At 59.2% G+C, this 129,772-nt stretch overlaps 15 protein-coding genes and 1 long non-coding RNA gene across 36 annotated transcripts in view; 9 read left to right on the top strand and 7 right to left on the bottom strand.

The window, feature by feature from the left end:
• Positions 1-648, top strand: part of CDK2AP2 (cyclin dependent kinase 2 associated protein 2) — a 2,142-nt gene extending 1,494 nt beyond the window's left edge. For both annotated transcript variants that reach the window (XM_037053394.1, XM_037053393.1), the window contains exon 4: positions 158-648. In XM_037053394.1, coding sequence (XP_036909289.1) covers positions 158-225 — 68 coding nt within the window. In that variant the 3' untranslated portion in view covers positions 226-648. The remainder of the gene's footprint in view (positions 1-157) is intronic.
• A 1,074-nt stretch (positions 649-1,722) lies between these two features.
• On the top strand, positions 1,723-15,296 carry PITPNM1 (phosphatidylinositol transfer protein membrane associated 1). 2 transcript variants are annotated; one of them, XM_037053386.1, is made up of 25 exons: positions 1,723-1,928; positions 2,858-2,974; positions 4,359-4,517; positions 4,577-4,632; positions 4,715-4,836; positions 5,036-5,260; positions 6,880-7,206; positions 7,287-7,382; positions 7,464-7,571; positions 8,233-8,294; positions 8,388-8,638; positions 8,970-9,159; positions 9,246-9,353; positions 9,598-9,755; positions 9,839-10,047; positions 10,483-10,653; positions 11,600-11,761; positions 11,995-12,143; positions 12,265-12,375; positions 12,583-12,699; positions 12,934-13,082; positions 13,171-13,320; positions 13,404-13,587; positions 13,898-14,026; positions 14,767-15,296. In XM_037053386.1, the coding sequence occupies exons 2-25, from the start codon at positions 2,897-2,899 to the stop codon at positions 15,028-15,030; spliced, it is 3,735 nt and encodes a 1,244-aa protein (XP_036909281.1). In that variant the 5' UTR covers positions 1,723-1,928; positions 2,858-2,896; the 3' UTR covers positions 15,031-15,296. The 2 variants fall into 2 exon arrangements, with proteins under 2 accessions (XP_036909281.1, XP_036909280.1); XM_037053385.1 differs by having other exon boundaries at positions 4,359-4,529; positions 4,589-4,632.
• Positions 15,297-15,820: 524 nt separating this feature from the next.
• Positions 15,821-21,020, bottom strand: AIP (AHR interacting HSP90 co-chaperone). 2 transcript variants are annotated; one of them, XM_037053389.1, is made up of 6 exons: positions 20,795-21,017; positions 18,495-18,674; positions 17,207-17,395; positions 16,633-16,809; positions 16,391-16,532; positions 15,821-16,122 (listed from the first exon to the last, which is right to left on the bottom strand). In XM_037053389.1, the coding sequence occupies exons 1-6, from the start codon at positions 20,891-20,893 to the stop codon at positions 15,917-15,919; spliced, it is 993 nt and encodes a 330-aa protein (XP_036909284.1). In that variant the 5' UTR covers positions 20,894-21,017; the 3' UTR covers positions 15,821-15,916. The 2 variants fall into 2 exon arrangements, with proteins under 2 accessions (XP_036909284.1, XP_036909286.1); XM_037053391.1 differs by having other exon boundaries at positions 16,050-16,122; positions 16,399-16,532; positions 20,795-21,020.
• Positions 21,021-28,662: 7,642 nt separating this feature from the next.
• Positions 28,663-33,391, top strand: TMEM134 (transmembrane protein 134). Its single transcript, XM_037053395.1, has 7 exons — positions 28,663-28,919; positions 29,825-29,889; positions 30,349-30,438; positions 30,587-30,663; positions 32,649-32,693; positions 32,866-32,919; positions 32,999-33,391. The coding sequence occupies exons 1-7, from the start codon at positions 28,746-28,748 to the stop codon at positions 33,079-33,081; spliced, it is 588 nt and encodes a 195-aa protein (XP_036909290.1). The 5' UTR covers positions 28,663-28,745; the 3' UTR covers positions 33,082-33,391.
• Positions 33,392-39,028: 5,637 nt separating this feature from the next.
• CABP4 (calcium binding protein 4) lies at positions 39,029-42,309 on the bottom strand. The gene is made up of 6 exons (XM_037053392.1): positions 41,743-42,309; positions 41,325-41,355; positions 41,102-41,245; positions 39,992-40,101; positions 39,551-39,698; positions 39,029-39,435 (listed from the first exon to the last, which is right to left on the bottom strand). The coding sequence occupies exons 1-6, from the start codon at positions 42,115-42,117 to the stop codon at positions 39,407-39,409; spliced, it is 837 nt and encodes a 278-aa protein (XP_036909287.1). The 5' UTR covers positions 42,118-42,309; the 3' UTR covers positions 39,029-39,406.
• A 501-nt stretch (positions 42,310-42,810) lies between these two features.
• GPR152 (G protein-coupled receptor 152) lies at positions 42,811-47,055 on the top strand. 2 transcript variants are annotated; one of them, XM_037053387.1, is made up of 2 exons: positions 42,811-42,944; positions 44,187-45,804. In XM_037053387.1, the coding sequence occupies exon 2, from the start codon at positions 44,226-44,228 to the stop codon at positions 45,801-45,803; it is 1,578 nt and encodes a 525-aa protein (XP_036909282.1). In that variant the 5' UTR covers positions 42,811-42,944; positions 44,187-44,225; the 3' UTR covers position 45,804. The 2 variants fall into 2 exon arrangements, with proteins under 2 accessions (XP_036909282.1, XP_036909283.1); XM_037053388.1 differs by lacking the exon at positions 42,811-42,944 and adding an exon at positions 46,159-47,055 and having other exon boundaries at positions 43,862-45,503.
• Positions 47,056-51,193: 4,138 nt separating this feature from the next.
• CORO1B (coronin 1B) lies at positions 51,194-56,507 on the top strand. 2 transcript variants are annotated; one of them, XM_037053380.1, is made up of 11 exons: positions 51,198-51,306; positions 52,086-52,288; positions 52,679-52,801; positions 52,910-53,039; positions 53,218-53,399; positions 53,485-53,604; positions 54,266-54,370; positions 54,446-54,591; positions 54,802-54,859; positions 55,656-55,934; positions 56,091-56,501. In XM_037053380.1, the coding sequence occupies exons 2-11, from the start codon at positions 52,088-52,090 to the stop codon at positions 56,214-56,216; spliced, it is 1,470 nt and encodes a 489-aa protein (XP_036909275.1). In that variant the 5' UTR covers positions 51,198-51,306; positions 52,086-52,087; the 3' UTR covers positions 56,217-56,501. The 2 variants fall into 2 exon arrangements, with proteins under 2 accessions (XP_036909276.1, XP_036909275.1); XM_037053381.1 differs by lacking the exon at positions 52,086-52,288 and having other exon boundaries at positions 51,194-51,306; positions 56,091-56,507.
• Positions 56,508-56,916: 409 nt separating this feature from the next.
• On the top strand, positions 56,917-58,995 carry PTPRCAP (protein tyrosine phosphatase receptor type C associated protein). 2 transcript variants are annotated; one of them, XM_037053384.1, is made up of 2 exons: positions 56,917-57,014; positions 58,168-58,994. In XM_037053384.1, the coding sequence occupies exons 1-2, from the start codon at positions 57,012-57,014 to the stop codon at positions 58,777-58,779; spliced, it is 615 nt and encodes a 204-aa protein (XP_036909279.1). In that variant the 5' UTR covers positions 56,917-57,011; the 3' UTR covers positions 58,780-58,994. The 2 variants fall into 2 exon arrangements, with proteins under 2 accessions (XP_036909279.1, XP_036909278.1); XM_037053383.1 differs by lacking the exon at positions 56,917-57,014 and adding an exon at positions 57,580-57,750 and having other exon boundaries at positions 58,168-58,995.
• Positions 58,996-59,088: 93 nt separating this feature from the next.
• RPS6KB2 (ribosomal protein S6 kinase B2) lies at positions 59,089-69,736 on the bottom strand. The gene is made up of 15 exons (XM_037053382.1): positions 68,981-69,736; positions 68,589-68,629; positions 68,374-68,494; positions 68,047-68,115; positions 62,695-62,842; positions 61,676-61,733; positions 61,495-61,595; positions 61,286-61,376; positions 61,111-61,201; positions 60,886-60,993; positions 60,303-60,365; positions 60,115-60,192; positions 59,918-60,025; positions 59,714-59,826; positions 59,089-59,485 (listed from the first exon to the last, which is right to left on the bottom strand). The coding sequence occupies exons 1-15, from the start codon at positions 69,053-69,055 to the stop codon at positions 59,302-59,304; spliced, it is 1,449 nt and encodes a 482-aa protein (XP_036909277.1). The 5' UTR covers positions 69,056-69,736; the 3' UTR covers positions 59,089-59,301.
• Positions 69,737-70,256: 520 nt separating this feature from the next.
• Positions 70,257-79,129, bottom strand: CARNS1 (carnosine synthase 1). 4 transcript variants are annotated; one of them, XM_037053375.1, is made up of 10 exons: positions 79,025-79,129; positions 78,540-78,560; positions 77,015-77,288; positions 76,244-76,333; positions 75,508-75,995; positions 75,149-75,323; positions 74,972-75,057; positions 74,108-74,339; positions 73,712-73,995; positions 70,257-72,487 (listed from the first exon to the last, which is right to left on the bottom strand). In XM_037053375.1, the coding sequence occupies exons 2-10, from the start codon at positions 78,540-78,542 to the stop codon at positions 71,252-71,254; spliced, it is 2,868 nt and encodes a 955-aa protein (XP_036909270.1). In that variant the 5' UTR covers positions 78,543-78,560; positions 79,025-79,129; the 3' UTR covers positions 70,257-71,251. The 4 variants fall into 4 exon arrangements, with proteins under 4 accessions (XP_036909270.1, XP_036909271.1, XP_036909274.1 ...); XM_037053376.1 differs by lacking the exons at positions 78,540-78,560; positions 79,025-79,129 and adding an exon at positions 77,393-77,510 and having other exon boundaries at positions 77,015-77,293; XM_037053379.1 differs by lacking the exons at positions 78,540-78,560; positions 79,025-79,129 and adding an exon at positions 76,638-76,708 and having other exon boundaries at positions 77,015-77,095.
• Positions 79,130-84,240: 5,111 nt separating this feature from the next.
• Positions 84,241-90,620, bottom strand: TBC1D10C (TBC1 domain family member 10C). Of its 6 annotated transcripts, XM_037053372.1 has the most exons (11): positions 90,553-90,604; positions 90,394-90,474; positions 90,126-90,304; positions 89,324-89,423; positions 88,993-89,100; positions 88,791-88,897; positions 88,472-88,586; positions 87,721-87,786; positions 87,400-87,589; positions 85,639-85,793; positions 84,241-85,356 (listed from the first exon to the last, which is right to left on the bottom strand). In XM_037053372.1, exons 3-11 carry the CDS (start codon positions 90,275-90,277, stop codon positions 85,009-85,011), a joined length of 1,341 nt encoding a protein of 446 aa, XP_036909267.1. In that variant the 5' UTR covers positions 90,278-90,304; positions 90,394-90,474; positions 90,553-90,604; the 3' UTR covers positions 84,241-85,008. The 6 variants fall into 6 exon arrangements, with proteins under 6 accessions (XP_036909267.1, XP_036909265.1, XP_036909264.1 ...); XM_037053370.1 differs by lacking the exon at positions 90,394-90,474 and having other exon boundaries at positions 90,126-90,393; positions 90,553-90,620; XM_037053369.1 differs by having other exon boundaries at positions 90,126-90,474; positions 90,553-90,603.
• A 1,288-nt stretch (positions 90,621-91,908) lies between these two features.
• On the top strand, positions 91,909-94,903 carry PPP1CA (protein phosphatase 1 catalytic subunit alpha). Its single transcript, XM_037053368.1, has 7 exons — positions 91,909-92,049; positions 92,569-92,700; positions 92,845-93,075; positions 93,604-93,708; positions 94,147-94,370; positions 94,452-94,586; positions 94,659-94,903. Exons 1-7 carry the CDS (start codon positions 91,995-91,997, stop codon positions 94,767-94,769), a joined length of 993 nt encoding a protein of 330 aa, XP_036909263.1. The 5' UTR covers positions 91,909-91,994; the 3' UTR covers positions 94,770-94,903.
• RAD9A (RAD9 checkpoint clamp component A) lies at positions 94,830-100,726 on the bottom strand. 3 transcript variants are annotated; one of them, XM_037053365.1, is made up of 11 exons: positions 100,534-100,725; positions 100,378-100,448; positions 99,777-99,905; positions 99,246-99,360; positions 99,058-99,157; positions 97,444-97,553; positions 97,237-97,346; positions 97,087-97,151; positions 96,857-96,994; positions 95,886-96,081; positions 94,830-95,805 (listed from the first exon to the last, which is right to left on the bottom strand). In XM_037053365.1, the coding sequence occupies exons 1-11, from the start codon at positions 100,565-100,567 to the stop codon at positions 95,710-95,712; spliced, it is 1,164 nt and encodes a 387-aa protein (XP_036909260.1). In that variant the 5' UTR covers positions 100,568-100,725; the 3' UTR covers positions 94,830-95,709. The 3 variants fall into 3 exon arrangements, with proteins under 3 accessions (XP_036909260.1, XP_036909262.1, XP_036909261.1); XM_037053367.1 differs by lacking the exon at positions 96,857-96,994 and having other exon boundaries at positions 100,534-100,726; XM_037053366.1 differs by lacking the exon at positions 99,777-99,905.
• A 9,992-nt stretch (positions 100,727-110,718) lies between these two features.
• On the bottom strand, positions 110,719-111,996 carry LOC118991811 (uncharacterized). The gene is made up of 2 exons (XR_005067477.1): positions 111,908-111,996; positions 110,719-111,160 (listed from the first exon to the last, which is right to left on the bottom strand). It is a non-coding gene; the product is annotated as an uncharacterized LOC118991811 (long non-coding RNA).
• Positions 111,929-121,419, top strand: CLCF1 (cardiotrophin like cytokine factor 1). Of its 2 annotated transcripts, none has more exons than XM_037053362.1 (3): positions 111,929-112,039; positions 118,009-118,175; positions 120,019-121,419. In XM_037053362.1, exons 1-3 carry the CDS (start codon positions 112,024-112,026, stop codon positions 120,511-120,513), a joined length of 678 nt encoding a protein of 225 aa, XP_036909257.1. In that variant the 5' UTR covers positions 111,929-112,023; the 3' UTR covers positions 120,514-121,419. The 2 variants fall into 2 exon arrangements, with proteins under 2 accessions (XP_036909257.1, XP_036909258.1); XM_037053363.1 differs by lacking the exon at positions 111,929-112,039 and adding an exon at positions 116,121-116,400.
• A 7,586-nt stretch (positions 121,420-129,005) lies between these two features.
• Positions 129,006-129,772, top strand: part of POLD4 (DNA polymerase delta 4, accessory subunit) — a 1,883-nt gene continuing 1,116 nt past the window's right edge. Inside the window, exons 1-2 of one of the 4 annotated variants that reach the window (XM_037053360.1) lie at positions 129,006-129,401; positions 129,648-129,737. In XM_037053360.1, the coding sequence (XP_036909255.1) occupies positions 129,305-129,401; positions 129,648-129,737 (187 nt within the window). In that variant the 5' untranslated portion in view covers positions 129,006-129,304. Of the gene's footprint in view, positions 129,402-129,512; positions 129,738-129,772 lie in introns of all 4 variants that reach the window. The other 3 variants (XM_037053357.1, XM_037053361.1, XM_037053358.1) reach the window with 3 other exon arrangements.

The following is a 129,772-nucleotide window of genomic DNA, read 5'->3' as shown; positions in this document are numbered from 1 at the left end:
TAATCTCATCTAGCCCTTCATTAGAGTATGGTCCCTTGTACTGAAAGGAAAGGGAGAGGGGAGGCCAGGGGTCTTTTCTGGAGGGTGAGGGTGAGGGTGGGACTGGAGGGTCGCTGAGACCCTGTATGTTACTTCCCCATCCTCACCCCCACCCCAGGCATCATCCATGCCCGGGCCCTAGTCAGAGAGTGCCTGGCAGAGACAGAGCGGAACGCCCGCACGTAACAGGAAGCACCTCCACCTCCGACTCTGGACCTTTCCCGGCCACTGCAGGGCATCTGCTTCTCCCTGGCCTTCACCCCGAGTTGCGCTTCCTGTCCTGTGTCCCTTGGTGGGTGCCCTCCAGGAACCAGGGGGTGGATCTCACTCCAGTCGGCGACACTAACTTGGGACCCCTGGAATAGTTAGCAGCGAGGTCCCTGTGCGTTCCACCCGTGACCTGCCATCAGTGTTGATCCAGCTGGAGCTGTCTTCTTCCTGTGCCCCCACCGCTCAGCACTTACCCAGGACTTCTCCCCACTCTGTCCCAGACCCCTTCTCCCCGCAGGGCCTCTGAAGGCCTGCCACCTCCCTGCCTTGTCTTCTGGGCAATAGCCTCTCTTTTCTCAGTGTGTCTTTTGCTAAACGTGCCCTTTTTGTATAAATAAAGGATAATTTGGAGTTGTTCTCGCAGCTTTTAGCCTTTCTGAGTCCGGTGCTTCTGCTAAGCCTGGGTGGGCTGGGAAGAGAGAGGGAAAGAAGACTCCAGAGTAGCGCAGTGGGTGGCAGAGAGGCCACTGAGTCTGACGCCCTCCTGTCTCCGCCCAGTCCATTGACCTTGGGAGGGACCCTGCCCCTGTCTGCCCTCAGCTTTCCCTGCTCCAGTAGCTGACAGCTCCGCCCTCATTCACGTGGGGCCACCAGGGGGCAGTGCAGGGCCTTGGCCTCCTCCACAGCTGGAGGGCAATGTCACCAGCCTGGGCCTAGATGCCTGGCAAGGTGGAAATGCCAGTTCACTTAAGCCACGCCCTCGTGTCTTAATGCCCTAACAGCCTGAATGAATCAGCCCTCAGAGGCTCTGAATATACCCCATCTCTGACTCGGGAGAAGAGGAGGCACTGCTGCTTCCCTCCTCCAGCGCCTTTGAAGCAGAGCTGAGGAGAAAGGACTGAACTTCATGGGTGCTGCCATCCTTGGCCCCAGCGCCTTTAATGGACTGGGTGTGGTCCCAAGGGCTCAGCCCGCCAGCGTCTCAGCCTTTGCCCAGGGTCTAGTGGCTGGCTGGCTAGACCTGTGGACCCGGAAGGTGGAGGTGGGGCCACACTGAGGGGCTAGTCTTAGGAGTGAATGCAGGCCTCGGCTTGGGTGTGGGGTCTTGGGGTGCTGGGACCCCACCTCCTAGGCAGAGGCAAGTCAGAGACCGGCTTCTGGCCAGACTTTGGTGGGAGATGCATTTCCTCTACCCTAGGTGTCAGGTTGGAAGGGCTGGGGAGAGTGGGGAGGGGTCCCTGCCATACTGCCCCAGTACCTGGGAGGACTGGGCGAGGGTAGAAATAGAAACCAAGAGTGCTGTGGGGATTCCAAAGAGCACAGAGGGAGTAAGAAGCACCAGCATTTAGAGAACTACCTCTTCTTCCCCCGCCGCCCCCCCCCCCCCTCCACAGCCTAGAGAAGGGAAGGCAGGGGCGGGCTGCCAGGACCCCGCAGGGGTGGGGAGGGCCCGCCAGGCCCAGGAAGGGGGCGGGGCGGCCGCAGTGACGCGGCGGGCGGCGAGGAGGAACGGCTGGGGCGCCAGGCAGAAAGGTCGGGGCCATGGTCTGGCGCTACAACTCCCGAGGGTCCGGCCACTGCTGGAACCCGGGACCGGGGCTGGGGGCACTCGGGGCTCAGACCCATAGCCCGTACGCCGCCGCCTGTGCCCGGTGAGGGGCGCCCGCCCTCAACTAGCGGTGAGCTGGGACGGGCCAAGAGCACGGCGGGGGACGGGGACGCTGGGGAGCAGGGGGAAGTGGGGACAATGGGGCCCCTCGCCTTCTCGCTGGGTGCGAGGTGGTGGGGTAGGATAGGTGCCTGCAACGGAACCGCGGCGCAGTTTGGCGGGGCGGGTCTCTCAGGACTGGACCCGTGGGATACGAAGTGGAGCCACTCTGGCCTCAGCCCAAAGAGGAATCAACCCCTGGGAAGGAAGATGGGGTCCAGGAAGGGTGCTGGGGAGGGGAAAGTCGAGGATTGGGCTGCCGGCCAGGGTGGGGAAGGCAGGTCTGGGGGCCCACGGGGTTAACTGTCTGGTCCTGGAAGGCAGGTTCGGCTGTGGGGAACACTAACAGATGGTAAGAGGGGAACCGCACGGGGCTGCTCTGTGGAGAGACACCCCGAGGGACAGGGTTTTAAATGGACAAAGGAAGTGAGGGACACGGGACCCCACTGACTCCAGAAAAGGGATGCAGGACAGACAACCCAGAGGAGCCAGCTTTGGGAGACAGGCCCACAAGGAGGGCATGGGGGCTCCAGGGGGCGGGTCTCTCAGGGATGCTGTTTCAAGGGGGGCTTAGGAGGCAGCAGGGGAGGCAAGCTGGCTAGCCCCAAGCCGCCGCTCTGGGGGGCCCGCGTCAGCGCACGGTTGTCACGGCGACGGGCGGGCGGGTGGGGGGCGGGGGCTGCGCCGAAAAGAGGTCACTGATCAGCCTCGCTGCGGCTCCCGGCCCCTGGCAGCACTGGCTGCAGTGCTCGGCTCGCCTCTGCCTCCCCCGGGGCGTGCGGAAGCATGGGGTCCTGCGGAAGCTTGGGGTCCTGCGGCCCGAGCCTCTCGGCCTGCGCGCAGGGCTCGGGACTGCGCGCCGCCACCCCGCACTGACTGCTGCGCCGTGCCCTGCGCCAGGCGGAGCGGAGGCCGCGCAGCCGGCAGAGCGCTTTCAGGATGCTCATCAAGGAGTACCACATTCTGCTGCCCATGAGCTTGGACGAGTACCAGGTGGCCCAGCTCTACATGATCCAGGTGAGGGCGATGGGAAGCGGGAGACCAAGGGGGCCATACTTCTGATACTTCATCATACTGCATGCAGGAGCACGCAGGCCGCACCCAGGACAAGGGGCTGGGGCTCAGCCCCAACCAGCCCTGCTCAGGTACTTGAAAGGGCTTGGAGGCCAGAGGAGGAAAGAGGGGTGTCTCCCCCACGAACCCCCATTCAGATGCTGGGGGTAATGTAAGGGCCGTAGGGAATAAAGGCAGAAGGGCCTGGTGGTGCCTCCTCCCCCCTCCCCAAGTGCCCAGCCCACGTGTGATCTCCTGTAATCCTCCTTCGAATCTGTAATCTGGTCAGGAGGGAAGGGAGCACCTGAGGAGGCCAGAGTGAGAGAGGGAGTAAGGAGGGGTCCCAGGTGGTAAAGAAGGTTGGGAGGGGGACCCCAGAGAGCCCAGGTCAGGGAGATGGGGTGAGGATGGGGCACCAAGACTGAAATAGAGAGGTACCAGAGACCCCGGAGGATAAAGGGAGGGGGTCTGGGCGTGGGCTGTCAGAAGAGTGGGCCAGGGCGGCTCTCAGGGAGGCCTACTCCAAATGTGTTCCCCAGAGTTTTAGGGTTGGCATCTTCGGGGGCAAGAGGTCCAGGATCGGCCTGGGGGCCGAGTGGGCCAAGTCTGGGCTCCGGAGCTATAAGAGGGTGGGATCTGGGTGTTCCAAACTTTGACGGGTGTGGCAGGAGCTGGCTGTGGGGTCCCATGGAGTAAGGGGACCAGGGTCAGGTCCTCAGAGAAGTGGGGGCCTTTTTCACGACCTCGGTTCTTCCAGCCCACCCACCCCAGCCCCCTTGCCATCCCTGGATCCTGTGCAGCAGCTCCCCCCGGCCTTGAATACTTCCCCCAGCCCCACACTCACTCGGCACCCTCCCTTCCCTCCTGGAAGCCAGGTTCATGGTATCTCCTTGAGGCCTTCTCTGACCGTCTGTGGAAACTGCAAACCCCAGCCCACTCCCCTAACCCTATGCTATGCTTTTTCCTGAGCACTTACCCTTCTAACATACCACATAATTGACTTGTTTCTTTGTCCGTCTTCCTCCATTAGAACGTAAGTTCCACAAGGGCAGGGGTCTTTGTTCTGCTTATCAGCATATTCTAATTACTATACTCCTAAACAAGGCCAGGGCTAAAGTGCTCCATAGATGTTTGAGTGACTGAATTAGAGCTGGGGATTGCAGTGGGAGACTGGACAGCGGCCGTGACCCTGATCCTAGGAGCATCTGGGGGTGGGGGTAGCCAGGGCAGGGTTTCACGGGGTTGGAAAGGCTAGACGGGGGCCCAGACCTGTGCCGGTGGCCAGGCAAGGCTGGGGATTCCGGGAGCTGGGGCTGAGCTCCGCGTTCTACTCTGCCCTGGACTACAGAAAAAGAGCCGGGAGGAGTCGAGTGGTGAGGGCAGTGGCGTGGAGATCCTGGCCAACCGGCCTTACGCGGACGGGCCCGGTGGCAGTGGGCAGTACACACACAAGGTGTACCACGTGGGCTCCCACATCCCAGGCTGGTTCCGGGCACTGCTGCCCAAGGCTGCCCTGCAGGTGGAGGAGGAGTCCTGGAATGCTTACCCCTACACCCGAAGCCCAAGGCTGCCCTGCAGGTGGAGGAGGAGTCCTGGAATGCTTACCCCTACACCCGAACCCGGTGAGTGGGTAGGCTGGGCTCGGGACCACGAGAACAGCCCGGGTGAGCACAGTCGTCACCCTCGCCCCTGCCCTCTGACCAGGTACACCTGCCCCTTTGTGGAGAAATTCTCCATTGAAATAGAGACCTATTACCTGCCCGATGGGGGAGAGCAGCCAAACGTCTTTAACCTGAGTGGGGCCGAGAGGAGACAGCGCATCCTGGGTGAGGCCCGGAGCCAGTGGGGGGGCCCTGAAGACCCTCTCTGGCCACCTGACTCCCTTGACAGGCAGGCTCTGACAAGCCCCAGGCTCTCTCTGGGCCCAGGCTTCCAGTCCTCAGACAGCTTCCCAATCCTGAGGAAGGGGAGGGGTGGCAGGGGCTGGGGGGGCTGGCAGTGTTCAGTGCCCCTGGAACCCACCAGATACCATCGACATCGTGCGGGATGCAGTGGCCCCAGGCGAGTACAAAGCAGAAGAGGACCCCCGGCTGTACCGGTCGGTTAAGACTGGCCGAGGACCGCTGGCTGATGACTGGGCGCGCAAGGCGGCTCAGACGGGGCCCCTCATGTGCGCCTACAAGCTGTGCAAGGTCGAGTTTCGATACTGGGGAATGCAGGCCAAGATCGAGCAGTTCATCCACGATGTCGGTGAGCGCCCAGTTGCATCCCGATTACCGGGCATGCGCCCGCCCCCGTGTTTGAGCCAGGATGCTCTCAGGCTGCAGGGCACGTGGAAGCGTAAAAGCACCATTTCCATTTGATGTGCTGAGCACTAAGGTCGGGGGCAGAGCACAGCCCGGCAGTGGGGGGTCAGGGGAGACCAGCCTTGAGGTGCAGGTGAGAGTCAGGAGGGTAAAAAGCTGGGGGCATGATCTTGAGGTCTAAATTCTGTTCTGTGCATCCAGCTAGACATAGTGACCTTCGGGGGGCCACCAGCCCTAACTGGCAGCGTGCTCAGAAGTGCAGGCAAGGCTGTGACTGGTGTCATGCTCTCAGGGCCCCTCCAGACCCCAGCTCCGAGACCCATCCTCTGGCCGTGGTATCCAGGAGCCTGGGTCAGGTCACCCTAAACCCAGCCCACAGCTGCTGGGGTGCAGCCCTGCCCCACCTCCCAGGCCCGAGGGTGGGCCGGCTGCGGCGAGAAGAACCCCCAGGTGCAGGCCTCCAGGGCCTGGGTTCCACTTCCATGCACTCCCACGGAGCCCCAGCGAGCCGCTTCCCACCGCTGCACCTTAGATTGTCCTCCTGTAACCGAGGGGAGTTCGGGCCAGATGTTAAAAGCTAATGTGGGCCACAACATGCAGACTGTTTTTTTTATTGAATTTATTGGGGTGACACTGGTTAATAAAACGATACAGGTTTCAGGCGTACAGTTCTATAACACATCATGTGTACGGTGTATTGTGTGTTCACCACCCCAGTCAAGCCTCCACCCATCACCATTTATCCCCCAACCCCGTGCCCTCTTTACCTCCCCCCACCCCTCCCGCCTCCCCTCCCCCAGACCCTTTGCTAACTAACCACTTTTCATGCAAGATCTCCTTTAACACACAAACACCCCTCAAGGTAAGGACTGTTATTATTCCCATTTTACAGATGAGCAAATTTAGCTTAGACAAGGGCAAATTCAGCTCCTTGTCTTAACATTTGGAAAAATACCAAAGGCAAAAATAAGAAAATAAAAATTACCCATGTAATAACTATAAGATTCTGATATATTTCCTTCCAGAAGTTTATCATTACAATTCAACTGTTATCACTGTATTTCCTAGAGACTGAGATTCAGAACTTTCTTCCTCCCTTAGGATAAAAATATCCCAGAATGGGTATCATCTTTCGCTGCACCCTTCATTGTGTGCCAACACTTCCATTAACTATTAACACCTTCATTAACCACCAACAATTTCATTAACTGTTAACGCCTTAATTGTTAACTCCTCTGGAGACATCAGTGGGAAGCCAGATGGAAGAGCCAGAGCGAGCAGTGGCCCGCGCTTCCTGCGGGGTGGGGTGGGGTGGGGTGCCTGCGGCTGAGCTGGGGGGTCCCGAGGGCTAGAAGAGGCAGTGGGGAGGGAGGGTGGTGCAGCAGGAAGACAGATGCCCCAGGTTCCACTCCCAGACCCTGGACGGCACTTGCCCTGCTCTATGTTGTGAGTGGGGTGTGCCCAGGGGGCCACTGCCCAACTTGGAGGGCTGGGCACGTGGACCTTGTGGCAGGGACGTTTGGGGTGGGGAAGGCGTTGTCCTTGATGCCTGGGCACCTGCAGGCCTTCGCCGGGTGATGCTGCGAGCCCACCGCCAGGCCTGGTGCTGGCAGGACGAGTGGACGGATCTGAGCATGGCTGACATCCGGGCACTGGAGGAAGAGACCGCCCGTATGCTGGCCCAGCGCATGGCCAAGTGCAGCACAGACAGTGAGGGGCCCGAGGCCCAGCCCCCCGGAAAGCCGTGCGCTGAGGCCCGGGCTGGGGCCAGCCATGCTGGCACCCCCGACGGGCCCGAGGCCCCCCTGGGCCCTGATGCCTCGCCTGATGCCAGCTTCGGCAAACAATGGTCCTCATCCTCCCGCTCCTCCTACTCCTCCCAGCACGGAGGTGAGGTGGAGGCTTGGGGACGGGTGGGAGTGACCCGCCATCTGTCTGGGTTCCCAGGCTGACCCCATGGGGCCCTGCAGGGGGCGTGTCTCCTCAGAGCTTGTCCGAGTGGCGCATGCAGAACATTGCCCGAGACTCCGAGAACAGCTCTGAAGAGGAGTTCTTTGACGCCCACGGTCAGCCCTTCGGCTGGGCGGAAGTGGGTGTGTCCTTGAGCGACTTCTCCCGCCTCCTGACACAGCCCCTTGTCCCTTCAGAAGGCTTCTGGGACAGTGAGGAGGTCTTCCCCAAGGAGATGACCAAGTGGAACTCCAATGACTTTATCGATGCCTTCGCTTCCCCCGTGGAGGCTGAGGGGGCACCAGGTAAAGATCTAGAATCAGGGCTCCAGCACCCGGGGGCGGCGGGGACTCGGAGAGCAAGTCAGCCCTGAGTGAAAAGGGGACTGTCAGTCCAGAGATGCTCATTCAGTACACAAGTGAAGAGTGAGTGGAGAATGGGCAGGTGGGGGCACAGCTGGAGTGTATTCAAGGCGCAGACGTGCCGCAGAGAATAGAGGAACTCACTGGGAGTCCAGGCAGGCTTCCCGTGGGAGCTGATGTCGAAGCTGGACGCCGAAGGATGGACCAGCTCGGTCCAACAGGACTTTCTGCAGTGGCAGAAATGTTCAAGCCACCGGGCAGGCGCATGTGGCTGTTAAGCACTCGAAATGTGGTTACTGTGACTGGGGTGCTGAAGCTTGGATGGTATTAGACTTTCATTCATTTCCCTCTAAATGGGCACACATGGACAGTGGCCACCATTACCGGCAGGGCAGAATCAGAAAGGACTTTCCAGGCAAACAGGCATCGTGGGGAGGGGCTGCCCTGGCAGCAAAGGACCGGCCCAGAGGTGCGAGCTGACCTGGGAGAGGGGAGCAGGGAGAGGTTAGAGGCAGGTGGGGCTTGGGGGTGCCACCCAGGCAGAGTATCTGGAGTGTCAGATGAAGGGACCCCCCCATAGTCCCCTTCACTCTCTGCCCTACAGACCCTGGAGCTGAGGCCTCCAAAGATATGAGGGATGGGGCCCCAGCACCCAGGGACTCAGAGGTAAGTATGACCCGCCACCCTATGTCACAGTCCCGCCCACCCACCTGCCAGACCACTGCTCTGACTCCCCCGGTACTCCACTGTGCCCCATAGGGCCCAGAAGGAGCTGGGGAGCTGGGGGCCGAGGCGTGCGCAGTCCACGCCCTCTTCCTCATCCTGCATAGTGGCAACATCCTGGACTCCGGCCCCGGAGATGCCAACTCCAAGCAGGCAGATGTGCAGACGCTGAGCCTGGCCTTTGAAGCCGTCACCCGCATCCACTTCCCTGAGGCCCTGGGCCACGTGGCACTGCGCCTGGTGCCCTGCCCGCCCGTCTGTGCAGCTGCCTATGCCCTTGTCTCCAAGTACTAGTCTGGGGTAGAAGGGGTGGGGGTATACAGGCCCCCCAAGGTGCAGACACCCACCTGGGGGCTCCAGGGACCGGGAAGACCCCATGGGGGAAGAGGGAGGAGTCTGGGAAGCCAGGCAGACACCTCGGCCGGCCAGCCACACAGCTAGACCTCAGTTTCCAGTCAGTGGCTTTATCACAAAGGCCTCCAGGGTGCGGGCGCTGCCCACAAAGGCCCCGTGGTACTAGGACTTGCCAGCAAGCCAAGGGGACTTGGAGGGGCCGTGATGGGGCTGCAGGCCCCCACCCTCCCACCCACCCACCCACCACGCCTCCTCTTCCTCCAGCCTGAGCCCCTACAGCCACGACGGCGACAGCCTGTCCCGCTCCCAGGACCACGTCCCCCTGGCTGCCCTGCCGCTGTTGGCCACCTCGTCCTCCCGATACCAGAACGCTGTGGCCACGGTCATCGCCCGAACCAACCAGGCCTATGCCGCCTTCCTGCGCTCGTCTGAGGGTGCTGGCTTCTGCGGGCAGGTCAGGAGCTGGGGCGCTCCTGGGAGCTTGCTGTAGGGCCCTCCATCCACATGCCAGTCCCCCTGAGGCACTGCCCTGTCCCCAAGGTGGTGCTGATTGGAGACGGTGTCGGTGGGATCCTGGGCTTTGACGCTCTCTGTCACAGTGCCAGCGCAGGCGCGGGGAGCCGGGGCAGCAGCCGCCGAGGGAGCATGGTGAGTGGGGTTGGACGCTGCCTCCTGGCGGATGGGGGGGTGTCTCTCCTCCAGGGCTCTTCCCCTGGAACGGGACGCTCTGCAGACAGGTCCCCTGCTGCCCCATTCTGTCCCCTCTGGGGCTCTGCCCCAGTCACTTTCTTTGACTCTCTGCCCGACATCCAAGCCTCACTCCTCACTTCCAAATAAGTAGAAATTACATTGTCTTCAGTCCTAAGGGTTTTCTGTCCTATCTTCCTTCTAGAACAATGAGCTGCTCTCCCCAGAGATCGGCCCAGCGAGGGACCCCCTGGCAGATGGGGTGGAAGGGCTGGGCCGGGCCAGCCCAGAACCCTCAGCCCTGCCCACCCAGCGGACCCCCGGTGATGTGGCCAATCCTGAACCTGAGGGTGCACAGAACAGGTAATATTCCTGCCCCATCATCCCCACTCTGGGCTTGTGCTGGGCTGTTGAAGCAGCAGCAGTGAGCCCCCCCCACCCCACAGCCTGCAGGTGGCCGCCACAACTGCCCCCTCTTCCGGGGAGCCCAGGCGGGCAAGCACAGCCTCCTGCCCACCCACTGCCACCTCGGAGGCTCCTGATGGCCCCGTTAGCGCCGCCCGCCTGGACTTCAAGGTCTCCGGCTTCTTTCTCTTCGGCTCCCCGCTGGGCCTGGTGCTGGCTCTGCGCAAAACCGTGATGCCTGCCTTGGAGGGTGAGCCCTCGGGATGGGGTGGGAGCCATGCCCCTAAGTCAGCTCCTCCAGATTCATCTCACCTGAGATGCCAGCATTATTGCGATACCCATCCTCCATACCAATTAAATGGCCTGGCTAGAGACGGGGAACCCGTGGTCCAGAACGAAGGGACGGGCCAATGCCAGGTTTCCCGAGGTGCACCAGGAGGAACTGGTGCCCACAGATGCTCTGTGTGGGAAGGGGTCCGACGAGCGTGGAAAGCATTCATCCTGAACCACCTCAGCAGATCGCAGACTCTGCTCTCTTTGTAGCTAAGAGACCTGTATCACTCAGTAGGACCCTGGTGACCTCCCAGGGAGTGAAGTTTGGGAAGTGCTGGCTCGGGGTCACACAGCATGCCTGGGTGCTGCTTCCCACACCCTGTGTCTCCCCACTTTATCTTCTGGGTACCAGTAGCCCAAATGCGCCCAGCCTGCGAGCAGATCTACAACCTCTTCCACGCGGCCGACCCCTGTGCCTGCCGCCTCGAGCCCCTGCTGGCCCCCAGGTTTCAGGCCATTGCCCCACTGGCTGTACCCCGCTACCAGAAGTTCCCCCTGGGAGATGGCTCATCCCTGCTGCTGGGTATGCTCACCAAACAAGATAAATGGGGGAGGGAGGAGGGCCTAACAGGGGGCATGGGGAAGGGCCCCCTCATCCAGGGAGACATAGGTAGTTCCCACACCACTGGTAGCTGCTCATGTCACCATTGCCAGGACCAGGGAGCCCCACCCCAGCCCCCTGGGAGGTCTGAGTTCCCAATACCCTCTGGCATTTTCTGCCCAGGGTCAGTGGTGAGGACTAGGGGAGACAGTGACACTGGTATGGCTGTATGAGAGCAGCCACCAGTGGGGAGGCGGGCTGCGGAGTCTGTGCGGTGGTGCCCGGTGACCCATACCCACATGCTCCTGTGCTCCAGTGTGGCCTGTGCACGTATACGGGACACATGGGCCTGGGGTGGGGTGGTGGTGACAGGCACCCCAGCAAGGATGCAGCTGTCTGTTGGGTGAGTTAAGAGGAGAGAATGCCCTGACTCGTCACTTCCACCAGATGTGGAGCGGTTTTGCCTCGGCTACGGACTGATCAGGGAGGGCCGGCGGGGAAGATGGTGGAGGTGTGGGGGCTGAGCTGTCTTGGAACCCCAGAGCCAGAGCTGGAAGACTGGNGGGGAGGCGGGCTGCGGAGTCTGTGCGGTGGTGCCCAGTGACCCATACCCACATGCTCCTGTGCTCCAGTGTGGCCTGTGCACGTATACGGGACACATGGGCCTGGGGTGGGGTGGTGGTGACAGGCACCCCAGCAAGGATGCAGCTGTCTGTTGGGTGAGTTAAGAGGAGAGAATGCCCCGACTCGTCACTTCCACCAGATGTGGAGCGGTTTTGCCTCGGCTACGGACTGATCAGGGAGGGCCGGCGGGGAAGATGGTGGAGGTGTGGGGGCTGAGCTGTGTTGGAACCCCAGAGCCAGAGCTGGAAGACTGGCAGGAGGGCAGCCAGCCCAGCCTGCAGCTGAGGGTGCCCCTCCTCTCCAGCTGACACCCTGCAGACACACTCGGGCCTCTTCCTGGAGGAGCTGGAGATGGTGCCCTCAACACCCACCTCCACCAGCGGTGCCTTCTGGAAGGGCAGTGAGTTAGGCACGGAGCCACAGGCCCAGCCAGCTGCCCCCAGCAGCACCAGTGAGGTGGTTAAGAGTAAGTCAGCCCGACACCCAGCCAGGGGAGGGCACCCTTGTGCCATTTCGCGAGCCCAGCGGATACACCACTACTCCCAGCATCTGGTCTGGAAACACCCTCCTCCAGCACCCAGCCCAGACTCAGAAAAGCAGGCTTGGGGGGAAAGGAGGGAGGGAAAAGCACCCAGGGGCCAGCTCGGTGGGCCTGGGGTGGGAGGCCACCCTGACTCACTGCCCACCATGGTTGTGCAGTCCTGGAGAGATGGTGGGGGACGAAGCGGATAGACTACTCGCTCTACTGCCCCGAGGCGCTCACCGCCTTCCCCACTGTCACGCTGCCTCACCTCTTCCACGCCAGCTACTGGGAGTCGGCGGACGTGGTAGCCTTCATCCTGCGCCAGGTGGGCCGGGATACAGGATAGGGCATGGGAACCATGGGAACTGGACAAGGACAGGGAGCTGTGGGCTGGGGGAGGGGCGGCCCTAGGACCCTGCTCACGTGACCTAGCCCCTTCCTGCTAGGTGATCGAGAAAGAGCAGCCACAGCTGGCCGAGTGCGAGGAGCCGTCCATCTACAGCCCGGCCTTCCCCAGGGAGAAGTGGCAGCGCAAACGCACGCAAGTCAAGATCCGAGTAGGTGCACTGCCCCTTGGAGCCCCGCCCCTCTCCCCAGATCCCCGCCTCCAGGGTCTTCCCAAGTCCTGCCCCCTACCTCCCTCGTTGGTCTGGGCCCCACCTAATCATACCTCGGCCCCGCCCCTGGGAACAACGGGTCGCCTTTCCGCTTCCCCAAAACTTCCTGTTATCTGGCTGTGCGCTCTTGCCATCTCTTCCTGCCAGAATGTCACTTCCAACCACCGGGCGAACGACACTGTGGTGTGCGAGGGCCGCCCCCAGGTGCTGAATGGGCGCTTCATGTATGGGCCCTTGGACGTGGTCACGCTCACTGGAGAGAAGGTTAGGACCCAGTGGAACTTAGCCCCGGGTAAACCCGCCCCCGTTGGTCAATTGCACCCCCAAGCGGGAGTTCCTGGTCCTGCTTCCTGTCCCCTGGGCAACTCCGGGACCTGCCAGGTTGAGCGCTCAGCCCCATCCACCCCAGATGACAGGCCCGCCTCTGCCCCCCATTCAAAGTCAGGGGGTGGCAGGGGTCTCCACTCCTCGGACACTCTCGCCCCCTCTGCTTACCAGGTGGACATCTACATCATGACACAGCCACTGTCCGGCAAGTGGATCCACTTTGGCACCGAGGTCACCAACAGCTCTGGCCGCCTCACCTTTCCGCTGCCTACTGAGCGTGTGCTGGGCATCGGCGTCTACCCAGTGCGCATGATGGTTCGGTGAGCACGGGGTGGGCCGGTTCTCTGGGGAGCAGCTGGGCTTCACCACTGCCCGCCCCCAAGCCACTCACACCACTGTGGGCTGCAGGGGCGACCACACCTATGCTGAGTGCTGCCTGACGGTGGTAGCCCGCGGCACCGAGGCCGTGGTCTTCAGCATAGATGGCTCCTTCACTGCCAGCGTCTCCATCATGGGCAGCGACCCCAAGGTGCGCGCCGGCGCTGTGGATGTGGTCAGGTAGGAGCGGCCACTGCCAGGCTCACCCTGGAGACCAGCCCCCACCCCTGGCACCTGGAGCTGACTGCTGCCCCATCCCACAGGCACTGGCAGGATGCAGGCTATCTGATTGTGTACGTGACTGGCCGGCCTGACATGCAGAAGCACCGTGTAGTGGCCTGGCTGTCACAGCACAACTTCCCCCACGGGGTCGTCTCCTTCTGCGATGGTCTTACCCATGACCCGCTGCGCCAGAAAGCAATGTTTCTGCAGAGCCTGGTGCAGGAGGTATGTCGACTGGGAAGGGTCCCACCTCTGTCCTTGGCCCACCTCTGTCCTTGGCCCATCTCTAGGAGCTTAACTGATAGGGGAGGTCCCTATGCTCCTGTCCTATCGTGCTCCAAGGGGCCCCTCCTCCTTAGGGCCAACTAGGGAGATCCAGTCGGTCCTGCCTCCCATCTGTGCCTGGTGTTGTGCGACACTCTGCCCCTCCTCTGCCCAACTAGCTTGGCTCCCTATCTGACCTGGGAAGCCCACCAGACGCCACCCCCAGCCTCATGCCGTACCAAGGGTGGCTCACTGGCCTCTCCCACCATAGGTGGAACTGAACATTGTGGCTGGCTATGGGTCCCCCAAAGACGTGGCCGTATATGCAGCAGTGGGCCTGCCCCCCAGCCAGACCTACATCGTGGGCCGCGCCGTACGGAAGCTGCAAGCGCAGTGCCAGGTGAGGGCCAAGCTGGGGTGAGGACTGGGAGCCTGGGTCTGAGGTCACAAGTTCCACCTGTGTTAAGAAGAGCCGGCCCTGGCTGGTGCGGCTCAGTGGACTGAGCACTGGCCTGAGAACCAAAGGGTCGCCAGCTCAATTCCCAGTCGGGGCACATGCCTGGGTTGCGGGCCAGGTCCCAGTAGGGGACACATGAGAGGCAACTACATGTTGATGTTTCTCTCCCTTTCTCCTCTCTAAAAATAAAATCAAAAAACAAGAAGAAAGGGGGCTGGCTGTGAGATGGCTGGCCTGCCCAGGGGACCCGGGCTCCTCCTCCTAGGACAGGGGTCACAAGCAGCTTGGGGCTGCGGAACAGACCAGCACTGGTCACTCAGGCTGGTTGTGGCACAGCCCTGGGCATGGGCCTGGACCCTTTTAAGCTCCAGCTGACTGTCTATTAAATGGAAATAATAAAATGGCATTGACCTTGACAGCTATTGTGAAGGTCATGTGATCATGTGATTACTGCACAGGAACATGCACAGGCACAGAAAGTGCTTGTGAGCTGCTATTATTAACGCCCCCACCCTGAGGCCATGTCGTAGGTGAGGAGACAGGCCCAGAGAGGTGCAGGGCCGGGAGTAAAGCCAAGGCAGCCCCACCCGGGAGCCTGGGGAGGACGGGGCAGGGCGGGGGGTGGGGGCAGTGAGGGAACCTCAGACCACCATCCCCTCATCCCTGTCCACCTCTGTCCACAGTTCCTGTCAGATGGCTACGTGGCCCATCTGGGCCAGCTGGAAGCTGGCTCCCACCCTCATGCCCCCACGGGACCCTCAAGAGCCACCCTGGCCAAGAGCAGCTATGGTGGGGCCGCCCCTGTGGACTTCCTCCGCAAACAGAGCCAGCTGCTTCGTTCTAGGGGACCCAGCCAGGCAGATCGGGAGGGCCCAGGGACACCGCCCACCATGCTGGCCCGGGGCAAGGCCCGAAGCATCAGCCTCAAGTTGGACTGTGGAGAATGAGGCCCACACTGTGGCTGGACTTGGGTTATTTATTCACATGTTCAGGGGCCTGAGTGGCCACGTGTGGGAGGCTGGGGGCCCAGACCCCTGGCCCTGGCACCCCAGCTCCACACCCTGCATCTTTGCCCCTCAGCGTTACTTCCCTTTCAGTGGGGGGGGGGGGGCCCAGCCCGGGGCGGGGGGCAGTGAGGAGGGGGCAGGGATCGACAAGGACCCAGAGGCGTTTCCAGTGTATAAACCATGGAAATAAACACCATGGCCTCCCACCCAACTGCCCACTAGCCTGATCTCGTGGGGCAGCCAAGTCCACAGTTTCTAGTTCCATGGGGACATTGATGGGCAGAAGGGGGCCAGGATGAGCCCAGGACCATACACACATCGGGAGCAGGGCCAGGAGGGGCGCCTGGGTCTCGTGGAGGGTTCTGTCCTCCCTGCTCCCCAAGCAAGGCTTTTTTCTGGAGTCAGCCCAGACTTGGCTTGTGCTGGAAACCTCTGCCTCCAGGAGCTGAGACCAGGGGACTGCTGGGTCAGAGGGTGGAGGGAGAGCATGTCACTGAAGCACAAACTTTGCTGCTCCCTTAAGACTGAAGGCCCCTGGCACTGCAGCCCTGGCCAGCCAGAAGTGTTTTGTGGCAGAGGTCATCCTCATTTCTGTGCCGGGGACACTGAGGCCCAGAGAGGCCTCAGAGCAGGTGAATGGGGTGCTGGGGCTGGGACCATCCAAGTACCAGGAAATGCAAGGTGATGGCGCTGGCTCCCCCAGTAGATTAACTCCACAGGCCCACAGAGAGATAAATAAGGCCTTTATGTACAGAGAAGCACGATGCAGTGGGAGCAGGTGGGCTGGCGGCAGCAGCAGTGAGCTGGGCAGGGTGGGCTGGGCCTGTCAGTGGGAGAAGATGCCCCGGAAGCGGGCCTTGTCCTCCTCGTCCTTCTGCCGGATCCGTGTCTCCAGGGCCCGAAGCTCCCGGCTCACGGTGTGCGCCAGGCTGGGGTCCAGCTCCAGCACCTTGGCAAAGTCAGCCTGGGCCTCCTGGGCATTCCACACAGCTGCATGCGCCTTGCCCCGCTTGAAGTAGGCCTTGACGTTGTCTGCAGTGGGTGGCAGCGGGCATATAAGGGCCTGAGGGGGCACCCACTGGCTGCCTGGGCCCGTCCTGGGGCAGAGCCCTCTCAATCTCACGACGCCAGTCATACCTCCGGCACCACGAGGCCCACAGCCCTGCCTGGTGGGGAATGTTTGGCCAAGCTGTGGGAGCTCGGAATAGGGGTGATGTCCAAGGCTGAGTCCTGCACCCCAGTGCCCCGCAGGCCACTCACCGGACCCCGCCCGCCCTCCCAGCCTGGTGCCCGAGCTCACCATCATACTTGTTGAGGATGGAGGAGCAGTGGTCCAGGACCTCGTAATACTCTCGGGCCACCAGCTTGCACTGACAGTAGTTGAGCAGCAGTGGTGTGATCTGCTGGTCCAGCTGGATCCAGTCTGGGGACCCAGGCTGTTCCTGGGGATGAGGGGGCAGGAAGAGGAGAGCTGATGCTGAGGCCCAGGCCCCAGGCTTCCCCGAAGGCCCTTACCCACTGGCCAAGGCCTGGGGGCGGCACCTTCATCTGCAGGTTCTTCAGGCAGGCGATGGCATCGTAGTACTTGGCGGCAGCCTCCTTCACGTGGCCTTCTCGGTACAGCCGGTTGCCCTCCTGGTGGATGACGGGCACTGCCTTTGCCTTCTCCTCATCTGTCATTGCCCACGGGTCCTGCTGGTAAGTGCCAGGGTTCTCCACCTGCCAGGGCACAGGCCAAGTTGCTGGAACCCCAGGGCCCAGACAGTGGACGCCGAAACTACAACCGCCTGTTCCTTCACTGACCAGTCACCAAACATTTGTGTAGCCCCTTCTATGTGCCTGGCACTGCGCCAGGTTCTGGAAACAGAACAGTGAACAAGACAGTGAAGACCCCCGCCCTCACAGAGACCTGAAGGAACAGGAGGGGCCCCAGGAGGGAGCCCCATGGGGACAGCCAGGGGTCCCGCACCGGTGTTCTTGTGCCTGCCCTGCCCTAACCCCCCAACAGTCTATCCATGGAGCCCACGAGCCCTGGGCAGGTGGGCAGGGCTGGTTCCCGCTCTGAGGCTGGGCTGTGGCGGTTTGTCTGGGCGCCTGAGCCTTGGCGGTCCCTCACCTTGAGCATCTCAATGTCAAAGATGAGAGGCTGGGGGTTCTGCTGCAGGGCGTCCAGGTCGGCGTGGCCCAGGGAAGTGTGCTCATGCATCTGGGCGATGCCGCAGCAGTGCCGCTGGCCCTCCAGGGGGTCCTTGCCGGCTGCGATGTTGCGTAAACTCTTGGCCACGAGTGGATACAGGACCACGTGCTGCAGGACAGTGAGTGGGCACCAGGGGCTCTGTCACTGTGGTCCAAGAGGCCCAGCTCCTGCCCAATCACCACCTGAGAAAGAACGCTGAGGCCCAGAGAGGGACCACAGTTGGTCCAGTCTCGCTCTGCTGAAACTCAGGAGGGCTTTCCCCTCGGGACTCTGGCCACCAAACCAAGCCAAGTTCGTGTCCCCACAGCACCCCCCCACAACCATACTCTCCCACTGTCAACCCACCTCCTCTGTCCTTACAGGCACGCAGCTACAGGCAGGACTCACCACACTCTGTTCCCAAAGCCTTTGCCAGCTCTCCTGCCCTGGCCCTGCCCACTCAGGGCCTGTCTCATTGCTGAGCTCAGCAGCTTCACAACCCACAGCAGGGGAGACCCTCAGGCCTGGGGGACCCAGCCTTTCGCCTTTCACTTTTCACTAGAAACAGCTGCTGGGGTGGGGGAACGAGACTACCACACCTCGGTCTAACCAGCTCATCTCACCGACCCTGCTGTCTGCATCCAGCCAGCAGACACTCTCGAGTCTGGGCTCTGGGCTGGCCCACTCTGGGCATTTTGAAGCTGGAGGTCAACAAACCCAACCCCTGCCCTTAAGTAGCTGAGACTCAGGCAGAGGACCAGATCCTTCAGGCCATGCCAGAAAAGATGGGTTGGAGGACCCAGAGGAGGGGTTCAACCCAACCACTCAGTAGTAGTCAGGGAGGGCTTCCTGGGGGTGCTGACCCAGGAATTCACTGTGAGGTATGAGGGAGGATCTCAGCCAAAAAGAGGATGGAGAGGAAAGGCAGGGAGGTGAGTGGGAAGGTCCAGACCCTACAAGGCCATGTGAGCAGCTATAGCTCAGGCTCTAGCCTGGTGCTGACCAGGAGCTACACAGTACTGAAGCAAGGAGTTGAGTGGGTCACTTGCATTTGAGAACCAGGCTATAGTCTGGCTAACGGAGAAGAGAAGGCAGAAAAGAGGCCGGGATGCCCTGTTGAGAGTCGGTGGTGACCTAGCCAGGGTGAAGGCCCTGACGGGGACTAGGAATGGCTGGATAGACAGCACAGACGCCACGGCCCTGCAGGCAGGTGCGGGACACCAGGTACCTTGACGTCGCAGTGGAACTGGGCAATCTCCCCCTCACGCATGGTGCTCACGATAGCCTCCCACACAGGCAGCTTGAACTTCTTGCCGATGATGAGCTCCATGGGTTTGCCATGCGCACGGCTGTCATCCAGCACGACGCCCTCCTCGTCACTGCGCAGAGTCCGGTAGTGGAATGTGGCCTGCAGGCCACATGTGGGATCAGGCAAGGACACAAACCCTCACCCGGCCCCTGAGCACAAGGCCAGCTCCAGCCTGCAGACAGCAGAAGGGACAGAGCTTGCCCAGGGGTTACCACCTGACCCTGACCCCACCATCCAAGTGAGGAAACTAAGTCAAGGAGAGGGAAGCAGTAAGAGGCCCAAGTCACATGGCTAGTGGGCAGATGGCCTAGGAGGGGAGCCCAGCAGCCGGCTGCAATCATTCTTCCAACAAATATTCACTGGGCCCCTACTATGCACCCGAGCTCTGTGCTAGCCATGGCAGTGAACGAAACAAAGTCCCTGCCCCCCTGGAGCTCATGTGGGCCATCTAGAAGAAAGAGATGGGCCTCCTGGCTGGTGAGGCTCAGTGGATTGAGCACCAGCCTGTGAACGGAAAGGTTACTGGCTCGATTCCCAGTCAGGGCACGTGCCTGGGTTGCAGATCCTGTCCCCAGTGGGGGGTGCTCGAGGGGCAACTGATTGATGTTTCTCTCCCTCTCACTTCCTCCCTTCCCCTCTCTCTAAAAATAAATAAGTAAAGTCTTTAAGAGAGAGAGAGAGATGGGCCTCAAACAACAATGTGCTCTGTAAGGTGGAGACAAGCGCTCTGCGTCAGAAAACACACAGCAGCAGGTGGGGCAGAGGAGTTCACGTGAGGTGGGGAATACGCCCTTAAGCAGAGATCTAAAGGGAGGAGGGCAAAAAGCAAGCCAGGCAGATGCAAGGCGGTGTGACCTTTCTAAGCCAGAAGAACGGCAGCACAAAAGCCTCACAGAGGGACAGTGTGTGGTGAGTTCAGGAAGCCGTGGGGCCCCTGTGACAGAAGGTGAGTGACTGCAGGGAAGGGGGTCACAGGGTCAGCAGGGTGGACCCCTGCCCCCGGGCCAGTAGGCTGTGCAGGTGAGGGCCTTGTTTTTTCCTCTGAGATGGAAGCAACTCAGTGGATCCAAGCCGAGGAGGAAGGGTGGCAGGTTGTAGAAGGGTGAGGGCAGAAGTAGGAAGGCAAGCTAGGAAGTTACTGCAATAACCCAGCGGAAACCATGGCAGCCTGGACCAGAGTGGTAATGGGAGAAGTGGTAGGAAGCAGTCAGACCCTGGGTGTATTTCGAGGATTCGCTGTGGGGCGCAAGAGAACAGGAGGAACCATGGAGGCTGTGTGGGTTTTGGCCTGAGCAGCAAGGAAGCTGGAGGTGCTCTTAACCGAAATGGGGAAGGTATGGGCAGAGCAGGTTAGGTCTGAGCCGCCCACCAGACATCCAGGTGGAGATGGTGAGTAGGGAGTTAGATATCAGGTTTAAGGGACAGGTAAAGGCAGAGATGTACACGTGGGCTAGTCCAGGCACAGCGCATGCTACGGGATGAGACTGGGTGAGGTCCTCTGGGGGTGTGAGTGCAGACGGAAGGGGTCTGAAGACCCAACCCTCGACTGGCCATGGGTAGAGGAGCCCACACCCTTCACCGGCTGCCCGGGTGCTTCTTTGGATTCAGTTCCCACATCAGTGAAACAGCGTCAACAATCCTATTCACTTCACATTGTGGAAATGAAAGGGAATAAACTTGGAAACCATTTAGCACGATGCTCCTATAGTGAGCACTCAATCAGTGCTGGTTACTGACTGGTCATTTAACATCACCTGCCCCTGTTCTTTCTGTGCCATTGTTCAAAGAACTTCACTCTCTTTTCAGCGTTCTCTCCTGGTGTCTGTTCCATCCAGAATCTCCCTTGCCAGGACCTCCGTCAAGGCCACCAACCCCCAGGCCATGGGGGCCCTTCCCAGATCCCAAGTTTCCAGTTCAGGGTCTTCTCCAGCGATGGCTCTATGCAAGCACGGAGGGCAAACACCCCCCAACCTATGTATGCCTCATGATGACCTCCTGGGCCAATACAGTCACAGGGCCAAGCCCGGGGGCGGGGCAGACGCATCCAAATTCATCCCCCTACTTAAATCCAGACCAATCAGCGTCGAGCTCCGCATGTGAGCGGTAGGGTCACGGGCCGCTGCTCTCTAGGCATGCGCAACCTCTCGCCTAAGGCCTCCTCCCGCCTCGCCAGCGCCTAGAGCCGCAGAGGGGTTAAGGGGCCGGGCTAAGACACTCACCTTGGTTCCATCCTTAAAGTCAGGGGGCTCTCCTCGACCCTCCTGTATCACACGCTTTTGGATCCCGTCCTCCCGGAGGCTTGCGATGACATCCGCCATCCTCCTTACCCGCTGCTCTGTTTCGGCAACTTCCGGACTCGCTCGGTAGCTTCCGGACCTGCTTCGGCAACTTCTGGCGCTTCGGTAACTTCCGAGGTGGCGCCATTTAGGCTGATGGCAGACGCCAAAAAGGGAGTGATTGTGGAAACGGACGGTGATTGGTTCTCTGCGTTTCGGCTGAGCGTGCGGGATGGGTCAGGGGCGGGGCCGGCCAGGGAGGTGGGGCCAGGGTTTGCGGGCCCGGCGGCTTAGGGGCGTCCCTAGGAATGTCCTCCTTGAATTGATTAGGACTGCGGCCCTCCCACGTGGCCTGGTGCCCCTCCATTTAAAGCTGTAGAAATAGTTTAGCAGCATTTCAGACCTGCGGGAAGAGAATGGGGACTAGGCCGGGGCATGAGGCTCATTGTAACGCCCTCCCCCCAAAGCTATTTTTGTGTGTTCCCTCTGGCTTTTTTTTTTACATATCTAAAGCACGGTAGTCGTGAATTTTAAATACTGAATTTGTTTTTTTCTTTCAAAAATTAAAAAAAAAAAAAACAACCGAGCGTAAGAGGGAAAGGAGGGTTTCCATATCCCTGTGGGGACCCTAAACTCCCCAAGATACTGAGAGAGCGGCATGTGCGGTTGGTGGTGGGCGTGTCGTCACCGTTGACTCCCCAGTGTCTGGCACAAAGTGGGCGCCCATTAAATATAAGGGAATACGTGAATGATAGAAGCGAGGTACTTTGGGGCTGAAACAGCGTTTGTCTCAGCCCCAGGAAGCTAGCTGTGGACAATAGCTATCAGAGGTTTAGGTCACCCCGTAAGAGGGTGTCCTGGGGCCTGTGCATTGACTACATCTCATCATCGTAACTGGGAAGGGTTATGGGGGGGGGGTCTCCTGTGACCCAGGTGCTGAGTGCTTCAGATATTTACACTGGTTCATTTCCCACAAGAAGTCCCCTGAGACGGGCAGGACCTCAGAGATGAAAGGGAAACATGCTTTGTTTATTGTTATTGTTTTTAACCAACACAGGAAGTTTTACAGCCAGTACTGTATTTTGAAGCAACAAGTAGTCTGTATCTTGTACAGATTGTTCCAGAAAATAGGAAAAGAGGTAAGCCAGCCAATATATTTTAGAAGCCTTCTTTAATCTTGATTCCTGAACCAGATAAATATACCATAAGGCACCAAAAGTAGGCCATGGCCAGGTAGCTCAGTTGGTTAGAGCATCCTCCTGATATGCGGAGGTTGCTGGTTTGATCCCTTGTCAGGGCACATACAAGATTCAGCCAATGAATGCATAGATAAGTGGAACAGCAAATTGATGTTTCTTTTTCTCTCACTCTCCCTTCCGCCACCCCGCTCTCTTCCTCTTCCTCTTCCTCTTCCTCTCCAGTGTTTCCCCTTCGTTGCAGTTCTATGTGTGTGCATTTGAAATACCCAGACAGAGACATATCTGTCTTCCCTGCTTTAAATATATATATATGCAATATTTTACTAGTAAATATAGATACGAAAATTCTAAGGAAATATCAGGCCAATTGAATCCACTAGTGCATATAAAAAATGCATCAATATCTAAGTGAATGACTCTCACAGAGAGAGACATACTACATGATTCCGTTTATATGCAGTGCCTGGAGTGGTCAAATTCCGAGAGATAAAGCTGAATGGCGGTTCGCTGGGGATGGGGGGAAATGAAAAGTTGTTGTTTAAGGAGCAGGGTATAGAGTTTTGGTTTTCCAAGATGAAAAGTCCGGCTGTGCAACAATGCGAGTGTAGTTAACAGTGCTGAATAGTGTTAAAATGTTAAAGATGGTAAATGTTCTGTTACATGTGTCTTACCACAGTTAAAAACTTAAAAAAAAATCAAGATCAAGTAGGGCCCATTCCCAGAATGTAAGAACAGCTTAATATTAGAAGCATCTATTTGTGTAATTCATTACATCAGTGAACAAAAGGAGAAAATTCACATAGCTACCTCAAAATATGCAGAAAAAGCATGTGATGGAGTTCTATGACTATTTATAATAAAAACTCACAGGAAAAAAGAGGAACTTTCTCAGTTGATGAAAGCCATATGCGATTAAGAATGATGAAACAAGTATTCATATTCTGTTCAAGATCAGGAACAAGACAAGGAATGCTCTCTGTCCGGGATGCTGCTTAGCAAGTCTTGGCTAAAGCAAAAAACAAAAAAAAGAAAGGAGAGTGATTATATCTACATGGAAAACACCCCTGGCTGGTGTGGCTCAGTGGATTGAGTGCCTGCCAGCTTGTGAACTACAGGGTCACCAGTTCCATACCCAGTCAGGGCACATGCCCGGGTTGCAGCCAGGTCCCCAGTGGGGGGTGCGTGAGAGGCAACCACACATTGATGTTTCTCTCCCTCTCACTCCCTCCCCCTCTCTCTCAAAATAAGTAAAAGCCCTGGCTGGCGTAGGTCAGTGGATTGAGCAGGGGCCTGCGAACCACACAATCGCGGTTCAATTCCCAGTCAGGGCACATGCCTGGGTTGCAGGCCAGTTCCCAGCATGGGATTCACGAGAGGCAACCATACATTGATATTTCTCTCCTTCCCTTCCTCTCTAAAGATAAATAAATAAAATCTGTTAAAAAAAGAAATAATAAATACATAAATAAGTAAAATAAAAATCCTTGTATATTTATTTTTTAAAAAGTAAATAAAATCTTAAAAAAAGAATCAACCAATGAATGCATAAATAAGTGGAACAATAAATTGATATTTCTCTTTCCCCTTTCTCTCTAAAATCAATAAATAAAAATAAGTAAATAAAATAAAATATTTTGTCTGTACATCAGCAATTTTCAACCAGTGTACCTCAGGAATTTTTAAAGCGTGCAACCCCCGACTACTTAGTCAGGGGCACTGACCTCTTTTCCCTTTCAGGAGTGTCCACCCTCCGACCCATGGGCTACATGCAGCCCAAGAATGAGTGCACCCCAACACAAAATTGTAATTTTACTTAAAACATTATGAGAGTTTCTTGTGATTATGTCACAATGTATGTAGTAAGAACAGCTTAATATTACAACTGCTTCCATGACAACTGCTTCCAGTGTGGTACAGAGACACCAAAAGTTTGGACGCCCCTGCTTAGATTATCAAATAAAAAAACAGCCAGCACAATGATAGCCATCCAGTATTTGTTTTTGGTGTGCCACAGAATTTTAGTAATTAGTTTATGTGTGCCATGAGATAAAAAAGGTTGAAAATCATCACTATACATCATTGGATTTTTTTTTTGTTTTAGATTTTTTTTTAAGTTTTTAGATTTTTTTTAGATTTTTTTTATTTAAGATTTTATTTATTTATTTATTTTTAGAGGGGAAGGAGAGAGGGAGAGAAACATCAATGTATGGTTGCCTTTTATGCGTCCCCTGCTGGTAGTTAGCCTGCAAGGAACTGGCCTGCAACCCAGGCATGTGCCCTGACTGGGAATCGAACCGCGATCATCTGGTTCGCAGGCCCGCGCTCAATCCACTGAGCTACGCCAGCCAGGGCTTGTTTTAGATTTTGTTTATTTTTAGAGAGAAGGTAAGCGAGCTAGAAAGAGAGGGAGAGGAATATCAATGTGTGGGCTGGTGTAGCTCAGTGGGTTGAGCATGGGATGCAAACCAAAGGGTTGCTGGTTCAATTCCCAGTCAGGGCACATGCCTGGGTTGTGCGCCAGGTCTCCGGTAGGGGTTCACTAGAGGCAACCACACGTTGATGTTTCTCTTTCTCCCTTTCTCCTTCCCTTCCACTCTCTCTAAAAATAAATAAAATCTTAAAAAATAATAAAATAGTATTGCTATTTCTTACTGAGTTTTGGGTGTTCCCTTAAATTTTTCACCCAAGGGGAATGCCTCACTCCCCTTGCCCCAGTCCTGGCCCGTCAAGATCCCGAAGCTTCTAAGGAGCGGGCAGAATTCCAGAGCAGGCAGTTTGGCTCCAGAGCCAGTGAACGTCTGGTCGCCACTCTTCCAGAGAGTAAGTAAAACTAACAGCCAGGTCTCGGAGGGTATCTTTGTCGCTTCGGGGTGAGGAAACACTTCAAACAAGCCTCAAAATGCACAACCCTGACGGTTTGACTGTGAAAAGGAGGGTTCTTAAAGATAGAGCACCTCGGGCAAAGGAAGGCTGTGAAGACAGACAGGAGACATGTGCAACGTCGGAACCCAGCAGGGGATTAAATCAGAAAGATACAGACATTCAAATCAGCAGAAAAAAAGACTCAAAACCCAAGAGGAACAAAACAAAACAAAACAGGACAAAAGCTGTGACTGGACTACCCACAGAAGAGGAAACACCACGACTGCGGGGAGAGCTGCGCAAACCCCAGGTGAAACCGGGCACCACTTACACTCCTCAGACTGGCAAGCCACGAGCAAGCTGCAGCACCAGGTGCGAAGAGAACACCAGAGCCCTGGGGGGCAGGGGCAGGGAGGGGAGGGGATGTGTGAACTCCCAGGACCACTCAGGAGGGCATTTGTGGTACTTTGAGAAGTCAAGGGTGCACGGACCCTATGGCCTGGAAGCCCTGCTTGAAGAAGGGTTCTCCCCAGTCCATCAGGGGACAGTGTGAAGACGTCCATAGCAGTGATGTATGTGACGTGATGGGGGCAGCAGGCCCAGCTGAGTGTGCGTCTCCCGGGGAGGAGCTGGTGGATAATAAAAGTGCTCAATGTGATATGCCACATGCAGGCAGCAGAAGCAACAAATGAGATGCATGTGGAGAACATTAGCATTGAGTGTCAAAAGGTGCGAATGAGTTTTATACTACACGTTTATACATTGCGAACATACCCACATAGGAGCCAATGCCATGTGTAGAGAGCCAGGCAGGACTCAAGGAAGCTGGCTGAGCTCACGGATGTGGGGCTGATGGGAGGGAGGGGGAGGAGGGAAGATGGGGAGAGAAGGAGGGAAGTTGCTCATAGCGTTGACCTGTCGCAAACTGAGAGGGATGATTGCCACAACTCGGTACCTGGGGTCATAAAATGAAGCTCGGGGCTCGGGTGGAGGAGAGTGGGCATTCCTGGAGCAGGCAGGCCCGCGTTCACCTCCCAGTTCTTCCACTTGCAAGCATTCGGGTGTTTTTTTAAGATTTTGTTTTTATTTACTTTTTATTTTTAAGTATATTTTATTGATTATGCTATTACAGTTTTCCCAAATTTCCCCCTTTACCCTCCTCTGCCCTGCACTCCCCAACCCTCCAGCTCCCCCCCCCCGCCTTAGTTTGTGTCCATGGGTCGTACATAACAGTTCTTTGACTTCTGTTTCCCATACCATTCTTAACCTCTCCCCGTCTATTTTATGCCTGCCAATTATGCTTCTTATTCCCTGAACCTCCTCCCCCTTTCTTCCCCTCCCCCCTGAAAACCCTCCACATGATATTCATTTCTCTGATTCTGTTCCTGTTCTAGTTGTTTGCTTAGTTTTTGTTTTCGTTTTTGCTTTATTTTTTTTTATGTTCAGTTGTTGATAGTTGTTAGTTTGTTGTCAACAATTTGGGATTTTAACAAAGCACACGTTCATTTCTTCTACAAATATACTTTGAGCATCTACTTAATGCCAAACACTGTTCTGGGCACTGTAGACACAGTGGTGAATAAAACTGAAGAAAGGGGACGGAACACTGTACTTGAACGAGAATTAAATTTTAAAAAAAACTGAAGGTAACTTGAGGTGCTATGTGATTCGAAACTGACTTTAGATTGCACAGTCAGGGACAGCTTCCCTGAGAGGTGGTACGGGCTTTCCAGGTATAGGTGAAAGCTGAGCACAGACCCTGAGGGGAAGTCAAGCTCGGCCCCAATGGCTGAGGGGGTGGGGAGGGGAGGAGGGGCACTTGTTGAGACCGGGCAAGGCAGGCAGAGACCAGAGTATTCAGTTTTGTGGGCCTTAGTCAGGAGTTTGGATATTACTCCAAGCACAATGGGAAACCAAGGGACAGTTTATATGGAAGTGACAGCAATACATATATCTGTGTATAGAAATATACATATATATATATAAACTTTTATTTAAGAATAACACAGAGAAAGGGATCAGATATGTTTTTACTTTATTTTTTAAAGATTTTATTTCCTTTTTATTTTTAGACAGGTGGGAAGGGAGGGTGAAAGAGAGGGAGAGAAACATCAATGTATGGTTGCTTCTTAGGCGCACCCCTCACTGGGGACCTGGCCAGCAACCCAGTCATGAGCCCTAAACTGGGAATCAAACCGGTTACCCTTTGGTTCACAGGTCAGTGCTCCATCCACTGAGCCACACCAGCCAGGGCAGGATCAGATATGTTTTTAAAGAACACTTTGGCTACTGAGTGGAGGGTGGATTGGAGGAGAGTGGAAGCCACATAAACTCTGAGCCTATTTGCACAGCTGCAGGGCAATGAGAGAGAATACTCTTCCCATGCAAGGTCCTGGTGAATAAGGGTAGGGAAACAGTTCCCTGGAGTCTCCTTGGCACTGCATGTGGAGAGTAGGACCAATAAAATGGCTTTGATCTGGTCCAGATACCATAAAGTATATAAAACAAAATGGAGTCACTTATGTCAACCAAGATGGCTGTCAGTCAGCCGTGACAATTTGGTTCAAGAGGGAAACTACCTAAATCATGCCAGTCACATCTGGCAAAGAGACACACCTAAGATATCTGCACATGTGATCAGAACAGCATGTCTGCAGGCTGGGACCCCCCACAGACAAGCTCCTAGGGAAACTCCCCACTTGCCATCAGGGTGCCAGGACACTTATCAAAAGGCCCAGAAGGGCGGAGTCCACCACTCTCAAAGATATAACTGAGGCAGGCTCCAGACCACCACTGAGATCGCAGAGCCCCACACACCAGAGTGCTGCTCCACTCTCCCTTGGCACCATGCTGTCTCCCTGACCCACAGAATGAGACTCAGGGACTCAGGTTCTTTTTTTAAAAAAAATATATTTATTTATTTGTCTTTAGAGGGGAGAGGGGAAGGGAAGGAGATAGGGAGAGAAATATCAATGTATGGTTGCCTCTCTTGTGTCCCCTGCTGGGAACCGGCCTGCAACCCAGGCATGTGCTCCCACTGGGAATCAAACCTGGTTGTTTGGTTCCCAGGCCCGCGCTCAATCCACTGAGCTACACCAGCCAGGGCGGGACTCAAGTTCTTTATCTCCCTATTCTCTCATGTGATTTTATTACTGATTGCTTCTGAGTGATTGGTACTAGTTATTGTTATTAGTTTAGTATGGGTTTGGATTAAATCTGCACTAATAAAAACTGAGTGAACCTGCATTAATAAAATCCGAGTGAACCGCACAGTCACCTGTGTTGGCTCCGTTATTTCTCAGTGCCAGTGTCACCTGTAGGTATGGTGGTGGTACAGGCGGGTCTGCGCTTTCGATTCTTAAGGCTTGAATCAGACAATCGGAGCAGAACAAAGGCTGATGTATAGGAAAGACTATATCGCGAATATACGCTCACGGCACTGGGGGAGCAGGATGGGATGCAGAAGGCCCTACCTCAGCCGGTAGGACAAAGCGTGGCAGGCTTCCCCTCCAAGTCGGTACACACCTGGGGACTGCATCGGATCGCGGCACGGATGGTGACTCACGCAGGCAGCCGCGGGATGGCGCAGGAGGGGGACCAGGGTGGTCAGAACCAGAGGATGCCCCGCCCACTAGTCAGCTCGGCACTCCGCAGCTCTGGCCTGCTGGGGGCGGGGCGATTACGTGAGGGCGGGGCCTCGGGCGGGACGCCGGACAGTGAGCTCCCCAGACTACGGCACCAGGCGGGGCCTGCGTGCGGGGGCGGGGTCGCAGCCCAGCGGGACGGGCTGGCGCGGATGGCGGCGGCGCGGGGCGTCTGACCAAGCGGGGGCGATGAGCGCCACCCGGCCCCAGTTCAGCATCGATGACGCCTTCGAGCTGTCCCTGGAGGACGCGGGCCCTGGGCCCGAGTCCAGCGGGGTCGCCCGCTTTGGGCCGCTGCACTTCGAACGCCGGGCGCGGTTCGAGGTGGCTGACGAGGACAAGCAGTCCCGACTGCGTTACCAGGTGACCGGCCCGGCCCTCCTCAAGAGCTGGGCGGGACCCCAGGCCGGACCCTGAAGAACCCCACCTCAAGGGGGAATCTGTCTAGAGGCCCTAGCCGGAGTGGGAGCCCGCCCCACAACGTGGCCACTGATGCAGAGCTCTCTGCCGAGACCCTTCGCTCTGATTTTGGTCCCCAGCCACCACTTGAGAGCCCAGAAACTGGACCCGGGAGCTCGTCTCCCACCCCAGCTGGAGTCCTCACCCGTCTTGGGCACTGATACCCCTCCTTCCTCAGATGCTAGGAGGGGGAGCTGGGGACCTCTTCTGTACCTGAACCAGACCTTGTCCATGCTCAGGAGCAGCCAGCCGCCCTGAGCCCCAGGCCAGATGATGTAACAGGAACCTGCACCCCCTCTTCTGTTCTAGAAGTCCCCTCTTCCCCAGACCTGGGGGCTCCCACTCACACGATGAATCCTCGCCCACACCTTAGCTCCCACTAAACTGGAAATCCCCGTTTTCCCAGATGACCTCCACCAACTCTATCCTTTTCTTGAAGACCTGGGCCAGATTTCTATGCCCCAGACTTGGAAACCATGGGCCTTCCCTTCCCTCCCCAAATCCAGAGCCTCCAAATGGGACTCCTGAAATACCATACTGACCTCTCCACCCTGACTCCCAAACCTGGGCTATCTCCTGGCCCCAGGACCCGAGCTGAGAGCCCTCAGCCCCTGCAGCTCCTGCCTGCTACCCGGTTTCGGTTTGTGAATCATCAAACCCGTTCTGCTCCGCAGCGAGGGGGGAGGGGCCAGGTGAGAGCTGTCAAGCAGCCGGGCGAACAGCTGTGGGCTTGCTTTCCTCCTCTCCCTGAAAGGGGAGTGAGGGGGGACCTGAGCTCAGTAATTCCTGAGCCCCGTGTTCTGGAATAGAACCTGGAGAACGATGAGGATGGAACCCAGGCGTCTCCGGAGCCAGATGGGGGAATCGGCATCAGGTCAGGGCCAGGTGGGGACCCAGCCTGTACCCCTTTTGCTGTGCCTCTGGCTCCCATTCAGTTTCCACCTCACCTAACTCGGCTCTTTCACGTTCTGTCCGTAATCTGATCCCCATTCCTCTCCTGGCTTTTCCTGTCCTGCAGGGTCACCTTATCCTAGCGAAAGCCTCACCCACCCACCCACTCCTACCAGGCTCTCTATCCCGAAGAAATCCCAGCCTGGTCTGACCCCTACCTTCTCACGTCACTTGTCCTGCAGGAATCCCTAGCTCGAATCACCAGCCTTCCACCCCAGTCCTGCAAAAAAACCCAGCCCTTGAATTCCTCTTCATCCTGCCCCTGCTCAGTGCCCCCTGTTCTATGGGAACACCTGGCCCTGGTCCCACATCATGACTCCTGTCCCAAAGGGACCCCTGCCTTGCCTCCCCTTTGCCCCTCACTGGACCACCTTTCCTGCAGGGATTCTGGCCGAACATCCGTCCGCAGCTCCCAGTGGTCCTTTAGCACCATCAGCAACAGCACCCAGCGTTCCTACAATGCCTGCTGCAGGTGAGACCCCGTCTTCCTTGAGCTGCCTGGGGCAGAGCCCCAGTACAGACCGCCCTGGCTATTCCCCTCAGCCCCCTGGGTGGGGAGGGTAACAGGAGAGGGTGGGCCTCCTGTTGCCTCTTTCACACCCTGCTCTTCTGCTACCCAGCTGGACTCAACACCCTTTGATCCAGAAGAACCGTAGGGTAGTGCTGGCCTCCTTCCTGCTGCTGCTGCTAGGGCTGGGTGAGTGTCCCCGAGAGCCCCTGGGAGGTCTCCCCCTCCTTTGCAGGCTCTGCATCCGCCTTGGCCCACTGGGCCCCCCAGCATCCTGGGGAGGTGGCTGGCTGCCATCAACCCCACCCCAGTTTTACAGGTGAGGAAACTGAGGTCTCTGAGAAGAGCAGGCCCAGCCTCCTGGCCGCTCAGCCAGGAAATCAGACAGCATTGAAAGTGCAAACTGGTGCAGTGCTCCAAACCTTTGTTGTTTTTAAACTTGGCCTGTTTAATCCATTATTTTGTGTCAAATCAGGTGCAGAGCAGGCTTATCTGCCCCACCCAACAGAGGTCGCACAGCGAGAAAGAGACAGGGCTGTGACCCAGAACCCGTGTGTGGGGCAGGTGCTCGGGTAGCTGCCTGGAGCCATGGCCAGGGCTGCTAGCCCGAACCACAGGGCACCTGTCACTTCCCCTTCTCTGGAGCCTGAGGGCTGGTGAGGACCTCTGACCCGCCCCCAGTGCTCAGTTGGGAAGCCTGAGGCCCAGAGCAGGCAGAGCTCGTAGTCAGATGGTTTCTGGCTGCCACGCTTTTTCATTCTATGGGGCTGAGGAGTCAGGGTCCCCAGGAAGAGTCTAGGGTTGTGTGATCAAGAGGGGCCCATAGGAGGCACCCGCTGTGGCAGCCGCCCTCCCTCCTCCAGGAAGGTCCAGTCCCCTGGCCTCCTGGGCCGAGCAGAGTCCTTGCTTCAGCTCTTGGAGTCTCTTGCGGGGGAGGGGGGAGCTACTGCTTCCCCAGCACCTGCACTGGTCACACTGGCCACCTGTCTCATCTCATGTTATCCCCTCCCAGCCCCCAGGAGGGCAAGCACAGGCACCGTCCCAGTCCAGAAATAAGGACACACACTCAGGCCGAGGAAGGGACTTCCTCAGGTCACAGCTAAGTAGATGAGCTGGGATTTAAACCCACATCAGTGACATTGCAAGGCCTAGGGGTCACCCTATGCCCATAAAGGGCCTTTGTAGGAATTAGAAAAAAGATGCCTGTTCCGAGTGGGCAGAGCCCACAGTCCTGAGCCAGGGTGCAGGGAGAGTCCAGCCCCCACTATACCCCTTTTGAGGTGCATGAACCATGTTACAGTTCACTGTGGCCCCTCAAGCCTCCGTGTTATAGCCCTCTTGGCTGCAGAGCCCACCGCTCCCCTCCACCTCCTGTCCTCTTCCTGGGGGCCCAGGACTCTGAGTCTGGACGTCCATTCAGCCGTGACCTCCCCAGCTCCCCCATCACCCCCTTGTCCTCAGCCAAAGTCTACCTTCAACCCCCTCCCGGGCCTAGAGGCCCGGCCAAACTCCTCAAGCCTGGGCTCTTGTCTCTCCAGTCTCACCAAAAGCTGGAAGCTTCTAGAAAGCCCCTCATTCTTTCCAGACTCTTCTGTCTAGAATACTCTCCCTCTCTGTGCCTCACTTTCATCTTCTGTGAAATGGGGATCATACAGGTCTCATTCTGTCAAGGTGACAAATAAGGCATGCATGTCATGTGCTTAGCCCAGTGTCTGGCAGCACCTGTTGTTGCTACTGCTCCCTGCTCCGCTGAGATGCCCCTGCCCCAGGCTCCGCGATGCCCGCTTACCCTGCAGATCACAGGGCAATAGCTTGCAGGGTTTTGTTGGTTCCGCTAGGGAAGGGCCATGAGGGCAGGGGCTTCATCTGCCCCTCCCATTTCCAGTACCAGGTGCTCCATAAATGTTTATTCATTGGAGGACAGGTGCCACCAAGGAGCAGGTAAAAACATCTCTCTGCAGACATTTCCCAGGGCCTGCCAGGTGCCTTGCTCTGAAAACACAGAGCTTGGCGAGCTTACCTGGGTCTCTGCCCAGGGAACCTTCAGCACAGGCGGGGCAAGGCCATTCCTCAAGCCTAAGCCATGTGCGGGGGTGGGGGTGGGGGGGCGGCTGAGGGTCCACGCTCCTGTCCCCTGCTCCCGCCCTCACCCTCGCGGCTCCGTTTGTGTGCAGTGCTGATTCTGATCGGCGTGGGACTGGAGGTGGCCCCCTCACCAGGTGAGCGCCCCCTCCCACCTCCGCAGGCAGCGCTCATTCCCCTCTTGTGCCCAGGGCCTCTCTGCAAGCCCTCTGCCTGCCATTACTGACCACCCTCCCAGCCAGAAAGAAACCCATTGTACTGCGGAAGGTGCCTCCCTGCCCTGACCTGGCTCCTCCTCTCCTCCCGAAGGTGTCTCCAGTGCCATCTTCTTCGTGCCCGGCTTCCTGTTGTTGGTCCCAGGAGGTGCGAGGGGTGCGGGTGGGTTGGGGGGAGGGGGACTGGGAGGGGCGGGGCTTCGGTGCTGACTGGCCCCGCCCCACAGTCTACCACGTGATCTTCATCTACTGTGCGGTCAAGGGCCACCGGGGTTTCCAGTTCTTCTACCTGCCCTACTTCGAGAAGTGAGCCTTCTGCAGACGCTGAGGGACCACAGACGGCAGGGACCCACGTCGGCCCCTGGTGGCCTCCTCTCGTCCCTAGGGGATGCTCCTCTGCGGCCCGCGGTACTCCAGTTCCCTCGTCGCGATGGAAAAGTACCCCCTCCAGGACCCTCAGGGCCCCGGCCCCATCCAGAGTCTCCTCAGGAAGTTTGGGTCGCTCCCTGTCCCTGGGCAAGTTGCCCCTCGCCTGCTCTGTGCCTTAACTTATTCTCGGGCTCTGAGGCTCCTGGGTTGGTGGGGCCTTGTACTAATAAAAGGGGTAGTTATATCCAGCAGAGAATTGCTCTTTCCTTCCAACCCCGCTCATCAGCCTGGCCGTAGCCCCCTCCCGAAAAGGTTGAGAAAAGGGCTGACCTAGGACCCAAGGGCACCCTGACCACCCATCTCCCCATGTACACAGGACAACCCTGAAGCTCCAGACTTGCCTGGGGCTCCGAGTTAGGGGCGGAGCTTATCCTGGGAGTCTTCGGCCCTGAAATCTACAGGGGCGTCTTCCAGCCTTTCGCTGCCCATGTTTTCAACTGTAAGGGCAGCTTTAGTACCTGCCTTGGCCAAGAGCTCTCAAGAGGACGCAGGCCCTGGTCCTGGAGGCTGCTATCCTGGTTCCAGACTGTTTCCGGAGCCCTGGGCTGCCTCAGCCAGTTCGGAATGTGGGCCATGACGAGGCGCAGCTCAGCCCTTCCACCCACTGCCCTACTTCCTAGGCTCGGGGGTTGGGAGAAATAGGAGATAGGAAAGGACGTGGGAAGTAGCACACTGTCATGTATGACCGTGCACCTCTGTGGTCAAAGACTCAGAGCACAGAACGTTAGGAACAGACCATCTCAGAATTTTGAAAAATCCGAGCATCTCAGAATCCTAAGAACCAGGAAACAAAACCTCTGCAAACCCTGAAATTGGAGATCATAATAGCTACCATTTATCATACTCTTAGAAGGCCCCAGGGCCTGTGCTGAGCACTTAACATCAGTTATTTCTGTCCTCACCACCTCAGCCCCATTTCACAGATGAGGAGATTGAGAGAGACCCAGAGAGACTGACTCACCAGCGGACCAGGTTAGGAACAAACCCAGGGCTTCCATGGTTCCAGCGGGGAGGAGAAGGTCACTAAGCTGGTGGTCACAACCTGGCAACTGAGGGTCTGGGTGGACAGGAGTGGGCTGATGAGACCCTGTTCGTGTAATTACATGTTTACAGCCTGTCTCCCCCAGTAAAAACGTGAGTGTCATTAAGAAGGAACTTGGGCCCTGGCTGGTGTGGCTCAGTGGACTGAGCGCTGGCCTGCAAACAGAAAGGTCGCCAGTTCAATCCCCAGTCCTGGATTGCAGACCAGGTGCCTAGTTGGGGATGTGTGAGGGGCGACTGATCCATGTATGTCTCACACACTGATGTTTCTCTCCCTCTCTTCCTCTCTTCACCTCTCACTAAAAGTAAATAAAATCTTTTTTAAAAGAATTTAATTGAAGGAAAAGGAAGGACTTGACTTGGCCTGACCTCCACTGTGTATGCAGCGAGCAGGACAGTGCCTTTTGATTTCCGTGACTTTGTTGAAAAAAATGGACACGCAGGCCCCTGCTCTTGCTCCTGCTCTCCTGGACCCCCCGCCTTCCCACCTTCAGCCCCCTGTCAAGGCACTTTGGGGGGCACCGCTTAGATGCAGGAACTCCAAAATCGGTGGTTCTCCGAGTAGCTGAAATGAAAACCAATTTTCATTTCTAGCTTCATCATAGGCCAATACATTAAGATAAAACAAAAACTAGAAAAGTGAAATAAAAAAAAAAGACATACAGAGCCCTGGCTGGTGTAGCTCAGTGGATTGAGCGTGGGCCTGCAAACCACACAATCGCGGTTCGATTCCCAGTCACGGCACATGCCTGGGTTGCAGGCCAGTTCCCAGCGGGGGATGCACGAGAGGCAACCATACATTGATATTTCTCTCCCTCTCTCCTTCCCTTCTCCTCGAAAGATAAATAAATAAAATCTTTTAAAAAAATACAGAATCAAACCCACAGTTTGTTACCAGATTTATCAGACATAAAATTACATTTCAATAAATCAGAACAAATATAGGAAAAAAGAAAAATCACAGAAAACATTCATTGAAAGTCTGAAAATCAGCAAATTATTATTCAGAGTTGCTACTACATTCATAACTTTTTGTTCTCCCACAATCTGAACACAGTTATCCCAGAAGGGTGACTCTCCATGGTATACGACTATTATATCAGGAACCAGCAAGCTATACCCCACAGGCCCAGTAGAGCCCCTAAGCTATGAATGGCTTTCACATTTTTATAATGGTTGGGAAAAAGTCAAAGAATAATAAAATACGATTTTGTGACCCATAAAACTTTATACAATTTGCTCTGGCTGATGTGGCTCAGTGGACTCAGCTCTGGCCTTCAAACTAAAGGGTTGCCAGTTCAATTCCCAGTCAGGGCGCATGCCTGGGTTTCAGGCCCGGTTCCCAGTAGGGGGCGCTTGAGAAGCAACATTGATGTTTCTCTTTCTCCCTCCATTCCCCTCTCTCTAAAAATAAATGAATAGTTTTTTCAAAACGTTATACAATTCAAATTTCAGGGTCAATAAGTCAAGTTTAATTAATTACTTTGATTGAAGCTCGGGTCCAGCCACACCCATTTACTTACACGTCTACTCGGGCCGCTGGGCGACACCAGCTCCAACGGCAGAGTGCGCAGCTGCAGCGGGAACCCGGCGGTCCTCCGAGCCTCACATCTTTACTGTGCAGCCCTTCCGCGAAAACGTTCGCCAGCCCTTGAGCTACAGGAGCCCTTCGACAGAAGGCGGAATTGAAACGTTTAAAGTTGCAACGGAGCCGATGTGCCTGGTTTTCACAAGTCATCCAAGTTGGGTTGACAGCAACACTATCCTCAAGGAATAAGGAATATCCAAACTCTAAACATAGTTTACATTTACTTGGAAGACATGTTACCAGTTGCGTACATTAGGGACGTCGGATTTCCTCGGCGAACCGCGACTCTCTCTAATGCTTTCCGCCTCTCGCTCACGGCTCCTTTCGGCTCATTTCCTCCTAACCGTGGCTTTCGGCCTCGCAGTGGTCGTTGTGCTGGGAACGTGTCTTCTATCCCGCACTCAGCTGTGGGGAAGAGGCTGGTGTCTGACCTTTGGTGTTGGCCCTCGGCCCTTGTACTCGTAGAACCTCAGACAAGGGTTGCACTTCCCAGCATCCTTCGTGTCTAGGTGTGCCAGGGGGGGAGCTCTACCTAATGAGGTATAATTACGGGGTTCACGCTCTTTGCCTCCTTTCTCCTTTGTTCCTGCCTCCATCCTACCACCTGAAAGACAAACGGGAGCTCACCCTAGGAATGGCCGGGCAGCCAGCAGGAGCCGGGTCCCTGAAGACCCTTGGGTTGGGTTTTGTCTAAGGCTTCCTGTGGGGAAAGTAAACTTCTATCTGGTTTAAGGCATTTTTACATTGAGTCTCTGTCACTCACTGGGAATCCAGTATAAAACTGACACTTTCTTCTGGGACTGAGACTCATACTTTTAACTGGACAACTTAATCTTTTACAGCTGTTGTAATTATTTCTACCTTCTGTTTTAGTATTTTCTATGCCTGGCCCCCTTTCCCAGCCTTTCCTTTAACTGAGAACTCTTCACTTTGCCCCTTTTCTCTTCTATGATTCATTCTGCCCCCATTTATATTATATTGATGGTTACCCTTAAATGGTTAAAAACGTCTAAAGTTAACCAAGTAACCCATCCTCTAGGAAAAATGAGAAAAAGATTTCAGCACGTCTAAACCCTCCCCTCCCACCTTCCGTTTGGTTTTTGTCTTTTATTTTGGTCCCTCCTTATTTTTTTTAAAGATCTTATTTATTTATCTTTAGAGGGGAAGGGAAGGAGAGAGGGAGAGAAATATCAATGTATGGTTGCCTCTCGTGCGTCCCCTGCTGGGAACTGGCCTGCAACCCAGGCATGCGTCCTGACTGGGAATCGAACCACAGTTGTTTGGTTTGCAGGCCCGTGCTCAGTCCACTGAGCTACACCAGCCAGGGCAATCCCTCCTTATTTTTAAAATCCTCCAAATTAATTTCTTTACAGTAAATGCTTCTTTAGATCCACTAGCGTGTTTACTGGTTTCTTTCCTGACTATTCTCTAGTATATACTCTGCCTTCATTCCTGAGTGAATTTCCTCCCTTTTTTAAAAATATTTTTTAAAGATTTTATTTATTTATCTTTAAAAAGGAAGGGAAGGAGAGAAGGAGAGAAATATCAATGTATGGTTGCCTCTTGTGAGTCCCCTGCTGGGAACTGGCCTGCAACCCAGGCATGTGCCCTGACTGGGACTCGAACCTCAATCATGTGGTTTGCAGACCCGATGAGCTCAATCCACCGAGCTACACCAGCCAGGGCTAATTTCCTTCCTTTTTTAATTTTTTAAAAGATTTTATTTATTTTATTTTTAGAGAGAGGGGAAGGGAAGGAGAAAGAGAGAGAAGGAGACATCAAATAAATGCCTTGAACACACCCCCAAACCAGGAACTGGGCCCACAACTCAGGCAGGTGTCCTCACTGGGAATTGAACCAGCAACCCTCCAGTTAATGAGCCGGCACTCAAGCCACTGAGACACACCAGCCACAGTGCAAATTTTTTTCTTACTGAAGCCATCCCTTGGATGAGAGCACAAGGACGGGAGCCCCTTCACCGTCATTCTGTCTTCTACGGTTTTCCTTCGAGGCATCTGGACACACACTTAGTTTAATCTCTGCTTCACTGGCTGCCGTGCGCTCCGGCAGCCCGAGCACTTGACTTCGTGGAAATCTTCAGCCATCGTCTCTTTGACTAGGTAATAGCTTTCAATTTGTTAACTGTCTCTTAAATTGTTTCTAATCTGCCGTTTAACTTCTTCATTGATTTTTTTCATTCCAATGGCTATAGTCTTTATTTTTCAAAGTTCTATTGTGTTATTTTTTTAATCTCCCTGTTTAATTTTAATACTGTCCTATTATTGCGTATTGGTCTCTCTTCCTTCTTTAAAATGCCTTCTTTAAAATTTATCTCAATTTTTTTTGCATGTACTTTATGGTCTCTTTTAAATGGTTCTATTGTTTACACTCTGGGGTACCAATTCTCCTGATTGTTGCATCTGCCTAGTCTCCCTAAAGGTGGCTTCTTTTCTTATGTGATTTGTAACATTTTGTCATGAGTTCACCTTCAGAAGTGACAGTGTGTGTGTGTGTGTGTGTGTGTGTGTGTGTGTGTTAAGTCCTGTGTGTTCTGGGTAGAAAGAGTGCCCTTGACAGCAATTTTTTCCTATTTCTTCAGCTTTTCAGGCCCCAGAGCACGACTGCGCCCCACTTGACGCACAGACCTGAGTTTTGGGTCTCCTGGGGTAACTTTTTCCACCTCAGGTCCTAGACATCTATACCCGCGCCAATTCCTCGGGCTGGTGGCTGGAGGTGTGTTTTGGTTCCCCTTTCCAGAACAGGGGACCCCCTGGAGGGGTCAGGGTCATGTCCGGCTCCCCAGGCCCTTGCAAGCCTTTCCTCGGACACTCCTGGTGCCAGAGCCCAGGCTCCCAGCCCTCTGGGTCTGAAGACCCGCGCCCAGCTTGGGGTTCTCTCTTTCATTTGGTACCTAGGGCCATCCCTTTTTTCCTTTCATGTTCCATGTAAAAAAAGATTTATTTATTTTTGGAGAGAGGAGAAGGGAGAGAGAAAGAGAGGGAGAGAAACATCGATGTGAGAGAGAAACACAGATCCGTTGCCTCTCTTAGGCACCCCGACTGGGGACCGAACCCACAACGGGGCACGTGCCCTGACTGGCAACGGAACCGGTGACCTTTTGCTTTGCGGGATGACGCCCCGTCAACTGAGCCACACAAGTCAGGGCTCAAGTTCAACTTTAAGATATGTATATATTTTCATGCTTCGTAGTGGGAGGGGTCCTGTCCAGAGCCCTCTTTCCCCCCACCCCTGTTTTTGAATGTGGCCAGTGCTGGGTGGCCCCCTCCCTCCCAAGGGAGAGCCAAATCTGCGGAGATCCAAATCTTGCTCTCGCTGGGGAATGATGGGCAGCTGACTGTCGCTTTTCTCCCGGAACCTCCTTTCTCCAGGAGGGAAGGAGGCGAAGGTGAGAGTGGGTGGATGCTATCACAAGCCAGCGCCCCACCCCAGTGTTGTCAGAGGCAGGAGAAGCTTCGGGCTTCTGGTCTCTTTCCTCCTGGGGTCTGGGGGGAGGGTGTGCAGCAGGGACCCTGCCAGTCTGGGGCCAGAGAGACAAGGCCATCTCCCGCCTGGAGCCTCAGTGGGTGAAGAGCATTCTCACAAACTCTGCGGGGGAGAGGGGGACGTCTGGGTCAGGGGTCGCCGGAGCTGCCGGGCTCAGCCTGGAGCTGGACGGGGCGGGGGGGCGGGCGGGGGGGCGGTGTCTAGGAAGGAAACTCACCATCAAAGTCTACGGTGCCGTCCCCGTTGAGGTCCACGTCTCGGAACATCTCATCCAGCTCGGGATCCACCAGCGGCTCCCCCAGCAGGGCCGGCGCTGCCTGCCGCAGCTCCGACACAGTGATCCGTCCATCCCTGTCCCTGTCAAACTTGGATCCCGCAGGGCTCAGCCCTTCCCACCCAAAGCCACCTCCCCCTTTCCATCTGCTGTCCTCGGATGCCCCCTCGCCCTCCTGCCCCAGGAAGCCTCCCTGGGTGGACCCCCCTCCCCCCGCTGGGGTGAGCCAAACCCCCCCCCTCCTCGGCCCTGGTTCCACCATCCGCAGGGCCCTGTGCCTCCAGAGGCTGAGGACCCCGTTCTCCGCCTCCCCTGGCCTGGGTGGGAGACCCCTGAGGAAGCGTCCCACTGCCCACGCCCCGCCCACCCCTCCACGCCCCACACCTCTCGGAAGGCGATGCGGAGCTCCCGCACCCCGAGCATGTGCGCCGTCTCCTCCCTCAGCTTGGGGCCCATCAGTTCCACAAATTCCTCGAAGTCCACGTGGCCACCCACTGCAGACCCAAGCAGAGCGTCACAGTGGAGGGCCAGGGCCCAGGGAGGGACATTATGAGGGTCCCTCTTGACTCTGCATCCAGGAAAGAACACCCAGCATCCGTACCCTCAGGGGGACGGGGCAGGAGCCCCTTTTGCGGCTGGGGGTGCCCTCGGTGAAGCACACACATGAAGCACGCACGTGTGGGGGAAAAGAGTGGGCTTTGGAAACAGTCCTGGGTCTAAGCCTCAGCCCTGCCACCTCCTGGTGTGTGGCTTTGGGTGACTGAGTAAACTGCCCTCCTTATTCTAGGCTGGGGGCAGGGGAACCTGCTCCTGCAGCACCCTCGGGCGGGAGTTCACGGCTACCAAGTGGGTGGACCCCTGTGGCAGCAATAAATGCCCCTGAAGTGCACCCATGTCACCTCTCAGTTCTGAAATGCCGTCATTTATTAAAAATGGTCAAATAACAGCTTCGGGAAAAGAAAGAGAAAAGAGAAGAGAAAGAAGAGAGATAAGAGAAGAAAAAAGACAAGAAGCGTGAACGGAAATGTTCACGTTCATAGTGCATCTCTCCCCACTGTGGAACCTAAAGATAAAACAAGGGCAGGGGTCCCGGAACGGAGGGGATCTGCCGTTTGACAAACCAGCTAATGAGAGGCACACAGTGCCCCCCCCATTCCTCATTTAGTCTCAAGGAATGGCCAGGATTCTGTCACGCTAAGCCTCGCTGGACCCCAGGGGGCTCTCTTTAGGAGACAGAGACAGCCAGCAAGGGGCAGTGCCAGCAGGACGAACTTTGTCACGAGGGCCGAGGAGGGCTTCTTCAACCTGAGGCCCCCGTAGAACCCCAAGGGCCTGTCTTGGATCCCCCGTGCCTTCCGTGCACGCTGGTGTCCCTGCATCTGAAGGGGCCAATGTCAAACTGTCAAACTGCCCTGGAAACTGTCCTACCCACATCGTGCCTGCTGGGCGCCCAGACCCCCCTCCCCCCCCGGGCCGGTGGCGTGAGGCACTGACTTCGCATCTTTACGTGCTGTGAGACCTCAATGAGCTCCATCTCAGTCGGCATGTAGCCCAGGGTCCGCATGCAGGCGCCCAGCTCCCGGTAGCCGATGTAGCCATCGCGGTCAGTGTCAAACTCCTCAAAGGCGGCCTGAAGCTCTGTGGGGGAGGTGGGTCAGGCCCAAGAGCCCAGCTCAGGGGTACCTCCCACCCCCTGCTGCCAGCAAGGGCCACTCACCATCTAGCTCCTCAGGGCCCAGCTTTCGATCCTGCGGAGGCATAAGGCCCACGTGTCCTCAGGGCCAGCCAGGACTCTGGCCGGCCTCCTCCAGGCCCTGCCATACTGGCCTGGACAGGGCCAGTCCCATAGGGCAGGAGAAGGCAGCCGGAGTCCTGTGGGCCTCAGGACAAGAGACGACTCCTCTTCCTGCTCCTGGGGCCTGAGCTCTCACAGAACCCTGGGTTTGAGGTCAAGGCCCACCCACTCCCAAGTGGGCCGGAGACCTTCCCTCCCTCAAACTCCCAGTCAGGCTCTAGTGTTTAGAACAGGAGCAGCAGGAGGCCTGAGTTCTAGGGGTGGGGTGGGCTGAACCTGAGGACACAAGTTCCCACCACCCCCCTCCAGGGCCCCCAACTCCACCCAGGCCCCACCTGACCTTCCCGAAGATACGGTTGAGCAGAGGCCCGTATGTCTTCTGAGCAGTGTCATGGTGCGAGGCAGAGCGGTGCCGGTGGGACTGGCGACGAGAGGCCACTCCCGGGGCTGCAGGGGCTGGCTCCTCCGGCCCTTCTCCTGTGCTTGAGGCGTGCCTGCTGCTCCCGGGGGCCTCAGGGCACTGGACGGGGGGCCGCCTCCCAGAGCTGTCCACGCCTTTCTGGGACCCTCGGAGCCCCTTCTCCCTTGTGCTCCTCCTCCTGGTCAAGGGTTGCCCCTCAGCACCACTCCTGGAAGCCGAGACCCCCACAGGGGGCTTCTGGGGGCTGGGGGCAAGGTCTGGGCCATGCTGCCCCCTCACCTGCTCTGTGGCCATGGGAAGACAGGTGACAGGGCTCAGAGATACAGTGTGAGAAAGTACCCTTGGCTCTCAGGGCCCATAAAGCTGCTTATGCACCCTGAGAGCGCATGGCCCGGGGTGGGGCCCTGAGGCGGATTAGGCTAAGTGAAGGAGGCAGCCCAGGCCCTAATCGGGGCCCTCTGCCCCATGTGGCCAGGGCAGATGGGCCAAGACGACTGTTCTCAGCAACAGCTCCGCCCACTGGTGAGCTGGGACACCCAGCAAAATCTCCTTTCCAAGCCTCAGTAGCCTTGCCTGTAAAATGGGGACGACCTTGCTGAAGGGTTGACTCAGCCCGGCTGTGATGAGGGCAGCACTTAGCTAAGAAAGGAAAGGAGAAGGACTTCCAGAGGAAGACTCTGGGCAAAGGCTGGGGGGTGAGCAAGGAGGGAGTGAATTGCCCACTGTGGCCCCCTCGTGGGGTACTACCCTGGCTGGAGCAGAGGGTGTGTGGAATTGGGGAAGAGAGGCCTCGAACGCTGGATTTAGGGCCCTGGAGGTGAGGTCAGAGGAGGTGGGTCCCCCAGGACCCATTGCTTGCCCTGTGCTGAAGGGGTCAGGGTGGGGGGTTTCAGCCGTCTGGCATTTTCAAGGATGGTCACTTGGCCTCACTGGGCTGGGGTTAGGGTTTCCCGGTGAGCAGCCCCATGAATGATTAATGTCCTCAGCTTGGGTTTCAGGCGGGCCGCCTTAGCGCCGCCCGGCGCCATGCAGCAGGCCTTGGTGTGAGGCCCTGCAGACGGCGGGACCGCTGGGCAGGCAGGCACGCCCTGCTCCTTCAGGCCAGCAGCCTCACCTCACAGGTAAGCTGAGCCAGGGCTCTGATCCAGTAGGGGCTGGAGCTTGAGGAGTGGGGTCTGCCTGGGGAAAAGCCCTGGGTGGGGGGTGGGGAGAGGCCCCTGGGCTGAAGGCCAAGTGGCTGGAGCCACAGGCCACAGGCGGATCCGGCCTCTCTGGGACGTCCCCTGACTCCCCGCCGCCATCGGGGCTTTCTGTGCTGAGAGGGGGGGCCCTCCACCATGGAGGGAAGTGGGGAGTGGCAGCCACCCTCGTCCTCACCACACTGCGGAGCCCCTTCTCTGTTTAGTAGCCCCACGGGACAAACGGGGCCCCCTTCCGCCTGAGCTGGGAGAAGGGGGAGGGCCACGGTGGGGCTGGAGAAGGAGGCGGAGGCACCAGATGCCCCCGGGACAGCCTTCCTGGCCTCAGGCCTCCGGGACCCTGAGCCCCAGGCCTTACCTGAGGCCACGAGCTGCAGGGGCTGCGGGAGGGGCCTCCTTGGCCCCAGATTCCCAGTCACCCTTGAATTCCTGTGGACCCATGAGCCCGGAGCCCTCCTTTTTGAACTTTTAAACACTTGAACTCCAGAATACCAGACAGAAGGCGCCTGTAAAAATCTGATCAAGTGGTGTTCAGCCTGCGCTCCCTGCGGCCCTACGGGTACTCTCCCTTCCTTTAATCTTACCACTCCTTTTTAGCTCATGGGAACTATAATATTTTATTTTATTTTTTTAAAATATTTTATTTATTTATCTTTAGAGGGGAAAGAGAGGGAGAGAAACATCAGTGTATGGTTGCTTTTCATGCATCCCCTGCTGGGAGTTGGCCTGCAGGGAACCAGCCTGCAACCCAGGCATGTTCCCTGACTGGGAATCGAACCGCAATCCTCTGGCTCGCAGGCCCGCGCTCAATCCACTGAGCTACACCAGCCAGGTATAATATTTTATTTAAAGAAAAGATTCACCAGCCTTACAAGTATGTTAGAAAGCCCCTGGTTTAGCCCACTTGGACACACTGGGTTGCCGAGGGGCAGAATGGTCAGCTCTGAGTTCCAGTCCTGGTGTCTCCCTTCCTATCCTCCGACCCCTGCTCTCATCACCTACAAAATGGACTGTGTGAGGACTGAGTGAGGCGCTCCGTTGAAGGTCCTGGTATAGGGTAGCTACTCAAAAGGTGATGACGATGCCCAGAGAGGGGAAGTGACTTGCCTAGAGATGCAGAGCGCTTCTCATAACCAGTCATCAATGCCTTCGTTGATTTGCCAGGCACCCACTCTGTGTCCAGCACTACACTGGGGACCTCGGATGGACAGTATGGAAGCCAACCTGGGCGTCTTTGGCCGCCGGCCCCGCACGGAACTCGACGACGAGGACTATTACCCCCAGGGTAGCTGGGACACGGTCTTCCTGGTGGCCCTGCTGCTCCTGGGGCTGCCAGCCAACGCACTCATGGCGTGGCTGGCTGGCTCACAGGCCCGACAGGGAGCGGGCACGCGGCTGGCCCTGCTCCTGCTCAGCCTGGCTCTCTCTGACTTTTTGTTCCTGGCGGCAGCCGTCTTCCAGATCCTGGAGATCCAGCACGGAGGGCACTGGCCGCTGGGGACAGCAGCCTGCCGCTTCTACTACTTCCTGTGGGGTGTGTCCTATTCCTCAGGCCTTTTCCTGCTGGCAGCCCTCAGTCTGGACCGATGCCTGCTGGCACTCTGCCCACGCTGGTACCCAGGGCGCCGCCCGATCCGCCTGCCCCTCTGGGTCTGCGCCGGGGTTTGGGTGCTGGCCACACTCTTCAGTGTGCCCTGGCTGGTCTTCCCCGAGGCCGTCGTCTGGTGGTACGACCTGGTCATCTGCCTGGATTTCTGGGACAGCGAGGAGCTGCCGCTGCGCATGCTGGAGATCCTGGGGGGCTTCCTGCCTTTCCTCCTGCTGCTCATCTGCCACGTGCTTACCCAGGCTGCCTCCTGCAAGACTTGCTGCCGCCGGCAGCCGAGACCCGCCTGCCGTGGCTTTGCCCGTGTGGCCAAGACCATTTTGTCGGCCTACGTGGTCCTGCGGCTGCCCTACCAGCTGGCACAGCTGCTGTACCTCGCCTTCCTGTGGGACATCTACCCTGGCTACCTGCTCTGGGAGGTGCTGGTCTACTCGGACTACTTGATCCTTCTCAACAGCTGCCTCAGTCCCTTTCTCTGCCTCCTGGCCAGCGCCGACCTCCGGGCCCTGCTGCGCACCGTGCTATCCTCCTTCGCGGCAGCTCTCTGCGAGGAGCAGCCAGGCAGCTTCACGCCAGCCGAGCCGCAGACGCAGGTGGACTCTGGTGGGCAGACTGCGCCAGAGCTGGCTGCCGAGGCCCAGCCCCAGGCAAACCCCACCTCCCTGCCACGGATGGATTCGGTGGCCCAGCCCGAGGCGAATCCCACGGCCCAGCCACAGGAGAACCCCACAGCCCAGCCACGATCAGATTCTATGGCCCAACCTCAGCTGAACTCCATGGCCCAGCCACAGGCAAACCCCATGGCCCAGCCACAGGAGAACCCCACAGCCCAGCCACAATCAGATTCTATGGCCCAACCTCAGCTGAACTCCACGGCCCAGCCACAGGCAAACCCCACGGCCCAGCCACAGTCAGGTTCTGTGGCCCAGCCACGAGCAGACCATGAGGCCCAGCCTGCTTTGGACCCTGTGGCCCAGCCACAGGCAAGCCCGGAGCCCCAGACCCCTGGACCTGCTGCCAGCCCATCCCCCAGCCCCTGCGATGAAGCTTCCTCTGCCCCATCCCAGGATCCCAGCCCAGAGGCCCCTGAGAACCCAGCCCTGCCGGCGGCCTCCGAAGGGGAAAGTCCCAGCAGTGCCCCCCCGGAGGAGGCTCCTGGTGCGGATCCCACGTGAGAGTCCGGAAGCGCCGAGACCTTCCAGGCAGCCAGAGGGTGATGGAGGAACCGGCCAGTCAGAGAGGAGGGGCGTCATGGAGGAAGTCATCATGGAAAACCCCACCAGTCCCTCGGGCCTGCAGGAGGACTTGGGGGAAGTGAGAATGGAGTGGCCAAAAGTCCCAGACAGTTTGTTGTTGAGCGTCATGTCCCTGTGCAGGTCCCACCAAGCTCTTCCATCGCTGTCATACTTGCCCCCGCCCCNGGCAAACCGCACGGCCCAGCCACAGTCAGGTTCTGTGGCCCAGCCACGAGCAGACCATGAGGCCCAGCCTGCTTTGGACCCTGTGGCCCAGCCACAGGCAAGCCCAGAGCCCCAGACCCCTGGACCTGCTGCCAGCCCAGCCCCCAGCCCCTGCGATGAAGCTTCCTCTGCCCCATCCCAGGATCCCAGCCCAGAGGCCCCTGAGAACCCAGCCGTGCCGGCGGCCTCCGAAGGGGAAAGTCCCAGCAGTGCCCCCCCGGAGGAGGCTCCTGGTGCGGATCCCACGTGAGAGTCCGGAAGCGCCCAGGCCTTCCAGGCAGCCAGAGGGTGATGGAGGAACCGGCCAGTCAGAGAGGAGGGGCGTCATGGAGGAAGTCATCATGGAAAACCCCACCAGTCCCTCGGGCCTGCAGGAGGACTTGGGGGAAGTGAGAATGGAGTGGCCAAAAGTCCCAGACAGTTTGTTGTTGAGCGTCATGTCCCTGTGCAGGTCCCACCAAGCTCTTCCATCGCTGTCATACTTGCCCCCGCCCCGTCCCGCCCCCTACACAGACAGACAGTGGCCCAACAGCCCTGAGTGGTCACAGCTGATGGTGTCCCCTGGGCTCTGCCCTCCAATACCTACCCTCAGGCCCCATGACGGTTTAGCCTTGCTGGTGTGGGGAGAGACAGCAGAGGGGACTTCCTTGGCCTTGACCTGACTCCCTTCCATCCTTTCCTCCCCCCCCTTCTCCCTGTACCATACTGTAACCTGGGCGCGAGGGTGCCAAAAGAGAAAGTCCCAGTGGAGGAGGGGTCACTCCGGAGCCAGCAGGAGCCTGCAAGCGGTGAGGAGGCCGGATGACAGGAGTGGAGGCCAGAGCCTCCAACCCTGGGTTCCAGCCCAGCGCCGGTGGCTCTGGACAAGCTGTTTCCCTCTCTGAGCCCCCGCTCCATCTGCCATCGTGAGCATTAAATGAGAACGTGTGTGAGGCCCCTAGCAAGAGCCTGCGGCACACAGTAGGGACTCAGTGAACAGATGTCCTTCCTTTCCTGGCATCCAGAGATGTCCCTGCAGGGGCTGGGGATGGATGGGAAGAGGCGCCATCTGGTCTAAGCATCTGGATCCTGTGAGCTGTGGGGGGCCAATCAACTGTGCCCATGACCGGTTCTGGGCTGCAGACACCCAGGTAGCCTCAGTGAGCAAAGCATGGGGTCGCCTCTGCGCCTTGGGCTGCTCCAGGGACCCCAAAGTTTGATCCATTTAAGGGTACAGGTAGTTCCCACCCGCCCGACGCTGTGGGAGTGGCAGGTTCGGAGAGCGAGGGGCCTGCCTCCCTCTGAGCCCCTCCTGTGCACTCAGCTCAAGGGCGCAGGTGAGCACGTGCCTGAGCAGAGAGCTCTAGGGACCAGGGGCCCCAGAAAGGGCAGAGGTTCCCAGAGGCCACACAACATCTCTGGGGCACAGCCAACCAACCTCTTCCCTCTCAAGCTGCAGATACTGCAAAACAAAAACCAAACCAAACCAAACAAAAACTAGGAAGTGCTGAAAGGCTGACCCCGGCCCACTTCCCTTTCACATCCCTCACTCTCTTCTGGAACCCACTGCACCCAGCTTTCTCTCAACCCCTACTGTTTCCAAACCATGCTCCCTTCCTCCCCCACCCCCACCTTTTCCCATTAGCTCAGCACTGTGACCTTCAGCAGCTGGGCAATAATACCCTTACCAATAGATGGAAATGACAATGACATTCGACCTGCTCCCCTTCCCAGGGTGCTTGCATTTCCAAAGGCAGCAGGCTGTGCAGGTGGCCAATCCGGGTTCTGGTTCCCAGCTCTCTCTCCGGCTCAGGGCTCTCCTCTGCAAAATGGGGTGATAACGTTGTCCTTGCAAGGTTGGCTGTCTGGTCGTTTCCTGTGCCAGGACAGAACACGCTGGGCGGTGGTGACCAGAGCAGCACAGCCATAGCATCTCCTAGCTAGGGGACCAGGGGCACTGAGGCCTACGGGAGAGAGAGATTTCTGGATAGGGACAAACTTTTGAATTCATTCATTCATCAAGTATTTATTGAGCACTTGCTAGGTGCCCTGCCAGCCAGCCTTCCATTTTGGAGACTCACAGGTGGGCTTAGGGGCAAGGCCTCTGGCGGCCCTCAAGTCTTGTTTGAATCCCAGCTCCAACACTCAGCAGCTGTGTGATCTTTTAGGAAGCCTCTTGGCCTTTGTGGGACTCAGTTTCCTCATCTGTAAATTGGGGAGCATAATTATGGTTCCAATTTCCTGGGAGTGTTAATCCTGCGAATGCTGGGATCCTTGCCTGGCACAGAATAAGTGCTTAATAACTGTCAGCCATTAATGTGATTATACCGGTGTGTACCCCCAGGCCTCACACAGGCCTGGGACCCGTGCTGACCCACGGGCCAGAGCCCGTGTGGCAGCATCCTGCCCACTAGGCATCTTCCCCTCCACCACACTGCCTCCTCCTCTACAATTTTACACCCTCCAACCTCCCTGAAGTGCACACCCCCTGAGGACAAAATGTGGGCTTGTGTCCCTTTGGGGCACTCTGCCTTCTCCCAGCTACAGGTCCCAAAGTCTTTTCGGCAAGGCAGGCAGATCACAGACTGAAACCTCAGTGCCAGCCGCCTACTTTCAGCCCCAGCCCAGGCTCCAAACCCCACCTCATGGAGACTGGACCAGTCCCACCTCCAAGGTCCCCGCAGGGAATCCCGCCCACGATGGATGAGTGCTCTCCAGGAGAAAGAGCAGGGCCAGGAAGGGCTCGGAGGACTGAAGAGGAGCCCACTTGGTGGCGCGGAGGGAGGTTGTGTGTGTTGCAGGAAACGTATACACCCACGGCCTTGGGAGTGGAGGGAGGGCTCTGGCAGAAGAACCTTCAGATGCAGGAGGCAGGATGTGCCAAGGCCCTGAGGTAGGAAGGAAGGTGTGTGTTTCAGGGACAGGAGGGTCAGTGTCACCTCCGCCGTTCCACAGTCCCTCCACTTCCCCCAGCACACCCCACGGCACTGGGTTCCTGTTTTCCTCTGGGGAGCTCATCCCTCCTCCAGATAAGAGACACCCACCCTCCCCCTTGTGGGGGCCAGACATGGATTCTGAGAGCTGTGAACATGAATATTTTTCAGTTCTGCATTCAGGGCTGCTGTCCGTTCATTCATCCAACGTGCGTTAATTGAACACACACTGTGTGCCAGGTCTTCTTGTTCTAGGTGCTGGGACACAGTGGGGGATGGGACAAGGTGCTGCCTGCAGTCTGCGGACATCCTAGCGGACGAGGCAGGCGGAAAGCGAATACGCAAACAGTTCGTAATAGAACATCAGATGATGATTAAGTACAATGCAGGGGAGCGAGTAAGGGCCAGAGGGTAAGGGGGTGGTCAGGGAAGGGCCCTGGGGGAGGTGACATCTGAGCAGAGCCTTTCCAGGGTGCTTGCATTTCCAAAAGGCACCCTGGTAGACAGCCGGGCTGGCGGCCTCCGAGGGGGAAGGGGACGGAGGCATCCCCACGGCCTGGAGGAGGCGAGGGACGGAGGCTTTTCAAGACCTGGGGGAAGCAGGGAGCAGGAGGCGTCAAGGCGCTGAGGCGGGAAGGCAGGTGGTGTGCTTCAGGCACAGGAGGGTCAGCATCACTAGGCCACAAGGAGGGAAAGGACTGTAGTAGGTGATGAGGGGTGGTGGGCAGGGGTCAGACAGACGGCGGCGGGGTGGGCAGCAATGCTGGCTGCCATCTAGTTTGGGCTCTGGACACATGGAGAGGGAGGCTCCGTGGCTGCCTGTCTTCTTCCCAACCACCCACATCCCGGTCCAGGGCCGGAGGGACTGGCCTGCTCACGATTTATGGGGCAGTGGGAAAAGTAAAGACTTCGGAGCCAAACCAGTGGGGCCTGAGTCCAGGAAGAGCGAACTGGGGCACGTGCCTCTCCTCTCAGCTGTTTTCTCGACAGGGTGTGGTGAGACGGACCAGGTGGACACACAGGGGGCTTCAGGGAGCCAGAGAAGAGCTCCTTTTGACTTCCACCCTTTTTCCCCTGCACCATACTGTTTCAGGAAAGGGGCCTTGACCATCACCCCTTGGTCATCCAGGGCAGTAGAGGCTCAGAGAAGGAATGAGGGGAGGTGGCCAGTGACCCAGGGACAACAGCCCCCAGGGGAGGGGGCAGACTCTGCCTGCAAAACCTACAGGCACTGAAACCTACAGGCACAACTCGGCCGCCTCCTCACGGCAGCCACCTACAAGGGAGGTCTGTGGGCTGACCTCCTGGTCTCCGTGTGGGATGGTGGAGGAAAGGCAGGAAGGTGTGAGGGACCTGGGGAGCATGGCCCCGGTTCTGCTTGTGATAAGGAGGCAGCGAGACCCAGGGGCGTTCATCAGGAAGAACGAGTTGACTGGGGCCTTCCACTCGCCCCTTAGAACACCTGTTTTATTTATACTTCTGCATCTTAAAAAGGGGCACGCTATGTCAACTGTCCCAGTAGACAACATATTTTGGGGTGGATTGGGGGACCCTAAAGTATGCACTGGCGCGGGGGATCGTAAGGGCTGGGCTCCATCTACTCCTGGGAAGGGGAGGGTCCGCCACAGGGACGCGGACCGCACCTGCAGCCCCTCAGACCCCATCCCCACCGGGGTCACAGCCTCTAGCCCAGCACCCAAAAGCGACCCGAAAGTCTGCGGGGCGGGGCACCCAAGGCCCCGCCCAGACCCCGCCCCCGCGCCCTCAGCGCCCCTGCGCTCCTGGCCTCCGGGCACCACTGGCGGCCTCCCGCCCCGCCCCGCCCCTCCGCGCGTGACCTCGGCCCCACCTCCGCAAGCCCCGCCCCGCCCCCGCCCCTTGCCCCGCTCTCCTCTGTCACTTCCTGATTCCCGCTTCCTGCTTCCCAGTGGCCGGGATCCGGAGCCGCTCNGATCGTAAGGGCTGGGCTCCATCTACTCCTGGGAAGGGGAGGGTCCGCCACAGGGACGCGGACCGCACCTGCAGCCCCTCAGACCCCATCCCCACCGGGGTCACAGCCTCTAGCCCAGCACCCGAAAGCGACCCGAAAGTCTGCGGGGCGGGGCACCCAAGGCCCCGCCCAGACCCCGCCCCCGCGCCCTCAGCGCCCCTGCGCTCCTGGCCTCCAGGCACCACTGGCGGCCTCCCGCCCCGCCCCCGCCCCTTGCCCCGCTCTCCTCTGTCACTTCCTGATTCCCGCTTCCTGCTTCCCAGTGGCCGGGATCCGGAGCCGCTCCAGGCCGGTGCCGCAGTCCCCGGCGCCCGCGGTGAGCGCGACTGGCTGAGCCTTGGGGCGCAGGCAGAGGGCGGGCGGGGCTGCGGGGGCTGAGCCTCGGGGCTCGGGGAGGGAGGTCTCGAATCCCAGGAGTCTTTCCTCTCCGCGGCGCCTAACCCTCAGTCCCAACTCCTGGTGGCCACCCAGCCTCTCCCCTCCTGGGCCAGGGTCCCTGGTAGTGAGGCTTCTGGTTCACCTTGGACCCCGCTGCAAGGCGGCTCTGGGATGCTGTGCGGCTGGGAGCAGCGTCCCGATGCCCGCCCAGTCCTGCCAGGACCCCTGGGCCGGCCCAGGGCTCCCCGCACGTTCCTGGGGACATTGCACATTCTCTGGGACTCATAACTGGGGCCTAGCACGGCCCGGACAGCAGGAGCCGCCCCTGCCTTCTCTGTCCGTTCTCCTCATCCAGCTTGCAGGTCCTGGGCTGGGAGGGGTCTGGTGAGACCTGGCTGGGACCCGCAGGAGAGCTGAGCTTGCTCTGGCTTCGGCCCCTCCCCACCCCACAGGCGCTCGCATCGCTGAGCCAGCGAGGGGCCCAGGAAGGGTCCTGCAGAGCCTCCCAAGGCCTGCAGTGTGGGCGTTTCCCTCTTCACCCTGGGGACGGGCAGCCAGGGTTTGTGCCGATGACCCCATTCTGTAAGGGGAAACTGAGAGCTAGGTGGATCACAGTGACCAGGCCCCAGGGGCATCCTCCCCACCTCCTCCAGGCAGCCCAGGGAGGCTGGGGGGTGCTGGGATCTGCAGGTGCTAACAGGCCTCTGCACACTGCAGACATGTCCTTCCGAAAAGTGGTTCGGCAGAGCAAATTCCGGCATGTGTTCGGGCAGCCGGTCAAGAATGACCAGTGCTATGAGGACATTCGAGTGTCCCGTGTCACCTGGGACAGCACCTTCTGCGCAGTCAACCCCAAGTTCCTGGCGGTGATTGTGGAGGCCAGCGGCGGGGGTGCCTTCCTGGTGCTCCCCCTGAGCAAGGTGGGGCCTGTGAGGGCAAGGTGGGGGAAGGACTGGAGGTGGCTTGGCCACTCCTGCCAGACCTGTCTGCTTACCCCACATCCCTTATCTTGCCTGTCGCCACACTGCTGGGCAGGTGTCAAAATCCACTTTTACTGCCTGAGATGTGTCAGCCCAGGAGGAGAAAATCTGTTATTGCACAGGGTCAGGCTCCGAGGCAACGAGCATTTCCTGCTCACCAGGGGATGCCTTTGAGGCAGAGGTGGGCCAGGAGAGGCAGTCACATCTGGGCCACCTGTGGGCCAGGCGCGGCGTATCATTCCTGCGCTGCAGAGGGGAAGACTGAGGTTCTGGGAGGGACAGAGCTTGGGGCCCCTGAGTCCCCACTGAATGCCCCCCTCATGCCCGCAGACGGGCCGCATTGACAAGGCCTACCCAACGGTGTGTGGACACACAGGACCTGTCCTGGACATCGACTGGTGTCCCCACAATGATGAAGTCATTGCCAGCGGCTCAGAGGACTGCACAGTCATGGTGAGGTTTGCGCTGTGGTGGGTCCAGGGTCACGTGTGCGGTTTGAGGCTGTCAGAAGCCGGGCGGAGCACGGCCCTACCAGCAAACCCCCCCCCCCACACTCCGTAGGTGTGGCAGATCCCAGAGAACGGGCTGACGTCCCCGCTGACGGAGCCGGTGGTGGTGCTGGAGGGGCACACCAAGCGAGTGGGCATCGTCACCTGGCACCCAACGGCCCGCAACGTGCTGCTCAGTGCAGGTCGGCACCTCTCTCCCGCCCTCGCCCCTCCATGCACAGCTCTGGAGCCTCCCGCTCCTCCCCCTAGGCCCATGTGGAAGATAGGAGAGCTGAGGTCCTTGGGGGTCAAGAGGGCGGGTCCGGTTCCAGGAGGGTGGTCACAGGGAGCCTGGTGGGCTGAAGCCCCCTGACCCCGCAGGCTGCGACAATGTGGTGCTTATCTGGAACGTGGGCACGGCGGAGGAGCTGTACCGCCTGGACACCCTGCACCCCGACCTCATCTACAACGTCAGCTGGAACCACAACGGCAGCCTCTTCTGCTCTGCCTGCAAGGACAAGACTGTGCGCATCATAGACCCCCGCCGGGGCACACTGGTATCGGTACGTGGCCTGGACGGGGGGGTGGCAGTGGACAGGCCAGGGGCTCCATCAGGGCACTGCGCCGACCACTCTGTCCCCCTGGCAGGAGCGGGAGAAGGCTCACGAGGGGGCCCGGCCCATGCGGGCCATCTTCCTGGCGGATGGCAAGGTGTTCACCACAGGCTTCAGCCGCATGAGCGAGCGGCAGCTGGCCCTCTGGGACCCGGTGAGTGGCTGTGGCCGGCCTGAGGCGTCAGGCTTGAGACTTAGGCCCCGACCTGGGCAAGATGGGTGGGGGTCACCCTGGAGACACCTGTGGTCCCCAGGTTCTTGCCCTGGCATGGAAGGCTCTCAGGACTGGGAGCCCCGCCAGCCCCTCCTCTCCCTGCCCACCCCCAGCCTCCCCCACCGCCTCCAGCCACCTCCCAGTCTTTGTCCGCATTGTTCCACCAACTGGAAGGTCTTGCCCTCCTGGCTGGCCTGTTCCCACCTGGTTGTCCTGTGAGGCCCAGAGACCCCTCCTGCAGGAGGCCTCCCAGCCCTTGTCCTGCAGTGCCCCGTCTGGAGCTCTGCTTCAATGCCCTGACCTCGGGGGGCCCCTAAGACCGGCTGATGCTCCCGAGTGGTGGGGCCTCTCAGTGCTTGCTGAGTGGCCTGAGAGTAGTCTAAAGGCCTAGAGTAGGCTGGCAATGGGTACTCTGCAACAGATGGGAGCCGGGGGGTGGGACACAGTGTGCGGGCAAAGGCTTAGAGGTGAGAGGGAACCCACCAGCAAGGTAGGGGCAACGCTGGCTGGGCTGGGTGGTCCTGATGGAGGAGTGGGACATTGAGGGGAGGGGAGAGGTTCTGGCCTGGCCAGGCCTGACGGTACTCTACGCCCTCACCAGGAAAACTTTGAAGAACCCATGGCCCTGCAGGAGCTGGACTCGAGCAACGGGGCCCTGTTGCCCTTTTACGACCCCGACACCAGTGTGGTCTACGTCTGTGGCAAGGTGGGGCTGGGCAGGCCTGGTGGGACAGGGAGGAGGGGTGCCAAGCGCTGACACCTGTTCCCTGCCACCCTGCAGGGCGACTCCAGCATCCGGTACTTTGAGATTACCAGCGAGCCCCCCTACATCCACTTCCTGAACACATTCACCAGCAAAGAGCCCCAAAGGGGCATGGGCAGCATGCCCAAGAGGGGCCTGGAGGTCAGCAAGTGTGAGATCGCCCGGTAAGAGGGGCCATTAAGGAGGCTGGCTTTGGGGCAGGCAGCCTGGGGACAGGGGTCAGAGGTCAGATGATAGGAGGCTGCCCAGGAGGCCCCAGGGGCTGGGGGCAGTCTAGGAGGGGCTAGGATGAGGGAGCTGAGAGTAGAGGAGACCAGGAGAGCCTGTTGGGGGGGGGCTGCACTGACAGCTCCTCCTTCTCCTCACTTTTCCAGGTTCTACAAACTACACGAGCGCAAGTGTGAGCCCATTGTCATGACTGTGCCACGGAAGGTGAGGCCCCGAGGTTCCCCTGTCCACTCACTCTGTCTCTGTTGGACAGGCTACCCGGGTGACGGGTGCAAGGCGTGTGAAGGAGTCATGGCTGAGTGGGTGCAGTCAGTGGGCTGGACGAGCGCCAGCGAACCCCCAGCTGTGCTGGGGGCTGGGTTGGGCTGTGCTGGGCTGGGGACAAGCGGAGAGATGGGTGAACTGAGGCCCTGCCCTGGAGGAGCCCGGGAAACAGAACCTGGAGGTCTTCCCGTGAGAGGCTGGCTGACAGCACCCTGGGCAGGGCCCTCCAGTGGTGGGCAGTAGGCCAGAGTGGCAAGAGAGACAGGAAGTCTGGCTGCAGAAGAGGCCCCCAAGAGCGAGGGCACCAGGCCACATGTGTCTAGGCGTCAGATGCCGGGCCAAGAGCCTTGGACGTGATTCGCCCTCCTCCAGCCAGTGTTTGCTGAGCATGCCACTCAGCATGCCAGGCGCACCCCAGGCAGCTGAGCAGTGAACGAGGCTGACAGGGCTGTGCTGGGCACTCAGTCCAGGGGCACAGCACGGCTCCCAGAACCCCTGCAAGCCCTGCTGGGGAAGGTTGCGGGGCCTTCAGAGCAAGCTGTTGGCAATGTCCAGAGAGGAAGAGAAGGGACAGATCTGAGCTTAGAAAGGTAGTGACCTGGGGCCAGGCCAGTGGGGAATGGGTTGACAGCTTGCAGGCCAGGAGAGTGACGAGGGGGTGGCCACCTAGGGTCCCGATGAGAGGACCTGATGGTGGGCCCCCAGCTGATCCGGACCTCCCCTACCGCCCGCCCAGTCGGACCTCTTCCAGGACGATCTGTATCCTGACACAGCAGGGCCCGAGGCAGCCCTGGAGGCGGAGGAGTGGGTGAGCGGGCGGGACGCCGACCCCATCCTCATCTCCCTGCGGGAGGCCTATGTGCCCAGCAAGCAGCGAGATCTGAAGGTCAGCCGGCGCAACGTACTGTCCGACAGCCGGCCTGCCGTGGCCCCTGGCGCCGCTCGCTCCGGGGCACCCACACCTGCTGCCTCAGCCAGTACAGCCACCCCCAGCAGCAGCCTCGCCGGAGCAGGGGTATGTGTCCAGCAGTCCGTAGTGGGTTGGGAGCCCCCGCGTGCCGTGTGTGCCTGAACCATTTGTTGTCCCTCTGAGCCTTGGGTCGTTGCCTGGCAGTCGATTTGGGGAGGGCTCCAGCTCCGTGACCCCTGACCGCCCTCCGTGTCCTTGCAGGAGGCCGGGAAGCTGGAAGAGGTGATGCAGGAGCTGCGGGCCCTGAGAGCGCTGGTCAAGGAGCAAGGGGAGCGAATCGGCCGCTTGGAGGAGCAGCTGGGCCGCATGGAGAACGGGGACGCGTAGGACCACAGGCCCAGCGGGTGCCACCCTCACCTCCTCCTCAGACCCCTTCTCACCAGCCTCTGCTGGCAGGTCACACTGCTGGCTGCCCGCCCCTGCCCCCTGCTAAGGGCCTCTGGGGCAGGTTCAGGGGCCAGTCCCTACCCCAACCCATCCTTGGGCCCAGGCTGGAGCCATCACCTGGCTTTTGTCACTGTTAGCGTGGAGGATTTTTGTGCCGAGGCAAGCTTACACGCTGAGGGACCATCTCCCCACCCCCACCCGGCCCCCTGCTCCCTCCTTGGAGGAGTGGGAGGGGTGGGCTCTATATTTTCATTCCAAATAAAATTCTCTTTCTAAAAGCCAGGTTCACTATTCTGCTGCAAGGGTGGGGCTGGGACAGGAAGTCTGGAAATGGGGACAGGTGAGGCCCCCAGGGATCATTAGATGTGAGAAAGGCCTGGTGCCACAAGCACCCCCACAGTCGGCTCAGCCCCCCTGAATCCTGCCAAGGCAGGACACTGAGGCAGAAGACACATGAAAACCTCTAGGGCCATGTCCTGCTTGGAGCTGGGGGCCCAGTCCCTCCTCCCGGCAGCCTAACCACGGGCTCTGTAGCCCAAGCGTGGCCCAGTGCTGGACCTGGGAGGATCCGGTGGGGGTCAGAGTGGTCCCGAGAGGCCCGAGGGGCCCACAGCAGGGAGGGGTGGGAGGGGTGTGGTGGGCAGGAAGCGGAAGCGTCAAGCAACCCCAGCTACAGTGGAGCACAGCACGGGAGTTCACTTCTCCCCACGCCGGCGCTGAGAGGCCCACGGACCCATGGTGAGTGTTGGAGCGTGCTGCATCCTTGGGGGGGGGGCGGTGACAGGAGGTCAGGGCTGGGGTGCCCAGGCCTGGGAGCTAAGGACCGATTCCCAGCTCTTGGGACCAACAGCAACCAGTCCGGGTAGAGGCGAGAGCAGGGAGCCAGGACCGGCGTGGGGCAGAACTGGGCTTTTCTGTCATCTCACACCTTGGAGCTCAGGTTGCAGCCCCAGCGCCCCACTCCAGGCCCAGACCACCTTCCAGACCCAGGGGTAGACCCTCCCCGCTCCGCCGGGGAGCATCCCCGGAGCCTGCCTGGGGCGGGAGTCTTGCTTGTGCCCTGCACCCCTCCTCCCCCACACACCCCACCTGCCTCGTTCCGACCGCAGGCTTCCTCTGGCAGCTGCGCAGCCCGCCCCAGCCACCAAGGCCCCCAGGGGCAGGGAGCGGGACTGAACGGAAACGCTGCAGCTGGGGCGGCAGTGGGGCCTGGGAGGGAGAGAGGAGTCTCCCACCCCCTTCCTCAGGCCTGGCCAAGTGGACGGCGCGCGGCTGCCTTGGGACTGGTTCTGGCACCCCAGGCCTCGGGAAGGGCTACCTCCACACTGGCCCACGGGTCCATCCTGCTGCTGTTCCTGTGGGCAGTTTGGACAGTCAGCCAATAGTTACCAAGCACCTACCCTGTGTCAGGAATTGTTTAGGTGCTTGAGCCAGAAAGTTCCCTGTCTTCTTGCAGCTGATGCTGGTGCGAGTGTGAAGACAATAACCCTAATAAACAGGCAGCTTTACCTACCTACTGGGTTAGGACCGGGGGAGGGGCAGGGGGCTGCAGGGAGGCGGGTAGTGGCCCAGCTGAGGTTAGGCCTCACTGAGGTATGAGGTACCCTGAGCTAAGGTAAGCAGAGAAGTCATGTGGCTGGGAGGAAGGGGAGGAAGATGGAACATTCAGGCAGAGTCCTCCAACCGCTCCCCAACAGGAGCAGGCTTTTAGGGTGCAGTGGGAGGGAGGGGGCTGGGCAGGTACCACAGGGCCGGGACCTTGTTGCCCACGTAAGGGTTTCTCTGCGTGACTGTCCCTACTTTGGCCATAAGGCAACTAAGGACGCCGTTACCCAACCTGTCCACGCCTGGCCCCAGCCAGGATGCTGAGCCCCTGCCTGTCTCCCCATAGGACCCGCCCTGTGCCCTATGGCTCTGGATGCTGCTGGCCCTGCCCGGGGTCCTGGGCAGCAGTGCCCAGGACAGCCAGGGCTCCAGCACTGTCACTGTGGTCCTGCTGCTGCTGCTTCTGCTGCTGCTGGCCACCGGCCTGGCCCTGGCCTGGCGCCGCCTCAGCCGTGACTCTGGAGGCTACTACCACCCGGCCCGCCTGGGCGCGGCGCTGTGGGGCCGCACCCGCCGCTTGCTCTGGGCCAGCCCGCCAGGCCGCTGGCTCCAGGCCCGGGCTGAGCTCCAGTCAACAAGTGAAGACCCAGAGAGGCAGGAGGATGAGCAGGATGTGGAGGACGACAGCTTCGACGGGGGCCAGAAGGAGGCTGAACCCCGGGAAGAGGAGCAGAGGTGTGGAGAGCAGCCGGGCCCACAGTGTGGCCCGGAGCCCACGCAGGAAGCGCTGAGCGGTGACGTGGAAGGGGGCCCAGGCCTCGGCTCCCAGGGCCCGCAGGGCTCCGCAGGCAGCGCCGAGGCCCTCCTGAGCGACCTGCACGCCTTTGCAGGCAGCGCAGCCTGGGACGACAGCACCAGGGCCACTGGGGGCCAGGGCCTCCATGTCACTGCCCTGTAGGGGCCAGCCCTGGGGTCACAGCCTTGTCACTGTGCCTCTGCTTCCCCAGCTGCTATGACTGGACACTGCCTGCCCTGGGCCCCCTTGTCACCCACACCCCCATGTGGAGAGCCTCAGACTGTCACTCCGCCCCCTAGTTTTATCCCCAAGGCTGTGCACCCCCACCCTGTCCAGGAAGGCCACCCACCTGAAATAAAACCCTTCCAGCCCTGCGGTCCTCTGGTCCTGTAGTGACCCTCCTGTCCCTAAGCAGGAACACAGCCCTGCCCACACCTGCCCCCGACGGCCAAAGGAAGAGGCAGGCGGCCACCATGATCAGACACTTTAATTCCGCAAGGGCGCAGCTTGGCCACAGGAGGCCCCCACCAGCAGCCAGCCCTTTGCGCTCATGATTCCAGGACACGGACACTCCCAACACGGAGACACGCACTCCCTCCTGTGCCCCAAGACGCACCCCGGGGTCTGACACCTCGCGGCCCACAGGGAGGGGCCCCGACAGCAGCCTCACCCTGACCCATCCTCCTAACGCCCAGGGCGCCCACGGCCCCTCTTGGACTTCTTGGTCCCTGAGGGGGGTCGGATGGGGAGGGGGACAGTGCTCGAGGGCGGCGGCGGCGGCGGCACCAGAGGAGGTAGAGGGGGCTCCGTGGGCTCCAGTGGTCCGGGGCTGGGCCGAAACCCCTCAAAGGGTGAGAACTTCAGGGGGCTGCAGGGGAAATGAAGGCACGTCAGTGCCTACTGGCTCCAGGGCAGGAGGGTGACCTGCCCACTGGCCTGGGTGCCCACCCAGGCAGCCCCTGCCACAAGGGGTCCCCATGGTAGATGGGAAACAGGCTAATGCCGGCTGCGGGACTCAGCCAGGCGGCCTCCGGGTTGGCGGCAGAGACGGCGCTGGAACTGGCCTCCTGCCCCAGCTGAGGGTGCCCTGAGGTACCTGACAGGGGTCCGGGGGCTGCTGTTGAGGCGCCTGGGGGAGCGCAGCTTGGGCTGGAAGGAGAAGCCCTCCCTGATGCTGTCCAGGACAGAGGGAGCCACGTAGGTGAAGCCCTGGGGGTCAGAAGCCCTGGGGGTCAGGAGGTGCTCAGCATCCCCGGCTCCTTAGCCACGCCCCCAGCCCTCGCGCCCCCCCAGACCGCACCAGGAAGGCCTGGTTGGCGCTCTCGCTGAGGGTCGTGTCGTCTGGGCTGTCCACGGGCGTCTGCCGTGTGAAGCGGGCGTCAAACTGGCTCACATCCTCCTCTGACTGCTGTGGGCAGACCCACGTAGGGAGAGGTCAAGGGGAGTCCAAGACGGGGGTTTGCCGCCCGCCCCTGGGCCAGCAGGACCTGCACTCACCAGGCAGGGCCTGAAAGGGGGGTCCACACGGCGGGCCAGGAGATCGTCCCAATTAACGTGCCGGAAAAACGGGTGCCTCTGTGGATAGAGAGCCCCCAGACATGCCCAGGGTTCACCCACTTTGGCTTCCTTAGTAACTCTCTTCACTCTCCGGCCCCACCCACCCCTGGTGGGGGTCCTAGACCCACCTGCACGTCAGCAGCATCCCCTGGGCCACCCCCCATCCGCTGGCTGGGATTGCGCTTCAGAAACTGCAGGACAAGAGCAGGGGGTGAGGGTCAGGGACAGAGGTCTGCCCATGTGTCCCCACGTTCCCAGGGGCTGGCTGGGGTTGGGGGAAGAAGGTAGAGGGGACAGAGAACAGGGACAGAAGGCCTCTGGGTGTGGTCTCCACCTGCTGACACCCCCGGACTCCCAAGGTTTAGTCCAGTGACCACTTCTCCACGAAGCCTTTGCAAAGGCACGTGTTGCTGGCGTCACCCCAGGGTGCTTCAGTGGGGACCGACTCTGCATGCGGCCACCCCCGCTCTGTGCCCTGACCCCTTTTCCATGGAGGAGCAGCTAGCTCATCACGAAGAGCTTGTGGACTAGCACGTAGACTAAGGACTTGCAGAAGGTCAGCAGCTGCTGTGTCAGCGCTCAGCCCAGGCTCAAGGTCTGGGTGCCCAAGGCCAGCGTTCCTCCATCCCAGAGGCGCGCCACGCAGGCAGGGGAACCCACGCAGGGCCTGGGAGAAGAGATGGGGCTCGCCCAAGGGCAGGAGGCACCCACCTTTTTGACCAGGTCCCGGGCGTCCGGGGTGAGGTACGGGGGCAGCGCCAGCTTCCCTCTGATGATCTTGTCCATGGTTTTCTTCCGGTTCTCTGCAGTGAAGGGTGGCTGGAGGAGGCGGAGGGTGAGAGGAGCCCGTGGGCCGCCCGCCGGGCCCTGCCCCTGCCCGGGAGAGGGCCTGTCCCCCACCCCGTCCGCTCCCGCCCTCCCAGGTGCTGGACTTGCCGATCCAGTGAGCATGTCATACATCAGGGCCCCCAGGCTCCACCAGTCCACTGCCCGGTTGTGGCCGCTGCGCACCAGAATCTCAGGGGCCCTGAGGGCCAGGGGGGACCGTCAGCTGGGCAAGGCCCTTCCTGGCTGCTCCCCCGACCCCTGGACCCAGCTGGCTGCCCCTTACATGTACTCAATGGTGCCACAGAAGGTGTGGGTGACGGCGCCCTCATGAATCGACTCCTTGCAGAGCCCAAAGTCTGTCAGTTTGATGTGGCCTGAGGGAGAATGTGGGAGGGGCGGTCAGGGACCCCGGCTGTCCCATGGGGCTCTGCGGCCCACCCCGCAGGCTCCAACCGGCTCATACAGCCACTCGCTGCGGGGGATGGGCTGCACCTTGGCTGCTGAGCATGATGTTCTCAGGTTTGAGGTCCCGGTAGATGATGCCCTGGGCGTGCAGGTGGCCCAGGGCCAGTGTGATCTCTCCCAGGTAGAAGCTGCGGAGACAGGAGGGCAGGGTGAAGGCCATGGTGGGTGCCCGGCACACCCCCAGAGAGAGGCAGGAAGTAACACCCACCAGGCCGTGTCTTCCAGGAAGATGCCCTCCCGCTCCAAGTGCGTGAAGAGCTCACCACCTGCGACACACACACGTCAGCAGCTGTGGGCCGGGCCCGAGCTCCTTCGCTCTCCGAGTCTGGGTTTCTTCTTGGGGAGAGTGGGGCTCGCATTCCCGCCCTACCTGCCTCACAGAGCTGCCAGGGGTCAGTTCAGCAAACATCTACCGACGCCTACTCAGTGCCGGGCCCTGTGTTGGGTGAAGCTGGGGACAGAGACGAAGAGGCCCAGCCGCGGCCCTCAGGGTGCTCAGTCTGAGAGGAGACAGACATGCCAGACTGGGGCCACAGCCTGGAGAGCTTAACCCAAAACACCTCCCAGAGGAGACAAAGGAGGGCAAAATTAACCCCAAAGCGAGGGGGCAGGAAGTTCGTGGTAGTGGCTGGGACAGGTGGTCTCATGGGAAAAGCGGGCCTGGACCACTCTGTGGCGAACAGGAGGCCCCAGGGAAGGGCCGGGCCAAGGCAGCCAAGCCCCGTCCAGGCAGTTACAGGGAGCCATGAGTTCTGAGGAGTGTCTGGAATAATGCCGGGCTCTGAGACAAGGCCCCAGGACTGCTGGAGGAGACGCTAGGAGAGGGCGAGCCGGACTTAAGACACAACTGTGCCTCCCCCTCCCCCAGAGAGATGGTAGTGAGTGACCCAGCTGGCTCTGGGACTTGACTGCATGCAGGACACACAGGAGAGGAACAGGACATGAAGGGACAATGGAAATGGACAAAACAACCCTTAGACTTCTACCAAACCCACCCTCATTCCCATCCACCCCAGGCACAGGTGAGGACACACTAGATGCTGGACAGATGTTTGCTGAATGAATGAATGAATGACGGGATGGACAGACAGACGGATGGATGGGTGTGGGGGCCCTCGAGCCACTCTACACACCACCCCCGTCAGGCTCCCCCCGCCCCCAGTCCCCAGGGCTGCGTGCCCCGGCCCCTTGGCCCTGCCCATGCCCCCAGCTGGGCCACGCCCATACCACTGAGGCACTCAAGGATGAGGTAGAGCTTGCCACCGGTCTGGAAGGCGTAGGCCAGCTCCACAATGAAGGGGTGCTTCACAGACTCCAGAATGTTCCGCTCGGCCCGTGTGTGTGCCGTGTCCTTGGCGTTGCGCACAATTTTGGCCTGCAGAGGCAGGAGATGGTTAGAAGGTGGGCGCCTGTGGCCCCTCAGTCCCTCCCAGCGTCCTCTCTCCGCCACTGTCCCTCTACTGTAGTTCTCCATGCCGCTGTCAGCGACCCTTCCCGGGCCCAGGCTTCCCCGCCGGCTCCGTGTTTCTCAGCCTCGGCCCCTGGAAGGACGATTCCTTGGTGTGGGGGGCGGCCTTGTGCACCAGAGGAGCAGCGTCCCTGGCCTCCGCCTGCTGGATGCCACTGGCACCCCTCTCTGGTCACAACTCCAAAGGGTACACAGGCACTGCCGAATGTCCCCTGGGAGGCCCAATTTCCCGTGATTGATAATTACTGCAAAAACAATATACAGTCGTATGCTGCATAATGACATTTTGCTCAACAACGGACCGCGCCTATGGCAGCGGTCCCACAGATCATAACGGAGGTAAAAATTCCTATCTCCTAGCAACCAGGCAAAGTCCTAGCGCAACGCACTCCTCCGTTTGTGGTGGTGCTGGCATCGACAGACCTGCCATGCTGCCGGCCGTGTAAAAGGAGAGCACACACAATTCCGGAGAGTAGATGGTACCCGCTCACAGCAGTCAATGACTGCGTTCCTGGCGTGTGCATGTACTGCACACACTTTCTTCTCTACTTTCGAGGGTGCTCTTTCCACTTATGCAGAAGCTTGCTGTAACCCGGTGAGAGAGACTTCCAGTCAAGGTGGATGCACACATAAATACACCTTGCCTCCTCGCGCAACTACATGAAAAATTACGAGATGACAAAACAATTACCACCCAGAACCATGAGAAAACAGAGCTGCATGGAAGTCCAACAACCAAGGATTTAAAGAAGCCACAGTCGTCCAGACGGGTAGGAGGGCTTGAGACATAGTGACCCTGTCTCAAGGCGCGGAGGCAGAGAGGTGGAGAGGTGTGGAGACGAGGACTGGCAGGGAGAGGCAGAACGGGGGGTCCCACATCCACGAGTGGTGGATAAAAATCAAGAGGGACACCTCGGGAGCAGGGATCCCAGCTCCAGACCAGACCCCCCAGCCCAGGGTTCCAGCACCAGGAAGATAAGCCCCACACCTTCTGGGCAGAAAACCAGTGGGGGTTGGGGCGGCGGAAGAAACCGCAGACTCACAGGAGACGCCCCTTACAGGGCCCACAACAGACTTAAGACTCACGCAGACCCACCCACTCTGGGATGCAGCACCAGGGCAGCAGCTGGAAGGGCACCAGTGGCACACGAGGAGGAAGTGAAGTGACTGGCATCAGGTGAGTGCCAGGTTGCCCTGCCCAGGCAATTACCTAAGGCTCCGCCCCATACAACCTACAGGTGCCCTTTCTACACTAGGCCACACTCCTAAGACGAGGAGTCAGAGCAGCCCTGCCTAATGCACAGAAACGAACACAGGGAGGCTGCCAAAATGAGGAGACAGAGAAACATGGCCCAAATGAAAGAACAGAACAAAACTCCTAAAAAATAACTAAACGAAACAGAGATAAGCAACCTATCCGATGCAAGTTCAAAACACTGGGTACCAGGACGCTCCAGGAACTCACTGGGGTTTATGAACGGCATAAAAAAGACCCAGGCAGAAACGAAGTTTACATTAAGGGAAATGAAGAAAAATCTACAGGGACCCAACAGTGGAGGGGATGACGCTCAGAATCAAATCAATGATTTAGAACAAAAGGAAGAAAAAACATTCAACCAGAACAGCAAGAAGAAAAACAAATTTGAAAAAAAAACAACACCAAAAAAACGAGGACAGGCTAAGGAGTCTCTGCGACGTCTTCAAACGCACCAGCATCCAAGTCACAGGGGCGCCAGGAGGAGAAGAGGGAGAGCAAGAAACGGAAAACTTATCTGAAAAAATAAAGAAAACTTCCCTAATTTGATGAAGGAAATAGACATGCAAATCCAAGAAGCACAGAGAGTCCCAAAATAGAAGACCACACTAAGACACATCATAATTAAAATGCCAAAGGTCGTCCTGCCTGGTATGGCTCAGTGGATTGAGCACCAGCCTGCGAACCAAAGGGTCGCCAGTTTAATCCCCATTCAGGGCACATGCCTGGGGTGCACAAGAGGCAACCACACATTGATGTTTCTCTCCCTCTCTTTCTCCCTCCCTTCCCCTCTCTCTAAAATAAATAAAATCTTTTAAAAAATAAAATGTCAAAGATTAAAGATAAAGAGAGAATATTTTTCTTAAGTCAATCTTTACCTTTTTTTTTTAAGAAAGAGGAAGGGAGGGAGAAAGAGAGAGAAATATTAATGTGTGGTTGCCTCTTGCACTTTCCTTACCAGGGACTGGGCCCACAACCTAGTCACGTGCCCTGACTGGGAATTGAACAGGCAACCCTTTGGTTTACAGGCCAGCAGTTAATCCACTGAGACACACCAGCCAGGGCAAGAGAGAATCTTAAAAGCAGCGAGAGAAAAGCAGACAGTTACCTGCAAAGGCTTCTCCATAAGACTGTCAGCTGATTTCTCAAAAGAAATTTTGCAGGCTAGAACAGACTGCCAACAAGTGTTCAAAGTTATGAAAATCGAAGATGGAGGAATAGGTAGACATACTGTACTTCCTCCCACAACCAAAAGAAGGACAACAACAAATTCAAAAACAAAAAACAAACAGAACTGACAGAAAACTGAACTGTATGGAAGTCCAATGACCAAAGAGTTAAAAAAGAAACATTCACCCAGACCAGTAGGTGGGGCAGAGACAGGCAGCCGGGTGGAGAGGACTCAAGGCAAGGCGGTGGCTGGCGGACTGGGCGAGGTGGCTGTGGCTGGCAGACTGGATGGACCCACATTCGAGTGCAGATAAACTGGGAGGAACAACTGGGGAGCGAGACAGATCACACAACCCAGGGTCCCAGCAGGGAAATAAAGCCTCAAACCTCTGACTGAAAACACCTGTGGGGGTTGTGGCGGCAGCAGGAGAAACTCCCAGCCTCACAGGAGAGTTTGTTGGAGAGACCCACAGGGTCCTAGAACTTACACAAATCCACCCACCCAGTAATTAGCACCAGAAGGGCCCCATTTGATTGTGGGTATTGGGGGAAGTGACTGGAAGTGACTGGAAGTGACTGTAATCAGGCAGAGAACGGAGCAAGCACATTGTTTCCTCTTGGATCCTCCCCCATGTACAGTGAGACGACGTAGTGACGTGATTGCCCCGCCCTGGTGGACATCTAAGGCATTCCTCACTATGTGCCAGGAATGCCAAGGCAAAAAATGGCCCAAATGAAAGAACAAATCAAAGCTCCAGAAAAAATACAACTAAGCCACAAAGAGACAGTCAACCTATCAGGTGCACAGTTCAAAACACTGGTAATCAGGATGCTCACAGACTTGGTTGAATATAGTCGCAAATTAGATGAAAAAATGAAGGCTATGCTAAGTAAAATAAAGGAAAATGTACAGGGAACCAATAGTGATGGGAAGGAAACTGGGACTCAGATCAACAGTGTGGACCAGAAGGAAGAAAAAACATTCAACCAGAACAGAACGAAGAAACAAGAATTTTAAAAAATGAGGAGAGGCTTAGCAACCTTCAGGACATCTTGAAATGTTCCAACATCTGAGACATAGGGGTACCAGAAGGAGAAGAGGAAGAGCAAGAAATTGAAAACTTATTTGAACAAATAATGAAGGAGAACTTCCCCAGTCTGGCAAAAAAAAATAGACTTCCAGGAAATCCAGGAAGCTTAGAGAGTCCCAAAGAAGTTGGACCCCAGGAGTAACACACCAAGGCACATCATAATTACATTAGCCAAGACTAAAGAGAAGGAGAGAATCTTAAAAGCAGCAAGAGAAAAGGAGACAGTTACCTACAAAGGAGTTCCTGTAAGACTGTCAGCTGATTTCTCAAAAGAAACCTTGTAGCAAGAAAGAGCTGGAAAGAAGTATTCCAAGTCATGAAAGGCCAGGACCTACATCCAAGATGACTCTATCCAGCAAAGCTATCATTTAGAACGGAAGGGCAGATAGAGTGCTTCCCAGACAAGGTAAAGGTAAAGGAGTTCATCATCACCAAGCCATTATTATATGAAATGTTGAAGGGAATCATAAGAAAAAGATCAAAACTAAGAACATTAAAATGGTGATAAATTCACAACTACCAAGACCGGAATCTAAAAAACAAACTAAGCAAACAAGCAGAATAGGAATAGAATCATAGATGTGGAGATCATTTTGGGGGTTATCAGTTGGGAGAGGAGAGGGGGAGAATGGGGGAAAAGGTGGTGCAGGGATTAAGAAGTACAAATTGGAGCCCTGGCTGGCGTAGCTCAGTGGATTGAGCTCAGGCCTGCGAACCAGATGATCGCGGTTCGATTCCCAGTCAGGGCACATGCCTGGGTTGCAGGCTGGTTCCTTGCAGGCTAACTACCAGCAGGGGATGCACAAAAGGCAACCATACATTGCTGTTTCTCTCCCTCTCTCCTTCCCTTCTAAAGATAAATAAATAAATAAAATTAAAACAAACAAAAAAAAGAAGTACAAATTGGCAGATCTGAAAAAGACAGGGGATGTTAAGAACAGTGTAGAAAATGGAGAAGCCAAAGAACTTATATGCATGACCCATGGACATGAACTAAGGTGGGGTTGACTGCTGGAGGGAAGGGGTTACGGGGTGGGAGGGGGCAAAGGGGGAAGAGTGGGTTACAGTTGAGTTACTATACAACTGTAATAGTATAATCAATAAAATATATTTTAAAAATAAATAAATAAAAAGAAATCCACCGCCCCTACCCCCCCAAAAAGGTCACTGTAAAACAGTGCCGTGTTCCTCCGGCAGCAGCAACCTCGTGCATCTCGAGTTTACAGCGTATCTGGATCGTATCACTTTCTCTGGTGCTTGATTCTATCTTGTGCTGTTTTGTATGGCAATGTGCTGCCCAGGCTCATATCCCAGGAGCGGTAGGTGCCGCCCTGCAGCCTCACTAGACCACCTGGGTTGGGGTAGGTGCCTCTGCCATGTTCAGCACATGCCGAAATCGCCCAACGCACTGCTCAGAATGTAAGCCCTCGTTAAGCATCACATGACTGTAATCACCATAGACAGCAAACTGGCAAATGCCCACGACAGGGACTGTCTCCTCCATCATGCTTACTGCTGTCTTCCCAAAACCTAGTGCAGCGCATCGGGAATGGCGGCCACTCAGTGAAGATTCGCTGGCTGAACGAATGACTCACCTTCCTCAGGACTTTCATGGCATATATTTTGCCCAAGTTGGTGCCCTGAACCTTTCGCACCTGGAACACCTGCAAGGCAGGGGAGACCGGATCAACTTCCCTCTCCACACCCTGTCTTTGAAGGGCCCTCACCCTGATACTGGGGACCAAGAGGCTGACATCCACCCGAGGGTGGGGCAGGAAAGATCTCCGGTCTGACTCTGAGAGGACTTGCCCTTCCCTCCTTAATGTTTCTGTCTCTGAGTTCTGTCTGGGCTCTCCTGTTGACAAGTCTGTTTGGAGACGTCTTTGTTGGGAGGCCAGTGAGGGAGGAGGTAGGGCCCCTACCTTGCCATAGCCCCCCTTGCCCAGCACGCGCAGCAGCTCAAAGCAGTGGGGCCCAATGCGCTCAGGGCCAGGGTTCACACTGGTCTCAGTCAGCTCCACCTCCTCATAGTGTCCCACAGGCCTGTGGACACAGGAAGTCAATGGGGGCAAGGCTCCATACTCCCCAGTTCCCTTCCCCAGCCCATTGCTCCTCCCCCATCACGACCCTCACTCACTCCAGGCCAGCCGCCCTCAACTCGGCAAGGGGACACACGTCCTGTGAGAAACCGAGGGGTAAGAGGCAAGGGAGGTACCAGGATCCCTCCCCCACAAGCTGGGCTACTTGGCTCAGGAGAAGAGAGTGTCCGGAATGGGAGCTGGCAGGCGACGCCGCCAGGACTGGAGAAGAAAGGACGAGGGCAGAAAAGGGAGAATCAGGGGAAAGGCTAGGGTCCTGGACGGCGGGTCGGGATGAGGGTGGGGTAGGAGCTTACTAGGGGCCGGGATCTGAGGGAGAAGGGGGTCTGCAAGAGCAGACCTACTCTGGGTGGGGGAAGCCGAGGCGATCCCATCGCCAGGGTGATGAGATCAGCTCCGGGATCGAGCCCCGCTAGGGCGGACCACTCACCGCAGGGAACTCTGGCTCGCCCTCGCCCTCGCTGTCTTCCTCCGTCTCCAGATCCAGGTCAAACACGGCCGCCATGGGGGCGCCGGCCCCACAGGCACCTTCGCGGGTGCCTGGCCGCGCTGTGACTGACAGCCCCGGCAGGGGCTAACGTTATCACTCTGCGACAGCGGCGGCGCGCTCCTATTACGCAAGAGGCATCGCCCTCCCTAGAGTCGGCTGCTTAGACTTGCGAGGAGAAAATATGGCGTCCGTCGCAAGGCTTCTCGGGAATTGTAGTTTCAGGGTGCCCGGGTACCAAAACCCATGGGGTCTGTCTTTGAAACTCAAGTTCTCAGAGCACAGCTCCCGGAGAGCGGCACCGGACAGCGGCAGCCTGGGAAACTACCATCTTGGCTCTTGAAGAGAGTTAGAGTTTGAAAGGGGCACAGTCGATTGCATCAGCCTCTCCCTATCGTGCCTCCGAGGCACCTGCAGGTCAGAGCATTTACTGTGTGACTGCTCCGTGCCCAGCTTACCTCCGGGCTTTGTTGTTAGGTTCCTGCCAGGAAGGGTTTGGGTCTTATTAATCTACCTGTAAATATGGGCTTATGTTGAAATTTGACCCGTGGCCAATTTAAGCACATTTAGTAATCTTGGTTTACCTGGTACAGAATAGGTGCTTAATTAAACTGTTAAAAGAAGCTCTGGCTATTGTGGATCAGTGGATTGAGTGCTGGCCTGCGAACCAAAGGGTTGCCGAGTTTGTTTCCCAGTCAGGGCACATGCCTTTGTTGCAGACCAGGTCCCCAGATGGGGGCGCACAAGAGGCAACCACACATTGATATTTCTTTCTCCCTCTCTTCCCTCTCTCTAAAAATAAAAAAAATAAAAAAAAACAGAAAACTTTGTTAAAAAATTAGTGAAGACTTGGCCATGGATTCTTGTTGGATGGGGCTCTGAGGTGCTGAATTTGGGCCAGATGAGGCCTTGGATGAGTAGATATAAACTCAAGCAGACAGATCTCAGGGGTCTCCAGGTTGGAGGAAGGTTATCTGTTATGTGGCCCTCTGGTTGTAATTCCACCCTCAGGAGGCCCTCAGGTTTGGGGGCTGGCGGGGGTGCCCCCAGCAGGCTCCCACCGGTCAACCCGAAGGCCTGGCCAGTGCAGCAGTTATCCTTAGCTCCAGATGCTGTAGGTGTGTTCTAGCCACCTCTCCCTCCTCCCTTCCCCAACCCCACCTAGCTGAGCCTGAGAGGTGTTGTCCAAGTCACAAGAACCTGTCCCAGATTCTGGACATTCCAGTAGTCCTTAAGCCTTTATTTGGAGAAGGGTGCGTGTGGAGCAGGAGTTCTTCAGGCAGACTCCCCTGGATTAGGAAGGGAGCGTAGATTCTCCTCTGCCAGTGCCAGCTGCGTGTGCACCAGAGGCCAAAGCATCTAAACTTGGTGCAGAGGGTGCCTGGTGCATGAGAGGGGGCTGTTCCCATGTGTCAGGGCCACATATGAATGAGGGCAAGGAGGTGAGCAAGGCCTAGAAACAAAGTGGGCACGTAAGACTTAGTAAAAGCAGGAACCTGGGCCCTACATCTTTCCCCTCATCACTCCATCCACTTCGACAGGACCTTGAGGCCGTGGTTTTTCCATTTTGAGCATGTTTCCTCATCTGGAAAATGAGACAATTGTGTCTGCCTGGAGGGGCGATGGTATCTGCTGACCACAGGCCACCTGCCTCTGCTGCTCAGGTCACACGAGGCAGGTGTGACACTGCCAGAAGTTGTCAGCAAACTCTAGAACGCTCCTGGAATTTGTTAAAGGAGGTGGTGAGAATCAGAGGATGGGGGTTTAGTTTCAGGTTTTCTTGGGATTTGTCCAAGGCCAGAGGCCTGCCAGGTTCTCTGCTACGGGTGGGAGGAATAGAGACACTTGGAGATGTGGGGAGGATGGGCTAGGTTTAGGCCCACCCCCACCTCCCTGCAGGTGGGGCAGGGTGTGGGTTTGGGTGCCTACGTGCAACTGTTGTCACCTCTCCCTGGCCAGAGTCCTGGGGCAGCTGAGGGCTGGACTGGAACTTTGGGGAGGGCAAGAGGGCCCCAGGATGCCCCAGTTACTTTTTGTGTGGCCCTTAAGCCCAGGAGGCCTGGTGTCAAAATGACCCTGCTGCTCTGAAGGGACCCGAGGCCTGAGGCCAGCATTGGGGAAGGGCTATGGGAAGAGAGGCAGGAAGAGTATCAGGAAGCAGAAGACACCCCAGGGCTACCTCCAGCACTTTGCTCCTGCGCTCTGGCCCCAATGCTATTTGAAGTGGGACAGGAAATGAGCAACGGGATAGTGGGGTCCATCGATGCCCAGGCCCTGGCAGAGGCCCAATAGACGCAGGCGGGCCTCGGCCAGGCTGGGCCCGGCACAGGCCACGCTGCAGTAGGGCTCCTCATACTCGCCAGGCTCCCGGACCTCCTCCAAAGATGCAAACTGATTGAAACGCAGCAGGCCCTGGTCATGAAGAGCCCGCAGAGCCTCTTGGCTGGCAGTGGAACTCAGCACCTGCAGGTGCTGGGACACCAGACCAGTGACACCCACCAGGTGGCCACTGGCCCGTGGGTGGGTGGGCAAGGCAGGCCTCAGGCCACAGGCCACCATAGCAGCAGCCAGCAGCAGGTCCACACCGTAGAGCTCCAGGATCCAGTCTCGAAGGTAGAAGCCACCCATGCGGGGGTTGATCTCAATGAGCCGAGGCCCAGTCCTGGTCAGCTTGAGCTCCACATTGAAGACACCATCCAGCAGCCCACAGCCCAGGCAACAGCGGAAGGCCGCCTGCACCAGCTGCGCCTCCTGCTCTGGAGCCAGCCCAGTGGGCATGCAGGCTGCTGTCTCAGTAAAGCCAGGCAGCCGTGTGGGGCCGTTGTCAGAGACAAAAGCAGCCAGCAGTCTCCCACTGAACAACACCAGGTCCACATCATGCTCCGTGCCGTCAATGAACTCCATCAGCAGCATGGAGTTGCCCCAGCCCAGCCCAATGCCAGGGTGATCTGCCTCACCCTGCAGGTCATGGGCAATCTTGGAAAAGTGCTGGTGGCACTGTGGTGCATCCTCTACCAGCCGCACACCCACCGCGCCTGCTCCAAACTCCAGCTTCATGACGGCTGGCAGGGGCACCTGGTGGACAGCCCTCTCCACATCGGCCTCACTCTCCAGGGGGCAGCAAGGCACAGCATGGATGGAGGGTGCAGGCCAGGGCGGGCCTTGGCAGTGCAACAGATGCAGTTGGGTGCGGCTCTTCTGCTTTGCCAAGCGCATGGCGGCTGGAGGGCTGCAGGGCAGACCCAGCTCCTGGCAGAGCAAGGCTGTGAGCACCAGGCAGTCGTCCCAGTAGGAGAAGCAGCCATCTAGCTGCAGCCCGCGTGCCCGCACCAGCTCCGCCAGCAGCTGCGCGTTCTCCTCATCCCTCTGGTGCTCCGTCACATCGAAGTGGATGAAGGTCTGCACCAGCTGGGATGCAAAGTGGTTGGGGTCTGACTCCACCAGGTGCAGCTGCAGAAACCACAGGAGGGCAACGCATTCAGATGAGCCTGTGCCAGGTGCTGGGGAGACAGATTGGGGCCTAAAAGGTGGTCTTGGCCCTCAGGGCGGATGGGGTCGCCAACATTAGGAACTCAAAAAATTTTGTTGATTACTGAGTAAATGGAAGATGCAGAGGTGGTACACTTAACCCAGCCTGGAGGGGAGAGGTTAAGGCATTCCAGAGGAGGCAGTGCTTAAGCTGGGAGCTGAATGAGAGGCAGCCAGAGGAAAGCTGGCTGCAGGAGGAAGAAGGCAGAGGGGAAGGGTGAGAACAAGTGGGCCCATTCCCAAAGACGGCCAGGGCTTGTAGGGAAACCACCAGTTTGGGGGCTTGGGACAGGTGGTCTGGTGTCTTTGGGCATTGTGCTCTTGGTCATCATTTATCCAATGTGTCCTGACAGTGGGAGGTGCCCGCAGAAGAATCCGGGGGGGCCACACCTCCAAAACTCACTGCCCACTGGGGGAACAAACACAAAACAGCTGGTACCGAGGGCAGAGGCAGCCCCTGAAGAGGGCGGGGAGGGCAGCACTGTATCCCTTGGCAGTGTGAAGACAATCCAGATGAATGCAGTGTAAGGCAGGGGATGAAGAAGCATAGGAGTGGCTGGAGGGGAGCGTTGCCAGGGGGGTGTAGTACTGTGGGAGAGGGGAGAGGAGGCCACTGTGGTAGGTTGGGGCCAGAAAAGGCCTGGACCTTCAGCCTCTATTTTCTTATCTGTTCAATGGGGATAAGAATGTCTAGTGGGCCTGCATGGCCCCAGATTCTGTAACAGGACCACTGTTATGAGTGTGATTCTGGATCAGTAAGCTGCTCCCCAGCATACTCCTCCTGCCCTCAGGAATTCAACCTCAAAGAAGTGCCTGACGTTTCTGCAGGACAGGGCCAGCCAGGCTCCTTAGCCTGGCATTCAAGGCCGGGTTCTGGCACTAACCCTGAACGCCGTCCCTGCTCCTCCAGCCTGTCTATCCTGAGCTCCACTTAAAACTGACCACTTAAAACTCTGTGTTGGGCTAGTGGCTGAGTTTTGACTTCTAACCCGGGCCAGGGGGCGGGCCCCGGAGAAGACTTCCCGGCTCAGATCCGGCCCCTAGTGGCGCAGGTCTCAGCCCCAAACCCGCCCACCCCTGTCCTAGGCCCCGCCTCCACCATTCAGACCCGCTTCCTAGCCTGGCTCCGCCCCGCGCCCCGCCCACCTTGAGCCCGTAGTCGCGCGCCGCCTCCCACACGAACTTCTTGCTGATGCCGCCGGCGCCGACCACCAGCAGATGCTTTCCCTCCATCAGGCAGCGCGCCGAACGGCGCAGCATGGTCTCCACGAGCGGCGCGGCAGCCGCCGCCTCCTCGGTGGCCGACCTCGAGCGCGGGGCCGCCCAGAGCCCTTCGAGCGCGCCGCACGCCTCCAGGCACAGGCCGCTGTTCAGCTCCAGGGCCACGGGAATCAGCGCGCCACCCGCCACTGTCAGCGCGAAGTCCACGCCTGGGCCGGGCAGGGGCGTGGGTTCAGTGCGGACCACCTCTGGCCTTGCTCCACCCACCCTTGCCCCGCTCCCGTCCCACCCCAGCCTCCGACCCCGACCTCCCGCACTCACCGAGGAAGTCCGTGCCGGCCAGACGCCCGCCGCGCTGCTGGGCGCTCAGACCGGCCTCCAGGGTCAGCACCGCAGCCAGAGCAGCCTCAGCCGCCGCCTTGACGCGCTGCCGAAAGACCGCCACCTGGGCCTCCTCGCCCAGGCCGCACTGGGCCAGCACCACCTCCAACGTCCTCGGCAAGGAGTTCTGGTGCCGCAGAGGCCGGTCCCCACGACCCGTGGCGCACACCACCTGGGCAGGGTGTGGCTCAGAGGACGGACGGCCCAGGAGTCTTCCTGCCAGAATTACCCCCCACCCGTGCATGCACACCTCCCCCTGTGCCAAGATCCAGGCCAGACCCCTCTGGACATTCACGAAGCCCTGTTCTCCAACGTGACTTACACTGCACACCACCTCCGCTGCCACTGCCCATCTGGTGCCCAGACCCCTGGGGTATTCCTCCTAGGTTTCCAGGCCCAGCTGGAGTCTCTGCTCCCCGAGGGCCCCAAGCACGCTGGCTCCTAGCTCCTGCAGCCCCGCTGGCCTGTGCTACCCTGGTGTGCTCCTGCCCAGGGACACCCTGCAGACAGGACTGAGTCTCCCTGTCTCAGCTCGGCCCAGAGCTGTACACCCAGAAGGGTGCCCAAGCCTTCCTGAGCTCCCTAGCTTGCAGACCCCTCCCTTCTAGGCACTGAAAGTTTATCAGGGACCCTGGGTCAGCCTCTCCTGCAGGAAAAAGCTCCCTGGGAAGAGTATTCAGCCCTGATATGTGGTCCTCAATGTGGGGAGAGGTGTTGGGGGAGGGGGAGGGAAAAAGTGTCAGACCCCGGAGTACCCCCAGAGGCAACCAGGATCCCTCCTTCAAAGATGTTGTCTGCACTCACCTTGCTCAACAGGGGCCTGTCACCCTGCGTCCGGCACACCACAGCGCAGATCCGAACAGCCAGCTCAGGGCCAGCGGGAGCGTTGCCTGGGGGAAGGCCAGGGAGGCCTGAGCCCAGCACAGAGCAGCCAGGAGGCCAAGCCAAGCTCCCACCTGCACTGACTCAGGGGGCCCTCACCTGGGAAGGGCAGCCGGGCAGGTGGGCACACAGCCTCCACTAAGACACTCTCCTCCTCCTCCAGTTTCTCCAACAATGCCAGCACTGTGTCCACTACTGCTCCCACCTCTGCTCGTGGGTGCAGACGCAGTGCCTGCTGCCCTCGCCAGCGCCAGCTGCTGAGCTTGATGGCCACCTGCAGCCACAGGAAGGGAAAGGGGCTTCCTCACCAGCCATGTAACTGCAGGATGAGATGTCAAACCACAGGAGCTGAGAGATGGGCACCAAATTTGGGTTAACTTCCCAGCAGGACTCGGTGACCATGCATGGGTCACATCCTGCTGGCATGCGCACAGACCTCGGGGGCAGGAGCCTGTTACCTGCAGGGTATCACCCAGGACCGCAGAGCACAGAAAGGCCCCGACTTCCTCCTTCACCAGTGTCTCTTGGCCCTCTTTGCCGCTCAACTCCACCAGCCGTAGTCCCGGGCTGGCATTCCCTCCCTGAAGCAGCGTGGGTGGCTTGTAGGTGAAAGCCAGGGTAGCTGGCACAGCCACGCCACCCTGCTGGGCCAGTAATTGTCTTGTCAGCAGCCGGTCCTCCAGCAGCCTGGCCAGCTCTGCAGACGCTCCTGTAGGGCAGGTGAGGTCACGAGCAAGCTCGGCGGCTTCCTGACCCAGGCCTGGCCTGGGTCCCAGGCCTGCCAGGAAGTAGGTGGCTCGGCGCTGGGGTACAAAGTCATCCAGGAATGTCAGGCCCCCTGGGTGGAAGCTCACTGCCTTGGAGACCAGCAGGGCCGCCTCTCCTGGCTGCCCCGGTGCTGGCACCTTGGTCAGCCAAGCAGGGGACAGGCAAAGAAGCATGTTTCCTGTGGGAAGAGCAGGGAGGGTTGCTGGCCAGGAAAGGCTTCACGTCCCCATGCCCTCCACCTTCAGCCTGGGCCCCAGGGTAGTGGGGGGCAGCTGCTCCCAGAACCCAACCCTGCTTAGAGCACAGCAGCTGGTCCCCTGGAACGCAGGCAGTTGCCAGGGTCGGCGGTTATTTTGGGATGTGGCTGGGCCAGGGCAGGGCTGCCGTCTCCGTAGGAGGGGGCAGGGAACCTGGGCACACACTCACCCGGACTCTGGACACCACCCTCCAGCAGCACAGACAGAAAGGTGCTGGGGGAGCCCAGGACGCACAAGGTCACCTCTGCCCCAGGGCAACCTGCGGGGAGAGAACACAGCCAAGCTCACCAGGCGCTCCCCTTGATGTCTTTCTGTCCGCCTGTCCCGACCCCCGTGGTCCTTCTGGGCATGGGTGAGAAGAGTGAAGGGAACAGAGAGGAAGCCGGGGAGGGAAGAGGAAGGCGCTGCCCTGCCCTGCCCTGTGAGGCCAGCTCCCTTCTCTCTGCAGCTGGCTTAGAAGGCACTGGAGGCCCGGTGACCGGAGACTGGGGTTCTAGCCTGGCTGTCACCGACTTTCTGTGGGACCCCTGACCCCTGTGCAGTGGGAGGAGGGGCCTCTGCACCTCAGTGTCCTGGTCTGTACAAGGGAGCCAAGGCTGTGATTCCTCACATATTCTAGACCTTTGGTGGCCACCTGGTATGTAAAATAAGTAAAGCAAGGGAGGAGTCTTGGGTCCCAACTGCTGGCTGCCTCTACAGCAGCTCCTAAGACACTTCTCCAGAAGCTCTGGCTCTGCAGAACAGGGCTGCCAATTCCAGGGCTGGACCTCCTGGGGGCAGAGGGGGGCCTCGATCTCCGACTGGATCAGTGCCACAGGCAATGCCTGCCCGCCCACAGGTGACTGGCTCACCTGGCTTCAGACCTAGCCAGAGTCTGGGGGAAGAGCTGTGGGCACCTCCCTCAGCCCAGGGGTCCCCGCTCCGTGGAGCCCTTGGGCACCTGTTCGGGGCACCTGGCTGCGGTCCTGGGTCTCCGGAAGGCCAGCTTGCTGCAGACAGCTCTGCAGGAGGCTGTAGTAGTAAGTGGTCCAGGCCCGGGCCTCTGGCCCTTCGGGGGAGCCCTTGCAGTCCAGGCCCACGTCGAGGCGCCAGGAGCCGGGGAAGTAGTCTGGAGGCGGCAGGCTGGAGCCTCCTCCCCATGGGCCCTCCTTGTCCTCCAGGACCTTGGAGCCCAGGGGGCAGTCCCACTTGGGACCCATCGGATCCAAGGAGAGCTGGGGGGAAGAGGGTGGGGCAGAAGTGGTAGGTGTTGGGCAGGGTGGTGAAGGGGCATGTTAAGTTGCCCAAGAAAGTCAATACCCACTGTCCTAACCTGGGGCTTTGTTTGGGGCAGACCCTGTCCCGAGAACCAGGAGAGGGTGGAGTTGGATTGGGGAAGAAGACCAGGAATGTGGAGGTAGCAGTGCTTCGAGGGCTGTGCGTGCAGTGTCCCCGGAGGGGGTGCTGCTGGGTGGACCACTGCTGCCCCCCACCTCCTGTGCCAGGGCCTGCCCTAGTTTGGTTCACAGGGGCAGAGGTGTCTGTCTGTTTTGTTCTTCAAGGCAGCCCTGGCACCCACAACGGTGCCTGGCACAGGGCAGCCGCTCAGTAACTGTTCATTGAGAGAAGGATGAATGAACAGGATGAGCAGGCAGTCGCTCTCAGACCGCTGCTCACCTCTGTCTGGCCTCGGTGAGCATCTACCACCAGGGAGTTCTGCCGAGACCTGAACGTGTTGGTGAATCTGTTCCTTGTCATCGACAGGTTGGCCTCGGAGACCTACTGTGTGCGCAGCTCTGTGCCAGGCATTGGCAGGGGACAAGCTGAGACCCTTTTTTCAGATGTTCTGAGTCATGGAAATGCTTTCTTCGGATGCACTTTTACGTTCTTGGCCCTCTCTGCATCTGGGCAACGCCCTGGGGGGCTGCAGGGGACCAGCTGGGCCATGTTAGACAGGTCATGAGGTTTCTGTGGGCCCTGGGTGCTGGGTGCTCCGTGTCCCACCCTTGGGTGCTGATGAAACTTGGACCAAAAGCATCACCGCAGTGCCGCAGGGGCAGTATGCTGCACACAGCAGGGAGGGTAGATGGCCCAGACCTGGGCTTGAACCCCAGCTTACCAGGGCCAAACTCGGTGCCTTGGGGCCCTCCCCTACAAAGACAGCGCCCTAAGAACCCAGACTGGCTTCATTGCCACGTCCCCAAACCTAGAATGGTGCCAGATACACAGTACGTGCTCAATAAATATTGAGGAATAAGTGAATGCCAAAGGAGACCAACAGTGCCCACCTCCCAGCGGATGGGATGAGACAGCGCGCTGGAGACACGCTGCCTCTCCTGCCCCACAGGACACAGAATGGGAGCAGCCAGCGGGGAGGGCACTCTAGGTTAGGCTAGGCTTCCGCGCACCGGAGGCGGCCCTCTGGGCCTGCCCCCGTCTCTGGTGGGGACTTGGACACTTTGGGGGAGAGACCAGAGGAAACTCACCATCTTACAGGTGGAGAGAGGCTGAGAGCCCGATGGCAGAGGCGGAGGGAGAGAGACAAAAGAGGGGGTCAGAGCAGCCTGATTCCCACCGCACTGCCCGGCCCCTCAGACTTGGGGTGGGGAGCTGGACGCCGGGGTGAGTCTCTGCCGTCCGAGCAAGGAAGTGCCCGAGGCTGCCCCGGCCCCACCCCCACCCTGGGAGGCCGAGGGTACAGTGGCAGATTTCTGCCGCCCTGACTCGTGAGCCCTGCAGTCCGTGTGGTCCCGCCCCTCTACCCCGGTCCCCGAGCTTGCCCCAGCCCTGCAGCGCTGGGGGTCCAGGCACTCAGCCCATCCAACGACAGGAGGGTTTCGGGGGAGGGACCCCGCATGGGTCTGTGGGGGCGAGTAGTGACTCAGGTCCCGCTGGGGGGCTCGGGCGCTCAAAGGTCCCTGTGCCCGCGGCCCCGGCCCAGGTAGCTCCCCTCCCTGGCTTTCCGGGGTACCTGGAGGGAGACAGAAGCTCGGCGGGGCTCGGTGGGTGGCAGGGACCGGGCAGGGGCTTGGCGACAGCACGGTGGCGACACAATGCCGGGCTGAGACAGCACTGCTTTATATAGAAGCGTCTGGGGCATGCCCAGTGCCCCGCAGGGGCGGCGCGGGCGTGGGGCTACACGGGCTGCCAGAGGACCCGCCCCGCCCCTCCCCTCCCGCCCATACCCTCCACCCACGTCAGGAAATCTGGGGTCCCCATGGAGGCAGGGCGGGCCAGGAGGGCCAAGGAGAGACAGGGGACAGATGAGATCCTCAGGGACACAGACTGTCCAACAGAGAGCCAGGTACCCGTGGCCCACGATCACCAGAGAGGGTCACAGACGTAGGGCTGTGATAAAGAGCAGACAGACATGGGGAATGGGACAGAGAGCCAATGTCCCACGATGGAAGAGTTGGAAAGAGGACGGGGGTGAGGGGAAGGGAGAGCGGAGACCACACAGACTGGCACTAGGGCTTGTCCTTGGGGCAAGGGGTGGCCAGGAGAGCCCTGGGGCACACTCTCCAGAGCTCTGTCCCTGGCTGGTGCCCTGAGCACCCCAGCACACCCAGCTCGCCACCATCTGTCCCAGCCACGGGCACTCTGCCCAAGGCCGACCCTCTTGGCAGGTGTCCCTGTGGGTCCTCGCCTCACTTCTCCCAGACCCTGACCCAGTAGTGCCCACTGAGTAAGATGCCCGAACAAGGGCAGTGTCAGTTCTCTGCGACACCCTCTGGCCAACGGGGGTGGGCGGCGCGGGGGGGCAGAGAGGGAATGGTTGGCCTGGCTGGGGGAGTGCCAGTGGGCCTGAGCACCAGGAGCGGCCACCTACAGGCACTGCCCTGCCCACCAACACCCAGGTCAGCGGGGTGCCCATGGTCTCCCCGGACACTCGCCCTCACACCCAAGTGCACCCACAGAAGCTCACCCCCAGGAGATCTGGATCACAGCCATTCATTCACCCCAAGAAACACCCAGAGATGGGCACCCTCTACTCAAGCCTGAGTGCGTCACACTGGTGGGTTCCACCCCTAGTACCAGCATGGGACCTGAGAACCCCCGCTTTCCGGTTTGAACCTCACTTTCCCCCTGCCTGGAATGGGGCTGCTTCCCACCTCACAGGGCTGTGAGTACCGCCGTGGGCCGGTGCCCAGCACAGGTGGTCTGCTGCTGCGGTTCCTCCACCTCACGCCCCCAAACTCACCCGTCTCCCTAGGGACCCCCTGGCTGTCCCGAAGAGCCTCCTGGGCTGGGGAGGGTACTGAGAGGCTCATGGCACTGGTAGGGACAGAGGTAGCAGTTTGGGGTCCTTTCTGCAACTGCACGCAGGGCAGCCTGTGCAGACCCACCCCTGGAGGGACTCAGAGGGGAGAAGTGGCTTATGTAGGGTCCCGCAACCTGGCCCACATTCCCACACAGCTTTTCAGGGCTGGCTGCTGGGATGAGGGGAAGCCACCCCAGAAGGTCCTTTCTCTGGCAGCATGGGAGCGGGAGTGGGGCACGGAGTCATCATAGGGCATGAGCTTCGACACTTAGCAAGTGTGGAAAACCAGAATTCAACTGAGTAGACGTTAAAGATCTGGCTCCCCTCAGGGATTCCTGCATTGAGCAGCAGCCAATCCGGCAGAGAGAAAAGGGCTCTGAGCGCCCTGGGCAGCCAACGACTTTACAGGTAGAGGGGCGGGAACAAGGAGGTTGCTATGCAAAACAAGCACCTTGTTTAGTGCAAGGTTGGTTACTGCGTGCCTTTTTTTTTTTTTAGATTATATTTCTTTTTTAGACAGAGAGGAAGGGAGGGAGGAAAACACCTATGTGTGGTTACCTCTCACACACCCCCTACTGGGGACCTGGCCCACAACCCAGGCATGTGCCTTGACAAGGAATCGAACCCCCAGCCCTTCGGTTCGCAGGCCGAATCCACCTGCGCTCAATCCACTGAGCCACACCAGCCAGGGCAGTTACTACGTGTCTTTAGCGCATGGCAAGGGTCTAACACATGCTGACCCGGTGATTCCTGATTGACGGGTTTATGGTTCCATTTCTGGAAGAGCTGCAGCTGTCAGTAATCGTGGTTTCTGTTGTCTTGTTTTTAACACAAGCTCCGCACGGTCTGCAGACCCACTTTTCTCACCTCAGGTGGGGACCACAGCGCACCCTCTAGTGTAGATCTGGCTGGGCAAGGGGTGTCACAAGGTGAGCGCTCAGTAGCAATGACAGCAGGTGTTTCTTTTTAAAAAATATTTTATTATACTTTTATGCTCCCTCGAGGACATTCTTTCATTGCTTTCAGAGAGAGGAAGAAGACGGAGAAACATCAATGTGAGAGAGAAGCATCGATTGGTTGCCTTGCACACGCCCCTGGACCGGGGATCCTATGCACCCAGACAGGGGATCGAACTCACAGCCTAGGTGTATGCCCTGACCGGGAACGGAACCCACAACCCTTCAGCTACAGGATGACGCTCCAACCAACTGAGCCACATCGTTCTGGGTAGCAAGTGGTCCTTGACCTTGTCCCGGGCACTGTGGGGAGAGCCTCATGGGCCACATCTCACTCAACCCAGTGAAGTAGGAGTCATGATTTTCTGCCTTTTACAGATGAAGAAAGTAGAGCTCGGAGAGGTGGTGTTACTTGCCCAAGGAGGTCACACAGCTGGTGAGCGGCAGAGCTGAGCTCCTCCTCCTGCCACCGAGTGTGCGTAAGTGCCCAGAGAGCAGCGTGGTTCTGTGCCCGCTCCCAGACTGCCCGGGCTGGGCGCTGGCTGTGATGGGGTTTGCCTTGTGGGTACCGTGAGAAAATCAGGGTGGGGCAACCGCAGCTCAGGCCCAGGGCTCTGGGGTTTGGGGCAAGCAGGCTGGCAGGGCAGGGCAGTCCTGTTCTGTTCTGCTCTGTCCTTGCCAAGAGCTCCTGCAGGTCACCGGAGGTGGAGCTGAGTCAGGTGGGGTCGGGTGAGGAGACTCACCCCATGCCTGGGATGCTACCCAGTGGAGCTGGGCGCCCATCACAATAACGAGGGCACAGAGCACTCTCGGGGCTGGAGTGAGAGCAGGCATTATCCCATTACCTGTGGGAGGAAACTGAGGCTCAGAGTGAGAGGGCCTTTCCCAGGCAGAGACTTTGCAAAGAGTCCACGGCTGATTTCTAAGTGCCTGGGACAGTGTGGGGATTCGGGGAACCCCTGTGGTGGGTGGCCCTCCCTGCTCTCCTGTCTCCTCAGCTGACCTGGGCCAATGTACACAGCTGGCTGCCATTCGGGCTTCAGTCCCCCCAAGGCTGAGTGGTCGTCTGCTTGCCTTCTCTGAGCCCTTTCCCGCAAGCGTTGTAGAGAGCTGGCCTGCCAGGCCCACCGAGTGCTTGCACAGGTTGCTCGCTGCACAGAGGTGCCTGTCAGGGCTGCACACGCCCAAAGGAGCAGAGTCTTGTCTGCCCAGGCACTGCAGGGGCTCTTGCAGCCCTGCAGGCACAGAGCGAGCACACGAGTGCTCGCACGAGGAGGGAGCTGTGCAGACGGGTTGCTAAGGGCACCTGTCCAGAAAACCCTTCCTGGAGTAGGAAGGGCAGTGACTCCGCCCCACCTGGAGGGGCCCTGTTGGAGACTACCTGCCCCTACGGTCTGTATCCCAGGGGACCCACTGCCACCGTGGCCACCCTCCCAGCCTCCTGATGGGCGCCTGGGCCTGGCCGCAGCTGGGCCTGTCCTGGTCTCAGACTCTCCCAGAAGAAGAGCTGAGCCCACAGAGGGCCAGGAGTTTGGGGGGATTCCAGGGGCAAACCCCCCAACCCTGTCCACTACTGTGCCTGAGATCCCATTAGCAGCTGGCTCTGAGGCTGACACATGGTCCAGAAGGCACCGAGGCCTGCTCTCCAGCCAGCTCCGGCCCTCTCTGTGACTGAGCAGGGCACTCAGCCTGCCAGATTCTCCATGTCTGCCTCTGTCTAGTGAGACTGCCAGTCCCACCCGCAGAGAGAGGGCGCGGGGAGGTGGGGCGCGGGTCTGAGAGAAGGGGCTGCGGCCTGCAGCTTCCCCAGCGGGGTGGGCCCGGCTGCTGCTCCACACTGAGAGGGGCTGGGGCCCAGGCCGGGGCAGGCTGTGGGAGGGGGAGGAAGCAGGAGAGAGGGCACCCCCAGAAGGCCTGACTGAGGTGGGTGCCCGGTGGTAGGGGGAAGGTTCGTGGCTACCAGTGTCGGGGGAGGGGTAAACCTGGGGTCTGCTGTGGGCAGTGCAGCCTTGGCCAAGTTCCCACCCCTGGAGCCTCAGTACCACCAGGAAAACGCAGATCCGGGTTTGGGCCTCTGTGATGCCTCCTCCAGGCCCTGGACCCAGGGCCCCGCCAGGCACACAGTCAGCAGCATACACACCCAGGCATGGGGAGCCCATTCCCGGAGCCTGTGGCCCTGTCATTAGAACACTCTGATGGTTGGCAGGTGGCCGGTGGCACAGCCATTGGGACGGGCCGGCGGACTCCTCGACCAGTTAAGCTGGACTCTAGATGCTTTCTCTCCGGAGTCCTGACATGCCCACCCACCCTCCACCTTCCATCCTCCGGGAGGGCACCCAGAGCAGGCGGCAGGGCGGGCACGGGTGCCCAGAGAAGCAGGCGTGCGCCGGAACCGGGCCTGTTGTCCTGGCGATGGCTCGTATCCCAGGCACCCACGGGGGCAATTAGTGAGTGTGGGCGGGGGTTTCCATGGTGGCGGCCCCAAGGGGTTGCTGCAAGGCTTCAGGAGGGGACAAGGGCCGGCGGGACCTTTCTTCTTTGTCCTGGACACACTAGGCCTTTGTCCCCGCCTGGCTGGCCTGGCTCTCTGTGAAAACAGGACCTGAATCACGGGCGGGGTACGGACTTGGGTTGGAGCCACCCTCCCCCGGGGGCGGTTCCTGAACCAGACTCGGGAAGAGGCAGAATAGGGTAGAAGCTCCACTTCTGGGCCCAGCATCCACTTGGGGATCTCTCTTCCCACAGGTGCTATCTGCCCCTAAGAGGCTGGGCAAGACAGCTTACCACTGGGCCCTGTTGCTGGTAAACACCTTCCAGCAGCCAATGGGCAGCCTTGGTGTGTCTGGTAGACCCAGGGCTGGCCAAGGAGAGGCAGGGCTATGGGGGGAGGTGGGCTGCAGGCTGGGGGGGTGGGCAGCTGGTCTAGGGTTAGGGATGGAGGGAGGACATTTGATCCAACTCCTGCCAGGGTTCTGCTCAATCAGACTTTATTCCTGGGCCTCCCAGGAGTACCTTGGGGCCCCCTAGCCCAGCTGGCTGCCTAGACCCCCCTGGTGCTTCAGCATGCTGCTTCTGGACTCGCAGTGGGACAGCTCTTCGGGCTGATGGTGGGCTTGGGCCCCCTCACCCCTGTCTGTGACCTTCCTCCATCCTGGGCCTGGCATAGTTTGCGGTGAGGAACGAGTGAAGAAAACCAGATGAAGTTGGTAGAGCTAAGCTGACTCAAAATGGCGTCTGTATCGCCTGGCCGGCAGGATGGGTTCATGAGGACACTATTTACTTTAGCCTGAGGACTTAAACTTTTGAACTTTTCGTTTGCGAGTCAACGCCTGGAGATTTATAAATTCCTATGCACGGGATTTAGGAAAAAATGAAGAACTTGGGAAAGAATGTTCGCGTGCCCAGACTGTCTGACATCTGGAACACGGCCGTCTCCTGCCGACCCAGAGCCAGAAAACGCAGGGCGATTCCTCTCGAGGCTGTGCTTTTCACTCCAGAGCTCTCTGCCTTCTTCCCTCTTCGGGATACTCTGGGCACTGCCCAGTCGGGTTCCTGGTTTGCAAACCCTAAGCATTTTGAATAAATCGTCATCATATTGGTAGACAGCACCTCCTGGCTCATGGACACTTGGCGACAGAGAGGGTCGCTGAGCCACTAACCCCCAGCGATGAAGTGCGGTGCCCGTCTGTGAGGTGGCGGCGGCCGGTCTGGCAATTGGGGTCCTTGGTAGTGGGACCTTCAGAATCGGGTGTCCAAGAAGGAGGTGGAGCCTCGATGGGACCTGGGGGGGCCCTCAATAGGGGGGCCCTTGGACCGAGTCAGGAGCCCGTGGAAAGTCTTCCCTCGGGTCTGGGGCTTGCGCCGTGGTGGCCTGGGCTCTTCTGGGGGCTGTACCACAATGCGGGGCACCTCGGGCCTGGTGCTTCCCCGCGCCCCTGCCAGCTGCTGGGCCTCAAAGATGGCTTGGGCACCGGCCAGGCGGGCCTTCGGCCGTGGGGGCGGCCCGGACGTGGATGCTGGCAGCTGGGCTAGTTGGGTCTTGATCTCCCTCTGTAGGTCCTGCTCCGACAGGGCCACGCCATGCACCTGTGGGGAGTGGTGGGTGCTGAGTCTGCCTGGACTGCGGGGTGGCAGGAAGTCCTGAGGCCCCCACAGGGCAGGCCAAGCACAGCCCCAGGAAGTGGCTGAGGGCTGCGGGGCAACAGACAGCCTCCCTAAGGGAAGCCATAGCGAGCCGCCAAGGCCTGGGGCTTTCACATTCGCTGCTGCTCAGAGGACAGGAAACGAGCGCTGGCTCTCACTCTGACTTCCAGCTCTGGGACTCGGTTTCCCCAACCATGCAGCAGGGGAGGGTGGCAGGGCACCCACCTGGGACATGAAGACTTCCTCCTGCAGCTGGGCAGGGGGGATGGCTCGAAGGGCACCGAGTGTCTCCAGGAGCCCCGGGCAGGCCAGGCGCTGTTCTGCGGTGCCCAGCGCCAGGCGCACCAGCGTCAGCCCCGTGCGGAACAGCACCTTCACACCTGCGGGGGGTGGGGGGGGGCTCACTCAGTGGGGGTCAGCCCCGCCCTTCCTCCGCTCTGCACCTGGATGCACCCTCCCTGCCAGGGTCCTTCCACCCGCCCTCGACTCTGCAGCCACAGCCCTGCCAGCAGCAAGGACGGACAGTGGGGGTGCAGGTCGGGGCCACTGGTGAGCATGTCTCAGCGGCCAGCTGCAGACGCTCCCGGGCAGAGCAGCCTGCCAGGAGCCACGGGCGACTGACAGCGTCAGACTAAGCCTCCTTTCTCTGGGTCTCAGCTCCTTGTCCCTGTAAGAAAGGGCCGGGGCAAAGGGTGGCTGCCCATTAAGGCCCTTCTAGGTTGGATCTGTGACCTTCTGGTTTCGGAGAGTTCTGGCCAGAGCCTTGCATCCCTAAGCCAAGAGCAGAGTGCACACAGGCGCAACCTTGGGCCATCCTCAGAACCCCCCTCCAGGCAGCCTTAGGTCTGCTGAGCAGAGCAGCCAGGGGACCAGAGGGCTGGCAACAGCTGTTACTTGTAAAGGGATGACAGTGACTACTGATGTTGTCTTTCTGAAAGGGAGCCCAGAGCAGCACTTCTGTCTGAGGGGAAGGCAGGGATAGCTCAGCCACCCCAGCAGCGCCCGTCCCACACAGCCCTGGAGGCTGGAGGCTGGAGGCTGGAGGAGTGGTGACCCACGACCCACGGATGGCGACTTGGACACCCATGGCCAGAGCTCTAAGCCAGCCTGCTGCCAACTTGGCACACAGCAGGTGTTCAATAAATGGACTGATTGATTCCTACCACTTTTTTAGGTGGTATTGCTGGACAGCCACTAGGGGACAGAAGGCAGGTGGCTTACTGATGGAGGAACCAGCAGAGTCCAGCTCGGCTCTGCACTGACTCCCCCATGCTTGGCCTGGCCCAGGCACCCATCTCTCCATGCCTGCGCCCCCAAGTCATCTGTAGTCTGGACACTGCGGCAGGCTCCTGCCCGGGCTCCCAGCATGCACCTGCCCCTGCGCATCCCCCCTTCCACGGAGCATCTTTAAAAGCAGCAGCCCCTCCCTGCCATTCTCCTGACTCTCACTCACGTCCCTTGCTTTATTTTCTTCGTGGCACTGGTGATAATCTATAAATATCATGTAAACTTTGTTACAGTTGCCTTCCATCCCTGCCCCCCAGAATGTCGGTCTGTTCACTCAGGTGGCCCCAGTGTCCAGGGCAGCCCCTGGCACCAGTGGGCGAGCAGCAAGTAGGCACGGTGGGCTCCAGGAGGAGGGCCTCGGCCGCTGGCGGTGCCCCCACGGCGCCAGTGCCTGCGCGTCCTGCACTGCTCTGATCTCCCCAGCTCCTGCCCGGTTTACCTGGAGGGAGTCTCCCGCTTGCCTCCAGACAGAGGCTGCCATTCCTTACACCGGGGGTGCGTGGCCTAGGGGCTGGGCTGTTTCCCCAGAGCCGGCAGGGTGCCATCACCCTCAGCAACCCCCTGCACCCGACCCAGGGCCAGGATTGGCAGTGGCAGGCGGGGCGGGGCGGAGCTTGTGGGGCGGGGCTGGGCTTGCGGGACATTCCTTGAGCACACTGATTACCCAAGGCTCCCCACCCTCCTGAGGCCCCCACTCACCCTCACTGAGGAAGGCGTCCCAGACACGCAGCACTGTAGGGAAAGGCAGGGAGCGGGCGAAGAGGCACAGGAACCACTCGGGCAGGTAGAGCAGGGGTCCAACGCCCACCTGCTGCAGGTGTTTGTGCACACGAGGGAGCAGCCGCCGCAGCAGGGCCATGAACACCTCCGCGTCCAGCCGCACAGCCTCCTGCAGCCACGATCATCAGCACCCCCCCCCCCCGCCCCGGAAACCCAGGCTCTGCCCCGCTCTGGTCCCAGGCCCCCATCCGCCTGCCCAGCCCCTCCCGCCGTGCCCCCTGCCCTATCCCAGCCTCTCACCATGTGGGGCCCATAGTAGCCAGGCAAGTAAAGCTCGCAGATCTGCACCAGGCACCAGAAGGCCTCCTGACGGCAGAGCACAGGTCGTTGAGTGCCCACCACAAAGGGGACCGCAGGGTGGGCAAAGGGGTGGCTCTGGACACCATCTATAGTGACTTTGGAGCCTGGGGGCTCTTACCCAAAGCCACCCCGTGCTCTGACAGAGACCTGCCTGTGGGTTTAGGCGGTTGGAAGTCACAAGGTTCAGGGAATTGAATTTGAGGGTCACAGGGTTCAGCTCACTGGGCAGGGGTTGGCAGGATCCCAAAGTTTAAGTTTAAAGTTCAAGTTCTGGGTTCTTAGGGTCATTGGGTCAGGGATCATGATCACAGGGTTGAGAACCAGTAGTCATGAGGTCAAGTGATAACATCCAGACTCTGAGATCACTGGGCAAGGGGCAAAGGTCAAGGGTCCCAGATTCCTGGAGTCAAGGTTGCAGGGTTTGGAGGTGGCCAAGGCTGACAGCAATGAGGTCTGCCTGGGTCACTAGGACGGGAGCTGAGAATCAAGGGTCCCAAGTCCCCAAAGTCAGACTTCCTGGGGTTAGGCTGTCATGCGCCCAGGTCACAGAATTACTAAGTCCCAAGATCTCTAGGATTGGGCTCGAGGATCCCAGATACCTGAATTCAGAGTCCCTGGGGTTTGGGGTCCCAGGTCACAGGGGTTGGGGGTCAGGATCTTGGGTCCCTAGAGCAGGGTGGAGGGCACTCACCTCTGGGGGCAGGTGCATGAGCAGCACGGCAGCCACCGGGCCCTGGGCCTGGCAGTAGCCCTGTTCCGGCCGATACAGGGTGTAGGCCTTGAGAACCTGCAGGAGACCCTGCTGCCTGCGCCAAAAGACCCCATTGGGGAAGGGCCCTCGGCCACCCCTTCCCCACCCGCTGTCAGCCTCTGCCCAGGTCTCACCCCTCCCCACCCCGGCCTTGCTGTGTCCTCCAAAATGCAAAACATAAAGCCGGGGTGGGGAGGGGTGGCTGGACCAATAGTTGGGGTTGTGAGACGGGGGTCCCTGGGCATCATTGGCCTCATACCCGTGACCCTGGGGTGACACAAACATCTCATGCAGAGGGAACTGGCGGTGCAGGTCCCTGCCGATGGTCTCCATCCATTGTGGGTCCCCTGGGGCCTCAGCCAGCTCCTGTGGGTGTGTAGGAAGCTGGGGGTGAGGGCTCAGAGTGGCGAGGGGCCGTAGGCAGGGGAGGTGGGGTGCCCCCCCCCCGCCAACACTTTTACCTGATAAGTACTCGGGCTGTTCTTCTGACACACGTGGGCCCCACACAGCAGGGGCCAGCACCGAGCACGCAGGGCGGAAGGGATACCCTTCCGACACTGCATCTTCACCTGTAGGCGAGGCCAAGGTCCCGTTAGGCCGACCGGGCCAGCCTCCCCTGCTCCTCTCAGCAGGCACCAAGCCCAACTTTTCATCGGGCAAGGGCCACTTTGGGTGGTAGGGAGAAAAGGCAGGAGGTGCTGGGACCCAGGCCTAGGGGATGTGGCCTGGGCCTGGACTGAGGCAAAGGAGGATGAGCCACAGAGGCCTGGGTGAAGTCTCAGCCCCGCTCACCTTCTTGTACCGCCGAGACATGGTCTTCTCCCAGTGCGAAGTCATCTCCACCCACTTCATCTCCCTCTGGCGGATGAGGTCCACGGGAGGGCAGCCGGGCCTGGGAGCACATGGCACCGCATCCAGTGCAGGGCAGCCGTTACCTAGAGCCCACGTCTGCCACTCTCTCACAACCCGGGTGGCCACTGGGGGGGTGACCTGTCACCCAGGAGTTGCCAGTGGTTGCCATGGGGACAGGAAAGGATGTGGCTCTGATGTGGGCAGAAGCAGGAAAGACTGAAAGGGGTGTGTAGGTGTGAGTTGGGGGAGGGACTGGCTGTCAGTCCCCCGGGACTTGAACGCAAACAGCTCCTAGAGGAAGGTGAGTGGACAGAGCCCTGTGCTAGAAGCCGGAGTCCTGAGTTTGAGTCTAGTTCTGTCACTGAGCTGCTGCGTGACCTCAGGCAAGTTCCTTTGTGTCTCTGGACTTGTTATACTGCCTGTATATTGGGAAAGGGGGTGGGGTGGGGGAAAAGAATGTGTGTTCTATGATTTATATTTGGGGTTCTTGGGCCAGAGATGAAAAGGGGAAGGATTTTTTGCTCCAAGGGTAGGCACAAACAAACCCTTGAAGGTCAGGGGTAAAAGAAACACATTCGGATGCCTTACCCCAACCCTGCCATCCTCGGGGTTCCACCTGGAGCCTGAGGAGGGGTAATACTGGCTGAGTCTCCAGACCCTCCCAGGACCCTTGAGGTTGGGCCTAACTGTAGAATTCAGCCCTCAGCCCCCATGGTAAATCCCGGCACCCTTCCCCACTTACCCCGGCTCTGCTGAGCTGCCCCCAATGAAGCCATAGCGGTCAGCCTGGCGGTATGGGCCTGGTCCACTCAGCTCTGAGTCAGACCCCAGAGAGCTGGAGTCATCTTGCAGCTCACAAGGCTGTACCAGGTCCTCACCCAGGGCCTGGGCCATGGTGCCCCAGATCCCCGATGCAACAGGCTACAAGATGTGGGGAAAGCCAGTGTGAGAGGCAGCTCCGGGCCAGCCTGTGGCCCAGGCTCCCATACGCCAGTCCCCAGCCCCAGAACCTGGACGCAGGGTCAGAGGGAGGAGGTTTCAGGATATTTCACCAAGACCCTTCTGTGCCGTCGTCTGGAAGGGGTTAGGCCCTGAAGTGGCAAAAAGGCCAAGTTCTGCACAGAGACTCAGCCCCAGGCCCGGCCCCTGTCCCCGTTAGCCCAGCTTACCTTCCTGCTGCACCTCACCTCCTCTCACTTCCTCCCCAGCCACAGCTTCAACCACCCACTAGGGGCCCCTCCCCAGTGTGCATGGGGGGGTCACCCCTTCCTCTCAGAGGCTCTTCCGGCCTACCCCGGTGCCCCTGGGCCACGGGCTCCTCCCACCCACCCCGAGACTGGGAGGCTTGTGTTCTTGCACTGGGTGTGATGGGGGTAGGTCCTGCCAGAGGTAGAGGGGACAGGCTTCCTCCAGTTTTGAGGATACTGGCATGTAAAACACTCACTTCAAGGAAGATATATTCATTTTGCAAAGATTTTATCTTTAGAGAGAGAGGAAGGGAGGGAGAAAAAGAGAGAGAGAACCATCAATGTTCAAGAGATACATCAGTTGGTTGCCTTTTGCATGCCTCCAACTGGGGATGTGGCCCACAACCCAGGCATGTGCCCTGACTGGGAATTGAATCAGTGACCTTTTGGTTCACAGACCAGCACTCAACCCACTGAGCCACACCAGCCGGGGTGGAATTGTGGTTATTTAATGTTTGCTCTTTACAAGCTAATACTTTTAACATAAACAAAATGCAGCATTTTTATGCAACTCAAAAGGCAATGGTGGGGTTATAAACATTAACTAAGATTGCCCTGGCTGGCGTGGCTCAGTGGATTGAGTGCCTGTGAACCACACGATCGAGGTTCGATTCCCAGTCAGTGCACATGCCTGGGTTGCAGGCCAGTTCCCGGCGGGGGACCCATGAGAGGCAACCATGCATTGATGTTTCTCTCCCTCTCTCCTTCCCTTCCCCTCTAAAGATAAGTAAATAAAATCTTTAAGAAAAAAAAGAAGCACAAAACATTAACTAAGATTGCACCACAGCCTGAGCCAAAGCAGCCTGAGCCAAAGTGGTCCCCGAGTTCTGCGGTCTGGGTCTGGCCTGCGCCCAGAGGGGCCACAGAGATTCAGGAGGTAGAGGTCCTCAGTGAACGTGAGACCAGCCCCTTGCTAGCTCTAGGTCTCCTTTTCTGCACTTGAAGGACTGAACCCAGTGTGCTATTATCAAGGTGCTCACACCGGGTGGGAGCGGCTGCTTAGCCTCTGAAAGAGAAAAACAACTTCCTCAGTACTTCCGGTCCCCTATCTTCCGAAAGGGGATGGGTAATCCCACAGAGGCTGAACCAGACTCTATTCGCTCCCACAAGGTCCCGCCCACAAGCCAGGCCCCGCCCCAGGCATACACCGCCCCGCCCCGTGGCCGAGGCCCCGCCTCCCGGGGCGCCACGGCCGCTGCGCCCGGGGTCCGGCGGAGGCGCTATGGAGCTGGGGCAGCGGGCCGGGAGCGAACGGGGCGGGGCGGACCGGGGAGGGCGGAAGGAGCTCCAGGCCGGAAGGAGGCGGCGGAGGGCGGGAGGCAAGAGCGGGTCCGGAGCTGCTGGGCCGGAGCGGCAGAGCCGCCATGTCCGACAGCGAGAAACTCAACCTGGACTCTATCATCGGGCGCCTGCTGGAAGGTTGGCTGGGGGCAGGGAAGGTCGGCGCCCGCCGCGCCCTGACCCCCGGCCCGGCCCGGAAGTGGCGCGCGGGCGCGCCTGCCCCTCCCAGGGCCAGCTTGGACGGGGCGGGGACGGGCCTGCGAGGTCCCATGGCCGCAGCTGTCCCCCACTCGCGACCGGCCTGGGAGTCTGGGGCTGCTAGGGCACGGGGAGCAGCCCCCCTTTCCTGGGCTGGGATCGCACGGGGTTTGGAGCGAGGAAGCAACCTGAGAAACCTAGCTACCCCCCACACCCCGCGGAAGGGTCCTGCGCTGTGGGGTTCGGGGTGGCAGCTCCTGCCTCAGAAGTCCCTTAGAGCGTCTTGAGGATAGTTGGGAAGGTTGCCTCCTGTCCTGGGAGGCTCAGCAGCACCATCTGCCCCGGGCAAGGAGGGGCCCACGAGGCCCTGGCACCTCCAGAAGTGCCTATGGGGCACCTGTGTCGCCCACCCTCCTCCTGCTGGAGGGACCAGGGTCCTGACGCCCATTCTGCCTCCAGTGCAGGGCTCGCGGCCTGGAAAGAATGTACAGCTGACAGAGAACGAGATCCGTGGTCTGTGCCTCAAATCCCGGGAGATTTTCCTGAGCCAGCCCATTCTGCTGGAGCTGGAGGCGCCCCTCAAGATCTGCGGTGAGACCCCTGCCCGGACCCCTTTGCTTCCCAAAGGTGGCACTGGCCTCCTAAATCTTTGGATCCTTACCTTGAGCCCAACCCTGGCCCTGGGTTCAAGTCTAGCCCCTGCACCCAGTGCTGACCTGGCTCCCTGGGTCACAGGTGATATCCATGGCCAGTACTACGACCTTCTGCGGCTGTTTGAATACGGGGGCTTCCCTCCAGAGAGCAACTACCTCTTCCTGGGGGACTATGTAGACCGGGGCAAGCAGTCACTGGAGACCATCTGCCTGCTCCTGGCCTATAAGATCAAGTACCCGGAGAACTTCTTCCTGCTCCGTGGGAACCACGAGTGTGCCAGCATCAACCGCATCTACGGCTTCTATGATGAGTGTGAGTGGCTTTGTGCCCGGGGCTGCCCCAGGCCTGAAGAGCTCTGCCTGCTATTTAATGGGACTCTTGCGTTGGCAGGTGGTAGGGGAGTATCTGTGTGTGACGGGTACCTGCTAGACTGAACAGTGTGAAGGCAGGGTCCTGCCTCCCTGTCATGGGCTCTGGCACCCCACAGGGGTGTATGGTGAAGGGCTGTTCACATTCTAGTGCAGGGCCTGTCTGGTGACACTCCCTCTAGCGAATCTGTTACCTAAACACTTAGGATGCCCCGCTGGACGGACTCTGTGGCCAGAAGCTCGGATATACCGGACCGGGTCTCAGCCTGGTCCTATTCATAGGGCAGGGTGGGTGTCAGCCCTGACATCGTTCCAGATCGGAACTCTGGGCTTCCGTGGGTACAGCTGCTGCAGAATTCCTCCTGAAGTACTGAAAGGCAGTGGGGTGGGGTTGGGGGGTTCGCTCCTTGCCTTCCACACTCTTGGGAGGCCCCAGAGGGCTCGTCACGAGCTGTCTCCTTCCTCTGCGCAGGCAAGAGACGCTACAACATTAAATTGTGGAAAACCTTCACTGACTGCTTCAACTGCCTGCCCATTGCCGCCATCGTGGACGAGAAGATCTTCTGCTGCCACGGAGGTGAGGGTGGCGCTGGGCACCTGCTTAGGGAATTCACAGGAAGAGAAGCTGGGCAACTTCCCTGAGGCCTAAGGAAGAAGCTGTGGGCTGGAGGCCTGTTCTCAGTCACCTGTAACAGCCCTCCCTGCCTGGGGTCTGGGCTTGGATGTCACTTACTGCAGGATGTGTCCCTGCTCCCCAGTGTTAGGTTGCACCCTCTGCTGCTGTGGTCTCAACACTGTGTGTGGAATATGCTTCTCTTTCTCCAGGGAGCTCTGTGCTCCTGGGGGCAAGGACTGGGAGAGGCAGAAGGTGCAGAGTTCTGCCTGTGTGGGCTCTCAGAAGGCCAGGAGAGAGCCCCGGGGGGGGGGGGGGGGAANTGGTCAGGGCTTTCTGGAGGGGAGGGGTCCCCTTTTTGAGGCTTGTATGGGGAAGTCATGTACCATTTGTGTCCCCCAGGCCTGTCCCCAGACCTGCAGTCCATGGAGCAGATCCGCCGCATCATGCGGCCCACAGATGTGCCCGACCAGGGGCTGTTGTGTGACCTGCTGTGGTCTGACCCTGACAAGGATGTGCAGGGCTGGGGCGAGAATGACCGTGGCGTCTCCTTTACCTTCGGGGCTGAGGTGGTGGCCAAGTTCCTGCACAAGCACGACTTGGACCTGATCTGCCGGGCCCACCAGGTGGGCTGGGGCTCTGGCCCAGGTGGGAGTGGGGCCTGGGCAGCTAGCACCTGTTTAATGAACTGCCCTGCCCTCATCCAGGTGGTAGAAGATGGCTATGAGTTCTTTGCCAAGCGACAGCTGGTGACACTCTTCTCGGCTCCTAACTACTGTGGCGAATTTGACAACGCAGGCGCCATGATGAGTGTGGACGAGACGCTCATGTGCTCTTTCCAGGTGGGGATGGGGAAAGGGTGGCTTGGCCCCATGGCTTGGCCCCATGAGCCTGACCAGTGCTTTCTCTCTTAGATTCTCAAGCCCGCCGACAAGAACAAGGGGAAATATGGGCAGTTCAGTGGCCTGAACCCTGGCGGCCGGCCCATCACCCCACCCCGTAACTCCGCCAAAGCCAAGAAATAGCGTCTGCGAGTCTGCCCTCTGCCCCGGATGGTGGCTTGTACAGAAACCACACAGTCATGGGAGTCACGCTTGGCCTCCTGGCCCTGCTCATCACAGGGAACGTGGAGCCTTGGTGTATTTTGCTTTTTAAGAAAAAAAAAATCAATAGCAGCGTCCAGCCCCCCAGGGCTCCCTCTGCCTGCGCCTTGGTGGCTACAAGCAGGATCCTGGGGCTGAGGCTGCAGCTCAGGGCAAAGCAGGGCCAGGTTGTGGGTCCCCAGCCTTGCTTGGCCTCAGGGCTGGCAGCTGCATCCTGGGTAACCCATCTGGTCTCTTTAATAAAGGTCAAAGCTGGATTCTTGCCCTGGCCTATCTCCCTTGTCCCAAACACTGGGCCTGGTACCCTTCTGCCCAGAGCCACTTGGGAGGGCAGGCTTGCTGGACATGGGGCCACAGCCAGGGCAGCCCCCAACCACCGTAAGTCCCACAGGGCCTCCTAGAATTCCCAGCCAGGGCCAAAGAATATTGAAAAAAAGCAAGAACAGTCTGCTGGCCATAGCAGATCCCAGAGGTAAGCCCAGGATTTGGTGGAGGGACAGGTCATGATTGGCAAAAAAGATGGACTGGTACAGGCCAGCAGCCTCGCTGTGATTCCTTTTCTTAGGGAAGACAGGTGTGTCCAGCCTTGGCCACAAGGTTGGAAGGCAGGCCCCCCTTCGGTGCCAAGCCTGGAAACAGACACGGTTGGTTGGGGGTTGGGGGGACATGGCAGGGCCCAGGCCAGTTTCCAATAGCCACTTAGGGCACAGGGACATAGCAGGACCAGCCAGCTCAGCTGCAGCCCAGCCCACCTTTTCCACCCACCAGGGCAGAGGCCCAACTCTGCCCCTGGCTGGCCCTGAGAAGCGGGTGGCTGTGGCTTCACACAGTCCACAGGCCCTGGACACGTGATATTCTCGGTTCAGCCTTCGCCCTCGCTGTCTTCGGCCAGCACGGGGCTGGGGTGCAGAGGGGAGTGTTCAGGGCCGAGGATGGAGCCAAAGAACAGTGAGCGGAACTGGAAGAAAAGGACGCTGAGTGAGTTGTGGAGACTTCCCTCCGGGCCTCCCACCCCCCATCTCAACCCCAGGTCCCTACCTTCTTGGGTGGGGGGGTCCCAGGCACTGTACTGAGCTCAGCTTCATCTTCCTCCTCAGAGTGGCAGGGGGGCTGGAGGCCAGATGAGAGGGACATGGAGGGGAGTGTCCGGGAGCTCTCACTGCCCAGGGTGGTTTCCATGGCGATCATGTAAGAGTCAATGTCGTCACTGGCAAAGTCATCCAGGTGTGGGGTGCTGCAGGTAGAGATGAGGTCAGTGAAGAACAGGGAAAAGGAGGCAGAGGGCAGAGCCCATCTTGGAGGGCCAGGGCAGGGGTGGTTGCTGTGGGGGCCTTGTGACCACTGGTGATGTCTTAGTTTTATTACTTCCTGATCCAGTTGGAGGAGAGAGGATACAGGGATTAAGTGGCAGCGTCCTGGAGGGGGTGGGCCTGGCATTTGGTCAGAGTGTAGATAGGGGCCTAAGGAAGGCATCCTGAGCTCATTCAGCTGAGCTCAGCTGGGGGAGGGGGTGCAGCAAGTCTCCTGAGCTGGGCCACTTGGAGCCCAAGCTCCTACCTTCCCCAGGGAACTGGAGCTGGAGAGCACTAGGGCCCAGGGACCTGCTGGGCGAGAGGCCAGACCCAACTTCCTCTGCTTAACTATACTGGGCCCATCCTCCCCAACCCACCTGCCCTTCCAGCCACCTGCTTCCCACCCCAAGCAGCCCCTTGCCTCCAGCAGCCCCCTTTGCCTCCTTGCCTGGGAGGCCGTGGCTCAGAGGGGAGGCCTCAGCCAGAGAAGGAAGCTAGCCTGACCTTGGGCATACGTCCCTGGGTGGGAGGGATCTCTGAGCACAGCTGACCGGGAAGGCTGAGCCTGTGAGGCTGGGAGCTGTGAGCACTGCAGGGGCTGGGGCCTTAGGGGAAGTGTCTGTGTGTGCTGAGGGGGAGGCACTGGAGCTGGGAGCAGCAGGCACAGGCCAGGGTGCACAGAGAAGAGGACAGGAGTGGCCCCAGGGGAACCCTCACCTGTGAGCCTGGAGCTGAGGCGCTGGCTGGTGGACCTCTAGGGAGAGTAGGTCCTGGGAGTTTGGGGGTGGATCCAAGAGCGTGGCCAGGACAAAGTGGCCATCCAGCAGAGAGTCACTGATGGCAAAGATGGCTGGCCTGGGCAGGTGATGGGTCCCAGACAAGGTAAGGGCCCTGTGGCTCCTGGCACCCCAGAGCCCTCCCCTCCCTGTCCTGAGGCTGCAAATTACCTGCCCGGGGCATCGAAGTGAATGCTAAGAGACAAGTTTGCTGACTCCGCAAAGCTCAGGAGCCCCTGGGAGGGGAAAGGCAGAGCAGTTGAGGCCCTGGGCTGGGCAGGGCAGGGAGGGCAGGGAGGGAAGGATGTCGGGGAGGCTCACTCGGAACTCTTTGAGGCAGAAGGTGATGGCCACCCCTTCTTGGGCCTGCAGCTGCTGGAAATCCTCCTCCCCAATGCTCATCTCTGTCACCATGGCTTTGACAGTGCTGTCTGTGGGGGCAAGAACAGGAAGAACCTGGCCCTGTGGATTCCAGCCCCTCTCACCCCAGCCCTGTCGCCCATCCCAGGCCACGTCCTGCTCCCTTACCTGCCTCCTCATCCTGGTAGCTGCGCAGGATGACCCTGCGGCCACGGCCAATGCCCAGCGTCACTTCAGCCAGTGCAAGGGGGAAGGGCAGAACAGCCTCCCCCAGAACCCTGTGAAAAGAGCACAGCATTATACCCAGGGCTTGGCCCTGCCCAGTGGCTTTGCTCTTAGAGGACCCAAGGCAGAGCAGCAACGCCAGCATTGTAGGGGAAAGGCCACAGGCCAGGCCTACCATGCCCCAGAAAGGAGAACATGTCCCATCAGAAACTCAAAGGCTGTTGTGGGAGTGAAGTCCACCGCCAAGGACAGGCAGGTGAGCCCAGAGAAGGCAGCAGGAAGGATGGCTATGCCAGGCAGGCAGCACCTGCCCACCCAGGGATGGGAAACCACATCCATGCCGTCCTTATAAACTTGACCTTCAGAAAGAGCTTTTACATTCTTGTTTTTTAGGCATACATGGGTGACAGTTACAAATGACATAACAATCTAGAATTAGCCTCAAGATAGTTGACACAGAAGCTGGCATTTGCTTTTACTTTTTTTTAAAGATTTTATTTACTTTCAGAGAGTGAAAGGAAAAAAACATCAATGTGAGGTTGCCTCTTATGCTTCCCTCTGTTGGGGACCTGGCGCACAACCCAGGCATGTGCCCTGACTGGGAATTGAACCAGCGACCCTTTGGTTCCCAGACTGGCACTCAATCCACTGAGCTACATTAGCCAGAGCTGGCATCTGCTTTTATAAGTACTTAACACTATCCACGGGAAAAAGAGGAATGCTCATTAAAAGAGAAATAGCTTCAAAATCCAAACCAGAGGTGACAGCCTTTCCCCTTTACTCAAAGGAGCCCTAAGCAGCACTATCAAGAGAACTTAGAAAATCAGTCTGGAGATACCCAAAGGGAACTTCAAGTCACCGTAACTCATGGCTACCCAAAGAAATGAACAAGACCTTGAGCTACTTGAATGCCAAGAGCATCCAGCACAGGAAGGGATGGGAAGGGTGGGAAGGGAGCCATTCCTCTGCACTGGTCTTTGCCAGGGACCTGTGCCTGGACTGGAGTCCCGTCTCCCAGGCCGGGCACAGCCCCAGCTGGTTGGATTGCCCAGAATGGTTCCAGCCCCAGAGCTGCCTGTTTTGCCCGCCACGACCCAGCCTCCTGCCTTGTTCTGAGGGCTCCTCAAGGCTAGAGACAGGGTAGGTAGGAAGACAGGCACCTTGGAATGAGGAACATGCCCAGAAGGACAACCAGGCCAAAGAGGATTTGAGCCCCTGAGCCACAAAGCTTAAAGACAGACCTTCATAGCTGCTCAGGACAAAGACCTGCTCTCTAGAAGTTGGGATGGATCTGACTGGCCAGAACGCCAAGCCAGACACTTGGCGTGGAGCATACAGGCTCCTGAAGACAGTGAGGAGCCTATAGCAAGGGAGCCCCCTGCCCTTCCTCCAGTCAGCCTCTTACTGTGAAGAGCCAGGCAAGGGCTGGTGAACGCTGAGGCTCATGCAAACCCTGTAGGGGAAATGGTAGAGGTGCCTTCTTAAGCTCACCCTTGAGGCCCCAAAGAAGGAAGACAGAGACCTGGGGCTCAGCTTTCGGACAGGGGGTGTACTTACTTTGCTGGGGCCCGGAGCACATGGGGGCACGAGGCTGGATCGAAGACAGCCTGCAGGGACTCACAGTCCTGGAAGGACAGGTTGTGAGTCTTCCTCACCCCTGGACAGGCAGACAGGGTCTCAGAGGGCCTCACCAACCTTCACCCTCGCACCCCAGGGCCCCCTTGGCTGGCCTGCTGCCCACTCACCGTATTTGCAATGCAGCTGGACCACCAGGTGGCTGCTCCTCTCATTTATGGAGATGCAGCATTTCTCCACGGTCTTCTCCAGCATCACCAGTGAGCGGAAGACGGACAGGAACGACTAAGTAGGGGAAACACATCAGACCAGCACTGCCCCTCCACCGACCAGCTCTCATGTCCCCTGTGGGACCGGCCCCATCAGGGGCTCAGCATTGCATCAGGAAGAGAATTCCCTCAACATGTCAGACATTTACACACTCCCAGGTCTTTGTTCATGCTGCTCTGTCTGGAACGCCTTAGAAGACCAATCTGAATGCCACCACTCTCTCCAGGTCCGTGGTAGAACCCATCGCCCTCTCCATACCTGCCATTCCCTGCTGGGGACGCCTTCACCACGCCCCTTAGCCCACGGAGCACCAGACCGCCCCTGCACACACCCCTCTCCCCAGTTAGCATCTACGGGATGCCGCGGAGCAGGCACACTGCTGGTGGGGCCCTGGGCACGCTGCAGTGTGGCGGCTGAGGGCAGGGCCTCACCTTCATCAGGATCTTACAGCGAGGTGGGTCCTGACCAGGGGTGGCTGCCTGGTACAGCTGGAAGAACAGCGGGGAAAAGAGGAAGCAGGCATAGGCGGAGCGGGAGGAGTTCACCGTCCGGAGAGAGAGCTGGGCCAGGGAAAAGCAGGGAGAGGGAGGCAGTCAGGGCAGCGACAGGCCCAGCCCTCTGGTCTGCTCTTGCTCACACACTCGCCCTATAGTCCTGCCTCTCCACCATCGCCCTTGAAATCCTCCGTCCCCTTCCAGGCTTCGGACACCTTCTCCATGAAGCCCTCCCCGAGTTAAGGGAGGGTTCAGCTTCTCCCACCGCCAAGGGCCTTACACGGCTGTCAGGACACTGCCTTGTCCCCTCGTCGTCCCCACTCGCCACCCGGCCCTTCAGGGAGGGCAACTGCTCTCAAGTGACACACAGGCCCGGGAAGATGACAGGGCCCAAGTCGATGCCCAGCACCGATGGTTGGAGACTGAAACCCGGCTGACAAATGGGTCCACGGACTTCCTGCCGGGTGCAGGGGAGACTCAGGCCCAGCTTAGGGCTTTCTGTTGGAATCCCACCCACCCCCACACCCTAGACCCTCACCCCGGCTTCCAGGGGCTCCAGGTAGAGCTCGTCACCGATACGGGATAGAGAGTGGACGGCCTTGCCGAGCACTGCGAGGGCGGAGAAGAACCCGGGGTTAGGCTGGCGCCTCGGGCGGTCCCACGTGCCCCCGCCCCCCGGCCAGCTCCAACTCACCCTTCACGTTGCCGCCCGCCACCAAACACTTCATGCCGCCCCCAGCCCCGAGGCCGGGCCTGGCCGGCGTACGGTCTGAGGCTGGCGGCTGGCCGGCGGCGGGTCCCAAACGGGCCTCGTTGTGACTTCCCAGCGGACCTCCCCGACCGTGGACCTCCCGGGTTCTCTTCGCGCGCACCGCCCCTGAGAGCCCCGCCCCAGCCTCCTCATTGGTCCACACAGCAGGGCGTCCGTCACGTGAGGAAGAGGGCCTTCGGCTCCGCGGTCACGTGACGGAGGCCGGAGTAAGGCTGGGCTGGTCATGTGAGCTGGGAGCACCTGGCGCGGACCTAGTTCGCTTTCTCTGGCCTGCGCGGCCCGCCCGAGCCCTTCCGCGCCCCTCCGCAGCGGGCCCTAGGGCGGCGGCGCACGCGAGCGCTAGGAGCACGGAGGCCGCGGCCCCGGGGTGCTGCATGCAGAGCAGCCCGCTTGAGCCGCCTGTGTAGTAGGGATTTTCTGGGTGCCTGTCGGGGGTACGAGGTCGGACGGAGACCGTCCGCACCCAGCCCGGGCCGGGGACTCGGGATGCACGCAGCAACCACCAGCACTAAAAAGAGACGAAAACCATTGCGGCCGGATCCAGTCGAGGGAGGTGGCTGCTCATTCTGGCTTCGAGGACCCTTCATTTATCGTTGAAGGGTGGAAGATTCTAGGGCAGGGAGGGGTGGATGGATGTGCGTCTCAGGGGAAGGCGAGAAGAAAGGCTCAGTGAAGCGCGCGGCTTTATTCCGTAGGGAGCGAAGTCGGTCTGAGCCTCGCAGAGGCGTGAGGCTGCCAGCTGCAAAGGGCACGTGTGAGAAGCGCGGGAAGCGTTTTACGAGGGTAGAATCGGACTTGTGTGGCCATTTAAAAAAAGACCCGCACTGTGCAGAAGAAACGTCTTCACCAGCCACGAATACCGGCCCTGGGCCTGGGCCTGAGCCCCCCTGGGTGATGGGACACCTGGTTTCCCCAAAACATGAAGGTTCTGGTGCTTTGAAGGGCCGGGCGTCCCAGCATTGCTTTAGGGCAGGCCTGGCCTTGTGCCTCTGGTACAGTCTGCAGTGGAGAGGATGTATTTGTCTGCGGACCCCTTGCCCTCTATCTCCTGAGCTGCGATGGTGAACCCTACTTTATTTGTCCCTATCGTTGCCCTCAGCTCCTCCCCATCACCAGGCTTCCTTAGAGCACTGGAAGAGGTTAGTGGGGGTCAGGGTGGATGGTACCACCTCTCCACAGCCATTTAGGTGGGTAAACCGGGAGTCATCTTTGACCTTACCCTCCCTCCCTCACCCCACATACTTGGGCAAGCCCTGACTCTTCTACCTCCCAAACAGATGGCAACTTCAGCCTTCCTCCGAATCTCCGGAGCCATCATCCTGGCTCAGGACACCATCATCTCCCACCTGGACGACGGACTGTAGGAGCTCTCGGAGTGGCCTCCTGCCTCCGGCCTGTCTCCTCCAGGCCCCTCTCCACCATATAGCACCAATGTGACCTTCCTAAAATGTCCATCATGTTACACCCCTCCCTTGTGTAGACTCCCAGTGGTTTCCAACCGCTACACGTGCCACAAAATCCGAATGCTTCACCCCGAACCTGCCAGAACCACCCGGTCATCTCTTCACCTGTCTGGCCTTTCTTCCACAGCCCGTGGGTTCTCCAAACCCACCACAGCCCTCTGCATCTTGGGATCTCTTCGTAGGCCAGCCCCACCACTTGGAATGCTCTTCCTCCTTCTCACAGGCCGGCTCCTCCTGTTCCTAGGGCTCAGCTTCCGTTGCCCATCAGTAGGCCTTCTCTGCACCCTCCCTCTTGTTAAGCCCTTGCTCTGGGTTAGTCGCAGCGCTTAGCACCACTCAACATTATTCCACACGTGTGCACGTTTATTTAAAGGTTGTCATCCCCACTAGCATGTCAGCTCCTGAGCACAGGGAGCATGTCCCTTTGGTTTGTTGCTGTGTTCCCATGCCTCTCATGGCTGATGAGCACACACATGTTCAGTGGATAAACGTGTGATCCGAACGAAGCTGAGCTGCCTCCGAGTCACACTTAGCGCGCCCCCTGCTCACAGCCCCACCCTTCCTGGGACACGAGCTGCCCTGCACCTTCTGTCAGAAGGACAAAAGAACCCAGCACAGCAATTCTCTCCCTTGTCCGTCCTGCCCCTCGCTGGATCTGTCCCTCTTGCCCCAGTGCAGGTCAGAGCAGCCTCCCAGCGTCTCCATCTCTCGTCTGCCCCACCCCATGCCCTGAGCAGCCCAACTGGAATAGGAGGCAGAAGCTAAAGTTCCCTGGAAGGCCAAGGGGAAAAGCTGTGAATATTTACAGTCGTGTCTGCCCATGGCCCCTAGGGCTGCAGGGTCTTGTGGCTTTGAGGTCTTCGGAGAAAGGCCCTGGGGAGAGGATGACAAGCTCCTACAGTCTCGCTGCCAGAAGTTGACCCTTCGGGAGGGTTCCAGCAGCAGAATGAAGCCTAGAGCTGAGAGTCAGGGGTGTGGGTTTCTCATCTGTGCTTCAGTGTGGACTCCCTGTGTGACTTTGCACAGGTCCCTCCGTGTCTGTGCGGCTGTTGGTGGCAAGAGGTGCTCACTGAGGTTCCCCTCACTGGGCCACAGCTCTGGAGAGGAGCTGCAGTTGGCTGTCTTGCTTTCCCCAGGCTCTGGGGCTGGGGGGGCAGCTCAACAACCTGGGGTCGAGCAGCCTCTCCGGGCTTGCACTTGGCACAGCCAGGAACGCCTCTCGGTCCCGAAGGGAGGATGCTCAGTGGGGCGCAAGGGCCTCTGGACAGTTGGCAACACTTTGTATTGGGAGGGGGTGGGGGGGTGAGTATGGGTACCCAAAGACAATTTGGGGTCTGTGCCAGAAGTCAGGAGGCCTGGGGGGAGCCTCCTGACAGATAGCCTGAAGCAAGTGAAGGCCATTCTCTGGGCCTCAGTTTCCTCTTGAAAAAATTAAGGCATTGGATGACATGCCCTCTCAGGACCCTTTCAAAGGCTAGATTCTTTTTTTTTTTAAAGATTTTATTCATTTATTTTTAGAGGGAAAGGGAAGGAGAGAGGGAGAGAAATATCAATGTATGGTTGCCTCTCATGCAACCCCTGCTGGGAACTGGCCTGCAACCCAGACATGTGCTCTGACTGGGAACCAACCGCAATCATCAGGTTTGCAGGCCCGCGCTCATCCACTGAGCTGCACCAGCCAGGGCTCGATGGCTAGATTCTTAGTCTCCGCCATACCCCACGGTAGAGGTGGCCTCCCACCAGCACTGAAGTGTGTGGGGATGTGGGAGGGGGCGGATATGGAACTGAGGAAGGTGCTTACCGTTCCACACATTAAACTAACTCTCTGGGCCCTGGCTGGTGTAGCTCAGTGGACTGAGCGCGGGCCTGCGAACCAGACAATCGAAGTTCGATTCCCAGTCAGGGCACATGCCTAGGTTGCAGGCCAGTTCCTGACAGAGGACTCATGAGAGGCAACCATACATTTCTCTCCCTCTTTCATTCCCTTCCCCTCTAAAAGAAAAATAAATAAAATCTTAAAAAAAAAAAAACAAACTAACTCTCTGTTGGGAAATTCCTCCAGTTCAGCCACCATTTTTCACCCAATTGGTTAGGAATCCCCAGAGCTCAGTAATTCATCCATTCAACATATATTAGACACACTTTTCTAAGTTCAGGAAAGAGAGTACCGGACACAGGTTTCTGCTGTCCTGCGCTCCAACTTGCTGGAGAAGGACAGACCAAGGGCTGCGACGGAATCTGCTGGGCAGCACGCACACAGAAACTGGTATTTGTGTGATTTTTCTGGAGTAACCAAGAGAGCTGGGCAGTCCTGAGCTGCTGGGGTGCTGAGCTGGCCGGGCACTGTTTGCCCACCTGTGTCTGTTGCTGGTTCACCAGGTGCTGGCACGCCCGTAGCCCAGCCCTGCCTGGGCCTTGCCCATCCCCCGGCATTTCCCCCAGCGACCAGCACAAGCTCGGCACGGAGCAGTGGTTAAAGGAGCACATACTGGCTGACTGAAGAGCACAGGACTCGGAGAGTTTACAGCACCTGAAGCAGGTTGTCTGTTGAGGTGGACGATGGGGCTTTGGACGCCAGCATGCCTTGGTCTGAGACCTGGCTTCATGACTTTCAGGTTGTGTGCAAATGGTCACATTGCCGACGGTCTCTGAGCCTCGGGTTACTCATCTGTAAGTTGGGGAAGGGAAGGCTGTTGCCAGGATTCACTTAGTCAATGTTTACAAAGCTCTTAGCACACGCCGCCAGTGTTGCTGGGGCGATCATTGCCGTGTTCTGCCTTCTCCATCATGGGTGTGCCCACGCAGGACTCTAGGGTCAGAACCGAGAATGAAAGAAATCATCACTGCGGATGAAGCCAGTGCGAATCCACACTAGGGGGCAGGGAGCAAAGCCCCCCAGAGAAACATCATGGAGAACAGGCCAGAAGGCCAGGGACTGGAAAGCACTCGCAGGCCTCTGGTGGGGACAGAAGTCAGCCCCAGGGAAGAGCTATGAGGAGGCTGTGGCTGAGGCCACCGGCCGGGTCCTCCATTCTGCCCCCTCGGAGGTGCCCTGTGTCTCATGAGGAGAATGTGAGTTCTTCTGTCCTCGAAAGCTGCTGGAGGCTGGCATGAGGCAGGGGCTGTGCCCACACCGCCAGGCACTGCGCACAGACAGACGGGACCAGGGCTCTCCACTCTGCAGGGCGGCCGGGACATGGGAGGGGAGTTTTTAAACCACAGCGGGAATGGAATGGGGAAGCTTGGACTTGATCACTGAAGCCTGGCAGGCGGGAGTTACAGGGCCCCCTTGGAGCGCAAGTGCCGTGAGTTTGGGACAAATCAAAGTCGGCGTGCTTCACCCAGCAGGGGAAGACACCGATGGAACACATTACTCCAGACTGCAGTCTCAGCTGGGAATATAAATAGCTTCACAAAAGGTTTAGATAAATCCGGGGATGACAGCTCCATTCACGGGGTAGGAGGGGAAGGAAGCTGTTTGTGGCCTGCTGGGTGGTGGGGAGAGCCTCAGCGCCCCGACCTGGCCTCCCTAAGAGCACTTTGCCGGCTTCAGGCCACAGGGACCCAGACGGCAGCGTCAGTGCTTCTGCAAGCAGGAGCCCCGCCTGAGTTCTTGGGCTCTTTCCTCAACCCCCCGACACTCGCCATCCACTGTCTGGGGAGACACGGGCACCCCCGGCTGGCTCTCGGGGAGAGAGCCCTGGCCAGGCTGTCCCCTAAGGGACCAGCAGAGGGAGACAGACACCGTGTCCAGTACAGCTCCCCGAGCAGAGCCAGGCTACTCTGCCAGGTGAACCTCCTGGGGCCCAGCTCTACCCACACACTTGCTAGGCACCTGAGGAAGGAGGGGCCCAGACGGGCTCACCGCCGTGGGGGCGGGCTGGGGGGAGAGGCTTCCCAGGGACTGGGGGCAGGGCGGCAGAAAGGAGTCCGGCCACTAAGAACAGAGCGCTCTGGAGCCATCTCGACCGGCCTCTGTCGCAGGAGACCCCAAGCCTTTGGCTGGCAGGCCTGGGTCTCTATGGGTCCCAACTGTTCTGTGGGGCACGTATAGGAGGTGCTTCCGAGAGCTTTGGGGGGTGACTGGACCCGCAGGCCTGTGTGCCAGCCCCCGCCCCAGCCCCGGCACAGGTGCCAGCCAGGTGTGGCTCTCCCCCTTTGCCACTCGGATTCTCCCAGCCCCTCTGCAGTCTGCCCTGGCACCTGCGCCCGCTGGCCTGTCCTTTCCCTGAGCACAGCCCCTTACAAACCTCCTGAAGTTCTTTGGTCCCTGCGTCGTTTGACACAGGTCGTAGCAGTCGGTGGCTGAAACTGCGCAGAGCGCTCTGTTGAGAAAAAGGCGACCTCGCCAAGGTGCCTCTGGGGCCTGTAGACAGATGGCCCAGAGCGGGGCTGGCACCTGGCACGGCCAGCTTCGGTGGGCTCCTCTCGTCTCTCCCGGGCCCTCGGAGTGGCCGTCGCTCCAGAGGCGGTCTGGGAAGCCGAGTCGAACGGTCAGGAGCCCTTACTGCTGGGGGAGAGCTGAGCCACAGCCGACTCCAGCGCTCTCTGGAGTCCATGTCCTGTGTGGGGCGGCAGAGCCAGGTGACGGGGACAGGTTTCAGGAAGGCAGGGCCAGAAGGACAGAGAAGGTGCCGGTGTGGATGTGCAGACACAGCGGGTATAGGGGCCTCGTGAGGGGCAGTGGCCTCATTAGCAGGAGCAGGAGGTAGGGTGTGAGGGCAGATAGTGACATTTCCCGTTATTGAGTGAGAAGTGCCAGAGACTTGACTTTTATTAACTCGGTCACCCCTTATTCTGAGGCGGGTAACATGGTCATCACCCCCATCTTATGCGGGGGGGAAACTGAGATGTGCCCAGGCCAAGTTACTTGCCCAAAGTCACACAGCTGGGAAGGACAGAGTCGTCACCCTCAGCGACGTCACTCTCCCAATAGTGCAGGCACTTAGGTCTCCGGCCACTGGGGGTGGGACTCCCATCGCTACCCCACAGGGGTGGCCCCAGGGAGCCGATCTCCGTCCTCCACCCCCCAGGGCCCCCGAGAAGCTTGGGCATCCTGGAGAAAGCCCTGGGAAGCCCGGGGGAGGGGGGGAGGGAGGGGACAGAGCGGGAGGAGCAGCAGTGACTCAGCAAGGCAGGATAAGGATCTCCCAGCCCAGGGAGAGGTAACCCCACTCCTCTGCCAGGGGAGACGGAGTCACGGAGCCCCAGGCATGGGTTGGCCAGGGCAATGGAACATCCTGGGAGAGTGGCGGCAGGGAGGGCTTCTGGCAGGCAAGGGAGGAGTTGGGACCCGGGGGTATCCCTTCTGCCCCTGCCCGTCTCACATGCCCGTCACCCAGTCACCCAGACATCCTTACAGATGGGAAGCTAGAGCCCAGGTAGGGCAGGGAGTGGCCGGCAGCAGAGCCCAGCTCCTCTCAGCTTCAAGGGGAGGCAGGTGGGTGTGGTGTCCTCCGAGAGGCCTGAGCTGGTCCAGGTGTGGGTGAGGGACGCAGGGCAGGGTAGGACCTTGCTGAGGTAGGAGGAGGCCCAGGGGCTTCCGCTGACATCACGGCCAGCTCAGGGTGAGGCAGGGCCCTCTGGGCCCCTGTGCACTGGAGGGAAGAAAAAGTGCACACCCCCGCTGCCTGTCCTCACCCTGCCGCCCTCGGTGGCCCCCAGGCCTGCACATTCACTGGGGAGCGTTTGCACGTGGCAGTGGCGGGCGGTGCTCTCCCCAGAGGCGGATGCGGAGTGGGAGGGCGGCCTGGCCTGGCCCTCTGAGGCTACCTGCCCCACGCCTCTGCGGCCCTCAGGAAGCACAGGGTGCAGCTGTGGTCCTGGTTCTGCAGGCAGGCGGCCCTCTAGCTTCCGGCTTCATCTCACTGCTCCTGGAATCTAAGGTTCCCGTGGAGCGGCTGCAGCTCTCTTGTGGGGTGCCTCGCCCTGATCCAGGAGGGCGATGTGGGGTGACAGCCCAGTGTCACTGGTGGGTGTTGGTCAGGGTCTCTGCTTCAGGCAAAACACCTCAGTGTCCCGAAGAGACCAGGCAGGGCCCCGGTTAGAGACCAGCAGACCAGCTGCACAGCCAGGCCCTGGGCAAGTCTCAGCACCCAGCCTCCTGTCCTTTCCAGTGTCCCCCCCGCCCCCACCCACCCCGGAGCCCCTCCCATGTACGCATCTGCGGGTGTAGTGTCAGGGCATGGCGCTGAAGGCAGACAGTCCTGGGCTCCGGTCCTGGTTCTCCTCCCCATGTGACCTTAGACCGGTGACTTCTGCACCTTGCCAAGCCCCAGTGTCCTCCTGTGTGAAAGGGGAAACAACAGTCCCGTTTTGGAGGGTTCGGGTAAGAGTGAGACCGAATTGTCCTCTTAAAGCCTTGGTTTTAGGCCTGAAGGAGTCCAGGTTTTAGGCCTGAAGGAGTCCAGGGCAGGGCCCTGCCTCCCCCACCTGCACTCGGTAGGCCTCCCCCTCGAGCCCACAGCCCCCGGGGGCTCCTCTCTGTGTCCCTGGCACTTGGCATGGAGCAGGGACTCTGGGAAGGTTTGGTGAGCAAATGAACAAATCTGTGGGTATCTGTACTCGCCCCTTCAGGCTTCTCTACCACCACACTCCTGCCCGCCCACCGGGAAGGGATCAGACCAGCAGCCTTCCAGGTTCAGGAGTCCAGAACACCCCGAGTGCGGAGGCCCCGCAGGGCCCGTTCTTCGGCCGCCTGGGACACGGTGTCGCTGGGGCATCTAGAGAGCCTTCCTTGGGGGGGCCAGTTATGAGGGGGCAATGGGAGGGAGGAGTGGGGACCTAGCTTCTCCCTGAGCCATCCAATCACACTTCTGTCCTGAAGCTCTGCACCCCCCCCCCTCCCAGAGCTTTCCTCCTCTGACCACCCTCTGACCTCAGGTGGTTTAATGAGTATCCCCTGCCACTGAAATTCCTGAAGGCAGGAGTGGGTGTTCCTCCCTTCTCCACCCCTCACAGGACCCAGCACCCAGCAGGGGCTCAGGAAAGGCCTGCAGGACACACCAAGGATCTGGGGCTGGGTTGGGGGCGTCTCATCCAACCTCTGCCCTGCCCCCACCAGCAATCCCAGATTGTTCAAGGAGGAAGAGCCGCAGGGGAGCGGGGACCTTTCCGAGGTCCCCAGCTGGAAATGAGAGGGCAGCCACCTGTGCCCTGCCACCCACAGAAACCCTGTAGGTGTCATGCTAGTCTGCCTCTCCTCCCTTCCCCCTCCCCTGGTTCCAGCAGCCCCCTCCCATCCGGGACTGGGCAGAAGAAAGGCACGGTCTTTACTCCAGCCCCCGCCCCAACCCAACTGGCAGCTCCTAGCCTGCTGCCTTTGCCCAGACATGGCAGAGGGGCGCAGGCAGCTTGGAGATGGCGCTGATTTTCCCTTTGGCAGTAGGGAAGAGGGGGCAGGGAGAAGGCCCCTCACCTCCCCGTGAGGGGCGAGGGCAGGGGTACAAGTCCAGACAAGAGGCGGGGCAGAGCACAACGGCCCCAGCTTGCGGGGCCGCAGCATCAAGCCCAGGGCCGTCTGTGGAGCCAACTGCCCCTGTGCCCCCGGCCCGGTCCTCGTTTTAGAGACGCAGCCTCGGTCCCTGCAGACCTCCAGACCGACTCTTTCTAGACTCTTGAGGGAGACACTGGGCGGGGGGCGGGCAACATGGTGAGCTCTCCTCGACTGCAGTCTGTTCCTCTTCCTCCTCGGGCTCCTGCCTCTTCCCCGGCTTCCCACCCCCACCCATTTATTTGCCTTTGTGTCTCCTCTTTCCTGCCCTGTCCCTTCTCCCCTCTTCTTCCCTCAGCCTCCACCCTCCTCCTCTGGCTCCCCTCTCCCCCTTTCTCTCCTGGCCCCCTCCCCCTCTCCCACGGTGGGGCTGCTTTCTCCCTGACTCAGCAAGGTGCTTTATAAGGTGCTGAGGGGCTCAGCCAAATCCAAACCACATTGTCTGTGCAGACACTCTCCTGGAGGGGCAGGCAGCAAACCGGGGAGAGGGACTTGAGCGGCTCTCCTCTCCTCCCCCCACCTCCGTGGCTCCCCACCCTGACAGGGTGGTGCTAGGGGACCTCCTGGCTGGCCTCAGTGCCAGTCACCCACTGGGCATCTGCCTTCTTGACCTTGGCATGGGCATCAAAGATCGTTGGGCTCACCGGCCAAGAATGTCATTGAAACTCCAGCGTTCGGCCTGGGGGGGCAGGCGGTGAGGGGGAAGAGGGAGGCCTTTTTCCAAAAAGGCCCCTCCAAGGCAGGTTTCATCAGAGCTGCTGCTTGTGTCCCAGAAAGTCCCCTGCCCCCAACCTCAGGCCAGCGCCCCTTTCCCAGTTCTTTTTCTTGTTTAGGGAAGAAAAAAAAAGAAGAGGGGGAAAAAAACAACAAAGTCTGTCCCACTCCAGTGAGGTAATTGAAAACAAACTTCTCCCCCACCCCCCCATCCCCCCCACCTCAGTCCTCAAAGTGCAGCAAAGGGAAGAGCTGCCCTGGGAACCAGGCTGCCTGCTCTGACCTGCAGCCCGGAGGGGCTGTGGCAGGGCTGGCGGGGCACCAGGGCAGCGAGGGGCACGGGGGCTCTGATGCTGTCCCAGAGAGAGGGGTCACCTTCCAGGTCAAGCCCACCATAGCCTCTGTCCCTTGACGCAACAAATAAACAACCAAAGCAACTCATTACCAAATGATTTTATTGCTAGTCTGCCTCTAGAGCTCTCGGGCACTGGGGATCAAGTAACGGCCGACCCCAGATGCAGACTGTTTCTCCACACTTCCCAGCAGTCCTCTGTAGCTGGGGAAGACCCTCCAGGGAGGGTCTAGGCTTACGGGTCCCTCGAGTCCCAGCCCAGGCCCCAGGGAAAGAAGAGATGGGAGAGCACTCCACAGCCAGAGCACCCCCCCCCAACACCCAGAACACCCACAACCTGAACCCTACAGGCAGGAGGAAGCCAAATGTCTTTGTGGGGACGCATTTCACAAGCGGGGTCTCTCCATCCCCTGGAATTGGAGCCTTCCTGATGAGTCACCCACGAAGTCCTGCTGTTGGAACTGGTCCGGGTGCCTCGTGCTGATTAATGAATTACAAATCCCCCACCCGTGTGCACTCTCCTGGCCACTGGGAAGAAGAATGAAGAACCTTGTGAACTGGAGGGAAGGAAGAGCCCTCAGCCAAGTGCCCTCTGCTTTCCTCTGAGCAGGGCAGTGGGCCTGTGGGGCCCTCCTCCTCCCCCGCCGGGAGGAATTGTGACCCGGTTAGTCACCTGCCTCGGCCAGTGCCTCACTTAGCCCCAGCTTTTGGAAATGGGACAGGCCGCGGGACAATAGGCCAGGGGGGCGGTCAGCCCAGACAAAGGGCAGCAGGAAAAACACCATCACTCGCTTGGAGGCCAGCTCGCTGGCATTTGGGAGAATGTGTCATTGCATCTACTGTGTGTGTGTGTGTGTGTGTGTGTGTGTGTGTGTGTGTGTGTGGCGTGGGGGGGGTCGAGATGAGAAGGCAGAGGTAGGGTGCGAGCCGGACCCACGCGGGGCCGGGAGCAGCACCCTGGCCGACACCGAGGGCGAGGGAAAGGAGCGGGCCGCTCCCTCCCGGAGCTCTCGGAGTTTGCAGACCGATTGATGCCCTCCCCACCTCCTCCCCCAGGAGGCCCAGGGTGGTACCACCGCAGCCTCGCCTCACCTCACCCCCCCTCGGTGTAGTGGGAGGGAAAGGAGCCCCAGAAGCCCTCCCTTCCCTCCTCCCCCCACCCCAGGGAGGGCCGCTACAATTTGTGGTTACAGCTTTACACGTCAGAAAAAAAAAAAAAACTTTGCAGAATGTCCCACACTGAAAAAAAAAAATCCGAAACCGAGCGAAAAAAACCTGCGAGTGGGCCTGGCGGATGGGATTATTAAAGCTTCGCCGGAGCCGCGGCTCGCCCTCCCACTCCGCCAGCCTCCGGGAGAGCAGCCTCGCCCGGCCGGCCGGCCCCCGGCCCCATGGACCTCCGAGCAGGTAGGAGCCGGGCGTCCGAGGCCCCGGCCCCCGCCCCGGAGCCTCGAGATCCGGTTCCGTTCTTCCCCCGGGAGCCCCGAGCCGAGGAGCCCGGAGCTGCCCCGCCAGCAAGGCTCGGCCCGGGGGAGGCACGGCTGGGCGCCCTCGGGAGCGGCCCGGCGGGGACCGCATTCCTGGAGTCCGCTCGGCGGAGCCAGGAGGTCGCGGGGAGCGCGGCGGGTAGTCCCGGCGACCCGCAGACCCGGGCGCCGGCCACCTGGAGCCCCGGCGAGGCGGGGCCCGCGGATCCCGACGGACAGAGCCCCGCGCACAAGTCGAGCAGAGCGAGTCCGAGGCGGGCGCGGGCTGCGGGAGGAAGACGCGGAGCGCGGGGAGGTGGGGGCCGGAGAGGAAGAGGGGGCGGGGGGCGGCGGGGAGCCCGGGGAGGCCGACACCTCGGGCCGCGCCGCTCTCCCTCCCCGGCCGGCGCGAGGAGAGGGCGGGAAGCAGGGCGCGCGGGAGGGGAGAGGAGGCGGAGGGCAGCGCCGAGCTGGCTGGGCCGGGCCGGGCCGCGGGCGGGACTCGCGGCTTCCTGGCTGCGCCCGCGCGGCCGGAGCCCACCATGCTGCCCGCGGCCGGGGAGCCGGCGGCAGGTAGGGGCCGGGCGGCGGGGCGGGCGGCGGCCGGAGCCCTCCGCTCGGCCCGCGCTGGCCTGGGAGTGATTAGTGCGGGGAGGGGGGGCGCGGGCGCCGCCCGGCCGGACCCGGCAGGGAAAGTCCGTCACCCACCGGGGAGCGGCGGCACCGGCCGCTCGGCGCTGGCGGCCCGCGCGAGGACGAGCGGCCCGGCAGGGAGTTGACGCGCGGGAAGGGGCAGCGGCCCGGCCGAGCCCCGAGCCCCGGACCCCGCCCCCGCCCCCGCCGACGGGAAGGGAGCGACCGGGCGGGAGCGGGCCGGGGGCGGGGCCGGGGGCGCCGGGGCCACACAAGGGGAAGGCGCCGCCGCCGCCGCAGGGAGGGGGCCGGGAGCGCGAGGTCACCGCCGAGGGGGGAGGGCCAGCAAGCGGCCGCCGCCGCCCAGTTCCCGGGCAGAGCCCCTCGAGGGAAACCCCACGTCCCCGAGCCTCCCAGAGCCCCCTGATCTCTGCTCTCCCCACCTTCCTTGCCTGCAACTGCCCAAGGCGCTCCAGGAGCCCTCCCCAGGGACCCCCGTCCCAGAGGCCCCGGTCCCAGTGTCCCTGCGCCCGGCCTGGACCTCCCCCTTAGGGTAGGAGGGGCTGCCGGGAGCGGAGAGGAGGCTGGCGGTCGCCTCGGCAGGAGCCCTCCGAGCCTTGGAGAGAGGCCGTTGGGGGAGGGGGGGGACGGCCACACTGCCCCGTCAGGCGCGCTCTGAGCCGACCCGGGCGGACGTCTCCGTGCTTTCAGGGAACCCACAGACTCCTCCTGCTCCCAAGCACACGGGGAGCCCCCGCCTCGCGGGGCACGGGGGCGCGCTGCCCTGACCCACCAGACCGCCCACCGCTGGCGCAGACACGCTCGCTGCCCTGGAGCCACACACTCCACCAGGCTGAAACGGGCACCAAAAAGGGACGGCGGCGACTGTCACCCAGCAGCCCCACAAGCCTCTCCTGACCGGTGTCATGGCTCCCTCTCCCGCCCCGCAGAGCCGGCACTGCTGCACACCACCCTGCCCACACCAGCGAGTCTGTTGGGGACACTTCACATTCCTCCCCACAATCCCACCTGCTGTTCACACCCTGGCTCCTGTGGTCCTTCCCAGCTCCCCCTGGCCTTTTGGATGACACTCACCTCGATCGTTCCCTCACCTCTCCCACCCCCTTGCTTTCTGCTGCTAGCCCAGCCCCCCCCCCTTCATCTCTCCCGGAGCACCCCCAGAGTCCCCGTGCAGCACTGTCCAGAACCCTCTCACTTCAACAGAAGCCCAACTCCTTTGTCCACACTGACTTCACAGGACAAGGCAGCTGGCCTGCCTGGCTGCTGCTTCCACGGGCCTCAGTTTCCCCTGTCCTTTGGGCAGCAGAGAAAGGCAGGGAGGGGCTGTTGAAGAGGCCGGCAGAAACAGAGCCCCATGCAGTTCTGCTGAGGAACTTCAATGTCCCCCTCACGTAAGCCCATCACCTGATGGCTGGGTGGCAAAGCTGGGTCTCCTGGCCCTGGGGGCCCATGCATACCCACTCACTACGCCACCTCTCAGGAGCCTGGGGGCTGGGGAACCAAGGAGGGGACAGTAGCCAGGCAGCCCAGAGGACAAGGAAAGTCCTGCTGTTTTTGTGGGCTTTTCCCTGGGAAGGCAGGTTGGGAAGCTCCCCCAAAGCCCTTCCTGACAGTCTCACAGCCTGGATCGCACATCACAGTAGACACCGCCCCCCTAAACTGCTTCGTTTCCCCAATTCCCCTCAACAGCCCCCTTCAATGGCACCAGGGCACTGTCCTGGTCCAGCCCGAGGGCAGAACTTTTCCTCTCAGCACTGCTGGAGCTTTCTGGTGCTTCCCCAGCCCCTGTGCTTTCTGCTGATCGCTCTTAGCCACCAGTCCCAGGTGCAGAGCCTCCCGGCTGACTTGTCCTGCCCACACTGACCTTCCTGCCACATCTGTACCACTGAGCACCCCTCCCTCACTGAGTGAGGTCAGCCTGGGGGATATAGGCTAGGGACTGAGGGGCAGCTGGCTGAAGACATCCGTACACGAGTGTGACTGCCTGTGCAGCTTGTCAGGGTGCCCATGCACTTGCGTGGGCTGAGTGCGTGTGCATGTGCACACACGTGCGTGTTCATGAGGGGGGCCCTGGGAACCAGGGCCCAGGGATCTGGATGGAATTAGGGGCTGGCCCAGGCGGGGGGCCAGGATGGGGGGTGAGGGGGCTGTAGCAGGAAACGTGAGCTGCACTCATTAGCTCCTCACGTGCTCAGCCGGATTTATAAACACAGGGGAAGACGGGATGTAAACAATCAGTGGGCAGCAGCCAGAGGCAGAGCTGGGGGGGGCGGTGCTGGGTGGGAGCCAGGACTGGGAGAGGGGGCCCAGGACACAGCCCATGGTGGCCAGGGCCACCTGCACACCCCGAGCCTGGAGAGGGGTAGATGAGAGCCCAGGGTGCACCCCGCACCCTCCCTCCCAGGCACACCGGCAGGCTGCTCACTGTTTACACGGACCCACAGGTGTTCTCTGCCAGGGATGCTTCCATTCTGCTGCCTGAGATATGGGGACATTTGGCCCAGAGTGAAAGCCGCCAGAGCCGAGGACAGAGCCCTATCCAGTCCCCTTTCACCTCTCCTAGCCTCTTCTCCCTCCGGGTTTCCGAGACTCCTTCCCTCTTTCTGGTTCTCTCCATGGGTCAGTCAGTTGGATCCTTCTGCTCTCTCCCCTGCCCCCCACCCCCCCGCCTGCAGTGACAGTTACCTCAGAACTGAAATATTCCTGGAAACACCGGCCTCGTCTGGTTAATTTCATGAGCCGTTTTTCTGCCCAGATGACTTAGCTCGTGTTTATCCAAAAGCGTCCCCCCTCTTCCCCTGCTGTCCCTGTGTGGGGGCCAGTGCTCCCCAGGGATGTCCCACAGGGCCCAGAGGGGAGGGAGGAAACAGGACCATAGCGGGGGTCCTGACTGCCCCTTCCCTGGTTGTGGGACAAGCAGAACCCTGTCCCAGAACTCCTGTCTAACGGGGCTGCCCAAAGTGGGGCGGGGGGGTGGTAAAGAGGCAACCCAGCTCCACAGTCCCCGCCTTAGCCAGGACCCCTGGCACCGTCACTAACTGCCAGCTAGGCCAGACTCCGTCCGGAACCTACCGCTAGGCTGTCACCCCACTACCCACCTCAGCAGGTCTCCAAACTCCAGAACCAACCAGCCCGTCCCGAAGTAGAGACTTGGGGGTGACTCTGCCAGATATGCAGGCTAAGGGTAGCCCGAGGCTTCGTGCAGAGGAGAAGGGCCTGGAGTTGTCTTGGGATGTGAAGAACAGGAACTGGAAAGGAACTCAGAGAGTCAGCAAGAGCTCAGATGGAAAGAAAGAACAGGGAAAGGGATCTTCAGATGGGAAGGTATAGGCTGCCTATGGGGAAGAGGAAAAGGGGAGCCTGTCTCCTCGGGGAGCAGCTGTGTGCCTGATGTGGCTCTCTGTCCTAACACACACATGCGTGTGGGCATATGTGCACCTCCTCTCAGACCACGAGCTTGTCACCCACGAGGGCAGGGCTCCTGAGAGGAGCAGGACCCCTACCCCCACGCCCATCAGTAAAGCCAGCCAGCCGAGCATCTGAAGGAGTCCCCAGCTGTTCCCGACACTGTCAGAGATGTTCTGTGCAGTTTGAGTCCCGACCCTCCCAAGTTTTACCCTCTGAACGCCGATCCAGCATGATGACTGCGTGCACCCTGGTCTTAGCTCCGAGCCTGTCCTAACTCTAAGTGCAGTTACACTGTTCAGCCCGCATCCAAATTATTTCTATCACAACAGCATATGTCAGTGCAGAACATCTGAAAGTATAAAATGTAAATCAGAGGCCCTGGCCGGGTAGCCCAGTGGGTTAGAGCATTGTCCTGATACGCCAAGGGTGAGGGTTTGATCCCAGGTCAGGGCGCATACAAGAATCAACCAATGAATGTATAAATAGGTGGAACAACAAACCAATCTCTCTCTCTCTCTCTCTCTCAAATCAATAAGTTTAAAAGAGTAAATATAACTTAGAAGAAAAAACCACTCATGATCTCACACACCTACCCAAGCTCAAAATCCAAACCAGCCCACTCTTAAGGCGTGGCACCACCCCATCGGAAATCCGAATCGACACCTTCGCAAACCTTCGTCCCAGCCAACCCTCTGCCTGCCCAAACCTCACCACACCCCCCAGCTGGACCCAAACCTCAACCACACTCACTCAGCCAAATCCCCATAAATTAACCTGGAACTTTAAGAGTAACCCAGTCCATAAAGCTAACTTATGCCCAATGCCAGTTGCAGTCTTACCCGATCCTAGTTCATCCCTGCCCCAATGCCCACTGAACCCTGGCCAAGTGCTCTTGACCTTGGGCATCGCCTAAGAGCCGGGAAAACCACGTTTCCCAGCTGCCCGTGTCTGTTCTCGCAGCACTGACCCCGGCCCCTGGCGCCCCGGGACGCCCAAACTCTCCCGCACCATCAGCTGACGAGCCCAGTTCTCTGAACTGTGTCCTCTCTCCTTCTTCCCTGTCCTCTCCCTTTTTCCCTCCATCCCTCCCTCCCTCTCTCTCTCCCCTGCAGGCTGACCAAAAGCCTCTTTCAGGTCAAACTTTTCCCCACCTAAAGCCCTAGATAGGAATGGGACAAACTTCCACACCGCCGCCCATCCCCGAGAGTGAGTGTTCTATCCCACCCTACACTTGCACACCAGGGGTCATAGCCTAGAATGTTCCCACACCACTGACCACGTGAGCCAGCCCTGTGTCCTTCCGCCTGACCCCAGTGGTCTGACCCTACACCTTGCCTCCTACAGCTCGACTGGGGCTCGTTTGCTCCTTCTCAGGAGGCAGCCTCTCTCTGCGGCATCCCTCCCAGGGCTGACGGCTTGCAGCTCTGACATGTGCTGTTCCCCACCCCTTGGCTCCCCAGCTGCAGTGGGGCGCTGGGGGAGGAGGCTGAGGTACACCTGGAACTCGGGAATGCTGATTTGTGTTCCTCGGCCTGGCCCTCCTTGTACGCGCACCTACGGGTTGGCACACACACAGCGAGTATTACTTGACCCACAGATATACTCTCCAATATCTACTAGTATAACATGTATAACATACATGCCTACACACACACACACACACACACACACACACACTTTCTCAGGCCAAGAATGCTCCTCTCCTCCATCCCCCCTGCCTCCCATCTGGCGTCCCACCCTCACCCCTCCTTCCCATCCCAAGGTGAGGACAGACACCTGAGGGGCTGCCAGCTGCTTCCTCTAAAAGGCCAGACCCGCCCTCATGCTTCTTGCCCATCCTGTCCACAGGGGACTCGTGGGGGATGATAGCTTGCCTGTGCACCGTGCTCTGGCACCTCCCTGCAGTGCCAGCCCTCAATCGCACAGGGGACCCAGGGCCTGGCCCCTCCATCCAGAAAACCTATGACCTCACCCGATACCTGGAGCACCAACTCCGCACTTTGGCTGGGACCTACGTGAGTATCTAGGGCAACTTAGGGGTCTAGGAATTGGGGGAAGGATGAGGAGTTGGGGGAAGAGAGACAGAATGGTGGAGGGGTCCTGATGAATGTAGAGTGATGAGGAAGGGACCTTTGACTCTAAACAGTCTCTGCGTCTGGCCTTATCTCTTGCCCTTCCCCCTAGGGTGCCCCCTCCTCCCCATCCCAGGCCCCAGGACTAGGCATGTGGGCAGGCCTCGCACCCGCCTTGGCCCATTGCCCCACTGGCTGACTGCCCAGCCGCCCGCCTCCCCCTGGGGGCCGGGGAAGTCTCCTCTGTTTACACCGTGTTGTGGTGTCTCTTGCACGGGTGGGGCTGGGTGGGGATGGAGGGGCCCCACCTCCCATGCCTGTGTTCCAGCTCGCCTCTGCCCCAGACCTGGGGCCCTGCTGCTCCGGACCCATGGGCCTCCCCTCTGTCTGCCTCTCCCATCCTAACTGGGCCTCCTAGGGGGGACTTAAGAAAAGGGTGCTGCAGGGAACCCAGGCCGGTGTGGCAGGGGGCTCAGGGTGTGCATTGAAGTTCCGCTGTGAGAATCTGGGGGCAGTCCAGAGGTGCTCAGAGAACCCAGGAGAGGAGGAAGGAGGGTCAGAGTTAGCAAGGACCATGGGGAGCTGGCCCCCTCTTCCCGTGTTCCTCTTCCACATCCCAGACCCTACTCTGAAGCCAGGGAAAGAAAGGGGAGGAGGGTGGCGGGGGAGCTGGCTCCGGCCCCAGGATACACCGAGGAAATTAGTTTGTCTCTGTGCTTGTCAGCGTGTGAACCTCCCCCTGGGCCCTCGCCTATCCCAAGCCTCGCCCCTCTCTTCTCCCTTTCTCTCCCTGCTGGGCCGTCTCCCTCAGCCCTTTCCCTGGGCCCCAGGCTTCTCCCCTGGGGATTGGCAGGGCTCTGTCCTCTTCCCTAGACTGACTGCCACATCCTTCCTCCAGCGCAACTCTCGAGACTGCCTCAGTTTCTTCTTTCTGCCATCCTGCTGCTATGGGCCGAGCCCTTCCTTGGGGGTTAGTGTGGACCTTCTGTCCACGGCCTTTCAGCTGGTGGGACTGGGCGTGTCCAAAGGCAAATGGAACCGCGGTGCCCACAGGCCCCTCTGCCTCTTGACCTGCTTTTCCAGTCCAGAAAACCTTTGCTTCACTCTGCTACCCCCTCTCGTTCCCGACCCTTTCTCTCTCCTGGCTTTCCCTGCCAAATTTCTCGAAGGACTGGTCTACACCCTCTGCCTCCACTTCCTCTCCACCCACTCACTCCTTAACCCCCTGCAATCTGGCTTCCAGGCCACTGAAACGGTTCTCTCCAAGGTTGTCAGGCACCGCCTTGCCAAACCCAGCAGCACTTTCTAAGGCTCATTCTCCTCGCTCTGTTTTACAGCCACGCTGTTGAGCGCCGCTGCCTTCTCGAACCCCTCTTCTTGGCTCTGCATTCTCCTGGTCCACCTTCTCCCTCTGCAGCCTGGCCTCCTGGGTCCCCGTGGCTCCTCTTCCTCTTCTGCCCTGCCTCTGCGGTGGGTGGGTGCTCCCTGGAGGCTTGCACGCCCCACCAGCCGGTGAGCTCCCCCTGAGTGTCTGCCGCTCGGTTTTTCTCATTCTACACCCCTCCACAGGAGAGCTTCTCACCTTCATTGCTTCAACAATCGCCTCCATGCAAATGACATTCACGGAGAAACTTAGGGTTGGCCTGTGAACACAGAGGCCTGGTGTAGATGCGGGGCCAGTGTCAGGGGACACGGGAGGTAGAAGCTTAGGGGACAGGTATCTCCTGGGGGCAGCAAGCCGGCTGCTTCGCCTTCCTCCTCCCCCATCGCCCTCTCCTTTCCACAGCTGAACTACCTGGGCCCCCCTTTCAACGAGCCTGACTTCAACCCACCTCGGCTGGGGGCCGAGACTCTGCCCAGGGCCACCGTCAACTTGGAAGTGTGGCGAAGCCTCAATGACAAACTGCGGCTGACCCAGAACTACGAGGCCTACAGCCACCTTCTGTGCCACCTTCGCGGCCTCAACCGCCGGGCTGCTGCCGCCGAGCTGCGCCACAGCCTGGCCCACTTCTGCACCAGCCTCCAGGGCCTGCTGGGCAGCATCGCGGGTGTCATGGCAGCCCTGGGCTACCCGCTCCCGCAGCCTCCGCCCGGGGCTGAGCCCGCCTGGGCCCCGGGCCCCGCCCACAGCGACTTCCTCCAGAAGATGGACGGTTTCTGGTTGCTGAAGGAGCTGCAGACCTGGCTGTGGCGCTCCGCCAAGGACTTCAACCGGCTCAAGAAGAAGGTGCAGCCCCGGGCAGCCGCAGTCACCCTGCACCTGGAGGCCCAGGGCTTCTGATCTTTGGCCTTCACCACCTCCTCTTCCCCTCCCCTTCCAACCCTGCTCCCACTCTGGGAGGGAGAAACCTGTGTGCCAACACCTGTTGAGCCAGGAGACAGAAGCTGTAAGCCTCTGGCCCTTCCCGGACTTGGATGAGGGTGTGATGCAATAAGGCCCATCCCCTCCCCACTTCCCAAAGTTCTGCAGGTCTGGGGAAGAGGTGCAATAGGCCCTGTCCCATCCCATTTCTACAGGAAGTCATGCTCCAGGGAGCCTGCCGTGGTCCAGGTCGGTGGGCAGGCTCTCCTGGCCTCCTGCTTCCTGCCCGCCGCCTGCCGGTGCCCAAGAGCCCCTCAGGTGGCACTTCAGAAGGTGTGCCTCTAGGGCAGGGAGGGCCCCAGCGTGTGCCTTTCTCCGGCGAAGCCCAGTGCTGCCCCACGCTCCTTAGATGGGCGTTGCTCCCCTACCCCCAATTAACTCCGCACGCTCAATCAGGAAACGAACACAGTGGCAAGTCTAAACAGGAAGAGATGGGATTAAAAATGGGAGAGGTGGGGTCTGCAATGGAGGTAATACTGAAGGCAGAGGGGCAGGGACAGACTGAACCCAGGGGTCACCAAGGCACAGGGTGGCAACTGAGGGACCTTGTCTGGAATTTTCTTGCCGGCATTATGGTACCTCCTCTCCACCCGCTTTTCCAGGGTATCTGTGGGTTGCCCAGCCTGGGGAGGGCAGTCATAGCCACAGCCACGGGATTTCCTGAAAGTTTACATTGCAGTAGCATTTCGGGGGTGTGGGGGCAGCTCCCCCAGGCCCTGCACCCCAGCCCCAACCACTCATGACTCTGTTTGTTGTATTAATATTTATTTATTTGGAGATGTTATTTATTAGATTATATTTATTGCAGAATTTCTATTCTTGTATTAACAAATAAATGCTTGCCCCAGAAGCATCTCTCTGCTTGGCCCTGCTCCTCCTCCTGGTTCGCACGCTGGGAGGGCCTGGAAATCCAAAGGTTAGCTCACGACATGTACGGAGCTTGGGGAAGAGGCTCTCCCCGTTTTGTCGTGGAAGACGTGTACGCAGCAGACCCCAGTCCGGCCGTCTCCACCAATGCCATGTCCCTTTAGTCCTCCCAGATGCCCTCCCGTCTGTCGTCGATCTCCCTTCTCCCAGCCTGGGCTCTGTCCGCCTCACCTCCCTGGGTTATGTTATGCTCTCACAGGTCTGCCACTCTGCAAAGTGATTTGTCCGTCCCCCTGGCGCTCTCTCCAAGCAGCCAGCCTACACACTCAGCCTTCGTTTCCCCAGAACCCGCACCTGTAGCTGCCTTTGGGCCCCTCCTCAGCAGTGGCCCCCGCCTTCCCAACGCCCCTCCTCTCCCAGGGAAGGTGACGGACCACAGCCAACGTGTGGTTCTCGGCTGTGACCGCTCCCTTCTCTCAGATGCGAGACCACAGGTTTGTGGGAACGAGGACGACTCCTACTGGAGAGCAAGTGATGGGGACAGACGCTATGCAAGGGGTGGCCTGAACTCAAGTCCCAGTCCCCTAATCTAGGAGCGGAATGACCTTGGACTGACTGTTCGAAGCGCTCCATTCTCCAATTTCCCCATCTGTAGAATGGGCATTTTAAGTACCCTCATAAGATGTTGGGAAGGACACGAGAGAATAAAGGTGAGGTGCGTGGCTGCAGCAGCAGCGATTGGTAAACATTACACAGGGCATGCGGCCTGTCACGACAGTAGTGAAGAGCCGCGGGGCCGCGTAATGGGCTAATGCCCAGGTAACATGTGGACATCCCACAGGGGCCTCCTGGAGGCAATGCTGTACCCGAAGGGCTAAGCGGCACTGACGTCAGTCGGTGGACAAATGCTGTAAAGACATCACCTGCCCATGACTGGGCTAACCGGTGTAGAAAAGATGAAAAAGTCCACACCTAACGTGGCTCCTGCCCTTACCGGGAGCCTGTGATCTACCCGGGAAGAGACCTGCTTACTGAGACGATCACAAAAGCAGACCTGTGCAGTGTGTACTGGGAGGTCCCCACGCGAACCCCTGGGAAAGGGAGAGGCCGGAATGTAGGCGCGGGAGCCATTGCACTTGCTTGTGGGCGGGGCGAGCCAGGCCCTGCCGAGTGTCCCTGAGTCACCTGGCCCAAGTTGGAGGGAACACGCCCACCCTGAGGGTCCAGGCTCTTCAGGCGGAGGCATCTGCCCAGGCATGGCCCTGCCTCCTGTCTAACGAGACAGAAGGGAGAGGGCATCTGCGCTGTCTCCACGCAGGGGCAAGATGAGCAGCAGCCTGTAAGGCCCCAGGCAGGGGGCTGTACAGAATGCAGGACGACGCGGGGATGTCCCACACTGCTGCGAGTTTCCTGGGGGCCGATCGGAGACTTCTCCGTCTGTCTGTCTCGGCACCCAGCTCAGGCTCCAGCCCAAAGACAGTGTTCGATTAGTGCACTGAACAAAATAATCTGGAAAGGGGACTAGGCTCCCCCTCTCCAGAAATGCTAGGATCCAAGGTAGAATTTGACTAGGTGCAGAAAGAGGCAGGGGAAATACTGTGAATGTCAAGGAAGGGGTGATTGCTCCCAGCTGGGTGCAGGTCCTCCTGGTCTGTGAGCCCTGGAGGGCGACAAGGGGGCGCCCGAGAGAACGGCTGTGTTTCAGTGCCTTGAACATACTGAGTGCGTTTGCATAGATGTGGAAGGTGGGATTTGACCCCATTCTCGGAGGGGGCCAAGACAAGGGGTAGCTAGTGAGTCCATCCCCCTTTTAAGGAGGCGGTGTCTGAAGGGTGGACCTTTACTCATCTTCATGTCCCCGCAGCATTTTAGCGCAACGCTGGGCACAGACTGCAGTTCTCCATAACCGGATTTAAACTGATTGAAAGCGTGTCAAGACACTGGCGTGTGAGAAAGCAACACAGGAGAGCAGCTCCTCTTTTCTGAAGGGAGCGGCCGAGGGACCAGGCGCCCCAGAAGAGCTGCAGGAATCCAGGAAACCCACGGGCGTGGGGGGTCAGGAAGTCGCCGGTGACCTTTGCGAGAGCAGCTGAGAGGCGGGGATCAAATTGTGAGATCCGGGGAGATGATGATAAGTGGCAGAAGGGTAAACACATTTCCTCAGGGGGTTGGTGGTGAGGGGAACACCTGGAGAGGACAGCAAACGTGTGGAAGGCTGTTCGGTTGCTTTGTTTTCGTTGTTTGCGAACAGAAGAAACCTGAACATGTTGTTGAGGTGTGAGGGGCGGCGGCAGCTGGAGGAGAACGGAGAGACTTGAGGAGTGGAACCAGAGACAAGCACAGGAGAATCCAAGGGTTTCTGGGCAGCCACATGGGACCAGGCGACACCGGCAAACACACCTCTGTGGCCCCTGGCCCTTTTGGCATGGATTATGACATGCCCTACCACCCTTTGCAGGCCAGAGCTGCTTAGCAGTGGGGGGCAGAGTGGAGAAAGGGCATTTCCCAAGGCTGAGGCCTGGCCAGACAGGAATGGCAGCAAATCACAGGACAAAGGACTCTAGAGTGTTAGAAAGTATACTGTGGCCTGGCTGGTGTGGCTCAGTGGACTGAGCACCGGCCTGTGGACCAAAGGGTGGCCGTTTTGATTCCCAGTCAGGGCACGTGCCTGGGTTGCCGACCAGGTCCCCAGTTGGGGGTGCGCGAGAGGCAACCGCATATTGATGTTTCTTTCCCTCTCTTTCTTCCTCCCTTCCCCTCTCTCTATAAGTTTTCTTAAAAAGAAGAAATTACACTGTGGAGTGGCCATGAGCCTCACAGAGCACAGCGCAGGCATGTAGGTAGCAAAAGGAAACAGGAGTGAGTGATCTGGAGAAGGGCAGGGGGAGCACTGGCGTTCACTCCAGCTAAGGATGCCGAGGGTACAGCCTAGGGTCACGGCAGGGAGGTGGACGCAGAGGAGAGCCCAGGTGTAGAGGACATTCCGTAGTGTGAGTCCTTGACCCCCCCCCCCACCGCAAAGAGCTCCCTACTGATGCTGCTGGTGGCCTGAGCCCCTCCGCTGGGTTTTCATGCTGTGGACCAAGGGGCAGGTGGCTCCCAGTAACCGGCAGGGAACCGAAAGGGAAGGAGGCTTTTCTGTGGGTTCCTCATTGCTTCTGCAGTCACAGTTATTTCAGGAGAGTTGTTGAGTTTTCATTGGTTATCTTAGGTTCCACCTCTAAAGCATGTTCTTGTGGTCAGGGGCCCAGGTACCGAGAGGCACCCTAAGAATTTGGAACTACTGAGGCCCTGCAGTGTCAATGGAGAAAGGGTGTTGTCTGGAAGTTCTTCTGTTCCCAGAAAGTTTAAAAAGAGTCTTGGTGGGGGGGAGGCCCTTCTCTCTGTCATCTCCACAGAGTGGGTTAGAAATCTTGTCTCCATCAAGACAGAGGACTGTCGGTTGGGGGAGACAACTTCCAGGGGCCTAGGAGTGGGTACAGAGGGGCTCTCATGCAGGATGGCAAAAGGTAGCCACGCCTTTCCTACGCCCACTTTTGCAAAGACTGACCCAACATCCAGGACCTAGGCCCCTTGGTAAGTTAGGAGACTCGGTCCGGCACTCATCTCGCGTGCGCACACACACACACTCACCCACAAACCCCGGCTCCCCAATGGGGAAGCGCCAAAGGAGGCTCTGTTTGCCCTTGACCTAAAGGGCGATGGCTAGTGATCCAGGCCTGGCTGAATGCGCTGATGGGTGGCTCTCTCTCAGCTCCCCCTTCTCTGGAGCCACAACTGTCCCTGCCTTTGTCACTTCAATTCTTGAGCTCCCTGACTCAGCTCGGTTCCCCCAATTTCCCAGCAGTGGACAAAGCCCTTGTCAGGGGGTTGGGGGTGGGGGCAGTCAGAGTAACTGTGAGCTTTAGAACCAAAGATCAGCCCTTTCCTCATCTCGACCTTCAGGGTCGCTCGGCCCCCCTAGTTCAGAAGTCTCCTCTGCCCCTCCTCAACTTGCCCTCATCTCTAAGGCAGGGCTGACAGGGTTGAAACGAGGACCTTCCTCCCAGCTGGGCAAAGTCTGACACCTGGTGGCCGAGGCGAGCAATGGCGAGAAGGCCCCCTCTCAAATCTCCTGAGTCCATAGGCGGGATGATAGCCACGGTGACGGAGAGGTGATGGGAACAGGTTCGGAGGGGGTGGTTGGGACAAGACAAAAAAGACATCCAGTGGCAGAAAAGTCCAGCCCCAGGGGAACCTGTAACCCCACCAGACTCCCACCTCTTAAAGCCCACAGGCCAGAGAACCTGCAACAGCTTGGGGTGGGCAGTTTGGGAGGGTAGTGAGGGACTAGGAGGAGCTGCCTGAAGAAATTGGGGCCCACAGGGTGGGGAATGGGGCCCAGGGTATGTGAGTATGTGGGGGCTTTGTGTGTGAGTCTGGCTGCCCAGAATCTCCAGCTCAGGGTGGGTGGCAGGGCCTGAGGGCCTGAGGAAGGGGTGTACTGGGGAGAGGGAAGGAGAGCGGGCAACGCCCCACAGCCAGTTGGGCCCCAGGCAGCTGCTTCCCTCCCTCTACCTGTCCCCACCTTCCTAGCTCTAGCTGGCTCTCCCCACAAGCTCCATTATGGGCTGGGGGAAGGGAAGAGGCTCTTAGGGCGCATGTGCAGTGCTGAGGCACCCCTATCCTGACACATTGTCTGAGCAAAGCCAGGCTTAATCCCCCCTTGGAGCAGTCAGGGGTGGGCCTCAGCCCTCAGGAAGATTCTGGGCTCCTGTTCCAGTTCTTTTCTTTCCTTTTCTCAAGATTTTGGTTTTGACTATGAAGCAAGTGGCTTCGTATTCCCAGGCCAAGGGGCAAAGGTGACTCCTGGAAGCCCATCACTACTAGCCTTCGGGGGTCAGGGCTGACACAGTAACCTAGACCCTGGCCTCAGGAAATTCCCTAAAGGACAGAGAATGAGCCCCCAGCTCTGACCGCTGGCCTGGCCCTCTAGTCTGTAGCATGAATTGTGACAGTCCTCAGGACAGTAGCTTTGGGGATAGGCCAGAAGGCCACCTAAGTAGGGTAGGGGTTCCAGGAAGGAAGGTGGTAGAGGGCTGACAAGATCGGGGAAGTAAAAGAAAGAAAGACACATGCAAGGATGGGCAGGCCGAGGTCCAGTCCAGTTGCCAGCACACTTTAGGGAGCCAGATGCTAATTACAGGAAGGATGCCAATTGGACAGGGATGGTTCTACATCCCAGGGTGCCAACTCCTTCGAGCCCTGGGAGCGCGATCCCACAGCTCTCTGACTGGGAGAGGAGGGCAATGCTGCCGATGGAGAGTTCCGGCAGCTCCAGCTGGAAAGCCAGTCTCAGGGGGTCTGCACGAGAGCAGACGGCCCTCTTTCCTGGTACTGGGTGAAGCTGAAGGCTAGGGGAGACATCTTCCAGACTGGGTAGGGGAGGCTAGTGGGGCCTAGGCTAGGCAGAGCTGGGGGAAGCTGGCAGGGATGGTCCAGATGGTGCCCACAGAACAGGTCAGGGGGCCAGAGGGGAGAGAGAATAGGCTTGGGCGGCAGTAGGAGCCGCTGTGGCCTCCCAGGGGCACACCCCATTTCACGCTCCCTGGGCGGTGGCTGGGCCTCACGGCTATCAGCTTTCAGGGGTGGGAGGGACCAGGAATGAGGAGGGATCTGCCCCACCCATGGCTCCCTACTCCCTCAGGGCTTTGTGGGCTCAAGAGTTGGGTACCACACACCTGTGGCAATGCTCCCTGGGGAGGGGGTGGTCAGTCCCGCCATCCCTCCACAGGGTTCTCAGCGCCTGACTGGGTGCTGCACCTAAGCCCTTCGTAAGCCTGGTGGAAAGGGCCTCCCTGCTTCCCTTCCAACACAGCAGGGCCCCTGTCTCCCTCAGTGTGGGCCCCACATAGTCCATAAGGCAGATGGGGGATTCAGTCAGGCCCAGCCCAAACGAGAAAGCAGGGAAGGGCCCTCCGGCTCTGTGCAGCACTCCAGGGGCTTGCCCTCCCCCATACAACCTTCCTCCAGGAAGCAGATGGGGAGAGCCAGGTGGGAGGAGGCCCCTGAAGACATGGCCTGCTCCTGCTCCCCTGCTTCAGTGGTCTACCTTCCAGACTGTTCTCTTTCCTCGTGCCTACCTTCCTCCTGTCTCAGGTCACCCAGACTCCAGGGCAGTGGAAGAGGAGGAAGGCAAGCCCCCTGAGTAGGCCCTTACATCCCTGGAGGGGCGAACCGGTGGGGTCTCTAGAGGGCGATTAGAGCAGGGTTGGTCTCCATGCCCATTCCCAGACTCCCAGTGGCCAGCACTTTTGCCTGCTGCCAGGAAGTTGGTGAGGGGGAGGCGGGATGTAGGGGTGAGTCAGCAATGACAGGAGCCCAGGGACAAAGGTCATGGGCGGAGAATTGTGAGACACTGTTTATTTAGCTTGCCTCCTCCAGGAGGTCTTCCAGTGCTAAGCCAGCCCTGTGGTCCAACCCATCCCTGACACCTCCCGCTCCTGTTTGTGAGGAACTTTTTCCTTGCATGGACAGCGTGTGGGTCCTATCTGCCTGCCTCTGTAGCCTGTGAGCTCCAGGAGAACACCGAGGGGCTGCGGTTTAGCTGGGTCCCCACAATGCCTATGACTATCAGCACTTCATACTTGTAAGAACCATTTTACATCAATTTTAGTTGAGTGGATCTGTGGGAAAGTGCTCAGAACAGTGTTTGGTGTTAAGTTTATTGTTGGTATTTTCTGCACACACTCGCACATTGGTGTGCTACAGACTTGGCAGATTTTGCTATGAAGAACTGGGGATCCAGCCCTGGCTGCTGTGGCTCAGTGGATTGAGCGTGGGCCTGCAAACCAAACAACAGTGGTTTGGTTCCCAGCCGGGGCGCATACCTGGGTTGCAGGCCAGTTCCCAGCAGGGAATGCACAAGAGGCAACCATGCATTGGTGTTTCTCTCCCTCTCTCCTTCCCTTCCCCTCTAAATATAAATAAATAAAGATTAAAAAAAAAAAAAAGAACCGGGGATCCAAACACAGTCTGGCTTCCTGCTCAGCATGGAATCTTCCTAACTAGAAGGGCCGGCAGGGACCAGGCTGTGGGATCCCAGGAGAGCCAACAAGGCAAATACTTGCCTGGACTAAGGGTGGGCAGTATCTTTGGGCGCAGACTGTGAGAAAGGAGATTTCCAAATCCATGCATGGGCTTCTCCAGCCAGCTCTCCTGGGGCCAGTGGGGGTGGGGTGGGAGCAGGGAAGAGGGCTGGATTAGCCCAAACTCTCTTCGGACCTCGTGCCCCACAACATTCTGTGTGCCAAGGAGGATGGGGGTGGGGAGTGGAAGGCTACAGCTGGGCTCTGGGGAGTTACAAACCTGCCACGGGGATTAGTGAGGCTGAAAAGAACATTTGCCTAGGAAGGGAAAACGGGAAGTGAGAGGCTGAGGATAACGCTCTGTAAGTCCCCAGAGATTCACTGCAGGCCAGGGGGGCGGCGCAGGAGGAGGTGGTGCAGTCTGGGGCGTTTGACAGGTCCCCCACTCCAGCCTCATCCCTTCTACCCTGGGACACAGCTGCTGCAGCTGCCCCGCCCCCTCTGCCTGTGGTATCTGCTATTGGCTGGAGTCAAGCCACGCCCTTACGAGGCAGCCTGCCATTGGCTTAGGTCTTTGATGTTTCCGTGCTTGTGGGCAAGGGGAGAGACGTCATTCTCTGGAAACTGCGGACTTCCTCTCCGCTCATCTGGGTCATCCTGTCTGCCCGTTGCTGGTCCCAGGCTCGCTCTCTGGCCCCAGCCCTCTCTCACTCTCTCTCTTAGCAGCTGTCTCTCTCGTGACCGCTGGCCTTTCTCCGCCTGTCTGGGTGGGCGCCATGGACCGGAAGCGGCTGATCACTGACTCCTACCCAGTAGTAAAGAGGAGGGAGAGCCCCACTGGACACAGCAAGGGGAAGCTGGCACCAGAGCTAGGTCTCTGAGGTGTGGGGAGGGCGGGAGGAGTGGACACCAAGAGACATGGGACATGGGTGGATGGGAGCAGTGCAAGGGGAAGTGAAGTATGTTCTCCACCTCCTCCACCAGGCCTGGTGGCGGAAGACACAGACAGAGGGACAGTGAGGGCTGAGGAGCCATGGGACAACTGTGAGGCAAGGGGCAGGGAACCCACCCTGCAGGGCACAGTCCTGGGCAGGCCTGAGCAGCAGCTTGTCGTTGCAGAGGAAGAGACCCCGCCCCTGAGCGTCAGTGAGGTGGAGCTGGAGTTGCTGAGGCAGTTTGACCTGGCCTGGCAGTATGGGCCCTGCACAGGTGAGAACCCTCCAGGTCCCCGGACCCTGTGCTGG

Source organism: Sturnira hondurensis, unplaced genomic scaffold (genome assembly GCF_014824575.4).
Source record: "Sturnira hondurensis isolate 20B ecotype Veracruz unplaced genomic scaffold, ASM1482457v3 Scaffold0007797, whole genome shotgun sequence".
NCBI classification, from domain to species: Eukaryota; Metazoa; Chordata; class Mammalia; order Chiroptera; family Phyllostomidae; genus Sturnira; species Sturnira hondurensis.
Note: the sequence above shows the minus strand (reverse complement) of the source record. Positions and strands in the feature narration are given on the sequence as shown.

Excerpts from the sequence above, each read along its gene's own strand:
- RAD9A (XM_037053365.1), bottom strand. The coding sequence starts at position 100,567 with ATGAAGTGTTTGGTGGCGGGCGGCAACGTGAAGG. Across the intron at positions 99,158-99,245 it reads CCAGCTGCATTGCAAATACG|GGGTGAGGAAGACTCACAAC; the intron begins GTGAGTGGGCAG and ends CTGCCTGTCCAG. Across the intron at positions 97,554-99,057 it reads GTGCTCCGGGCCCCAGCAAA|GGTTCTGGGGGAGGCTGTTC; the intron begins GTAAGTACACCC and ends CTCTTTTCACAG.
- CABP4 (XM_037053392.1), bottom strand. The coding sequence starts at position 42,117 with ATGGCCACAGAGCAGGTGAGGGGGCAGCATGGCCCAGACCTTGCCCCC. Across the intron at positions 41,356-41,742 it reads TCAACCGTATCTTCGGGAAG|GATCGAAAGCTGGGCCCTGA; the intron begins GTCAGGTGGGGC and ends ATGCCTCCGCAG. Across the intron at positions 39,436-39,550 it reads CGGCACCGTAGACTTTGATG|AGTTTGTGAGAATGCTCTTC; the intron begins GTGAGTTTCCTT and ends TCTCCCCCGCAG.
- GPR152 (XM_037053387.1), top strand. The coding sequence starts at position 44,226 with ATGGACAGTATGGAAGCCAACCTGGGCGTCTTTGGCCGCCGGCCCCGC.
- TBC1D10C (XM_037053370.1), bottom strand. The coding sequence starts at position 90,277 with ATGGCCCAGGCCCTGGGTGAGGACCTGGTACAGCCTTGTGAGCTGCAA. Across the intron at positions 89,424-90,125 it reads GGCAGCTCAGCAGAGCCGGG|GCCCGGCTGCCCTCCCGTGG; the intron begins GTAAGTGGGGAA and ends ATGTGCTCCCAG. Across the intron at positions 85,794-87,399 it reads GGACGCCTTCCTCAGTGAGG|GTGTGAAGGTGCTGTTCCGC; the intron begins GTGAGTGGGGGC and ends CACCCCCCGCAG.
- RPS6KB2 (XM_037053382.1), bottom strand. The coding sequence starts at position 69,055 with ATGGCGGCCGTGTTTGACCTGGATCTGGAGACGGAGGAAGACAGCGAG. Across the intron at positions 61,734-62,694 it reads CATCCTTGAGTGCCTCAGTG|GTGGTGAGCTCTTCACGCAC; the intron begins GTATGGGCGTGG and ends TGTGTGTCGCAG. Across the intron at positions 59,827-59,917 it reads GCGCCAACCAGGCCTTCCTG|GGCTTCACCTACGTGGCTCC; the intron begins GTGCGGTCTGGG and ends TCTGACCCCCAG.
- CARNS1 (XM_037053375.1), bottom strand. Across the intron at positions 76,334-77,014 it reads CAGCCAGGTGCCCCGAACAG|GTTGCCCTGGGGCAGAGGTG; the intron begins GTGCCCAAGGGC and ends CTCTCCCCGCAG. Across the intron at positions 73,996-74,107 it reads GGCCGGCACGGACTTCCTCG|GCGTGGACTTCGCGCTGACA; the intron begins GTGAGTGCGGGA and ends TGCCCGGCCCAG.
- CLCF1 (XM_037053362.1), top strand. Across the intron at positions 118,176-120,018 it reads GCACTTTGGCTGGGACCTAC|CTGAACTACCTGGGCCCCCC; the intron begins GTGAGTATCTAG and ends TCCTTTCCACAG.
- PITPNM1 (XM_037053386.1), top strand. The coding sequence starts at position 2,897 with ATGCTCATCAAGGAGTACCACATTCTGCTGCCCATGAGCTTGGACGAG. Across the intron at positions 13,083-13,170 it reads CCAGTGCGCATGATGGTTCG|GGGCGACCACACCTATGCTG; the intron begins GTGAGCACGGGG and ends TGTGGGCTGCAG. Across the intron at positions 13,588-13,897 it reads TGCAGAGCCTGGTGCAGGAG|GTGGAACTGAACATTGTGGC; the intron begins GTATGTCGACTG and ends CTCCCACCATAG.
- AIP (XM_037053389.1), bottom strand. The coding sequence starts at position 20,893 with ATGGCGGATGTCATCGCAAGCCTCCGGGAGGACGGGATCCAAAAGCGT. Across the intron at positions 18,675-20,794 it reads ACTTTAAGGATGGAACCAAG|GCCACATTCCACTACCGGAC; the intron begins GTGAGTGTCTTA and ends TGTGGCCTGCAG. Across the intron at positions 16,533-16,632 it reads TGAAGAACCTGCAGATGAAG|GAACAGCCTGGGTCCCCAGA; the intron begins GTGCCGCCCCCA and ends CCTCATCCCCAG.
- CORO1B (XM_037053380.1), top strand. The coding sequence starts at position 52,088 with ATGTCCTTCCGAAAAGTGGTTCGGCAGAGCAAATTCCGGCATGTGTTC. Across the intron at positions 52,289-52,678 it reads TGGTGCTCCCCCTGAGCAAG|ACGGGCCGCATTGACAAGGC; the intron begins GTGGGGCCTGTG and ends TCATGCCCGCAG. Across the intron at positions 54,860-55,655 it reads TCATGACTGTGCCACGGAAG|TCGGACCTCTTCCAGGACGA; the intron begins GTGAGGCCCCGA and ends CCGCCCGCCCAG.
- PPP1CA (XM_037053368.1), top strand. The coding sequence starts at position 91,995 with ATGTCCGACAGCGAGAAACTCAACCTGGACTCTATCATCGGGCGCCTG. Across the intron at positions 92,050-92,568 it reads CATCGGGCGCCTGCTGGAAG|TGCAGGGCTCGCGGCCTGGA; the intron begins GTTGGCTGGGGG and ends TTCTGCCTCCAG. Across the intron at positions 94,587-94,658 it reads CGCTCATGTGCTCTTTCCAG|ATTCTCAAGCCCGCCGACAA; the intron begins GTGGGGATGGGG and ends TTTCTCTCTTAG.
- TMEM134 (XM_037053395.1), top strand. The coding sequence starts at position 28,746 with ATGAGCGCCACCCGGCCCCAGTTCAGCATCGATGACGCCTTCGAGCTG. Across the intron at positions 28,920-29,824 it reads AGTCCCGACTGCGTTACCAG|AACCTGGAGAACGATGAGGA; the intron begins GTGACCGGCCCG and ends GTTCTGGAATAG. Across the intron at positions 30,439-30,586 it reads TCCTACAATGCCTGCTGCAG|CTGGACTCAACACCCTTTGA; the intron begins GTGAGACCCCGT and ends TCTGCTACCCAG.